Genomic DNA, 119,717 nt, shown 5'->3' on the forward strand with positions numbered 1-119,717 from the left:
ATCCCGGTACAGCAGATGGCGAATGGCTCTCTCATGGCGTTGTAGCGTATCCTCGTTGTCGCTCACCCTCTGCTGCACGTCGGTCATTTGCTTTTCAAGCTGGTCCGTGCGGTCAATCACATCTTTCAGTGTCGTCTCCACTCTTGTCAGAGCAGCCTTTGTGTCTTTAGAGGCATCCAAGTGTTCTTTTCTGAAGTTTCGCAACTCCTGAAGTATAGGCGCCATGTTGTCTTCAGGCTCGCTCGTGTCCACGGCGTCCTCGTCTGCGGGATCGTGTTTGCTGTCTTTTTTACCGCTCTTATTTTTGTTTTCAGTTTGTCTTCGAGTTGTAGACATCTTTGGTAGTGTCTCACGTCGATTATAACAGGAAACGCGTGCTATGTTGGCTAGTTTTTGGGTCTTTCCCCGGAGCAAAGGTTTCAAGCTGTTTCTTCGGTCATGACGTCACCGGAAGCCCCAAAAATGATAAGTTTTAACATTATATAATTATACTTCTTAATGTTATGCCTTTTACTAAAATCTTAAGTAAAACATTAGATAGTATAATAGACTCAGTTTGAAACTCAATACAGCAAATTTGGACAATGAAAATAGTCTAATAAATAAACAGGATTTGTACTTTTCCAAAAACACGTGGTTCAGTGCAAAAGTCTGGCCATCAAAACTAAATCAAAGTGATACTTTTCACATCTAATAGACAAGCTTAGTGCCTCACTGACACTCGGGTACGTCCCTCCTATCTCCTTATCTATTGACTTTACCTTAACCCCTGGATGACATCACGGGGTTAAGGAAAGGTGTTAGGAGACTTCCTAAAGGGGTTAAGGTAAGGTGTTAGAAGGCTTCCTAAAGGAGTTAGTGAAAGGAGTTAGGAGACTTCCTAAAGGAGTTAGTGAAAAGTGCTAGGAGGCTTCCTAAAGGAGTGTTAGGAGGCTTCCTAAAGGAGTTAGTGAAAGCTGTTAGGAGGCTTCCTAAAGGAGTTAGTGAAAGGTGTTAGGAGACTTCCTAAAGGAGTTAGTGAAAGGTGCTAAGAGGCTTCCTAAAGGGGTTAAGGTAAGGTGTTAGAAGGCTTCCTGAAGGAGTTAGTGAAAGGAGTTAGGAGACTTCCTAAAGGAGTTAGTGAAAAGTGCTAGGAGGCTTCCTAAAGGAGTGTTAGGAGGCTTCCTAAAGGAGTTAGTGAAAGGTGTTAGGAGACTTCCTAAAGGAGTTAGTGAAAGGTATTAGGAGACTTCCTAAAGGAGTTAGTGAAGGGTGTTAGGAGGCTTCCTTTAGGAGTTAGTGAAAGGTGTTAGGAGACTTCCTAAAGGAGTTAGTGAAAGGTGTTAGGAGGCGTCCTAAAGGAGTTAGTGAAAGGTGTTAGGAGACTTCCTAAAGGAGTTAGTGAAAGGTGTTAGGAGACTTCCTAAAGGAGTTAGTGAAAGGGGTTAGGAGGCTTCCTAAAGGAGTTCGTGAAAGGTGTTAGGAGACTTCCTAAAGGAGTTCGTGAAAGGTGTTAGGAGACTTCCTAAAGGAGTTAGTGAAAGGGGTTAGGAGGCTTCCTAAAGGAGTTCGTGAAAGGTGATCACGCTAGTGTGGCAGTCAGACAGCATTTTCACTTAGTGATGTCATAATAATGCGACGGCGGCACAAGTTAGCGACGTCCACCATGGTGGGGAAAGAACTACAAGTTTCCAAAAATGGACTACAAAAAGTTATTCTGGGTTTTATATGATTTAAAGTTGTTCAAGACAGATTATTGCTTTGGTAATTTACATGATCTGCTCCCTTTTTCCGACATCGTGAGTCCCTAATCCTGAACCCTCGGATTAGCGGGTCCCTTTAAATGTTGTCGCTGCAAGGGATTGTGGGGCAGCATGAGCTCACTTCCTTTGCTAAAGGAAGCATCAGTGGTTCCTAAGCTAAGGAGGTTCTAAATGAAGCAAGGAGCCTCCTTTCTTTTGCTTATTGAGATTTCAGACAGTCCTTATCATGGCCGCCACACAAAACACTTCTGGGGTTCAGGAGAAGTCAATAGTTATGGAGTTAGGAGGGACAATTCAGACGTACCCTCAGTCGGCTCCTGCACTTTACAGCCCTGCATTCAATAATCTGCATGTCAGAGGATTGCTTCAGTGTCAAACATGAACCGACACACAAAAGGTTGAAAAACTCTGGCCTGAGTCAAGGAGACTAAATGTTTTTTCCTCTTGTCATTTGCAGCCATAAACTGTTCACATCTTGACTTCTGGTCCAATAAGGCTCCAAAAAGTAGAATAAGTTTGAACTTACTACGAGCAAGCAACTCAATTTTTTAACTTTTTAGTGAACTTTCATCTACTGTTCTATGTTATTCTCTCTTACCTGTTGCTCTGCACCCTTACTTTGTTTCACTGACTCCAGCCCTTCATGTCCGTGCATGACATTCATGTATTTACAATAGATCAGTGGGAGCTCGTCAGGGCCTGCAAGGCATCTCTGAAGGCCTAAGAAAATATATCAGAATCACAGACTGATGTTGATTATAATTTGTCCATGAATACTTATTAAATAATTCCAAACTGTCTGTCCACTTCCTCTCATAGCTTCTGCCCCAGCCGGCTGCGCTGCTTCCAGATGCCTACTTCCATATTAAAGCTTTTAAACAATCACATTTCAGCCATCACCTGTTGCCCGGGTAAAGAAATCTGCCTGAGGCCTTCAGTTTCGATTCTGCAGGCGTCTGCAGTGTAAAATAAGTGTTGGTCGCTGCTGCTTCAACCCATCAGATTTTGATATTGGCGACTCAGGACCTTCTCGAAGGCCTCGGGTGACGTCAGCATATTCAAGCCCTCTGATTGGATCGTCAGAGAGTTCACTCTCCAGCGCTAGCTGACTGCATCTGTAGCAGCTGCATGAACAAAAATATGGTTGTGTTGATTTGATAGTGGTTTTGTCAACTTACAATGGCTGAAGGAGAAGATAAAGACATTTGGTTGCAGATTTATTGTCAAAACCATTTTCAAGACGGAGTTTTCCAAGAGGTTATTGAACGCACCGCAGCACTCCAGCATAGAGGACTGGTGCAATTTGTCTTCAATCACAACAAACTCAATGGCAGGATTCAGGATTATATTATTTGCCATTATATTATTTTTAAGACCACGAAAGGCTGATGTTTGTCACCGTCCTCGACCCCCAGAAGTTTTGGGAAATATTTTATGCAGCAACAGCTGAAGGTGAGACTGAACTTGGATTTTTTTCATTCATAAAGGTATTTATTCTGGCTGCACGAGTATTTATCTGTAATGCAAAGGCTTTAAATACTGCATTTCTGCATGGTAACATGGTTTTTGTAGCCATAAAAAAGTTATTGAGGGGTTGATTGAGTCAGACCAGCACTAGTGAAAGCCTGGGTCTGAAATGCACGGCCTGCCACTGCAATAGACAACATTACATATAGCAATGAAACAGCATTTGACTTACAAAAGCTAAAAAAAAGTCAGGGTTAAGGTTTTGGTTGAGAAGTATAAATGTGCTTTGTGACAAAATAAGTGATTTATGGCCCTGTTTGATGTCCGGCCTAAAAGGGGCGGGGCTTAGAGGAGTCAGGGGTCACAAAAGGTGTAAATAAGGGTTTAATGACCGTTTAATGACAGTTTTATGGCTTTCCAATGGGTTTTATGGTTTTATGAGAGGTTTAAATAGTTTAACAGATGTTTTACAACTCTTTAAATGGTTTTATGACCATTTTATGGCTTTCAAATGGGGTATTATGGTTTTATGAGGGGTCTGAAGAATGTAATGAATGTTTTTACAGCTCTTTAAATGGTTTTATGGCGGCATCTGGTGTAGTGTTTTCAAGGTGTTTGTTTTATTTTACAACTTGAAGGTGTAGTTACTTAAGAAAGTGACAGTCCCTCCCTCCCTCCTGCAGTCAGACCAGAGGAGACCCTCACCACACTGTGTCCACACTGAGAAGGAGCCGCAGCTGTGCAAAGCCGCCCCTGGTTTACTGAGCAGTAAGTAAATATAAATATTTTTTCAATCACACTAAAACAGATCCAATAAATCACTGCATTTGACTGCAGCATAGCACCAGTTGTACTTCACTTGCACGTTAAATTCAATTAAAAAAGGATGTGTATGCAGCCATATGGTTTGCAGTCTAGAGCCCTGTTATAATAACATAAATGTCATTAATTTACCGGATTAACAAATACACATTCTCAACTCAAGGCTCATGGGCCACATTCGGACTACATGTGGTCTAGACAAAGCATTAGGCTTGAAGTTATTTTGAGAAGTGATGGCCTATTTCAATGACAAAAATACAAACAAAAACACTAGAATCAGATGCAGAAAGCTCATTTGCAGTCCTACACATATTCAAGGTTTTTTCACGACATTATTCCTCTTTCCTACAGCATGCCTTACAATTACATGCCAATGTCCAATTGTGCAAATGAGGTGATGACGTCATTTAGCGACTTTGAGGACAGCCAATACCTACTTTCCTTACTGAGCAGTTGGCAATACTGTACCTACCTTCGTATAACAAATAAGAAAGGAGAAAATCACTGCTCATTCATCATCAGCAAGTCAAGAGTATCACCACTCAAGCAAACAATGATTCCGAGGCTGGAGATCACGGCAGCTGCAGTTGCTGTTAAAATGGACCGGCTCATGAGGAAGGAGCTGCACATGCAACTTGAAGATTCTTTGTTTTGGTCAGACAGTACTACTGTGTTGAAATACATCGCCAGTGAGAATGTAAAATTCAAAGCTTTTGTGGCAAACCGAGTGTCGCTCATCAGAAACAATACCTAGCCAAAACAAGGGATGTATGTCAGCTCGCTGGTAAACCCGGCTGACCATGCATCATGAGGAATGAGTGCAGACAAGTTCACAGAGTGTCAAAACTGGATATGTGGGCCGGAGTTTCTGACAAAAGATAAGAGTCACTGGCCAGCGTCACCAAACATGAGAGAAATACAGAAAGATGATGCAGAAATCAAAGCAGCAGCAAGTGTGAATGTTACAGATGTGCATGAGAGTCTGCTGAACAAGTTCATGGGTCATTATTCGGACTGGTCCAGACTCAAAAAGGCAGTGTCCTGGGTTATGAAGTTCAAGCAGTTGCTTCTCAAGCTGCGCGTGCATCGCAAGACTCTTTTCTTACAAGCAAGTGGTAAACTGAGTCTTGAAAAGAAAATTGAGGTGGTTGAAGGATAAATGAAGAAATTCAAATCAACTATCAAAGGTTTATTCCTCACTGCTAAGGATGTTGCAGATGGAGAAATTGAGATCATCAAACTATGTCAAAGTCAAAGCTTCGGTGATGAGCTGGCAACGCTTCAGAAAGGTGATAAGCTCAAACGAAGTAGTCACATCGTGAAACTTTATCCTGTTTTAGAGAATGGGATACTAAGAGTAGGTGGAGGGTTACATCACTCTTCCCTGTCAGCAGATGTTAAACATCCAGTGATGTTTCAAACGACCAGCATGTTTCTGCATTGATCCTCAGACATTTTCACAAAGAAACAGGAGAGAAAGGTTGTGGATTCCACAAGCTGACTCTGCAGTAAGAAAAGTATTGTCAAAATGTGTAACCTGTAGAAAAACCTCAGCAAAACCTGGTGAGCAAAGAATGGCAAGTTTGCCTCCAGATCCACTGACACCTGACATGCCTCCATTCACAAATGTAGGTATAGACCAGAAGCGTCCAAGCTTGGTCCTGGAGGACCGGTGTCCTGCATGTTCTCTCCCTGCTTCAGCATACCTGAATGTAATGATGATGTCATCGCCAAGGTTGTGAAAAAGCCCAATGATGAGCCCTTCATTGCAATCAGGTGTGTTGCAATTGGGAGGAGCTAAACCCTGCAGGACACCGGCCCTCCAGGACCGAGTTTGGACACCCCTGGTATAGACTATTGTGGGCCTTTTGAGGTTAAACATGGGCAGAGTAAAGTCAAAAGATATGGGGTTTTGTTTACATGTCTTACTGGTGGAGCCTTTCACATTGGAGTTGCCCACTCACTTGACACTGATTTATGCATTAATGCATTCAGGAGGTGTATCGCTAGGAGAGGTCAAGTATGTGCCATGAGGCCAGATACTGGTACTAATCTGGTTGGAGCAGAAAAGGAAATGCCTGAAGCAATTAAAAGTTAGAAGCAGTCAAAAATCTCAGAGACAACTCATGCAGAAAGGCATTACATGGATATTCAACCCACCAGCTGGTTCACATTTTTGGTGGAGTCTGGGAGAGACAGATTCGGTCTGTGAGGAGAATTCTTACTCAGATTTTTAATCAGCAACCCCTTGATGACGACGAGCGTCTCCACACAATATTATGTCAAGTTGAGGCAATTGTAAACAGCCACCGATAACAAAGATTTCTTCTGATCCCAGTGATTTAGATGCACTCACACCTAATCATTTGCTTCTTCTCGAGACACAACCACTGCTTCCCCCAGGAGTGTTCCAAAAGGAACATTTGTATGCAAGAAGAAGGTGGAAACAGGAGTAATACCTGACAGACATTTTTTGGAAATGTTGGACGAAAGAATATTTGCCACTTTTACAAGAAACACAAAAGTGGTTGGTTCCCAGGAGAAATGTGAAGCCAGGAGATGTTGTTGATGAGAGCGCACCAAGAGGTTCCTGGTTGATGGGGAAAGTTGAATAGACAATTTGTGATGCAAATGGATTCGTGTGTTTGTTAAAGCAAAGACTAATGTTTTGGAAAGACCAATTGATAAGTTGTGTTTGTTGCTTAAAATGGAGGATTAAGTGTGATTTACTATAAGTGATAAGTATGTGCTTAAAGTGCCTAAGTTTTGAGTTTTTTAAAGGTGGATTTGAAACATGTAGTTAAAGTTAAACAGATAACTGCTAGTTGTGTTAACACAAGAAAGTCATATAATTTCTGTTTTGACGTTAAATGTCGCTTTATTATGTTAATATGTAATTGTTCTGCTTTAGCAGTAACAATTAGGGGCCGGAATGTAAGCACCATTTTCTTTTAATAGCTGTGCTTATAATGTGTGAATGTTACTGTTTGATAAAAGGAAGCAAATAATATAATTTCCATGAGATGAGAGTAAAACTGTTGAACAGTTACAGTGATTTATTTTTGTATCTTATTTGAAGTTTCGTTGTAATCCTTTGAGACTTCCGTAGTCATGTAATTCAAACAGGAAGTGAAGTGTTTTATGATGAAATGCTGAAAACAATAAATGAGTGATGGCGGCGGAGCAGCTCGGTTGTTTTACCGTGTCCATGTCCGTATGGAACTCAACGCGTAAAACCTTGCCATGTTGCCACTCACGAGTGGTTATGAAATAGGCGAGTTTAGAAACTTAAGTATAAGAAAGAAATCTCAAGATCGCCATTTCACTATGTGTATTGTTGGTGGAGTGTCGTCCTTTAATGAACTCAGTTTGATGTGGGATGTAATTTTTTGCAGTCTGCTTGCTAAAGCTTTAGTAATTATTTAAAGATCTACATTAATTAGTGATATCGGGTTATAGCTAGATGGTAGTTTGGGATCTTTATCTGGTTTTAAAAGAAGACTAATATTTGCACAGTTCATATGAAGATTCCTTAATCTCAATTATTAAAAAAAAAACAGGTGAGAGTAAAGACCATAATTCTTTGTAAAATTCAGCGGGGTATCCATCAGGTCCTGGGGCTTTACCATCAGGTCCTGGTGTGATGTTCTGTGTTTCCTGTGTGGTGCATCTCTCCTCTCTCTCTCTCTCCCCTTCTCTTAGTGCTGCACTCTCCAGAGACAAGCACACACACCTGAGGCTGATCATGATCAGCATGGTACTTAAGCCGGCAGCTGATCGAAGGGCGCTGCCGGATTATTGTCGATCGTGCTGAGTGGTCCTGGTGTCTCGCCTCCCGTCTCGCCTCCGAAGCTTGCTGCTTGTACTCCTGTTTTGTTTTTTCAGCCGTACTCCGGCTCGCTTTGTGTTTTGCGGAGAATAAACTGTTCCTTTTTTACCTCCGGTTACCCGCCTCTGCTTTTGGGTGCTTCGCCATCACAGAATAATCCGGCCAAAGAAAGGAATGGATCCTGCGGAGGTTAAGCAGATGCGATCGGCGCTACAGATCCAGGGCGCACGGGTGGGGCAGCCTTTTTGATGAGCTTATTGGAGGGTAAAGCTTCGGCTTGGGCACCAGCCCTGGTTAACTCCGGTTCCACTGTGTGTAATACACTGGACTCTTTTGTAGCTGAGATGAGGAGAGTTTTTGATCATCCCGTTCGTGGTAGAGAGGCTGGTGAGCGACTCCTCTCTGCGGCAGGGCGCCTCCTCAGTCGCTGAATTTGCTATAGATTTTCGCATCTTTGCAGCAGAGTGCAGTTGGGGTTCTCAAGCCCTACAGACAGTTTTTATGCAGGGCCTAAATGAGGACCTTAAGAATGAGCTAGCCGCCCGTGATGAAACATCTAGTCTGGAGGAGTTATTTTCCCTCACCATTAGACTAGACAATAGGCTTAGGGAGAGACGTAGGGAGAGGTTAGCTAGGAGAGCTCCCCCTCATACAGCACCTTGGTCCGACCATCTCCTTCGCCTCCAGTTCTGTCTCTGCAGCCATTTTCCTCGGTGGGTCCTACTGACCCTCCACGTGGTCCAGTTTTTTCTTTTTCTGCTGAGGAACCCATGCAACTGGGAAGAGCACGGCTTGACCCAGCTGAACGTCGTCGCCGAATGGACCAACGTGTGTTTATTGTGGCCAGGCTGGCCACTTCGTTGCCCACTGTTCTGAGGTGCCAAAATAGCGGGCTCATCAGCCCACAGGGGGGCGCTGATGAGCCAGACCTCCGTATCAGACCCCCCCTGTGAGCGTCTCACCCTAAAAGGTACTGTGAACCACTCCGGAGCCTGTCACCCTGTCCTGGCGTTGGTAGACTCTGGTGCAGATGAGAGTTTTATTGACTCTGATTTTGTGAACCGTAACAAGATTCCTGTTGAGCCTCTTCCTGTCCCCAAGAGGATTTCTGCTCTGGATGGCAGATTACTAACCCAATTAACCCATCGCACTACCCCCATGTCCTTAATACTTCGGGCAACCATTGTGAACTCCTTTCCCTCTACGTTATCCCCTCCCCCTCGTTGACGTTAGTTTTGGGCCTCCCTTGGTTAAAGTTACATAATCCTCAAATTGACTGGTCCACCTTTTCCATCACGAACTGGAGTCTTTTCTGTCACACTCACTGTCTTCACTCTGCGAACCCCTGTGCCACTTCGAGTCCTCCTACCCCTGAGCCTGTTGATCTCTCCGCTGTCCCTCATGAGTATCATGGGTTGGCGGAGGTCTTTAGTAAGTACCGAGCCCTTTCCCTCCCTCCTCACAGACCTTTTGACTGTGCCATTAATTTGCTTCCCGAAGCCAAGTTGCCAACCAGCAAGCTGTACAAGTTATCCAAGCCTGAGAGGGAGGCCATGGAATCCTACCTCTGAGTCCCTGGCAGCTGGTATTATTCGCCCGTCATCCTCCCCAGTGGGGGCTGGGTTTTTCTTTGTGGACAAGGACAAGTCCCTACGGCCGTGCATAGACTATCGGAGTCTGAATGAGATAACTGTTTGTAATAGTTACCCCTTGCCTCTCATTGACTCTGCTTTTGGCCCTCTCCACAAGGCGACTATCTTCTCCAAGCTGGACCTACGCAATGCATATCACCTGGTGCGTATCAAAGAGAACGATGAGTGGAAGACTGCGTTCAACACCCCCACAGGACACTTCGAGTATTTGGTGATGCCGTTCGGACTCATGAATGCCCCATCAGTTTTTCAAGCTCTTTTGAATGATGTGCTCAGAGACATGTTAAACCAATTCGTTTTTGTTTATCTGGATGATATTTTAATTTTTTCTCAGACTCTCCAGGAACATGTGCAGCATGTGAAGCTCGTCCTCCAGAGACTATTAGAGAACCGTTTATTCGTCAAGGCAGAGAAGTGCCAGTTCCATACCTCCTCAGTGCCGTTCCTGGGCTTTGTGATCGAGAGGGGGCGACTGAGTGCTGACCCGGCCAAGATTCAGGCTGTGGCGGACTGGCCTGTCCCTTCCACAAGAAGACACCTACAACAGTTTTTGGGTTTTGCAAACTTTTACCGGAGGTTAATTAGGGACTACAGCAAGGTCGCCAGCCCGTTACTAAGGCTGACATCGGTGAAGGTACCATTTTCATGGTCTGTGGATGCGCAAGGTGCTTTTTACAGATTAAAGACTCTCTTTTCCACTGCCCCAGTACTATCGCATCCTGACCTAGACCATCCGTTCGTCCTGGAGGTGGACGCTTCAGACACTGGGGTGGGGGCGGTGCTCTCCCAACGTACTGCTCCAGATGAGAAGCTCCACCCATGTGCCTTTTTCTCCCGGCGACTATCACCGGCAGAGAGGAACTATGATGTGGGCAACCGAGAACTGTTGGCGGTGGTTTTGGCACTTCAGGAGTGGAGGCACTGGTTGGAGGGCTCCACACACCCATTCGTAGTTTGGACTGACCATAAAAACCTTGTTTACCTTCACTCTGCCCGCAGACTCAACTCCCGTCAGGCCCGGTGGGCACTCTTCCTGGGAAGATTTAGGTTCAAGATCACCTATCGCCCTGGCTCCAGGAATATAAAGGTGGATGCACTTTCCCGACAGTTTGCCTCTTTGGAGGAGTCGTCCGTCCCCCAGGCCATTCTTCCCCCTTCCTTTGTGGCGGCGGTTGCCCAGTTGGAGATCGAGGAGGTGGTCCAGGAGGCTCAACCTACCACAGGTACCCCTGAGGGTTGTCCAGAGAGATGCCTATTTGTCTCCCCGGCTCTTAGGACACAAGTTCTACAGTGGGGGCATGATTCCAAGCTGGCCTGCCACCCTGGGTTCCACCGTACCCTGGCCCTCCTGCGTCAAAGATTCTGGTGGCCCTCCATCTCCGCCGATACCAGAGCCTACGTTGCTGCCTGCTCGGTTTGCGCCCGAAGTAAGGCCAGCCACAAGGCTCCAGCTGGTCACCTCCGACCCCTACCGGTCCCGCATCGCCCTTGGTCCCACATCGCTGTTGATTTTGTGACCGGCCTCCCTCCGTCAGACGGTAACACAGTGATCCTCACGATTGTGGACAGATTCTCCAAGTCCGCACACTTTGTCCCCTTGCCTAAGCTACCCTCAGCTCTGGAAACTGCTTCTCTCCTGACTCATCATGTTTTTCGCCTCCATGGAATCCCACAGGATATAGTTTCGGCTCGTGGTCCCCAGTTTTCCTCCCGTGTCTGGAAGGCGTTCTGTCTGACTCTGGGTGTCTCTGCTAGTTTGTCCTCAGGTTACCATCCACAAACTAATGGCCAGACGGAGCGAACAAATCAGGACTTGGAATCGACCCTCCGCTGTGTCACCGCTCAGCATCCTGCCTCCTGGTCCTCGAATCTGCCCTGGGTTGAATATGCCCACAACTCTTTAGTTTGCTCATCCACAGGTATGTCTCCTTTTATGGTGGATCACGGTTTCCAACCTCCCCTCTTCCCCGAACAAGACGTACACAGTGCTGTCCCCTCTGTCCAAGACCACCTGGGTCGTGCTCGCAGAGTGTGGCGTGAAGCTCGCGCAGTGCTTCTGCGCTCCTCAGCCCGAAATCAAAGGTTGGCAGACAGACACAGATCCGACGCACCAAATTACCAACCGGGTCAAAGGGTGTGGCTGTCCACCAAGGACCTTCCCCTTCAGGTCGAGTCACAAAAACTCGCCCCAAGGTTCATAGGACCCTACGTAATTGAGAGGATTATAAACCCATGTGCAATAAGATTGAAGATCCCTGCCTCTCTCAAAGTACACCCTACGTTTCATGTGTCTCTACTAAAGCCTGTCTCCACGAGCCCTCTGAGCCCTCCTTCCGACCCCCCTCCTCCCCCCCCGGGTTGTGGATGGCCACCCCGCATTCACAGTCAGTTGCCTCCTGGATGTTCGCCGTCGTGGACGTGGTTTCCAGTTCTTGGTGGACTGGGAGGGATATGGACCTGAGGACCGGTCCTGGATCTCACGATCCCTGATCTTGGATGATACATTGCTCACAGACTTTTACACAAAGTACCCAGACAAGCCTGGTAGAACACCAGGTGGCGTCCATTGGGGGGGGGGGGGGGTACTGTGATGTTCTGTGTTTTCTGTGTGGTGCATCTCTCCTCTCTCTCTCTCTCCCCTTCTCTTAGTGCTGCACTCTCCAGGGACAAGCACACACACCTGAGGCTGATCATGATCAGCATGGTACTTAAGCCGGCAGCTGATCGAGGGGCGCTGCCGGATTATTGTCGATCGTGCTGAGTGGTCCTGGTGTCGCCTCCCGTCTTGTCTCCGACGCTTGCTGCTTGCACTCCTGTTTTGTTTTTTCAGCCGTACTCCAGCTCGCTTTGTGTTTTGCGGAGAATAAACTGTTCCTTTTTTACCTCCGATTACCCGCCTCTGCTTTTGGGTGCTTCGCCATCACACCTGGGGCTTTACCATCAGGTCCTGGGGCTTTACCATCAGGCATATGCTGAAGAGCTTCCTGCAGTTCTTCTACTGAGATGGAAGCTTCTAGGCCTTGGATCTGTTGGTCTTTTAATTTTGGGAGGTGAATTGTGCTCAAAAAGTTCTCTATTTCAGATTGTAATGGTTTATCTGTAAAGAGCATAGTTCTTTGTAGAATTCTCTCAAAGTATTGCTTATTTCTTGAGGGTCAAAAGTGATTTGACCATTTTGAGTTTTAACTGAGGAGACTGTACATTTTTCTTTATTTCATTTTAACTGATTGGTGAAGAGTTTGCTGGATTTATTGCAATATTCAAAGTTCTCTCATCTCTGCAGTTGAAATTGTATTTTATCTTCAATTATTTTACTCAACTCAATCAGTAAGCGGTTGTCCTGAGAGGCAGCATGAAAAGTTACACAGAATACAAAGAAAAGGGTATTAGTTTACAGTGAAGCCAACTCTGTTCTGAGTGAATTGCTATAGCCTGTTTAGGTCTATAGGTAGCGCCTGGAAACCACAAGGGGAGCTCCAGGCAGAGTTTGCTTGAGTAAGGAGCGGATCGTGCCTGCGTGTTGTTTTTCCTGCCGTGTGCTAATAAACCTGCACAAGTTGTTAGCATCGCCTCTCTGTTGTTTCTCCACCTGAGGACCGATTCCCAACACTGTCTGTAGACACAACAAGCTGTCTCCATGGCTTTGATTTGATCTTCCAGTTCTTTTTCCTTTATTTTGTCCTTTTTGATCTTGTATGAGGAGTAAGAAATGATTTTGCCTCTCATGATAACTTTAGCGCCTCCCAGAGGACACAGGGAGAAACACCAGGCAGGTAATTTGTTTCTAAAAAGATTGTCCATTGTTTTTTAAAGAATGTGAGGAAGTCTGTATCCTTGAGCAGTGGTGTGTTAAATCTCCATTGTCTGATAAGAGGGTGATTGTTCTATTAGTGACTGTCATAGTGACAGGTCAAAGGTCACCGATAGTTATGGGGTGAATCTGTGTGTCCGGTGTCCTTCATCACTGAGTTACTCACCAGAAAGTAATCTATGCGTGAATAGGATTGGTGCACTGCTGAGTAGAAGGTGTACTCTTTAAGAGTGGGATGAGAGGTGCGCCAGGCGTCACAAAGACCAAAGTCACTTGTAGGGATTTCTCACCCCATAATAATCACTAGGTACCATTTATGTAGTGAGTTTGGGCACGGGGTACCATATTTGTTGTGTTTTGCCAGTTTGGCTATCGATAATGATTAATAATTATCAAAGATAGAATAAATTTTCAATAACATGATTAATAACTGATTTGATCTCGTGTGTGTGTGTGTGTGGAGGGAGTGTTGAGAGTGTGTGTGACCTGGCTGGGACAGAACTACAAAACAAGATGACGGAAGAAACTACATTCCAAATGGAGGTTCTCAGAGAACAGGAAGTCTGTCCTCGGTCTCCACCAGGTGCTGGAGAACATTAGAACATGAAGCTCGTCTTTAGCGTTGCTTCCTGTGTGTCTCTGTTAAAGGAACAATTCTAGAATGAGTTGATGTGAATGTGATTTGTTTTGTAAAACGTCTGGAGTCCTCAGACGGTGTTCAGTTACTGTGTGATGTTTTCTTTGATGTGAAATGTGCAGGTTGTTAACGAGTTAGTAAAGATTAGCAGGCAGACCCTGTGTGTGTGTGTGTGTGTGTGTGTGTGTGTGTGTGTGTGTGTGTGTGTGTGTGTGTGTGTGTGTGTGTGTGTGTGTGTGTGTCAGAGCTAACATTGGTTTACAGGTTGATAACTACTCTTAATATCATTATCAATAGAACTCAATCACTGTAATAGAATCTAATATTATCAATAGAACTCAACACATCTCCATAAAGTTAAACAGTTCTATGCAGAACATCAGGTTGAACTAATCTCAGGTAATCCCAGTTGGTTGTTACCACTTCCTTCATGTCTCTGAAGAAGGAGTTTGGTTGTCCAGGCTGAGAGAAGCTGCTGGTTAGCTCCTCCTGCTAACTGTGGTTGGCTGCGTTCAGCAGGAGGAGTAGACGAAGGTGATGATTCAGGAGGAGAAGAAGACCAAGGTGATGATTCAGGAGGAGAAGAAGACCAAGGTGATGATTCAGGAGGAGGAGAAGACGAAGGTGATGATTCAGGAGGAGGAGAAGACGAAGGTGATGATTCAGGAGGAGGAGACGACGAAGGTGATGATTCAGGAGAAGACAACGAAGGTGATGATTCAGGAGGAGAAGACGACCAAGGTGATGAGTCATGAGGAGAAGACGAAGGTGGTGATTCAGGAGGAGGAGAAGACGAAGGTGATGATTCATGAGGAGGAGAAGACCAAGGTGGTGATTCGGGAGGAGGAGAAGACGAAGGTGATGATTCATGAGGAGGAGAAGACCAAGGTGGTGATTCAGGAGAGTCTTTGCAGCGTCCTGGTTGTTCCCTTGTCCAGATCGGAGGATCTGGTCGCTCGGGTCTGTGGTGCTTTTCCTGCTGGTTCAGGAAAAAGCACAAGGAGGTTCTGTGAGGTGTCGTTTCCTGGTCTTGTCGTGGAGAAACCGGTTGGTTTTCCCTGGTTGATGGGAGGTCAGACTCTGGCTGCTGGTCTCTGGATCCGAGGGAAGGTCTGACCCTCGTGGTTGGTCAGAAGAGGAGTTGAGGCCTTTGGTTGCAGGACTCTGGGGTTAGCTGCTCCCAGCAACCCACCTCCTCCATCAACGCTCTTTTGGGAATCTCTCCAAATGCTTTTTGGTGAAGTGGGGGGAATTCAAAGGTGCCGAACCCTGGGGCCTCTCCCAATCGGTGACTGGCTGAGAGCATGGGGGCAGGAGGATTTCCATGGGACTCCCTGCAGGACGCCCTGCTGGGTGTGAAGCTCAGGCAGATTCCTGAGTCAGACTTCACATGTCATGAACTTATATCGTGACAAATGAAGATTGTCTTTCATCAGAAATGAACCAACTTTCTGTGGTCTTGTGAGATCCCAACACACTCATGTACTGCTGGACAATATCTGTTGAGTCCCATTGTCAGTATTTGCTGCTTTACTCTACTCGTGGATTGAGGGCTATGTTGAGGTCTCCTCCACTATAAGTGTTTTGACAAAACTCTGTTTTATCAGGAATAAACTGCCAGACCCAGATTCAGAGGTGGTGAATTTCTGCAGAACCAGACTCTATAGTAGGTATGTGAAGAAAAATTATAAAGTCAACCAAATAGAATGCGACTGGTCCCACTGGAAAGAGTAGGAAAAAATTAAGAAAATGACAGATATCAGATATCTTAACAAATGAGGAATTTATAGGCAAACAAAGTTTATGAATTAGTGCAATTTTTTTAAAGGTAAGTGGTGCACAGATCTGTGATCGAAAACGTAACTTTTTACACAAAAACACTTGCAGTTTCTTTGATAATCAAGATATCTCAATTAAACTTTCAGGGAAGGTGTATCTCTTTATACTCTTCAATCTGAACGAATAATAATATATATTTTAACTTTGTTCTTGGTCTGAAATAAATGTGATAGCATTAAGATTGGAGCTGCCACATTCTACTACCAGACTACTACATACTACCTACTACCACACCATATTTATTGTATTAGTCACTTTTTATCCATTTACATGTTTTGTTTTTTTATAACCTGATAAATGTGTGTCATGTATTTTCATTATATTGGTCAATAACAGATCAAATCCTGTTAGTTTTTTAATACATTCCGTTGACCATCTGAATGTTGACGGAAGTGAACAATTCAAAATGGCGGACGAGGAGGAGTTTTCCGACTCCGTATTTCGAGGGAATCCCGAGGAGGTATGCGACACTATCCAATCGAAATGCATATTTTCCGGGTAAGACACAGCGCGTCACTGTCCAAAATACGGATCACAAACCAGGAAGAAAATAACGGCCGCGATCGGCTGTGATCTTCACATACATACATTCTTTTTCAAATTTAGCTTGTGGGTGTCAGGCCTCACTCTGTTCCTCCTGTTCCCCAATGACATCTGTCTTGTCACTTCTCCCCATCTCGGCCGTGTGTTTGTGACGTGAATCTGCTGGTCATGTGCGTCTCACCTCGCATTTCCAGGTATTCGTCCTTTGTGTGTTGTGTGATTCACTTGAGCCCCCCCCTCCCCAATATACATGAAGCAATCAGATTGAACGGTAAGATGTACAGGAGGGTGTTTATTCTTTTTCATTATCAATCAAAGAAAGACTTGGGCAGAGAACAGGAGGTAAATGAGTGACTGAACTTATTAGTAAGGCATGCTGCTAATTTAATCATGAACTTCATGTAGAATTCAACAAGGAACCCGTCTGGACCTGAGGTCTGTACTGCGACGGTGGATTTTCTCTTATGGAGATAACTTCAAGAATTAACTCCGGTGTTCCGTACCACAACGCTCTCTCACTTCTCACCAGGATAAATCACTTGCTAACTTAAGCTGAATGTCTAACCTGCAGGTTATGTTCTTGATAAGTGGTCAGAGCTCCGCCTCCTGACCAAGCAGATCTCTTGGAAAAAGACCCACCCATTCCTAAATGATGGTGATAGGTGGGCAGGTTCAGTGCTGAACTGCAGCAGAGAGGAGAGGAGAAATTAATTTAGAGTGATCTTTATGACATAATAAAATAAATCCTGGTCACTGAGGCTTTGAAGGAGGTTTTAATTCTGGACTTGTTCTAGGTCTGATTATCTCCACGAGGGTTGATCTGGAATAGTGAGGTTCATGATCACACCTGACTGAACTACAGAAACATTAAGTTATAGAACGCAGAGCTGCTCCTGTCGTCACGGTGATGAATTAATATTCCAACACAAAACACTCACAAGAGAAACTCAGCCTCTAAACAACTGGATGGAGAATCTAAACTAAAAGATCAGTGAGGAAGTTCAGCCCGACACGTTTCTGCTGGAATAAAGTGAAATTGATTGATCATAGTCCGTTTATATCACAGATGAATTAGTATCGTATAATCTCACCAAGTCAGAATTAACAAGTCAGGAATGTTCTGGTTTTGGACACGGTACCAGTGTTGCATTAATCCTGCTGGATGTAATCTCAGAGAATTACTGCTCCTTCAGTAATCTGTAAACTAGTTGATTGGTCAGATGCTGCAGACTCCGCCCCTTTCATGTGAACGCTCACACGTAGGTCTGGGTTGAACCAGCGAGTTGATAACCTGCTTGGTAGTGATCAGGCAGTGATCAGGATCCAGTGTGTCTGGATCAGTTAACCCAGGGAACAGAGAGATCCTGGATATGTTGATCAGGGTCGTAGTACAGGCCTCTGGACTTAGGGAGCACTGTTTTGGTACTCTGACTGAGTTTGATTTCACTGTGGTGTCCTATGAAGGATTAAGGGATGGATGTTAAGGAAAATAATACTTCCCCAGATTGTGATCAATGAAAACATGTGCAGAGTATCATACATCAAAAGCACTAAAACGACATTATTATTTTCGCTCATAGAAATAACCCGACGATAGGAAATACCGGACTTCAGACTGAGGGGTACAGAGTTTGACAAAATCTACCAACTTCAACTAAAAGACACAAGAAAAACAGGTGGAAATGAGGACATTGCAGGATCCACTGTTCATCAAAAGAAGGACTCCGCTGGCCTGGCGGGGGAAAAGCTGGAAGACAAAGCTTGCCTGTTGGTGGTAAATTACTGTGAAAAAATGAAAGACAAAGAAAATGATAACTTTAAATCACCCAAAACTGGACTAAACATCCCAAACTAATGCAAACAAAAATACATCTGGATGCTGTCATGCTCATGATGGGACTTTTCAATGAGATATGAAAGATTCATTGTACACTCCATGCACACAGCACAAATGCAGTTTGTAATAAGCTATTTGTCTTATAAGTACAGTAACAGCCCAGTGCTTCCATCAGGCCCGCACTGAGGTGCTCAACATGTCTACAAAAAAGCCTGGATCAAGACAAGACTGTTATTAACCAGCATCAATTTTGGGGATGTTGTTTTATTTTGGTTTCCAGTTGTTGAGTAGTCATTGTTGCTTGTTTGTTTCTGGTTGTTGGTTTTTAGTTGTTTGTTGTTGATTTGTGGTAGTTTGTTTAAAGTTAGTGGTTGTTAATTTTTTGTTGTTGCTTGTTGGTTTTAGTTGTTGGTTGTTGATTTGTGGTAGTTTGTTTTTAGTTATTGGTTGTTAATTTTTGGTTGTTGCTTCTTGGGTTTTGGTTGTTTGTTGTTGATTTGTGGTTGTTTGTTGTTATTTATTGGTTGTTAATTTTTGGCTGTTGCTTGTTGGTTTTTGGTTGTTGGTTTTTAGTTGTTTGTTGTTGATTTGTGGTTTGTTAGTTATTGGTTGTTAATCTTTTGTTGTTGCTTGTTGTTTTTTAGTTGTTTGTTGTTGATTTGTGGTAGTTTGTTTTTAGTTATTGGTTGTTCATTTTAGGTTGTTGCTTGTTGGTTTGTGGCTTGTTGATTTGTGGTTATTTGTTATTAGTTATTGGTTGTTGCTTCTTGGGTTTTTGATCACTGGTTTCTAGTTGTTTGTTGTTGATTTGTGAGTTTTTGTTGTTAGTTATTGGTTGATTGTTTTTGTTTGTTGCTTGTTGTTTTTGGGTAGTTTGTTATTAGTTATTGGTTGTTTGATTTTGGTTGTTGCTTGTTGGTTTTTAGTTGTTTGTTGTTGATTTGTGGTAGTTTTTTTTAATTAGTTATTGGTTGGTTTTGTTTGGTTATTTGTTGTTGGGTTTTTGATTGTTGGTTTCTAATTGTTTGTTGTTGATTTGTGGTTGTTGTTTGTTGGTTTTTAGTTGATTTGTGGTTTTCATCAGAAACGTCACCTGGTGGTGTTATATGGTGTGTTGTTTTTTTTAATCAGTTGGTTTTACAGAAGCATGACTGACTCGTCTCCTTTGACAGATTGATCATAAAACACATCACATCTTGATTTTAGAACAAAGGCATGGCCTGTCAGGGATATAACGAGTGTGAGAACAACAAGCACCTCCGAGTGGTGTCGTTAAGGAGTTCCTGGATCCTGCAGTGAGACATTAGTGTTTAAATTTCAAAGTTAGAGCTATGCAAACCATGTAAAAAAAAAGTTACCCTGGATGTGGAGTAGCTGCATTCAACTTGGTTACTTTGTGTGTCAATTGTTTCCAGTCCAGAGATCAGACTGTCCCGTTTACATGAACACTGAATAAACCAATCACATTGATGTGTAAGTATGCAACAAGCATGTCATCCTACATCTCAGTGGATCAGTCTTGTTGTGTTTTGTACTGGCCCACACCCAGCCTCACCAAGAATAATTTAGCTTGACTACTAAAGCTTGTTGTGTTCCTTAAGAACCAAAACAGTAAAGATACTTTCTCCTTCTTCAGAGTCTGATTCGGAAAAAGTCAATTCTACGCACGGGAGCACCTTTTCTACTGAATCAGATGTGGTTTTCTACTGACGTTTTTCCTAAAACTGTGTGATAACACATTCACGGTGAGGATAATGTCCAGAATATGGACTCTGTTCTCATTAAAGATCCCCATGAACCAGCGATCTCATTCATTATGAACCTTATCTGATCAGACTCTTCTGAACAAGGTGTTTTCTTTCTGATCAGGATTCATTCCCTTTCTGTGTCCATGAAAACACATCTGTTGTTAAAGTCAATCTATTATTGTCACCAGACTGATCAGGTCTGCCTAAACATTTGACATGAAAACCCACCTGAATCTCCTCGTCAGTCACAAAAACCCATCCATCTGTTTCACTGAGCCCCAAAATGTTGCTTTGTGATCCTTTGCTATTGTCAGGTAAAGATAGATGTAGCCCAGGTTCAACAACAGGCCGCAGGATGTAATATTCCCCGGAACCCACTTTCGACCTCTCAAACCAGTACTGCTCAGAAAGGGGGCCTCGGTTAGAGCAGGCGGTCTCTTCCAGCTGTGGAAACACACACACACACACACACACACACACACACACACACACACACACACACACACACACACACACACTATGGGACCAGTTTATTTCTCCCTGGATTTCTGTGGGAAGTTATGAAATCATGTTGACACATTCACCCACTCATTTCCATCTACAGAGAAACAAAGGTTAGTAGACATGCCCCCAATGTGTCTGATGTAATTTGTTTCCAGGGTCATTAAATACAGTGTCATCATTTTTAAGATCTCATCTGATTGTCAAAAATAAAAGCAGACTGACTAGCCTTGTGTGCTCGCTGGGAGTAATTGGAGCGATTCCAAATCAAAGGACTAAATTTACCAGTAGCATGCCATCATATGAGAAATTGATTCTATTATGCTAATTCTAAAAACTCTTCACAAGCAGGAGTTATTTGACTGTTACATAACTGTTTATGTTTGTACATAAATGTTTTCTGTATTTGTCATGATCTCACAATAGTGTGGAAGTCACCAATTGAAAGTTAATCGCTTATCAATTGACAGGTTCTGATTGGTGGTGATTACAGCCTGTAATCACCATACCTGTTATATTAAAGGTTTAGCATCATTGCTTATTAAACAATTTCAATTTGTATATACTAGACTGATATTGAGTTCTAAAAAGTTTTTTTTGATACGATAAATCACATTTTTATAGGTACCTTGTTAAATTTGTATCATGATTTCTTCTTTCTTTCAGGAACAAATCATCATATTGCAATAGTTACCTTTACTTCAACACCAGCCCTTAAAATCTGAGTACACAGTGATGTTTATCATTATCATGAAAAACTCATTTATACTGTACGTGATATGTACCAGTGTTGATAAAGATTTTATTTACCTTCAGGAAGTTTCCATCCACCATCAGGGAATAGGAGTTGTTTGCATACTTGAAACTGAAAGCCATCTGGATTTTTTCATTTTCATACCGTGTGGAGATCTGAACCGACGTCCCTAAGCACACAAATGAAATGTTAGTGTTTTGTGAGAGTCAGCCACTATTATTGCTGATGCTTTATGCTTGAATTATGTTCATTTTGTGATTCTTATGCTATCGGCCTTGGTGGACTGATTAGCCACTACTGGTTTTATGAGCGAATAAAACTGTTAAACATCGGTACCCACTAGTGATCTGACCAGAAAACTACACTGTTTAAGTGTTTCTGCCATTTCATTGTAAACAGACATTGTTTTCAAAACGTTGCCTTTTCAGAAATGAAAGCACAAAAACATGCGTTTTCACTTGAAACGTTGTGTGAACGCGGCCTCGGACACATATAAGTCCAATTTGATATTGTGAGGTCAAGGAAAACAAGAGCGAAATAACCTTGAAAAACACCAACCATTTCAAAAGTTGACATGAATTGTAATGCTAACACGGAAGTAAATGTTTACATGTCAAATTTCTTTTTTTAAAAACGTGATAAATTTAGAATTTCTATAGAAAAATGAAAGCAATTTTAACAATGTGTTGTTTTCCAATGGAAAATATTTATAAATCTTCACAAATTTTTAATTAATTCTTCAGGAAAATCATGCTGAAACATCATATATGTTTTCACAAATTGACCCAACTTTGCTGCTAATGCTATCCCGCTAGCTTTCACTGCTGCTCATCTCGTTGTCTTTGTTACTATTAGTAAAATGGTACCATTCCCACTTAATGAATCAAAAATAGCAGTTACTTCTCCTGAAGAATTAAAGAGCTTACTTTGGGAGATTGTCCTGTGAAATGGAAGCATAGGCAGCAAGTCATCCAGTCGTCATTTGGACAGTCAATTTTTGGAAAAGAGGGCCGAAAAAATAGTGGACGTGTTGCTCAAAGCCTCTAAAATATGTCCATAATGTCCTTCACTACTTGTCATTGTCTAATTTTGTCTAAATCCATCTTTTTTTGCTGAAAAATACCGAATTATGACCTCGAGTAAACAACTTCCAACTGACTTCAGGTTTGTATTACGCCCAGTAACGAGCAAAATGATTGGTCAATTGATACCATGTGGTCTATACGTTCTGATTGGTTCGTAATTCTCTGACTCATTCTGATGCGTTCAAATGCTGAAGCAGAGAGGAGGAATTAGGAGGAATTTTCTTTTCAAAATGCTGAGGGATTCTATCTGCAGAATCCACACAGGGACTAATTCTATGATCGATCTCAGTTTTCATTTCCAAAATGTTGACACATGTTTGATTCTGTACATCATTCATGTTTTTCATTGAAGGATAAAATATTCTTGGTGAAAATGCTGATTTTGATATAAGTATTGACAATCATGCTTGTTCCATTTTTTTTTCTTTATTTTTTTTGTCCCTTGTCCTGTTCGGCAGCTTGGGCAAACAATATGATGTGATTGAGAACCTTCCAGAGTCAGAACAGTTTTTGTTCTTCAGCAGGAAGAGACCTGGAGTCTCCTCCTGTTGCTGCCTTTAATAGAAGTTGGCGTGGCTTCTGTACACGACCGGGGGGGAACGCTCAAAGAGAAGAGAAGAGAAGGGAAGAGAAGAGAAGGTTTTTGGTTTTTAAAAGTTCCTTCATTAAAACATTTATTGTACATCAGTCACCAACAGACTCATCAAAAGAGTTTCCTTTGTCAGAAACTCATATTCAAATCATCGTCATCCCCCACCGAGCACAAAAGCCCCCCATCAGCCCAAATCTCCCGAAAGGCCATCACATTGTCCGTCATTTTGTAAGAAGTGTGTTCCACCCTCAGTCTGGCTTTCATACAATACCCTTGTTCGTGCTACATATATTATTTGCTGTTATCATACTGTGTGTGTGTGTGTGTGTGTGTGTGTGTGTGTGTGTGTGTGTGTGTGTGTGTGTGTGTGTGTGGGTGGGGTTTGTCCACTGGGTGTGGCCGGAACTGTCGTGGGGGGACCTGTAGTGACACCCTGGCGCCCGAGGCCATCGGGCCCGGACACCGTCACCCCGGCGGACGGCAGCCCCCAGGGAGGCCCAGTGAACCAGCCCAGAAAGCACCAGATGGAGAATGTAGAGAGGAATCCCCCTCAAGCAAGAGGAGCCCACAAGAGAAGGATAAAGGGGACAGGTCCTCAGGCCCCGACCCAAGCCGTCAAGCCAAGACCGGCCGGAGCAGGGCCCCCGGGCCGAGCGGGCCGAGAGCCCCCCCCGCGGTGAAGCCCGCCGCACCCCCGGGAGCCGGCCCACCCACTGCCCTCCCCCAACCCGGCAGGGCGGAGATGGCCCCAGCCGCCGTGCCTAGGACCAGCCCCTCCCCCAGACCAGGAAGAACGAAGGCTCGGCCGGGCCCGGTCGGAGGACAGTCAACTTTCCACACCCAGGGGCCCCATATCCCATCACCTACGTTCCTGCCTCATGATTACCCCCCCCACCCCAATCTTGATAGATACACCCACACCCACACCCACAACCACACCCAACCCCACACAGACACAGACACAGACACAGACGCACACGCTCAGACACTCATGCACTCACACACTTTGGGGGAGAGTGATGCCTCCCGCCCCCCAGGCCGCCAGCCAGGCCCCCACCCAGCAACTGCAAGATCCCATCCTCCACTAATCTGACAGCGAATGGAGAAGGAGCACCGCACCCCAGCCCCCCCACGAGCGCCATGCCTAAGCGAGCGTGCTCCCCGCATTCGATCAGCATTCCAATGCACCATTCATCACATTCAATCATGCTTTTTCCATCACCAGTTTATGTGTGACTGTGACATACTGAGGTCTTGGGACTGAGCTATGGGAGACCTGCAGAGAACAAATAAGATCCAATACTCAAATAAAAACTAATAGGAGGATAATAGAAACTATTTCAGAGTTTACAGATGATCAGTTTAGGGGTGCAGATAGAAGCAATGTGAAACTACAGGGGGCATAAACAAGGACATGTGGTGAAGTTTGGAGTGAGGTGAGTCAGGTACAGGTATGGATACAAATGAAAACCATCACCAATGAAAAGAAACTGTTACCTTAAAAGAAAAAATACAACTTTTTAACAAAGCAAGAAAGCACTGCTCAAAAAAATAAAGGGAACACCCCAACAAAACATCCTAGATCTCAATGATTGAAATATTGCAGTTGAAAGTCTTTATTCAATATATAGTAGAGTGCGTTGAGAACAAAGCATAAAAATGACCAATGTAAATCATAATTATTATCCCATGGAGGTCTGGATTTGGAATCCTATCAAAACAAAAGCAGAGAATCACATTGCAGGCTGATCCAACGTCAGGTAAAAGTCCTCCAGACAAGTCAAAATGAGGCTCAGTAGTGTGTGTGGCCTCCACCTGCCTGTATGACCTCCCTACAACACCTGGGCATGCTTCTGAAGAGGCGGTGGATGTTCTCCTGAGGGAAGTTCTCCTGAGGGATGTTCTCCTGAGGGATGTTCCCCTGAGGGATGTTCTCCTGAGGGATGTTCTCCTGAGGGATGTTCCCCTGAGGGATGTTCTCCTGAGGGATGACCTCCCAGACTTGGATCAAAGCATCAGTCACCTCCTGGACCGTCTGTGGTCAACGTGTGGTTGGTGGATGGAACCAGACATGATGTCCAGATGTGCTCAGTTGGATTGAGGTCTGGGGAACGGGCAGGCCAGTCCAGAGCATCAATACCTTCATCATGGAAGAACTGTTGACACACTTCAGCCACATGAGGCCTGGCATTGTCCTGCATCAGAAGGAACCCAGGAACCACTGCACCAGCATCTGGTCTCACACTGGGTCTGAGGATCTCATCCTGGTACCTGATGGCAGTCAGGGTACCTCTGGCTCGCACATGGAGGGCTGTGGGCCATCCAAAGAAATGCATCCCCACACCATTACTGACCCACCACCAAACCGCTCATGCTGGAGGATGTTGCTGCAGCAGAACGTTCTCCACGTTCTCCAGACTCTGTCACGTCTCTCACATGTGCTCAGTGTGAAGCTGCTCTCATCTGTGAAGAGCACAGGGCGCCAATCGCCAATCTGACAATATTGCTGTTCTCTGGCAAATGCCAATGGCCCTGCAGGGTGTGGGACTGTAAGAACAGCCCCCCCTTGTGGACATGGGCCCTCATAGCACCCTGGTGAAGTCTGTTTCTGACAGTTTCAGCAGAAACATCACATTAGTGGCCTGCTGGAGGTCATCTTGCAGAGCTCCTGCTGTTCCTTCTTGCTCAAAGGAAGAGGTAGTGGTCCTGCTGCTGGCTTGTTGCCCTCCTACACCCCCTATCCATGTCTCCTGGTGTCCTGGCCTGTCTCCTGGTGTCTCCTCCATGTGCTGGACACTGTGCTGGGAGACACAGCAGACCTTCTTGCCACAGCTCACATTGATGTACCATCTTGGATGAGCTGCTCAACCTGAGCAACTTGTGTTGGTTGTAGACTCGCCTCATGCTGCCTCGAGGACTGAGAACACTAACAACGTTCTAAGGTGACCAGAACATCAGCCAAGAACCAGGAGAACAGTGTCATGGTTTGTGGTCACACCTGCAGAACCTCCTTTATAGGAGTTGTCTTGCTAATCGCCTCTCATTTCCTCATGTTGTCTGTTTCATTTGCACAAGAGGTGAAACTGATTCACAATTAGTGTTGCTTCCTACCTGGACAGGTTGATTTCACACCAGTGTGATATAGTTGGAGTTACATTGTGTTGTTTAGGTGTCCCTTTAGTTTGTTGAGCAGTGTAATTCCTTTTCTCCTTGACATTTTTGGTGATGCATCCAATATACACGTGGAGGACACACACACTACTGAGCCTCATTTTCACTTGTCTTGAGAAATTTTCGCTGACGCCTCCTGTGTGATTTTCCACTCACTCTATTACGCACTCTACTATATATTGAATAAAGACTTTCAGCGGCAATATTTCTTTAATTGAGATCAGGGATGTGTTATTTGTGTTTATTTTTTTGAGCAGTGGAGATTACTCTTAAGAAGCAAAATCTAAATGTCACAAACAATGTAGTATTTCATAGTCCAGAAGGCATTAGAATGCACCAATTACGGTCTATTTCTATAAAAAAAGAAATTAAATAACCCCCCAGACACCCAGATTTTTTGGATTGACACCCAAAACACAGATTTCTGTCTAAAATCATGAATTGAAGTAAATAAAGCTCACCTCTGGTCTGGCGGCTGAGACACCACAGCTGAAGTTTGTTCTCAAATGAGCGCACCGTCACAAACTTCGCTGGTTTGACCTTCAGCACGCAGTGAGTCATGTTGAGCTCTCAGTGGCGTCCTGCCATGAAGGAAAAGAAAAGCATCTATCATCACCTGCATGTTAAATTAGTTTTGCCAGTTTTGTCACTGTCAGGTTCGATACTGCACGGAGTACTCGCACTTGTACTTGTGAAAGCGACACGATACAGCTGGCGAGTTTTACGTGACGTCGCGCGTCAGCTACGTCACCCATAAGAGAGCATGAGTGACGTTTGCTGAGTAGTTTTGTGACAAATGAATTAAATGCAAACTCATCTTTCTTTGAGACATTGAAAGAAATGTCATATACCGTAATTTCCAGACTATTGAGCACACCTGAATATATGCTGCCCCCACCTACTTTAAAAAGAAAAACAATTTTGTACATTTATAGGCCGCACTGGACTATAAGCAGTAGGGGTGTGTTGGGGCCGAAGATTCCATGAACTCCTCCAGAAGATTCTCCCCCGAAAGAAAATCACCAGGGGGACAATGGATAGGCCATAAAACAGCAGGGGAGTGAGCCAGACCCCGGAAGTGGCCAATGAGGATACTTGAATCCGACCTGAACACCACAGGGGTCCAAAACCCAAGTTGGTGAGACTCACTTTCTACCAACACTCTCTGCTTTTCAATCTGACCATCGAGGAAGAGACATCTCTTTCCCTCGTCAGGATGGTATTAGAGAGCACCAAGCAGAAACAAAGAGACAGAACCAACACCAGCCCGCTGGACGAGCGGGACCCAGTTCGGACTACATCTTCTGTTCCCTCTATTTTTGCCTTTTTGGGGGATTCTGGAGACCAGAGCCAGCGTCTCCTCTTCTCCTCTCCTCCTCTCCTCCTCTCCTCCTTCAACTGCCGTGCCTCCCAGAACCAACAGCACCACGGACGGTGCTTTTCAGCACCAAACCAGGGAGGGTGAGAGCGTTTGTCTGGGCAGAGAATAGTTAGAATGATGTTCTGTTAACATGCAATGTGTGTTTCAATGTGCCGCTGATAAGGCCGCAGCATCTCATATGTTTGTGTACTTGCATTCACACGCACCAACCAAGTCCAGGACTCTGGTTTTCCACCTCAGAACCAGAGGTCCAAGTGAGCTTCAGGCCCACTGGGAGCTCTGTGTGGAGGAACCAGGGTTCAGAACTGAGCCGCGCAGAATTCTCTGTCTTTCTCTTGTCTTCATCCTCTCTCATTCTCTCCCCCTATTTCACTAACCCGCAGCAACGCGCCCCCCTTATCAGATCGAGATAAGGTCACTGCATGTAACAACTATCTGTTAGCTGCTGCAAGAGCAGATCTGTTTTGATCACAAGAGTTCTAACTGCAGGACCCGACCTCCACTTAGGACTCAGGTGCTCAGAACCAGGCCAACGGAACCGCCCGTTCGTTACGCCCTCGGTAGACTAACTCGCTCCGAGACCACCCTCGGGCATGCGCGCTCGACGGACGTCTTGTTTATCTGGCCGCTAAGCAACCGCCGCGTCCCCAGAAAGAGCGAGTCAAACACCTCTAGTGGTCGCGTGGGTCATCGCAATCCCTCTTCACATCCACCTAGTGGACACATCAAGTCATTGCCCTCTCCCTCTGCGCGTCGCCGCACGCCCCTAGTGGTCGTCACAGTCACCGCATTGACCCGCCGACGTCTGCCTCCACCTGGTGGACGTTCGAGGTCATTATACCCACTCACTCCAGACCACACACACACACACACACACACACACACACACACACACACACACACACACACACACACACACACACACACACACACACACACACACACACACACACACACACACACACTCTTTGTACATAGTGTTTGCTGTTTAATAGATTAGATCTCCTTGTTAGATGTTGTTTGCTATTTGAACGTGTTGATTTATGAGATGATTTCAGAATTATTTATGAATTAATACATTTTTGTTAATAAACGGCCTGTTAGCTGAATTGAACGCTTCTTGGTGATTATTGTGTATTTATTGTTGACAATTCACTGGTTTGTAACAGTCTGTGCTCGGATTTCACACCTTCCAATTTATTTAAGACTGTTAAATTTTATGCAGAAATATTAACTAACTTAAATTAAATATTAAACTTTTACAAACGAGACTGATATTTTGGTATTAGCTATTTCCAGTTTATCTGGTGGTGCCCCGATTTATTATTAATACATAAATAAGAAATGTATGCAAATTATAATTTTCTTTATTAATAAATTATTTTTGATAATTTATTCATTTTTTTTTTTAAGTAATTATTCAATTACTTTAGGAGTTGTTAATGAGTAAATGATCGTTTACTTCCATTAATAATTTCAATTTTTCATAAATTACTTCCAGTGATTTATTACTTTTAGTAATCTATTACTTACAGTAATTATATGCTCATAACCAACCATAAATCCCAACACCAGTATTTCCACCAGTTTTAGCAGTTTTGTGGCTGCTGGTCAGCCAACATAGCAACCTGCTGTTTTGCTACAGAATTACTTCTGTGGTCGTTAAATTCAGCTTTACAAAGTAAAGCGAATGACTTTCACTTTCTCAATCAGTCCTCAGGGAACTTTTTAAAGTGAAACTTTTTGCCTTAATATTATTCCACTACGTATTGTGCTGCTCTGGAGTCACGGTGCTGCACCCAGAGAGCTGCACATGCTGCTGCTCCAGTAAGGAAGTAAAACGTGTTAATTACGCTAAATTGTTTTTACGAGTTAAAGTGTCAAATCAATAATCAAATTAACACATTATATTTGACAGAACTAACATATATATATATATATATATATATATATATATATATATATATATATATATATATATATATATATATCCAGAATTTGCCATTCTGGACACCTGGTATTTACATTACGTTTAATGATTTATTTAACTTAGTTCCTAGTTCAAATAAACCTCAAAAACAACACAAATAATGTAGAATAAACAGACCAGTGCCACTAAGAGTTAGTGTGTGCTTATTGTTTATTTCCCTCACAAGTGTTTTAACATGCTTAGGGGGTGGGGTGGGGGGGTGGGGGGTGGAAAGTGGTGACAAGTGAATAATGCCCCAGAGATGTATCTTCGGCATGAAGCCTGTTAACCCTTAAAAGTACATATGTTAGCCGCGTCATTGTATAAGCTGCAGGGATCATAGCGCATGAAAAATGTAGCGGCTTATCAACTGGAAATTACGGTATCTTAAAATCAAGCGGCCTTCAAAAGTTAAATCAATATATAGGAATGACCTGCAGCAGTTTGGAAGAAGTTTCAAAATTCCTAATGGAATTTACACAAGTCTGATCAGCACCAGCAGAAAGAGCTCATTTCAGGTTTGGCCAGTTGCAGATATGAAATGCTCTAAACACTGTGATGGACAGAATATATTTTAGGATCCTTTAATGCTGAAAACTAACATGTTCTGTGGAATCGTGGGAAATACCAATGAGAAGAGCACATTTCTTCCCCTCTGACCTTTTGTACACACAACACTGTAACTCCTCTACATCTCAATAAAAACCTGCTCTCACTGTGTTACGGTGAGTGTTGTCCTACAAGTGTTGTAAAAGTAAAGCAGAATGGGTGCATCAGTCTCTTACCTTCAGTGAACAGGGTCTTGCAAGACTGTGAGGAGGAGGTGCAGCAGGAGTCCCACAGGGCACCAGCAGAGGAGTTCAATTGTGAGTGCGCATGATAAGAAATCCTTTCCATAGCCCCACCCACTGATTGACACAGAGCGCCACCTTCTTCTCCATTTGGAATCTTTTTTCCTTTTTTTTTTATTGATGCTGATTGCAAAATTCCTGACTCACAAACTTCTTGTAAATGTTTAAACACGCGCAACCTGGCTTCAGGGAGAAGAGAGGAATGTAGGGCCCGTGATGCAATTGTGACATTTCAAAGTGTAAAAAGTAGAATCTGGTGGATATTGTTCGCTGATCATGAGTGGAGGCTTGCTGAAGACAGGATTAAGGAGTTCCTACTTCATACATGTATGTTCCTGTGCCAGGCCTCACTTGATGGACAAAAGGAAGAGATTAGAACAATATAAAGTGTGCACAATAGAGATAAAGTGAAAGAAGTCAAGCCATGAAGAGCTTGTCATGCTGCATACTGTGAGAATTGTTCCTTTATCAAATGCCTCACACCAGGCAGAACTCATTTGGTGCTCGACTTCATAGGTTCATATGAGGTTCGACTGTGAAAAGTTCATCGGACGAACAGTACAGAGGAAACTAGAGAGGCAGAACCTCTATTTTTATTGGATGAAGAGAAAATGATTCTTCCAGTGACTTCGTGTGTCACTGTGAGGAATATGGGAGTTATTCTGACTTATACTTTGATTCCTGCAATATTTAAGACTGCTGTACTGCTGAGTCATATTAACAAATGAATCCCTGTCGTCTCTCCTGTAGTCTGTACTCTCTCTGTTTTAGTATGTACTCTCTCTTTTCTGTAGTCTGTCCTCTCACTCTTCTGTAGTCTGTCCTCTCACTCTTCTGTAGTCTGTACTCTCTGGAGATGCTCAATTTAATCATATGAGAAAGCAACAACAACAACAAAATAAGACACTGTTGCACATTGAGGAAAACCACTACATTCCTATAGATATACACCATATATCTATATGTCTCAGTCTTTTGGCTTCTAAGAAACCCTTTACAATTGTTGGCAGTCCAACACAATGGCAGCTGAAGTCACAACAGTATTCTTATATTCTCTGTCTTTTTATACAGTTTGGATGATTTTTAGGTCTTCTGTGTCTGAATTGTACTTCAGTACCATTTTATCGTAGTGATTGTGAGGTAAATTAAAACTTTTTACCTTTTTCTAAGTTCTATTCAGCCGATACCGTGTGAATTACTTCATCAGTTTTCCTCCTCTTGGTGAACTGTGCTCATTCCGTGTCAGCTCCATGTTCATGCTTCCAGTACCTCAGTGTCTTCATGTCAGTCATGCTGAGTTCATCTTCAGCCTGCAGCTGAACTCAGGCTCAACACCTGGCCGCCAGTTTTCTCATCAATCATGCCTTCTCCACCTCATTGCTACCTTCAGACACTTCTCTGTGATGACGTTTACACACACACACACACACACACACACACACACACACACACACACACACACACACACACACACACACACACACACACACACACACACACACACACACACACACACACACACACACACACACACACGCACACACCTTGTCTGCATTTGATTAAGAGCTGAGAAACTTTAATGTCTGTGAGGACCACACAGCTTCACAAAGCACCTAAATTGTGACTATAGGGAAACTTCATTAGAGTAGCAGTCTGAAGCCTCTTTAACATGGGCTGCCACAATGATATGTTCCTGTCAGTGTGTCAGGGAAATCCAAAATTTAAAACAAAAGGAGGGATGGAACTTCAATGTGTTAATTTAAAACAACATTTCAGAAAAGGTTCATGTTTACATGGCAACGTTCTGAAAAACTGCTAGAAAAAACAATCTGTCTTCTGGACTGTCTGGACTGCAGACTTGCTCCGGGATTATTCCTACACACAGCTATTGTATATTTCCAGCTATAAAAACTGATCAGTCGAAGAGAAAAATTAGACAACTCCAGAACAATCCCGCTAAAGGTTGTACTGTGATGTTGTCTCTCTTATTAAAGTTCTCTTAAACTTTTCAATTACTTTCAGTCTGACTCCTGGGCAGTTGTCTCCTTGAGGTTTTACTGGGATATTTTTTTTAAGAAAACCATGTCCATTTGCACGACAAAGTCAGTGTTATGGAAACCTTGTTTTTGTCTCATAGAGAATGATGTTAAGTTTTGCAGTCTGTATTTCAAGGATGACCTGTGTGAGCACTTTTGGAAACTCTGTGCCACTTTTTGTAACCTTCGATGTCTAGAGTGCAGGAAGCAAGTGGATCTTTCTCAAAACAATTCGGGTGTTTTTTGAACAAGACTACCCCACAGAGATTGCCATGAGAAGAAAGGCTTAAGGCCTCTTCATACTCCATAAGAACAAGACGAAAGTTCGGCAGTGCAGGGTCCTGCCGAACAAAATGACGTCATTTCCTTCTTCCAGCTCCAAAGAGCCGAAGAAATTTGTTTCGGCTGTGCCAACCGCCCTGGCTGAACTATGTGGGAGCCGCACTGCCAAAACTTCTGCACTGCCGTGTGCTGCGCATGCGTTCCAGTTCCAGTTCCAGTTCCCTCATAACTATCGATCATATTTTATTCATATTTTATTCATATTTAGCTTGTAACATCGCTACTGTACGAGCGCCGCAGCTCGTTAAAATGTCGGAGTGCAGGCTTTTACATGATGCACCTGAACGCATCACGAACAGCTGTCAGCTCCTGTAGTTAATACCGTATCAACATGGCGCTCGGACAACTCTCTCATTTATTACTGAAAAAGTTCAGAGAACTGTGTTTCTGAAAGCACTGGAGGCGAGAAATAAACTGTGCAGTTGAAAAGTTTAAACGCTGCATCACAGACGTGTGGCTGCTGTGAGGGGGCGTGGCCTGCGACTTCGGCAGCTTCTTATGGGAGTATGAACAGTCCTGCCGAAAAAGCTTTTTTTTCAGCAGCTGGCTGACGTCACTGCCGAATTTTCTTCTTGTTCTTATGGGTTCAAAAAGGGAGTATGCAGGGGCCTTAAGGCGCTCGTACAGTAGCGATGTTACAAGCTAAATATGATTAAAATATGACTGATAGTCATGAGTGAACTGGAACACGCATGCGCAGCACACGGCAGTGCAGAAATTTCGGCAGTGCGGCACATAGTTCGGCCAGGGCGGTTGGCACAGCCGAAACAAATGTTTTCGGCCAGAGGGAGCTGGCCGAAGGAAATGACGTCATTTTGTTTGGCAGGACCCCGCACTGCCGAACTTTCATCTTGTTCTTATGGAGTATGAAGAGGCCTTGAACTCCACAATAAGAAAGGTGCTTGAAGAAAAAGGGCTGCGCTTCCAGGCGCTCTACCCTGCAAAACTGAGCCTGTTTTTTGAAACTGGACTGATCACCTATAAGCAGCACATCACAGGCTAGAGAGGAGCTACAGAAGAGGGGAATAACTATAGATGGCGCAGGAGAAAGAGAGGAGACCCCCTGTGGAGTGACCCCACCCCCACCCCCACATTGTTTGATAGTGAGAAATTTTCAGGATAGATATTAAGAATACACAGTTTAGGGTTAAGAGGCATCTTTTTACTAATAATTTGACTGCACAAATCCAACACCCTTTTCCCAGAAGCATATAATTAATGGACACTCACACATACAATGAAACAGAGACCCCTTGTGGACAGCACATTTAGTGCATGTGTCAAGGATAATCTGGTTAAAGAGATGCAGCTTGGCCTAGACATTATAAAACTCCTGAGCTGAAGATATTTGAAAAAGTGCTTTTTAGAAATGCTGTAAGTTGAAGTTCCTGAAATGACATTAATTTATTATCCTTGTAAAGGTCAGACACTTTCGCTGCACCCTCATCAGCCCAAAATTTAAATCCAGGGTCTGCCCTGCCTGGCTAAAAGTGATCATTTCCAAAAACTGGTGTTAAATGAGATAGTGGTTTTTCCTCCCCTATGTGAGCAAGAACACTGCACCATACCAATATGGTGTCCCTCAAGAAAGGATTCCTCGCTTGTTTGATCAGCTTTTTCCTAGCCGCACATGTATAAGTTTAAAGGAATTGTAATTGACTGGGATTCCATAACAACCCACGATGGAGGTTCGTTCATAACAAAATAGAGCATAGCTGCTCTAATCTGGGCTGCCCAGAAATACCACAGCAAATTTGGTGATTGCAGTCCACCTCGATCATAAGGCAAAAATAACAAGGAAAACCTAAGTCTTAGATGTTTCTTCTTCCAAATAAAGTTGGAGAAATTTTTTTTAATACTTGAAAAAAGGAGGGTTGTGGAGGAACAGTTATTGCTTGGAAACGGTACAGAAACTTCCTTCAATGTTTATGCGCCCAATTAAGGATATAGTTAGTTTGTTCTACCTGTTTATAAGCTGCACTACTGCCCCTGTAAGAGGGTTATAATTTGCTTGAATAATTTTGTTAATAGTGGGAGTGATTTTAACACCTAGATAAGTAAATTCTTGTTTTGATACCACAAAGGGGGTTGTAATTGGAGGATTGAGACTTTCATTTTCCGCCAAAAACATAATTATGGATCTATTGTTATTTATGTTGTATCCTGAAAATGTACCGAAGATGTGTAATAAGTCAGGTAATGCAGGTAAAATTTGTTGCAGATTTGAGCGAAATGAAATTACATCATCATCATAAAGGGTGAGTCGATGTTCCATATCACCCACCTTTATCCCTGATATATAATATGTTTATGAACAAACATGGCTAGTGGCTCAACAGCCAGTGTGAATAAAAGAGGAGACTTGTTATGTAGTTCTACAATTAACTGTTGGCAAGGATTTTAGTGAATTTGAGTTTCAGTTTCTCTGATTGATTTCTCAAGCTGTTCCAGCTCCATCCTGTAAGTCTTGTGTTTGAAACCTGTAAAAATGTATCATTAGACCTCTCAAGAAAGCTTGAAATGTATATATTTATTTGTGCATTATGTTTTTTTTTCCTTATTAGCAGACAGATGTTTTACTGTTCAGGTCATGCAACAAATCATTAAAACTTAGTTTTCATGTAAACTCATGCTTTATCAAGAATACAAGGTTATTAGCCTTAATGTCAATGGGCTGAAAAACTCCACAAAAAGAAGGAAAGTGATTGCCAAATTTAAAAAAGAAAACAGAGACATAATCTTCTGGTAAGAAACAGACCTCTCCAATACTGAACATGAGAAGCTAAAGAATTTGGGTTATTAAAAATACATACTATTCCTCATTTCAAGGGGAAAATACCAGAGAAGTGGTTATTCTAAGTTTAAATAAATAAACTGCCAGTTCTCTTGGTAAATTAAAGATAAGGAAGGATGCTACATACTGATAAAGGGATTTATTGATAACAAGGAAATGACATTATTAAATGTTTACAGACCACCTAGAACCACTAAGCACTTAATCAAGAGGATTTATGATACGATCTCTGTTGACTCATCCGGTGTATAGATTTGTGGAGGGGACTCGAACACCCAACTACACCCCTCCTCGGACTCTTCAAATAAAACCAAAAAGATCTGCTCCAAAACAATCTACATTAAAAAACTATTGAAAGAAATGGGCATGGTTGCTGTATGGAGGGAATTACTATCAAGAAATATTTAACTTTTTTCTCCCATCCACACTCTGTATATTGGAGAATCGACTATTTCTTCATGTTTGGTACACAAGATCATAAAAAGTGACATCGGGCTGTGAGACATTTCTGATCATGCTGGGGAATACATGGAGGACAACAAACCCAAGGAGACCTTGTGGAGGCTTAATACCAGCCTCCGCAATAACACATAATGTCAAAAATATATAAAAGAAGAATTTAATGAATGTACAGCTAACAATGACAATGGACCTTTTTCACACTTCCGCGTTTTAAACCGGATGTGGTGCTCATTTACTTCCGGTGGCTCTCGCTTTAGCCTTAGACAGTGACAATAATGGTTCAGTCTCGACGCGGTTGTTTTTGTTGTGTTCCTGGTTGCTCTTGTAGTGCAAGAAAACAACCATACCTCTCTTACCACGCTTTTCCCACGGACCCAGACCAAAGGAGGCAGTGGATCTGAGCCGTTAGAAGGGATGAGGGTGCGGAATTCTGCATAAAGACAGGGGGCACGTTTGTATGCACCTGGCATTTCACCCAGGAGGATTTTGTCGGCGGATCCACCACCAGTCGCCTTAAAAGTGGAGCTGTTCCATCTCTCTTTCCATGGAATGACTTTATTGCACCACCGAGGAGGGAGCCTGCCTTTGGGAGGGCTCAGAAACGGCAGCTTGTGGTCTCACAGCAAGCTAGCCAGGCTGAAGCTGCTACTGCAGACCACCATTATGTGGCTCATCCACCCACAGGTAAATATCTCAGATGGTAAATGGTATAAATTTGTCATATAAGATCAAATATAACTACAATTGCAGGACGTGTTGCAGCACCAGTTTATAGTCTATACCATCTAGTGGAGAGATCAAGTCAATGACGGCTTCATGCACACTTGCACCTCTACTCACACAATGTATTGATCCACAAGGAAATAATGTCACAGGAGCTCAATAATTAATACAAATGAAATCAAGAATCTTTTAATTTAATTGTACTTTTGAAAAATAAAGTAATGAAAATACTAGATAAAAATGAATACTAATACATGGCCATTTATAACATTGTCTGCGTGAGTTAATAATTTTATAGTTAGACCTTATTTATATACTAATGTATTTTATTGTATGATATAATTTAATTTTTTGGTTTCACAGGTGCACTTGATGATGCTCTTGAATATATCAAGGAGTTGGAAGCCAGGCTGGAGAAAGTGGATTTGTCTCCCACGTTTTTTAGTCGGTACTGTGTTTCTGATGAGCAGATCCGGTTCTACACCAAATTCCCATCGGAGAGTGTGTTCCGGATCATCTGGGAGTCCATTGCACCATCTGCATCCCGCCTCATATACTGGACCAGAGCACAGAAAATTGGAGATGAGGCGTTTAGTGAACCCAGCCCTGCCCGCAGAATGCCTCTGATTGATGAGTTTTTAATGTACTCGTTCAGGGTGGCTGTAGGCATGAAGGAGCAGCTTATTGCTGACATGTTTCAAGTAAGCGTTGGTACTGTCAGCCGAGTGACCATCACCTGGGCCAACTACCTTTTCATTGTGTTGTCATCCATCAACATGTGGATCAGTCGTGAGAAGGTAAAAGCCAGTATGCCTGACAGATTCCAGAAGTCCTCTCCAAACGTACGCGTCATCTTGGGCTGCACAGAAGTTGCTCTGGAGGCTGCATCATCCCTGACATTGCAGTCTGAAATGTTCTCCGCCTACAAGAACCGCACCACTCTGAAAGGGCTGATCGGAGTTGCTCCTTGTGGGTTGGTGACATTTATTTCATCTTTGTACACCGGCTGCATCTCTGACAAAGAAATCACTGGGGTCAGTGGAATCCCTCCTCTGCTGCAGCCAGGAGGAGAAGTCATGGCAGATAAGGGCTTCCTCATTCAAGACCTCCTTGATGAAGTTGGAGCCAAACTCACCATTCCACCTTTTCGTCACCCTGGTCAGTTCAGCAAGAAAGAGACCGAGGAGACCCAATCCATTGCTCGTCTGCGGATCATTGTGGAGCGAGCAATTGCCAGAGTCAAGTGCTACCACATCTGGGACTCTCCTGTGCCGCTCACTTTAATAGGAACTGTCAATCAGATCTGGCACAACTGTTGTGTTTTGGCAAATTATCATGGCCCATTTTGTTTGGAAGACTAAATTAATCATTATGTAAATAGTTCTAGTGTTAATAGTTATGCAAGTGTTTTAAGAGTTGTTATTCTTTTAAATGTATTCTTAAATTAAAACACTTGAGCAAAATACTGTACTGTTTTTTTAATCATTTAATTTGTGGATTGATTGAGTTGAATTGCAAGGAAACAAGTTAAATTTACAAATTCTAGTAAAAACATTTTTAAAACCAGTTACAAAACAGCAATTGAAAGAAAATCTAATTTTTCCAAAATCAAGCAGGTTCATTTTAATAAAATCAGCACTATTTACACTATTTACAGTGATTCACAGAACTTGAGATTTAATGTTGAAAACACAAAGGGACAAAGGGGTCATTTATACATTTTGTTATGATCATTACTGCAATGAAAGAAAAACATTGATGAAGGTGTTGAAGTAAAACATGTCCAGTTTTGATTTCATCTGGTGAATGAACGATTCATCACGCCACACTCTCTCTACAGTTATGGTTGTGAGTGTGTCAGTGACAAAATTGCACCATTCTAATCCAGTGATTGCCAGCTGACCCTGTACCTGCCAGTAGTATGCGTGTGAACGCCTCAGACATGCGTGGCCATCCTGAACCTTGAGGTAAGCAACTTGGGACACATCATTTTTGGTGCTGCTTTTCACCTCAACCAGTCCAAATGGGGGTGATTCTGAGGGGTAATACACCCTGCCATCAGGACTTGCCCCAAGATATGATGTCTCGGGGCGAATGATGAATCCCACTGGAAGGACGTTGACCCTCATCAGCTCAGCATAGTTTGCCAGCACCTCCAACTCCATCTGCAGGCCGCGCTTCGTGGCAGCAGTTTGTTTGGTGGAGCCCCTGATCATCCGAGCTGCCAGTGCTGAGGCAGCAGACTCCTCCTCTGCACTTCCTCTACAAGCATCACGGAAATGGCAAGCAGTAAGCCTCGGTTGTCGGAGCTGTACCAATGCAGGACATCTGGACTGCTCCCTGGTTCCAGCCTCTATGTCATAAGACATTTCCAGGGACACTTGCAGAGACTGAAGATGCATATGTTGACCAAGTGTGGGCACAAAACACGAGTTGGCAAGACTGTGCAGCATCAAAGAAAGAGCAGGGAAGTCTGGAGCCATGGGGTGCAGCATGATGCCACCGCAGGACTTATCAGGTGGGCACTGGTAGGACATCAGTGAGCCCCGTGGCACAGGCCCAAATTTGGATGAGATCAACTCCAAAGTTGAGAGGCCATCTAAAACAAGAGCCATGAGTGGTTGGGATTCCAGTTGGCGTAGTTTTTCTCCTGATGCCAAGATGTCAGAATCAGGAAGTGGTCCTACATACACATGAGTGAAATAATCACAGTAAGTTATGACAAAGGAAACGTTACAAGCATAAAAACATTAATAACCAATAAATGATACCTGTACATGCTCTGTACAGCGTGGACTGCAGATATCTTTTTCCCACAGTTTTGAACTTTCGCTCCACCACCTCACTGGCAGGTTCAGGATGGATCCCCTTACAAGAAATAAATATGTCAAATAAATAAAAGGGACAGGTGAGGAATTTGGTAGGACATGGAGGAATAGATAGGTGAGAGTTAAGATTTCTACTTAAATTGCTAAAACTACTGAGGAGATTGTCACATACTAAATGATATTACAAAAGGGGGGGGAAAAAGTTCCACTTTTTACCTGTGATCTTGGTCTGTGCCATCTTTGCAGATCACTTGTGCAGGCCAGTGCAGGAGGAAAAGTTGGCAGATGGAGCTGGGAGGAGTGTGCAGTCTGATAAAGGAGTGCAACGACATGGTTGCAAAAGCCTTTACCAGCTGCACAACTACAGGAAAAAGCCAACTAGTCAGCCTTGGCAACACCCAGTGAGATCTAAAACAGATAAGTGTTTTTAGCACTTATATAAATTAATACTTGTTAAAACATAATTAGCTTTAATCAAGTAATAGAATCAAGTTTGAAGATGAACTGCAACCGCAGCAGAAGAGAAATAGTAAGCTCTCAGTCATACAGGAGTTGTCCATCATACATGAAAGTTCTTCAGCTGTCAGATGCCACGGGAACTTGTCACGTTTTGCAGGTGTATACTGCTGGGTTTGTTTTTGTGTGTGTGTGTGTGTGTGTGTGTGTGTGTGTGTGTGTGTGTGTGTGTGTGTGTGTGTGTGTGTGTGTGTGTGTGTGTGTGTGTGTGTGTGTGTGTGTGTGTGTGTGTGTGTGTGTGTGTGTGTGTGTGTGTAGGTGGAGCGGGCGGACGGAGGAGGAAGCTCACCTGAAACCGATGAGTGAGGCCACTATTTAGGAATCGGGTTTCCAGGCTCTCATCGCCAGATCGTCACGTTTACCCCCGCGGTACTTTGTCTCGGCCCCTCGAGCCTTTTGTATGACCGTTTGTTTTTTCGTATTCTAAGATACTTGGAGTTATCTGTTTGTCTACTCTCCTGTGCAGTCCCGGTGTGCTCCGTTCTGTCCTGCTCGGGAGATCGCGTCCCGGTGACATCGACCTCCGCCTCCACGCCACTCTCAGAGGATAACTCGTCCGCTGGAGAGATCACCGAAATAAAACAATTTTTTCCAACTAACCTTCCTCGTCCAGAACTCAAACTAATGAACATGAGCCAACCGACTCTCTGACTGTTTCAAACCTGCAGTCTGTGAGGTTCCTAATTTTTCCTCATGGACCTGAAGCATCTAGCTCTGACCACTACCTGTCCCTCCACAATATTTGATACTAGAAGCATGTAGAAGCAAAGTAGGGTTAAGGTGAACATCTGGCATCATCATCATCACTTTCCCATATTATAATAGCAAACACGTATCCGAATGTTAAAATATAATTTAAAAGTCTATATCATGCCTCTAATAAATACATCAAATACTTTAGCACACTAAATTAGGCTTCTTAATCACGATGTTTATATACATCATATGTTAGCGGTTAGCTCATTGAAGTACGTCTTTTCTTACCTTGATAGCTGTGGATATATTCTTCATGGAAGAACTTATACCCCTTTTCAAGTTTATCTGTTCTTGTATTCACCGCTGCGATAGCCTCCGCCTCGGCGAACAAAAAAGCTGGCAAGTTCAGGAGCATCGGTGAAAAGATAAGGTCCATTTTCAATGAGACCGGCACAAACAGGAAGTGATCGAGCACCACGAGACGCTACTTCCGGTTGTCGTGAAAAAGGTGCATGGAACAGTTTCCCTCAGCACACGATGAGACGCAGCAAAGACGGTCCTGAGAGGCAAACTCATAATGTAGTCATCCCAGAAGAAGAGAGAAAAAGATATACAAACAAAAGTTCTAAGTGAAAAGATAAAATAATTTGTATGTAAACATGTAGAGAATAATGATTGTAATTATCTAAAAGAGATTATTGATACAAAAAAAATGTTAAATGATCTATTGGAAAACCAAGTAGAGAGGAGAGCAAAACTAATCAAACACTTTTCTTTGTGAAAATGGCCCTAAATCTCATAAGTTACTTGCATGAAGAACACAGAAACAACAAGCAGAGAGAAGCATGCAGAAAATTGAAGACAATGAAAAACCCATCATGACTTAGAAAACGTTGGGATTTATGGTTGGTTATTAGCATTAAATTACTGAAAGTAATAAATCACTGAAAGTAATTTATGAAAATTTTTAATTATTAATGGAAGTAAACGGTCATTTACTCATTAACAACTCCTAAAGTAATTGAGTAATTACTTAAAAATGAATAAATTATCAAAAAGAATTTATTTATATAAAATTATTAATTTGCATAAATTTGTTATTTATGTATTAATAATAAATTGGGGCACCACCAGATAAACTGGAAATAGCTAATACCAAAAATATCAGTCTCGTTTGTAAAAGGTTTATTCAAGTTAGTTAATATTTCTGCGTAAAATATAACAATCTTAAATAAAATGGAAGGTGTGAGATCCGAGCACAGACTGTTACAAACCAGTGAATTGTCAACAATAAATACACAAGAATCACCAAGAAGCGTTCAATTCAGCTAACAGGCGTTTATTAATAAAATGTATTAATTCATAAATAATTCTGACATCATCTCATAAATCAACACATTCAAGTAGCAAACGACATCTAACATGGAGATCTAATCTGTTAAACAGCAAACACTATGTACAAAGGTCTGTGTGTGTGTGTGTGTGTGTGTGTGTGTGTGTGTGTGTGTGTGTGTGTGTGTGTGTGTGTGTGTGTGTGTGTGTGTGTGTGTGTGTGTGTGTGTGTGTGTGTGTGTGTGTGTGTGTGTGTGTGGTCTGGAGTGATGAGGGGGGATGGGCGTAATGACTCCAAACGTCCACCAGGTGGAGGCAGACGTTGGCGGGTCAATGTGAGTGGGTGTGATGACCTCGAACGTCCACCAGGTGGAGGCAGATGTTGGCGGGTCAGTGTGGTGACCGTGACGACCACTAGGGGGTGCGGCGGTGCGCAGAGGGAGAGCGCAATGGCTTGATGTGTCCACCAGGTGGACGTCAAGAGGGTTTAGATTTACTATAAAAAAAAGTTTAGGGTTAGGGTTAGGGTTAGGGTTATTATTTTTTTATAACACTGTATTAATCCCCAAGGGTAAATTCATACCGATTGACCCATCGGTAGCAGCCACACAGAGCAGAGCTCAAGGGGAGCTGGGGGTCCTGCTCCAGGTCCCCCAGTACATGTTTTTGGGAATGTGGGAGGAAACCGGAGTACACAGAGGAAACACAGGGAGAACATGCAAACTCCACACAGAAAGGCTCCGGGCTGGATTTGAACCCACAAACTGGAATTGGAACGAAACAGAACAAATTATCAAGCAAGACAATAACAGAAAAGGAAATAAATCATATAATATCAAATATGAAAGAAAATGAAATGCCGGGGGCTGACAGCTACCCTGCCGAATGGTATAAGACCTTCAGGGAAACGCTAATTCCATTACTAAAGAACTGCTTTAATCATGTTCTGCTGGGAGGGGAGACTCCGATATCCTGGAGACAAGAGGTAATCTCGGTGATTCCGAAATCTGGTGAGGACAGGATGAGTGTGGGTTAGCAGACCCATATCAGTATTAAACATAGACTATAAACTCTTTGCATCCATAATGACAAAACACCAGGAAAACATAATCCTGGAACTATTTGACCCAGATCAAACAAGGTTTGTAAAAAAAACAAACACATGAGGCGAGCATCACACCTTATCAATATGAGAAGAAGTGACAACTATCAGTAGTTTTAAGCCTTGATGCAGATGATATTCTTTTGAAGCTTATCTGTCCTGAGACAAGTATACTCAAAGTACTGTCCATTCTAGAAAATATTGGCACATATTCATGATACAGACTAAACCTATCAAAACACAGACCCTTACTTTCATCTACAAGTCTGAGCACCGTCACCCAGATCACATTGCACCGATTAAGAACCCTCCTGCAGGTGGAGAGCCCCTGGAAGCACTGGAAGGTGGCGCCCAGTGTGGGACATGAACCCTCTACCTGAGAGTCTCATGCTCTACCAACTGAGCTAGCCGGGGGCTCTGAGCAGATTATCTCCAGATAATGTCAATTTAAGTGGGAAGACAACATGATGAAATACTTAAGTGTCCAGATACGTAAAGGCTGAACCTCAATTTATGATAACAATTACACCCTCGTTACAGCAGACATTAAAAAAGACCTAAACAGGTAGTCACTATCCTTATTAGTCGGAGACATACACCTTTCAAATAACTATTTGAACAAACCGTCTCCCTGGATAACAGCTCCATTAAACATTGTGGAGGAGAAAAAGAATGCAGCAGAGTGAACTCCGCTGAAGTGAGTTACAGCCTGTCAGAGGCTACAGGCCTGAGCACAGAGGCAAAGGGGAGGGGGAGAGTCAGAGAATCAGAAAAGAGGAGAGTAGATGAAGTTCAAATGCAGGTCAGGCACCTGGGGGAAAGTCCCAACTCTGGGTAAGAGCCTCTGGGGAAAAAAACTCACAGTCAGGCAGGCCTGTATGACCACGACTGACACAGCAACACCAAAGCAGAAGTAATAAATCTGTGACGGCGAAGGACAAGAGATACATGGATAGAGTACTAGTATTTGGCTGAATATAAAGATTTGAGGATTCTGACAAGGTCATGACGGTGGTGTGATCTCGGTAACGGAGGGGGCCAAGGGGGATAGACAGCATATATAAGGCCCATATTAAGTGTGTTCAGCAGTCGTCTGAGCGATCCGCGGCTCAGAGTGTTTGTTCTGGAGAATATAGACTCTTTTGCATCCAAGTCCAACTTCTCATCTGCTTTTTGCTTCAAGACTCAAGTTTTTTACCATTAGAGTTGAAGAATTAGAGAAAATGCTCGTGGGATCTGACGGTTCGACATCTGGCCCTGAACGACACCCAAGATTAATCCACGACAACATCTGGGAAAAAATACTCAAGGACCAAGAATTTGAAAGAAATGCACAAATACTATGCTGGATAATACAAGCCACAGAATGTATTCCTGCTAAACTAGACAATAGATTTATATACTGGAGAAACTCAGGAATGACCTCATTTTCAATAATAACAATTGATGAAGGACTATTGACCTTCAGATCAAATTAACAACACCTTTAATCTAGAGAATTATGATTTCTTCAGTTACCTTCAACTGAGACATGACTATGATAAAAACATTAAATGGACAAGAGAGAGAGGACTAAATGTGATTAAAATATTTATGGAGGCACAACAAGGTAACACCATCAGAAAATTGATCTCCAAAATATTGACATCCTTGCAGCTAGAGAGAGGTCAGTCCACAACATCTGTTAAAATAAGATGGTAAAGAGAAGGTGATGTATAGATAGCTGCAGAAGACTGGCTCCACATCTGTAAAACACAGTCATCCACTTCAAGCTTGGATCTGAGGAGGGAATTTTCTGAAACACCCTGAGTCCTTATTACTCAATAGAGCAAAAGGTCCCTGCCTAACAGACCTGAGCTTGGCCACTGCTGGAGGATGTGTGGTAAATCATCTGCTAGACATTTCCACATTTTTATAGGAGAGCCCCACACGTTCACTATTCTGGGAAAATGTGATGAAAGAAATCAGATCAATTTTAGGCTCAGGTATAGACTTCTCTTTCAGCCTTATGTATTTAGGGAATTTACCAGCAGCCATAAAGAAACAAGATACAAATTCTACAACTCAGCTGCAAAAAAGCAATAACAAGAAAATGTCTCATGAAGGAACCTCCATCTATTTTAGAAGGGAAAGAGATGGTTGGGGAGAGCTACACTATGGAGCGTCTGACCTTCTCCCTGAGATGAAGTCTGAGTTTGAGAGGTGCTGGGAAACTTGGAATGTATATGCAAATCACAAATAGTCAAAGTTCCTCTTCTATCCTCCACACATGTGTGTCTATATTTTGTAGAATTGATGTTTTGCTTCTTTTTTTTTCTTTCAGCAGCTGCCAAGTACATTGATGGGGATGAATTACAATAAGTATGCCTCTGTGGCTGAGTTTTTTGTTTACATCTGAGAAATTATTATTTTCTAAAGTATCACATGTTGAACCTGTGCTGATCCTGTCTGCTACTTCTACTGTTATTTTTGTTTGTTTCTCATAAAAACTTCCAATAATAAAAAGAAAGTATCAAAAAAGAAAGGAAGTGCTCTCTGACTTCATTATTAGACAAAACTCCTGAACACCCGCTAAAGGTCGTACTGTGACATCTGTCTCTTCTTGCAAGAATAATGTAATAAAATTCTCTCTGAGAAGCAGCAAATTGGCTGTCTACTCTGGACTGGGAAAAAAGTTCCACCTGGGAACCCCTTTCAAAAAGTTGTAAACGGACACCCAAAACACAACAGAAGTTTTTGTGATTTCACTTGAAAATGTTGCGTAAACGGGCTCTTAGAAGAAGTTGACGATTTGAGCAAACTTTTTTGAAGTAAACTCTTGTGGTGGAGAGAAGAAGACCACCAGGTATCTGCTTGAGGTTATCTTGTTCTGGAGCCGGACCAGCATGAGGAAGCGCTCCTCTTGGTCATTGACCCTCGGGACTCTCGCTGACTCAGGGGAATTACTGCAGGGGGAAAGAGGAGGGCCAATCCACTGAGCCAAACTGAGCCACTTTAATCAGAAGGAATTCATGATTATCAGATGTAAGCAGAATCTTTCTCATCATTCTACCAATTGTCTGATTTCCTAACCTCTATAAAGAGGCAAATTCCTCTGAATTACATCAAAATAAAAAATGCTCCACAGCAGGAAACACTTTGACTAAGTAAACTGTTATAATCACACATAAAATAGAGATATCACGGTTTTTTTAGGGATGAAGCGATCATTTGTTTTTTTAAGGACGAGTAGTAACCTTTAGTTACTTGCTGATGCAGAGTACGAATACGAATACGAACAGACATTTTAAATGGCATAAAGCATAATTCATACTCTAGACGCAAGCAATACATGAATGCTATGAGTCTATTTAGCACATAGCATATAGCATGTATAGGTCAACGTTGGACAGCCTGACTATTCACTTTTTCCCTTCTTCAAAATGAGAAGAACCTGTGGAAATTGGGCCGCAAATGAGTGTCAACTCAACACACAACATGTCGTGCATGATGGACTCGTCCTGTCAGATCAGCTTTCATATAATTTACTTCAACTTTATTTATAGAGCACCAAATACAACACAGTCATTTCTAGGTGCTTTTAACAGAAAAAAGAGAAAAACCCAACAAATCCACATGAGCAGCAGATTTATTTGGGACTGTGGAAAGAAAACCTCCCTCTAACAGGAAGAAACCATTGTAGAAACCAGACTGAGAGGTGGAGGCTTTGTGCTGACCGGTTAGGGTGAGGGGATAGAGGAGAGGAAAGGATAGAATAGACAGAGAGATAGATTGTGGGGGAGGTACAAATCTTGGAAACACCCCCTGGTTAGGGGAGGGGAGGTAGAGAGAGGTAGAGAGGGTGTGTTTGAAAGTGTTTTGAAACAGCCCTAACTGTAGCTTTAGTAGATAGAAAAATCTTGAGTCTCGCCTTAAAAGTAGAGCCTGTGTCAGACTCTTTAACTGAAACTGGGATCTGGTTCCACATCAGAGGAGCCTGAAAGCTGAAAGCTCTGCCTCCATTCTACTTTTAGAAAAACCTAGGAACCTCTAACTGGAGGTTAGGTAGCCAGCACTCTGAGAACCAAGTGTTCTTCTGGGGAGATATGGAACAAACAGTTCTTTAAGATATGATGGAGCCTGGTTGTTAAGAGCTTTATAAGTTAAAAGAAGGATTTTAAATTCTATTCTAGATTTAACAGGGAGCCAATGAAGAGAGGTTAGTATTGGAATGATCTCTGATGTTGGTTCTTGTCAGGACCCTCGCTGCAGCATTTTTAATTAGTTGAAGACTTTTTAAGCAGTTATTTGGACACCCTGATAATAGGGAGTTACAATAGTTACTCTCGAAGTAACAAATGCATGAATTCGTTTTTCAGCATCACTCTGAGGCCCCGTTTACACGACAACGAATTTGAGTGTATCCGCAAAACTTTCTTCACTTTTGGGGGGTCCGTTTACACAGTACCAGTGTGCGGAGGCACTGTATCTGCAAAGTTTTTAATCCGGCTCCCAAGGTGGAAAGATTCTTTCACGGCCGCTATTCCCTCCTGCAGAGACTGATGGAGGCTACAGAGCCTGTTACTGCGCATGCGCATCTCTCCCCCTCCCTCCTGCTCATCCAGTTGTAAACACACATGGCGGCCGCATAGTGGTACGACTCACAGTCCGTATTCTAGTTTTATCGTCCAGATCAGTAGTTTAATAGTTGAGATTCACCCCGATAGCATCCGATGCGTCATCAGTCCATGCAGATGTCAGGTTCTCTCCATTTTCTTCATGTTCATAATGTATTGTTCTCTGCACACACGTCTGTGTAGTTTCATTACAAAATGAAGCAAAATCGCCCTCCAGTGGCCCGGCATACTAACTACATCGTTGTCTCTGTGTCCGCTGCTGCAGTGGAAACACACTCCTTTTATTTAGTGGATTAGGTGTTGTCACATGAAACATTGTCATGTAAACAGGGCCTTAGTCAGCAGGTTTCTAATTTTGGAAGTATTACGGAGGTGAAAAAAGGCAGTCCTGCAGATTTGTTTAATGTGAGAGTTGAAGGATAAATCCTGGTCAAAAAGAACTCACAGTGGTACTGGAGGTCAAAGTAATACCATCTAGTATTATTATATCTTTAGATCATTTCTCTCTCAGATGTTTTGGGCCAAATATAATAATTTCAGTTTTATCCGAGTTCAGAAGCAGGCTCATCCAAGCTTTATGTCTTCAAGACAAGCTTCTAGTTTAGAAAGTTGGTTATTATCGTTTGGTTTCATAGATAAATTGATTTGTGTGTCATCTGCATAACAATGGAAGTTCATAGAGTGTTTTTTTTAAATATTCCCTACAGGAAGCATATACAAAGTGAAAAGTATAGGACCTAAGACAGAATATTAAAGTGTCTCATATTGTAGAACACGTTTTGGAGAATTAAACTACACTTTGTGTTCAAACGGTGGGTCAACCAACGTGATAAGATAATCAGGAGAAGGTGAAGAAATCATTGAAGGCGCTTTCAGAACTGATGGATTATTTAATGAAATGTAGCGTTTTGTGCGCGCGTGGGCTTTCGGGGACGTGGGGGGTTTCGATCACAAAGGTCGACTGCCCGATGTCACAATAAACAGTGACCCCTGGTGGCTAATGTTGTCACCAGATAAATATGCAGTTGTGATTATTGTGTGATCAGTTCACAAAGTTCACTTCAGTATTTTGACATTTCCTGTTTACAGAAAGGTGTATGTAGTGTATTGAAAAATGTTCAAATTTAATAAATCTGTTGTATGGGATAAATATACAAACAATCCATTTTATAGCATAATAGTTTGAGAAGTGATTTTATTTTCATTAGTCTTCTAACTCCAGGCTTGACATAACCCATAAGGATAGACGTCATTCAAAACCTGATGTAAATGGACAGATGGACAGATAATATGCTGTTATTTACACAAACTTCATCTCCTCAAGCAAATCTGCCAGTAAACTTCCCTAAGCTGAAAGAAAAGTCTTAAACACTTTGTTTTACAACTCTGTTTACATACTGACTCAAGAATATATCTAGAAAGGCAACATAAGTGTAAAAAGCCAAGCAGTTCTTTGTAAAAAAAAAAGGTTTGTAATTAGATTTTTTATTTATTAAAATGGTGTGTGTGTGTGTGTGTGAAAATAACTAACTAACTAACTAACTAACTAACTAACTAACTAACTAACTAAATAAATAAATAACAGTAATTTAGACAAAAGGGTTACGTAGCAGATTCGCGTGACCCGGAAATGATCGGGACAAGAACTTCCTGCACCAAAACCGGCAAGATGGCGGCGGACACGCAGGTTTGTGTGGCTTCTTTTCTTTTTAAAATCTCCTCCACCCCCGAGAGAGCTGATCGGAACTAACCTGGCGGCGGAATCCGCCGCGGTTATGGCGTCTCTTTTCATGACCTGGACGTGTGTCGTGAAGTAGTCGGACAACACGTGGACGTAGTTTAGCAGCAGGCGGTTAGCTCCGTGCTCCGTGTAGCCTCAGTGTGGCTCGGTCACCGCCTCACACCGACACCGGCTCCAGGCGTCTGCTCGCAGTACACCGGAGACACTTCAAACTGCCCCCGAACGGACTCATCCTAGGCCTTTACCCCCATTTAGCAGCAATTGGTCAGCAATTTATACATCCAGGGTGTTAAAACGTGAAGCAGGCCTCTACACGGGGCTTCCAAACACTTTGGTCAAGGCAGGGTCAGTGAAACCAAATGGAAAAATTGAATAAAAAGACCTTATTTAATCCCAGAGGGAAATTCTATGTAGTGTTGCTCCACACAAGAAAGAACACACAGAATAAATAACTTCAGCATAGCTTAAAATAGCAATAAGACATAATAGAAAATAGGCAATAATAAAGATTAATATATACAAGGCTAAGCAGTGACTTGTATAAGCATAGATGAACGACATTAACAGAAAAAAACAACAAACATTATTTACACGAGGAGTTATAGGCCCTGTTTACACAACAATGTTCCACGTGACAACACCCAATCCGCAAAAAAAAAAAAGTGTTTACACTGCAGCAGCTGACAGAGAGACGACGATGTAGTTAGTATGCCGGGTCACAGGAGGGCGCTGTTGCTTGATTTTGTAATGAAACTACACAAATGTGTGAGCAGAGAACAAATCTCCCCCCCCCCCCCCCCAAAAAAAAAGTGGCACACGCAAAGAAAGAGCAAACCTCACAATTATATTTTACAGTGGGTGCAAAAATGTAGAAACGTTTTTTTATTCTAGACATTTCTCCGCGGCATGGGGAGCAGTCCCCACCAAGTATGAACAGTCCAAAGTGCTTTCACTCCAACTACTTCCCGAGGTGGTCTGGGACACATCAGACTACAGAGGCTTTAGGTGTGGTTCCACCGCACTTTCTGTGCCGGAGCGTCGTCGGGCGGGTTTTCTCACGGGCCGACTGAAAAGTTGTGAATGGTCCGGAAAGAACCCATGACCACCGGGTACGATTTTCCACTGCCCCTCCGTTGAGGAGGAGCTGCAACGCAGCCGTCTGCTGATTGGTCAGTGACGATCGTCACTCTCGACTTGCCCACAATATTTAAACATTTCATCGGCCGTAAACCCTCCTGTTGTTGTTTACATACGCCTCTTTGTGCTCACTGGTTGATTTGTTAACTGGTTTATTGAAACGTCGGCATGCAACCCAACCTGGCGTCTTTTAACGAGACACAGACGTTCGTCTCAGCAACAGGAGGAGGAGATTCAACAGGAGCTGGACGCTGCAATGACAAAGTTGAACCTGAGTCACACAGAACAACTTGGACGGCCGCCGGCCGCTTCCATGTTCTTCGCTGGACACGTCTCCGAGACGTTCTCAACCCCGCCTACATTTTTACCGTACTTTCTGTGGTGGGACCGCGCGATAGAGTTGGTCCTGGGTGCGCTTTGCCGTACTGTAACCTCCCACTCCGCACCGCTCCGGCTCGTACTGCGGTGGAACAGCGGCTTTTGTAGTGTGTTCACCAGAGGTGTCAAACTCAGATCCTGGAGGGCTGCAACCCTGCATGTTTTCCATGGCTCCCTTTTTGAACACACCTGAATGCCCTGATGGTTCATCACCACATTCAGCATAAAGCCAGATAATTAGCCACTCATTGCAATCAGCTGTGTGGAGCCAGAGAGAGGTGGAAAACATGCAGGGCTGTGGCCGACCAGGGATCTGAGCTTCAGATCCCTGGTGTACAGCATGTGTCCCGAATGTGCCCTGGCATGGTGGCGTTGCTGCTAACTATTTCACATGTGTTCTCATTTAAGAGAAAGTGCTGGTCTGAGTAATACAGTCTTTCCAACTTTCCAAAGAAGCTATGAAAAAGAACATCGACGTCTGTACCTGGGGGTCTGCATAGACACGGTGCCTTCAGGTGCAGTCCCACATTTTTGCTTACATTTTTACCGTACTCTTTGTGGTGGGACAACAGAGTTGGGTATGAGTGTGCTTTGCCTTACCGTACCATCCTGGTCTGGCACGTACTCCGCAGTGGAACTGAAGCTTTATAACGGCCTGGGCAAAGGATACCGTCCAGCACAAACTGGATGACTCATAACTGCGCCGGGCCATTTAGAGGAAATGATGTAGGGGTAGTAACACAATCCGCTCTCTAGTGGTTAGCCCGAAATGCAGGGTAGCAAGTGTAAGCAGTCTGCGTCAGGGCTCGCTGCATGTGATCTGATTACCCCAAACGCATGTTAACAGCAGGTCTCCCACATACAGCGCCATTCTCAGCCATTGGGATCATGAAAGCCTTCACACTGTTTACTGTTCAAGATGGTCATAAATAATTGTTTTTGCAGACTGTACGAGCAGAATCTGTGCCGATGTGGCCACTCAAGAATGAATTGTCATAAGCGTACGCCATACATTCAGAAACAATTAAAGCGCTAAACATGGACAGAAAGTCTGCCCTAGCGGTATTCTTACTGTTGGAGACAAATTCCAGCAAGTCCATAAGCAATTCTTCTTTGGTGTCCCACATGGAGCTCATGTTCACTATTCGTCAGTCAGTGTGGGTCTGAGCGTGTACCTAGTGCTTTTCTGGCGTCTCGCGGATAACTGCGTCATGTCATGCTGCATTTCCATTAGTTTGTTATAAGATGACGTATTCAGATTCGCCTCTACAACTCCTCAAATATCAGACACAATCTGTTAATGGTCGCGGGCTCCTGACTGATCGCTCTGCCGTCTCAAAACTGTGCACAAAACCCAACCACATTCAGGCGTGACCGCAAATCGTGTGATCGGATTCTCGCAAGATCCAATCTTTTGTCTCAGACGGCTGAGAATCGCACAGTTTGTGAGAGTCTTTAGTCTTTAGTTGCCTTCTCTGTTTAATGCACTTTATTGCATATAGTGGCTCATTGTTGTAGTGGTTAGCACTCTCGCTTCATAGGAATAGCTCTGGTTTGAAGTGGGCCTGGGAGCCTTTACATGTTTGGATTTTCTCCACAAACAGTTCAACCAGCCTTAGAGGCTTTTGAAGGTGTGTGAATGTGTTTGTCTCTCTGTTTGCCCTGTGATGGATTGGTGGTTTGTCCAGGGTGTGCAATGCTTTTGCCCATGGTCAGCTGGGATTAGTTCCAGCAACCTGTGAACCTGGATTGGATAAAGCTGTATTCAGGATGGAGCTTATCTTGACTTGGCCTGCACACTATGTTAGATTTATTATTTCTGCATCAACATTCTTATATACATATGGCACAAGACTTCCTGCAATAAATGGTTTCCATATGCATCCGTGCTCTGCATACAGCCCTATATTGTATTGATGAAGCATTGTTTTTCTCTTCCTTATTTCAATCTGGTGGCAACAGGTCTGAAGTCAGAAGCACAAATATCCAGGCAAAATGACTTGAATATTCAACAACTGATCTGCCACTATTAAGTGGCAATAATGAAAACAAGTGTAGCGCGGTTGCATTCAGTTAAAATTGGATCAAAAAGAGAGAGTGCTGTTATTGGGGAGTACAAATCTTTAAGCACAGAGACGTGGGCACAATGTACTTTGTAGAGGTTTCCTCTATTACAAGTCATATTACAATGGTAATACTCAAAAACATTACATAATTCATCCCTAACTAATATCATGCAGCCCTATTATTCATGACACTTCCATTTGGGAAACAACATCATCAAGTAGCACTCTGGTCCAGGACCAGTATTTACTGTCTGTTGAATAAACGACTGATCATTTTATATGTGTCCCACATTTCTAGTAAATTGTTATTCGAGCCCCGCTGCCAGCAGGTCAACACTCTGGGTCCCTGACCACGGGCTTTAATCGCCAAATGCTCAGGTTGCTTCAGGAAGGCCATCCGGTGTAAAACTCTGCCAAATCAAACATGCAGATCACATGATTCCCTTTGGCAGCGCTGTGCAGGAGCAGCAGAAATACAATTTTGTGTAAAGTAAATTCAACAAACAGAACGTTTATGAATTATGTCATTTTTAATTCGACTTCAAAAATGCCTCCCAAAAACTGTAATCTTAACCAGACCTGAGCATTGTCCTAGATTTTTCCTTGTAGTTTAACGTGAGCAACATGGTTATCACTCTTAATGCTTTTAAAATGCTTCAAACTTTTTAGTTAATATGGAATAAGGATGTAAATAACTGACCAAACATTTGATTTTCAATATATTCTAATCATTTCAGATTATAGTTGTCCTTTTCACCTCTAAAATGATGAACATCTAAATGTGACATTTCTTCTTCTCATTAGGTTTCAGACACCTTGAAGAAATTTGCAGTAAACGTGACCACAGCCAGCGTGAAGGAGCGCAAGGAGATATTTGGAGACCTGAGACAATGTATAAAGGGCAAAGGTAATTAACTGTTTAACCCCTTGCATGATAATATTGACTTTAAAGTTTCTGCTTCTGTCAGTACTAACCAAGTTTTTACTGGCATTTCTTTTAGCGTTACCGGAGCCTGCCGTCAAAGGACTGTGCAAACTCTTCTGTCTCACGCCACACAGATATCGGTGGGTTTTTCACTTCACTTGGAAATGCACATTAGCTTTGTCATGATGAGATTTGGATTTTTCTTTCTGCAAAATGTAAAAAAAATAAAAAATTCTCAAAGTGTGGCGAAGACTCTCGAGCCACTTTAATGGCTAGTATATATCTGCAAACCTTTATTGTCTTTCAGTTTTTTCTTTTAAAGAATATGAATATGAAATCCAACTCCTGGTGCTAGTTGACAGTCTTCATATGCTTGGTGCTTCTCAGGGATGCTGCGTCGCGCAGAGAGCTGCTCTCCGTCATCGCGCAGCTGGCTGACTCTCAGCCCGACATCCTGGTCACCGGCCTCCTTCACTGCCTGCTCAACAGCGGAGTCATCAGCAAGAGTGGAGAGCCCAGGTAACCCACCCAGAGTTTGGGTGTAACTTCAGTTTGAAGGTTTTCCGCTGTAGAAATACAGAAGAGATCAATTCATCACATTATTTCAGAAATGTCAGTATTAGGCATCATGACTTTAACTCTGTGTTCGACAGGTCGGGTATGCAAGAGTTACTTAATGTTTTATCTGTATTCATCACTGCAACTTTGAATTGTTGTTATTAAAATAAGTTAGTTCCAGGATCGCCGCTTCTGCCATCGACAGTGGAGGAAATAACTATTTGATCCCTTGCTGATTTTGTAAGTTTGCCCACTGACAAAGAAACAAACAGTCTATCATTTTAATGGTTGGTTTATACACATAGTGTGAGATAGAATTAAAAAAAAGAAATCCAGGAAATTATTTTAAATAAAAGACATAAGCAGACTTGCATTTTATCAAGTGAAAAAAGTGTTTGATCCCCTGGCAAAACACGGCTTTGTACTTGGTGGCAAAACCCTTGTTTGCTACCAGGTTTGTGGACAATCAAGAGGACTCTTGGTCCACTCTTCTCTGCAAATCATCTCCAAATCCTGAAGGTTTCGAGGTTGTCGCTTTGCAACTTGAAGCTTCAGCACCCTCCACAGATTTTCTAATGGATTAAGGTCCGGAGACTGGCTCGGCCACTCAATTACCTTAATATGCTTCTTCTTGAGCCACTCCTTTGTTGCCTTGGCCGTGTGTTTGGAGTCATTGTCATGCTGGAAGACCCATCCATGACCCATTTTCAGTGCCCTGGCAGAGGGAAGAAGGTTGTCACTCAGGATTTCACGGTACATCCGTCCATCTTTCCATCAATGCGGTGAAGTCATCCTGTCCCCTGAGCAGAGAAACACCCCCAAAGCACGATGTTTCCACCTCCATGCTTGGCGGTGGGGACGGTGTTCTTGGGGTCATAGTCAGTATTTTTCTTCCTCCAAAACAGGCGAGTCGAGTTGCTGCCAAAGAGCTCGATTTTGGTTTCATCTGACCACCGAACTTTCTCCCAAGACTTCTCTGAATCATTCAGGTGACCGTTGGCAAACTTCAGTCTGATTGATTACATGGACAGGTGTCTTTTATACAGTGACTGATTGACACAGGTGTCTTTGCTGCAGGTAACAAGTTTTTATCGGTGTATCTAAGCAGTAGGAGTATTTAACCAGTCTGTGGGAGCCAGAATTGTTAATGGTTGCCAGGGGATCAAATACTTTTTTCACTTAATGAAATGCAAATAAATTTATATCTTTTATATAATGTAGTTTTCTGGATTTTCTTTTTGATATTCTGTCTCTCATTGTTGAAAGGAACCTACCTTTAAAATTATAGACTCTTCACTACTATGTCAGTGAGCAAACTTAACAAAATTAGTGAGGGATCAAATAATTATTTCCTCCACTGTACCCTGGACGAAGCCCAAGCGTTTCCAAAAAGTCTCATTTTTGCCCATTTACACAACAGCAGAGCCCGAGCGTTTCCTGAAAGTCTTATTTTCACCCGTTTATATGACAACGAACCCTGAGCATTTTCAAAAAGTCTCGTTTTTGCCCGTATGCAGACAGAGTTCGAGAGTTTTGTAGAAAATCTCAATTTTGCCCGTTTACACAATGACGGAGCCAAGCGTTTTCAGAAAGTTCCATCTTGGGAGCAGTTTTTTTAGTGAGTCCGAGCAGCGTTCTCATGTAAACAGACACCCAGAGCACAATGAAAGGTGGGCGTTTTCACTTGAAATCATTGCTGTGTAAATAGGGCCCAAGTTTCCATTTTTCAGATTAAAGCTTTTCCAAAAGTCATTACTGTATATTAAAAAAGAGAAATGAAATATAAGTAAGACATGAAAACATCAAAGTCCAATTAAAAAATGGCAGTTAAAATCAGCTATTAGATAGTTAAAAGATAGGTTAAAAAATGCTGAAGCGGCTGCTAATATTTCCTTGTCAGTTTCATCTTGCTCATGCCCGTCCTGTTCTATTTGCAGTAAATGCACCGGCTCTGCTGCCTTCATCGGCCTGTCCTGGACCTGCCTTCTAGTCCCCGTCGTGTTTTCCACCCCAGAAAAAAAAGATGGACCCATCTGGAGGAAAATGGTCAGTGAAAGAGGTTTTACCTTTGTCTGATGTGTTTTTATGGGTCGTATGTCCAGTCAGGTTTAACTTGATTTATTGGCTGAAAACTGGAGTTGACATGTGGTGCTATTTCCTCATGGTCTGTTTTCTTGTTTCTCTGGACAGGTGGAGACTCAGAGCCTTCTAGTGGCCGAGGTTGTCGGTGGAGCCAAGACGACAGCTCAGAAATCAAGCCTCAAGAGTCTCAGTCACCTCTGGGCGGAGGTGAGCGTTGATCGAGCAAGCTGCAAAGCACACATTCAAATCTTGATGTTTTTGTTTGAATTATGGACAACATGCTGCAGATTATTTTTAAAAACCTTTTCTACAGGATTTGTCTGGATTTTTATCTCTTTGACGTGATCAAAACTGTGCAAGCATTAAGCTCTATGCTCTTCAGTATTACTGTGTTTTTGACTCTTGCCTGAGATTGACACTCGTACTGAGGAAGTCCTGTGAAGAGTAGTTTTAGTGACAAAGCTCTTATCTTTCTGGCATTTTATCCCAAGGTATTCTGAACAGTCGTTTATAACTAAATGAAGAAGTAGCGCTCCTGTTAAATCCTGGCAGTGGCTACTTGACATTGAGATAAGAACCAATTTAACCAATATTTTACTTTAAATTCAATGTGTTTGCACCATTTTAATGGTGTAAAATGATGTCATGTATTTGCTTGTGCACCAGTAACAATAATAACAATAACAAAACAACAATGTAAATAATATAAATAACATTTCTGTTTTAGGTCTATTAAAGTTTGAATGTGTTTCATTCCCTGACATTTAAGTGTATTTTATTAAGTTTGATTTATCAAAAAAAATTGTAGCTTTCACTTCACTAGAGCTTCACTCTCGTCACTCTTTCTCTCTCTCTCTCTCTTTATCACTCTTTTTCACTTTCCATTATATTAATTTGAGATAAGTTCTTTGCTTCCACATCGTTTTACTTTTCATCCATTTTAATGGTTTTGCCAACCACAAGTGAAGCACTTTGAGTGGCATTTAAATGTCGGACTGAGGCTTTGTTGTAACGCAGACGGACTGATCCACAGAGATACTGATGTGAGTAACTCATGAACTGTGTCAGCTGTGACCGTTTGTATTGTTTAACCAGAAACCCGGCCTGGTGGATCAGTACTTCAGCACGCTGCTGACTCTGGATCAGAGCCCGACCACTCTGGCCCTGCTGGGTGTGTGTTTAGACTTCTGCACCGCTCAGAAAGACAAAGCCACAATTGAGAAGCATAAGGTGAGACTTTTTTTTTCTGCGTGTGTCGTCGCTCCTCTACCTCAATCCTGTGAAGCTGTGTGGATGACTCGGTGCACTCATCCTCCATTCATCTGTTTCTTAGAGTGCCATATTGGATTTGTACCTGAAATCGGTTCTCATGAGCAAAACAAAGCCCCAGCAGTACATCTTGGACAAAAGTGGCTGTTTATTACGACACGTGTCCCACTCGGAGTTCAAAGAGCTTCTGCTGCCCACCCTGCAGAAGACCATGCTCCGCAGTCCGGAGAACGCCATGCAGAGTGAGACGCTTTCACACTCGCCGTTCAGTGTTTTTGACTTGAAGCAGCCGTCTAAAACAATCTTCCTTGTGGTTTCAGCCGTTTCCTACCTGCTGTCAGCTGTGACTCTCGACCTCAGTCAGTACGCCATGGACATTGGAAAGGCCATCGCAAGTAAGACTTGAAAATAAAAGACGGAATCGAACTAATTCAAAGACAATTATAAGAAAATATAAATGGATTACATTTTTCTTTTAGAAATAATAGCAGAAGAAAAAATGTATCTCTTGAATCATTCATTTCCATATTTATTGATTTATATCCAGATGTTTTATGTTATTCACACATTTATTTATGGATTTTAACGGTGAAAGTCATAAGCCGTGTAGGAACAGCGTTTTGAATCAGCCTGGAATTTAGAACAACTGAATTTGGTGTAACAAGAAAACATGCAGTTGCTATAGTAATATAATATTTTATTGATAAATGTGATCATTGTGAATCTATTAAATTAATCAATCATATAAAGAAATTGGACTAAAATGTACGGTTCTTTGAGATTCAGCGTAATTGATGAAAAACCTCAAATTAAAGAGTGCATCATTTCAAAAGATGGAGAGATACTGAAAGCAAGTTTTCCTAGTTGTGGTGAGATATGATTGTAGATTTCCACTCACTCTATGCTTTTATTCTAAAAGCACATGCTCTGCTGTCAAAGAAGGTTTTGGATCATAACGTGTAGTATTTAACTCTGTGTTTCAGGCCAGCTGAAAGCGAACAACGCCCAGCTGATGGAGGAGGCTGTACAGGCCATGCAGAACTTGGCCCTGCAATGCAGTGACCCCACTGCAGTGCAGGACGTCACCACACACCTCTTCAAGATCCTCGGAGGTCGGTGAATTGCTTCCGTCAGCCTTAACAATACAACCCGGTTACACGGCAGCCATTTTTAGTGAACACGCAAAACATTCGTTGCATTTCGGGTATCTGCTCACACGTCACTGGTGCTCAGATAATTCTGATTTAAAAAAATAAAATGAACAGAAAAATTGCAAAACAAGTGATTTTCAGAGCCCGGTTGTTCAAAACCCGGTTTTCGTTTAACCAGATGTTATAGTGACGTTAAAGTTAACGCACCTCCGGACCTCCGCTAACTTTTTAACAGAAGTTAACTCTCACCATGTCGTTCACTGGCAGCGCAGGAAGATAGGGTGTACTGTGGGCTTAACTTTGATATAAGTTAATACTCTAATGAAGAGTTCCGCCTCTATAGAGCCCCAGAGTGGCCTTAGAAAATAAATAAAAAAATGTATATATATATATATATATATATATATATATATAACGCGTGGAAATTAGATAATAATTAGTAACTTCAAATTCATAACTGGAGACAGAGTTACCATCTCGTTCCCTTGTATTATGTTTTTTCACCAATGTCGCTTCCATCCAATCATATTTGCTGTTCTGGAGCTTTGAGAGGAAATGATACGGAGCACATTAGATATTGGTGTTTTCTAACTAAAGCATGTGAAATACAGACGTGTTAAACTCACCTTGATCCTAAAAGAGAGGATCTTATCCTCAGCAGCTCTGAATCACGTATTCCCTCTTTACCATACATAAATTAACTTGAGTCTTATTTTTCAACATTTCAGCATTACAGAGTGAATTTCTGCTCCTTTCACTTTATTTCTGGACGTGTCTGAATCAAAAGCTTCAACATGGAGGAATGGAGGTGTAGAATGATAGAACGCTGCTCTACAGCCGTTTCCATAGCAACCTACATAAACACACGCTGGTCGACAATAAAACTTCTCTTTCACATGAAGCCACTAAAAGGCACATTATATGTCTAAAAACTCCAAGCTGTCATTTACAGTAGTATGTAGTTTGTTTAGTAGTTCCTGATGAACCAAACACTTTGCTTCATTATAAAGAAGTTCTGTGGAGCGTCTCATAGCGGAGCAACACAGCCTCATACAGACCTCTCCCTTCATGGCCACAAGTAAAGAGTCTCACGGCCAGAGATTAAACGACCTCGTTCCCTCGCTTTATTCATTTGAGGGAACGACTTATTATCTGGTTCCCACGTTATTATTATTTTTCTCTCTGGCCACTCAGTCCACTTTCTATATCGTTCTCTCTGGTCAAATTAAAAAAAGATGAGGCAACATGAAGCCTCTGATCATCCAGCTCAGTTTTCATCTTCCACTTTAATATCCTGGTAGTTTCTCATGTTTTATGGTGGTTTAATAGAGCAGATAAAAACCCTGGCTGCCTCCACCACAATGTTCAAGACAAAACACGGAAGCTCGGAGACTTGAAAGTGGGCGGAGCCTCGGGTGGAGCGGCGTCAGGGACGCTAACCACTGTTGTTAACCTCACTGTTAACTTTGACGGCGACGTTAGCTAACGGGATGACTAACCATGTTTTAAACAACGCATATTTAACGGTCGGTTAGCTAACGGCGGGTTATGGATTTAACCAGCGGTTAGGGCTTAACCAGTGGTTAAAATAACCCAGGTCTGAACAACCGGGCCCTGGTCTATATTTACAATTGTGTCTAAAAAATAAAACATATTTAAATCTTGCTCCAAGAAAAAGTCTTGATTTAGTGCAAACATCAGTATTGAGCTTGTATTATAATTATTGTTTATTGGCACCATGCCATGAGATCTTGAAAGTGAGGTGTCATTCTTGTGATTTTAGGCTCTGAGGGAAAGCTCACAGTCGTTGCCCAGAAGATGAGTGTGTTGTCTGGTAAGAGGCCTTTCAAACCCTTTTTCATATTTGCTCTTCTTGAGATAGAATTGGCGCTTCATCTGATTTTCCTGGTTGTGTTGCAGGAATTGCCAGCTGCAGCCATCACGCCGTGTCAGGAACCTCCAGCCAGACGCTCAGCTCTGCAGTCACTGTGATGTTCATCCCTTATTTACAGCAAGAAGGTACAACCGCTCAGTTTTGTCCTCCCCTCTGTCCCCTAAGAGGACAAGATGCTTTTTGCTTGATAAGAGGGTGATGTTTCAGGCTTTTACTAACTTTTTTTCCACACTGTGTGGCAGTTCACGAGGGCACCTTGGTGCACGCGGTGTCGGTGCTCTCCCAGTGGAGCGGCCGCCTCACGGTGGAAGTTCCCTCCTCTCTGCTGGACTGGCTCAAGAAAGCTTTCACCCTCAAGACCTCCACCTCTCTGGTTCGACACGCCTACCTTCAAGCCATGCTGGGAGCCTTTAAAGGTCAGTTTCATTTCAAATTAGGCGTAATGGTATTTAATAGATCCTTGTAATAGTACTTGGTATGGGCAAGTCGCTAAAGGTTAGTTCTCGTACTTGTACCCGTTGTTTAAAAAAGTGTTATGGGTGCCTCCCTTCCTGAAACCTACACGGCCTCCTAATTGAAGGCAAACTTCTCATCACCTCTCTCTCCTCTGATGTTCAGGTGACACTCTGGCTCAGGCCTCAGACCTTGTGCCGTTGCTCCTGCAAGTGGTTGAGAAGGCCGCAGCACAAAACTCCCAGCATGCACTGCTTGCAGAAGGCTTGGCGGCTTCTGTTCTTCTGAGTCGACTGGCTCAGCTGGAGACGCAGACTGGTGAGAGTCTCGTGTGGCTGCTGGAGATCATTTTGCAAACCAGAGGAGAGAGTGAGAGTGTTTTTTTTTTTTCTTCACAGAGGGGAAATTCACCAACTTTTGGACGCTGATCTTAGATGAGAAGAAGCCACTTTTCACGACAGAGAAGTTCCTCTCTCAGGGGAGTGATGAAAGTAAGACCATTTTAAATATACAGTGGACTCATGAGAAACTGTTTGCACTTGCTGGTACTTGTATAAAGCTTACAAATTCTTATATTAATGATAGGCTGTATTGAATAAAGATAAACGTCCGTCTAAGTATTCACTGTATTTAAAGACTCGCCTGTTAAGTAAAAACTAATTAGACTGAGGAAACATGTGCAAAACTGTCAACAAAAATGCATCGCAACTGTAAAACACACTTTTTTATAACCACTTTTTTTATTGATTACATAATCCTACATGTCCTTTCATAGTTTTGTTGTCTGGAAAATTGATCTACATTGTATATGATGAGAATCTACAAAAACCTTTACTGAAAATGTGTATTTATATCATTAGCGCTTCATGCATTTAGTGGAGAGACAGGACTTGGAGGATGGCTACAGTCATGTATGCATAAGTGTGTGGTGCATTGTTCTTCTAGACTGTTGAGAATCTAAGCCTGATTGTTCAATGACACGCTGGGACTCGTCTCACTGTGGGGACAAAAATTGAGGATCGTCATATGGTTGAGGACTGAGACTAACTCAGTAACATCCTCTGATTCATCCGAGAACTTTGAAGCTGATGAAATGTACACATCTGGAACTCTCTGTCCAGAATGTCTCAAACACCCTTAAGAGTAAGGGTAGTCGTAGTTATCTCTGAGTTTATTGTGAGGCTGGTGGATGGTTGTCACCGCAGGGTGTCGAAATATGACACATGCATGCTTGAGTTGGCTAATGCAGAACAAATACAAGTTAAGTGAAGTCCATTTGCCAGAATGCTGCTCTTAATTGCTTTAAAGACATGAATTGAAGGTTTGTCTGTGCTGTGCTTCCCCTCCAGCTCTGCTCACAGTACTGCTCCTGTGTGAAAGGCTGTTTTTGGATCATGCCCACAGAATGAACACCAGCAAATCACAGTGAGTCTCTTCGTGAAGAGAAATAACAAAAAGCTGCACAGCTCCAGAAAACTGTCACACATTTGTGATAATCTCCCTAGCTTAACTTGCCTTGTGTGAAGTGGAGTATTAATCTATTTCTTGTTTATTTGACATGACAGAAGTTGAATTTTTATAAGTTTGTCATCCTTGATTGTTTTGAGGACAATTTCTTCTGATTAATACCTTGACTCAATCAAGTGGAGTTTTGAATTACACTGCTCAACAAACTAAAGGGACACCTAAACAACACAATGTAACTCCAACTATATCACACTGGTGTGAAATCAACCTGTCCAGGGAGGAAGCAACACTAATTGTGAATCAGTTTCACCTCTTGTGCAAATAAAACAGACAACATGAGGAAATGAGAGGCAATTAGCAAGACAACTCCTATAAAGGAGGTTCTGCAGGTGTGACCACAAACCATGACGCTGTTCTCCTGGTTCCTGGCTGATGTTCTGGTCACCTTAGGACGTTGTTAGTGTTCTCAGTCCTCGAGGCAGCAGGAGGCGAGTCTACAACCAACACAAGTTGCACAGCTTGGCGTGGCAAGAAGGTCTGCTGTGTCTCCCAGCACAGTGTCCAGAGCATGGAGGAGACACCAGGAGACATGGATAGGGGGTGTAGGAGGGCAACAAGCCAGCAGCAGGACCACTACCTCCTCCTTTGAGCAAGAAGGAACAGCAGGAGCTCTGCAAGATGACCTCCAGCAGGCCACTAATGTGATGTTTCTGCTCAAACTGCCAGAAACAGACTTCACCAGGGTGCTATGAGGGCCCACGTCCACAAGGGGGGGCTGTTCTTACAGTCCCACACCCTGCAGGGCCATTGGCATTTGCCAGAGAACAGCAATATTGTCAGATTGGCCAGTGGCGCCCTGTGCTCTTCACAGATGAGAGCAGCTTCACACTGAGCACATGTGACAGACGTGACAGAGTCTGGAGAACGTGGAGAACGTTCTGCTGCAGCAACATCCTCCAGCATGAGCGGTTTGGTGGGGGGTCAGTAATGGTGTGGGGAGGCATTTCTTTGGATGGCCCACAGCCCTCCATGTGCGAGCCAGAGGTACCCTGACTGCCATGAGGTACCAGGATGAGATCCTCAGACCCAGTGTGAGACCAGATGCTGGTGCAGTGGTTCCTGGGTTCCTTCTGATGCAGGACAATGCCAGGCCTCATGTGGCTGAAGTGTGTCAACAGTTTTTCCATGATGAAGGTATTGATGCTCTGGACTGGCCTGCCCGTTCCCCAGACCTCAATCCAACTGAGCACATCTGGACATCATGTCTGGTTCCATCCACCAACCACACGTTGACCACAGACGGTCCAGGAGGTGACTGATGCTTTGATCCAAGTCTGGGAGGTCATCCCTCAGAGGAACATCCCTCAGGAGAACATCCCTCAGGGGAACATCCCTCAGGGGAATATCCCTCAGGAGAACATCCCTCAGGAGAACATCCCTCAGGAGAATATCCCTCAGGAGGTCATCCCTCAGGAGGTCATCCCTCAGGAGGTCATCCCTCAGGAGAACTTCCCTCAGGAGAACTTCCCTCAGGAGAACATCTGGCACCTCTTCAGAAGTATGCCCAGGCATTGTAGGGAGGTCCTACAGGCAGGTGGAGGCCACAAACAATACTAATAATTTTGATTTACATTGATAATTTTTATGTTTTGTTCCTAACACAGTCTACTATATATTGAATTAAGACTTTCAACATCAATATTTCATTAATTGAGATCTAGGACGTGTTACTTTAGTGTTCCCTTTATTTTTTTGAGCAGTGTATTCAAGGTGGAAAAAGTGACTTTAAAGATGCACAAGGGCACTTGATTGAATTTGGAAGAAGCTGATTGATTAGATAAACCCAGCTGTATGCAGACTTTGGATGATTAATGTCAAACTGTGCAGAGTATAATTTCTCTAATGAAGACATTTGAAATATTCAAACGGTAACACTTAGGTTCCTTCAATTCAATCATAAATGTAGAAAAGGTAAATTACCAAAGTTTGGATATGAGGCTGTTCTTTCACCTATAATAAGAAAAATTGATCCCAAAGATCTTAAAAATAGGAGACAAATGCTTTAACCATGAAATATATTGGAACTTGTGACAGGGGTACAACTTTTTCTCCATGTGCAACCGAGCAGGATGTACCATCACGCCACAGTGGCGGTCCTCCTGTCTCGGAGCTGGCGTGTGAGGAAGAGGGCACAGCAGACCATCAGGAAGCTGCTCTCCTCCCTGGGTGGATCCAGCCTTGCGCACGGCCTTCTGGGAGAACTCCGAGCAGTCATCAACAAACACAAAGTACAAACTCATCACTCTGGATTTTATTTACAGGATGAACTTCTGCTTCACTCGGTTTTGGTTTAGATTCAGCATTCACATATGTTGTCAAAAGTAGATTTGGACGTGTCAAAGAAACGCACAAGACAAGAGAGTCCTCTTTCTGTATGTTGCTGAGATAGTGTCCTTAAGTGTTTCAATGCACTTAAGAAAATAAATAAGTTCGGGAATTGACTGTTGCTTCCCTATCAATGATTTTGGAATTACTGTATTCAGAGCATTTATATTGGCAACCTAAATGCCTGTTAAAAATTGGCCTGATCGCCCATCAAAAACTGAATGTTGAAATACAGACTAATGATTTCATTTCATCATGATAGCAAACTCTTTTTATGGTTTCATAGATCAAGGGTTTAGTTGGGTTCTGTTGTCCTCTATCATTGTAAAAGTGCTGTGAGATGTCTGTTGATGTGATTTAGCGCTTTACAAATATAATTGAATTGAATTGAATTGAATCAACAAGGGTATATGTATGTATCTCAATTCCTCAAGTGACTAGTGTTCAAGATATGGAGAAATGCTCTTTAACTTCATCTGCGGATGGACAAATACTAGTTTTGACCCTCAGAGAGGATTGAGAGGATAATTAAAAGGACTAACCTTTCTTTGTCTTGCTGTTGCTGACCTGTTGTTGTTGTGATGATTAAAGTGTGGGTGTTGCGACTGACTGAATGTTGCACACTTTCAGGTTTTGCCTCAGGACATCCTGTCATCAGAGTCCGGAGAACTGACTGAGCTGGGTCGCAGCTACGTTCCCCCTCGAGTCCTGCTGGAGGCGCTCTGCGTCGTGTGCTCCTCCGCTAGCCAGTGGGGCGACCCCACCGAGGCTGAGAATCTGGCTATGGAGACTCTCATAGTGACACATCATCCCTCCATAGGTAGGATGAACATTTGAACGTTGTGTGTTTTAATCACTTTGAAGTTGATTGAAGCCGAGTTTAAACGTTTCTCACTGTTCATGTTTTCCAGTTGAAGCTCGCTCTGGTCTCTGGCCCGTTCTCCTCTCCTCCATGAACCTTAAAGCTGACGAGTTTATTGACAAGAACCTGGAAGTTATTTTACCTCATTTGCTGGAAGTCAATGCTGACAACCAGGTAATAATAATTACTACGAATGGGTGAAACAAAACCAGCATCTTGATGTCATTTCAAAGAAGAACCCAAACTGCGAAGCCCTTGTGGAAGACCGATGCATCTGTCTCCTCATGTACTCCCAGACTGACTGTGGCGGCCTTGTAATTACTTCTAGGACTCCTTATTTGTCTGCACACCCTAACATAGCACCAAATCTTGTCTTTGAGATTATTGCACTGTCTGTCATGTAAATCTAGGGCCTGTCAGATGTGTTATTGCATGGCGAAGCAGGAGCATTTGAGATCTGCATTGAGCTGCATCTCTACCTGTTAAGGAAGTGAGAACTACTCCCATGTGTCTCCTCAGGCGGTGAAGAATGCAGTGGGTGCCCTCTCTTGTCTCTCCCCCAACAAGCTGCTTCCACGTGTGATCAGTCACGTCACCACGGAGCTTTCCCGGCCCGCGCTGGTTCAGGTCACCAGGGAGGAGTACGCCATCATGCAGACCCCAGAGGGAGAACTGTACGACAACAGCATCATCCAGAGGTGACGTGCAGCGTCCGCTTACTGTTGATCATTTAATCGCGTCAAAAAGCCCTCAAGCTCATTTACATCATTGGAAAATATGATAGCTCAGAGTAATCAGTAAATTGTATAAGCAGGTATGTTATTCCAGTTCCATCTTTCTTTGTTTGCAAGTAAACCGGTTCATTACACAACACATTTACACAATGAAAATACAGTCACACACTACCAGACAATACTAAGCAACAACATTAAGATTATACAACAGCACAATAAAAGGAGCGAAGAGAAGTCATAGCTTTGTCTTTCTATACCTCAAGTCTTTTAACCCACTTAAATTCAGATTTATATTACCAATTACAGCACAGTCATCTCATGGCACTTTTATGGTTTAAAAACTGAACATTTCCACCTGAGCAAGCATCATAATAGTGGGAAGGAAAACTCCTTTTTACCAAGAAGAAACCTACAGGACCAGGCTCATTCTACCTGTACTGGTTCTGGTCAGAGGTTGGAAGGAGAGAAAGGGATAGAACAGAGATAGAGATACAAACAAGTTGATATCAGACAGCAAGCTAATTCAGACCCTTCAGATTTGATATGCAGGAAACACTGATCTGGAACTTTACACAGTCGGAGATCTTGCAGGAAGCTACAGAGAGAAAAGAACACAGACTGCAGCAGAGAGACACAGAGTTAGTGAATTTTAATATTGAGCAGAATGTATGAGAGAAACATTGATGGTCTCCCAGCAGTAGAAACCTACAGCAGCAGAACTAAGGAAATGGTCCTTGAAAGATGACAGTCAGCAAGAGGCTACGGTCGGGTTTAAGGTGAACAATTGGTGACAACAGCATACAAAGTGCACTGCACTGAAACGCTTCTACCTCTGTGAACATATGTTCTTTCCTCAGCACATATTCTCGTAAGGATGTTATTTGACATTTACTTGCTTATTTTTTTTCATCTGTGAACATCCTGCAGTGCCCAGAAGGAAAACACCAAGAAGGTGAACATGAAGCGGGAGAACAAGGCCTACTCCTACAAGGAACAGATCATTGAGTTGGAGTTACAGGAGGTAAAAACTGAAGTCATCACCGTCACTCTTTATGAAAAAATAAGGTCATAATAGTCTGCAGGGGATTTCCAATGTGCGTTTTGTCCTTTTGTGTGATCAAACAGGAACTAAAGAAGAAGAAAGGCATCAAGGAGGAGGTGCAGCTCACCAGCAAACAAAAGGAAATGATGCAAATCCAACTGGAAAGGGAGTCTGCTATTCGTACAAAACTTCAAGGGGTACAAAGCCAAGACCACAAAATCAGGTCTTTAAGACTAAAACATTGAATTGGTGTAGTTTAAGTGATTGTGTTGCTCTTTTTCTAGTTGGATGCAGAGCTGCAGAGTGTGGTGGGACTTCTGGAGGCCACTCTCAAGGAAAAACCCACTCAGATCACCAGGGAGTTTCCGGCCGTTCTTCAAGCCCTGACGCCTCTGCTGCAGTCTCCTCTGGCGGCTCCGCGCATCCAGCAGATCTTTCTAGACATCGGAGTGTCTCTCATGCCCAAACATCTTCACCACCTCGGTATGAGGAAAAGCATAGCATCACACTAACAGCCACAGCTCTTGTTGTATCTCGAGTCGGTGTTGATCTCATTTCTTCCCCTCCAGCTGTGCTTGTGGGTCATGTGACCTTACGGTTGCTGAAGCCTGAGTGCGAGCTGGACGTAGCCTGGGGACAAGAAGACCTGGACACAGCAGCCCAGCGCACTGTGCTGCTGCTACATAACCACACCGTCCCCCAGAGGGATGGCAAGAGTGGCGGTGAGCACCGTTAAAGTCAGAGATTCATGACCTTTTTCTTGAGGGACCCACATTTTTAACACTGTAAGCTTAGGTAACCCCCACCACACTGTATATTCCAAACAAAGCTGCAGGAAGCTCATAAACACTATAGGTAAATATACAGTTTTTATCATTATATTCTGTACTAACTCTTTGGGTTCACCCTCAATCTGCCAAAAAAACACACACAAACAGCAGATTCTTTATACAATACAATATGAAAGCATTTGTAATATGAGGCAAACAAAAACAACAGAATATAACAGATGAACAAGAATAATTTGTGATTAAGAACATGAAGCAGATATCAGTCTCACTCTCTGCACCTCCTCACTTTGTGTTTATCAATGTTTCTGTCAGACGTGGCGCCGTTTTCTGCTCCGGCCTTTTCCTTCTGCTTCCCTCTGTTAAACGCCACGCTCAGGGAGTCTTCGGGTGGCACTGAGGAGACGGAGAGCACAATGATCAGAGCGCTGCAAGTCATCAACGAACACTCGCAGCTCCGGGCCGAAACAGACAGCAGCGACTTCACGATAGATGAGGTAGAAACAAAAACAATCTTAATATAAACAGTGTCTGTGTAGATTTCTCATCTTCTTTTTCTTTTTAACTATAAATGTTATTTCAGGCTGACCTATTTTCTCACTAATCTTTGAAGTATCTTCATGTTGTAGTTGTGAATTTGTTGGCTTCATGCACTGCTTTCTTTTTTGGGGTATTTTCTCAGAACGGTCCTGAACTGCTTCCACGTGTCAACATGCTGCTGCTGCTGACCAGAATTATTTCTACTGCAACTCCAAGACTTCAGGTAAACTACAGAAAGAGAGGACAGACACTTAATTCATTCACTGTACTGATAAGACATGGAGTTAAACAGCTGTTGTGAAAATTTCTGAAATACCAGTCACTGGTGTGCACACATGTTCAACAGTGCAACTTTGCCGAACTCAAAATCTTAAGATATATTTCTAATCATCTGCAGGGGTGGAAATAAGAAATTTCAAATTCTAACTTTACTATAATTAAGTAAGGTCTAATACGTTTTACTGAATGCAATTTTTAAAATGTAGTCTACTATGCTACTTTTAAAAATCTGGGTTTCTACCAAGCACATTTGTATTAATCTCAAAGAGCGGTAATTATTATGTCAGACTGTGCGTTATATTGAGGTTTCTTCATACACAAATAGTTATAATCTATATTTACATCACTGATGGTCTTTTAAAAAGGCTTGCAATATGTATATTTTTAATAAATTAACTCAAATGCCTGCAATAAGAGTTCAAAAGTTACTAATACACATTTTTGAGAAATGTACACTTTGCCACCTGTGTAAGTATATTAATACCATTAAACTAAAAAGTTACAAGCAATTTTGATACTGTAATTGATAACTATGGCTCCAGGTTGAAACAATAAGAGCGTCAGGAGCTCGATTGTCATTGCAAAAACAAAAATACAAGAAGATATAGATAGCTGCAGGGAAGTAGAAATTAGCCCAGTTGTAGTAAACAATGGACAAGCTGCAGGGTAAAGAAAACCAATAAACAAATAATCATTTGTAAATATTAAGCGCCCTTATCAATAAAACACTTAAAGTATAAACACATACATAATGAAAAAAGAATCCAGTTTGCAGATATCTTTCATCCTGTAATGTATGTGACTTGATTACTGTTGATCAAGTTACATTTCAGTTGTTTCCCTCGTGTTAAGTGCCGTTCGTCTCTGTGTTTCAGGTGTTGGCGTCTCAGTGCCTGACTGCTCTGTGTGCCAGCGCCGGAGGAGGAGACGGCTGCACCGTAGCAGAGCAGCCGGAGATCGACGTGCTGCTCAGCGTTCTGCTGTCACCCTGCTTCTCTGTGCGGGATGCCGCCCTCAGGGTGAGATTCCATCTCACACCGTGGAACCAGTTATAAAATAACACACCACATGAACTAACATGACCGGCTTCATGTGTGCACGCTAACGTTCAGTCGTATCTGTGCTTCAGGGGCTGTTGGAGATGGAATTTGCCCTCCCGACAGACGGCACAGAGGCCAGTGGCTTGAGTCTGCTGCGCAGGCTTTGGGTTGCCAGGTTTGATGTTGAGGAGGAGGGACGAGCTTTGGCTGAAAAGTATGTAATATGTAATTTCTTGTTCTTCCAATCAAATCTTTGTTTAGAATACGACCCAGTATGACTACCAGTTAAAGCCTTTATTGGAGAAATAACCATGTTTCATAACTTCCTTATTTCTTCTTGCTCCTTCCAAATCAACGATGATGTGTTGTAGAAAACCATAGAAGACTTGGGGAAATGGTTTTGTGATATTTGTAAACAGGTGCTGCATGTGTAGCAGAATTTGTTTGATTGTCGTACTTTTGCTTTATAATTGTCATCTTGACTTCAAAGCTAATATGTTTTGCCCATTAGCTTGGAAAAGTACCTTTTACTCAAAATAAGTATTTGAGTACCCTATTTAGGTTAGGCTAATGAGATTTAAAGCACAGCATTCTTTTATTTCATTTAAAGCCCGATCATGACATTCAAGAAGGTTTGAGTCTGAAGAGAAACTGAACCGCTGACGCAGTGTCTTGGTTGGTTCTTCCTGCTCAGACTGTGGGAGTCTCTGTGTCTTGAGCTGGTCCCGGAGCTCTGCTCCCTGTTGATTGGAGATGTCACGCACCACGAGGAGGCCATCCGCTCCGCCGCCGCCGAGGCATTGTCCAGCGCCGTGTCCCAGTACAAAGACCAGTCAGCCACGGTGCTCAGCCAGCTCACAGAGCTCTACCACCAGAGGCTCTATGTAAGACCACGACCCACCCCAAGCTTCAAGAGATTCATATCATCTTACAGTCTTTAACAACCTGAGAATGTTTTCCCTCTTTGAAGAGACCGCCTCCTGTGCTGGATGCTCTCGGCAGAGTCATTTCTGAAGCTCCACCTGACCAGTGGGAGGCCAGGTAAGAGACATCAAAAGTTTTTATCAATTCATTCCACTTACTTCCAGTTTTATTTGTATTTTTATTTGCATCCACACACTAAAATGAAGAACATACGTTGAAATATCAACGAAAACCACAAACTCCATTAATCCACATAGTCTGATGGGAGCAGGAAAAACGAATCAGAAGCTTTTGGCTCTGAAAACACCTGTTCAAAAAGCACAGACACTTTTTATGAACTGCCGAACAATAGCATATAAATACATTGGATAGAGTTAAGTGCATTAAAAAGGCTCCCCCATTTCTCTAAACCTATAGCAGGGTACCTGTGAAATAACTCAGGGAGACCTGAGCCAGCCCTAACTATATAAATCTTACTCAATACATGTTTTTACATCAATAATAGAAGGAGCAATTAACCTGCGGGTTCTCCAACAGGGCAGGTAAACCACAAAAACCCACAGCGTCTGGTATTAATAGAATAGTTTAAATGGGGAGAAATAATGTTCCCAATGCGTTCAGTAAAGAATCCAAATCTCAAAACCTGGTTTAAAAAATAAATTCTGTATTGACTTGTGTATCTCCTAAGCTTCACCAAGTCACAGATATCTAATAATTATTGTAGAGTATGATAGTAATTGTTTGGGCTGGTCACCTCCCACACCGACTTCTACAAATAACTCTCTTCGTGTGTTTATGCCTTGTTTTATTTATTGTTACCAGCTTCTTCTGTGAAATGAAAAGTTATCGGTTTGGTCTGACCTCTTTTTCCCCACTTCCTCTTCAGATGTGGCATCGCTCTGGCTCTGAACAAGCTGTCACAGTACTTGGATGAATCTCAGGTCACCCCTCTCTTCCTCTTCTTTGTCCCCGACGCTCTGAACGACCGCCACACCGAGGTGCGCCGCTGCATGCTGGACGCCGCCCTCTCAGCGCTCAACACCCATGGAAAGGTACCGATCCTTTCTCAAGCTTCTTCCTGTTACAAACATTGTTTTAAATGGCACGTTGGAGCTGAAGTGAACCTGCTTGGTGTGACAGGACAACGTGAGCTCCCTGCTGCCAGTGTTTGAGGAGTTTTTGAAGGACGCCCCGCAGGACGCCAGCTACGACTCTGTCCGTCAGAGCGTAGTGATTCTCATGGGCTCCTTGGCAAAACATCTGGACAAGAACGACCCCAAAGTCAAGCCCATCGTGGCCAAGCTCATCACCGCTCTCTCGACACCGTCACAGCAGGCGAGTGATTCATCAAACTCAGTCAAAGATACTCGACGGGACAATTTTAAGACACGACAGGACAAGAAAAATTGTAAATACAAGACAAATATAACAGGAAAAGGATTAAAAAACAATGAGGTCACTGTAAAAACTGACATTCAGGATCTTAAAGTCAGTTTTTGTACCTTTTCAACATCCCCTTTGCTTTTTAACTTTCTCATTTGTTATGTTTTGTTTGTTTTATTTGCTTTTATAAATGCAAAATGTAAAAAGAGGTACTTGATTTGTTTTGTACTTTTGAATGAAAGAATTCACAGTTTCTGTTTCCTCACCAGGTGCAAGAATCTGTGGCGAGCTGTTTACCTCCTCTGGTTCCCGCCATCAAAGAGGACGCCGCAGGGATCGTCAGAAACCTGCTGCAGCTGCTGCTGGAGAGCGACAAGTACGCCGAGAGGAAGGGCGCTGCGTACGGACTGGCCGGCCTGGTCAAAGGTCTGGGGATCCTGGCCCTGAAACAGCAGGACATCATGACCACGCTAACAGACGCCATCCAGGACAAGAAGAACTTCAGGCGGAGGGAGGGTCAGTGACGGTTATACAGCCACTCCAGTCTTGATTGTAAACAGCACAAAAAGTAAAGACATTTATATCTGGCAAATTCTTTTTTTGACGTAAAAATGTTTTGTGGAGTCAAATCTTAAAATCTGGGCTAAAACGTTGAGTATGCAGGTGTTGCCAATGAAAAGTTCCCTAAGTCTTCTCTGCGTCTTCCGTTTCTGGCTTTTATTTAGTGTTTGACTGTGTGATAGAAGGCTGAAGAGATAAGACATTTTGGCATTTTATTATTTCTAATTGTAGCCTCAATAAAATGTGCAGCAACTTGGTTTAACATCAGGTTGAAGTTAACCAACAATCTTTCATTTATGATTAAAGATTTATTGTCATCTTAGAATCTATAAAAGACAATGTCCTTACTTTTTCTTTTTTTTTGAAACTAATACGGTACTCGCAAGAGTTAAAGCATTTCAAGCTGGTGTTTGTTGCTTGCAGGAGCTTTGTTTGCCTTCGAGATGCTGTGCAACATGCTGGGGAAGCTGTTTGAGCCGTACGTGGTTCACGTGCTTCCGCACCTCCTGCTCTGCTTTGGAGATGGAAACCAGTATGTGAGAGAAGTGAGTGTGCCACTGTTTCCTCTGTATTTCCTTATTTATTCACTTTGAAGTCTCCCATGAGTAGTCACATGCATTTTCATTCAGCATTTATTGATCCGCTGCAGGCTGCAGATGACTGTGCCAAGGCTGTGATGAGAAACCTGAGTGCTCACGGAGTCAAGCTGGTGTTGCCCTCCTTGTTGGTGGCTCTGGAGGAAGAGTCCTGGAGAACTAAAGCAGGTGAGGAAGCCCTTCAAGTGAAAATGTCTGAGGCAGCTTTTGATTCAGGGGGTGGCTGGAAAAATACAGTCCAGAAATTTTAGGCTGGTGTGACTAGGGGAAATGGGTTTTGGATCATTTAATCCAAAGTGTATTGTTGATTAGCAGGAAATGCATCAGTATTTGTGGTGACAATCCTTTATAGCTGATGCTGCTTTAAAATCAGTTTAAAAAACGAAAACATGAGCAGAGCTTCTTTAAAAAGATCTTTGAGATTTATGCAAATATTTCCTTTGGATGTTGTTTAACTCAGATTACTATCACTTTTCATTTTAACCAAAGCTTGATTATGCTAAGATCAGAGATCTTAGTTAAGATGTGCCTTCAGTCTAAAGGAGAACAAACACGAGATGTACTAATGCACTCAAAGGCAATTCCTTGAGCTTATCACACAAAGTGAGACTGCTGCTTTGACAAGCATGCACTTGGAAAATGATTTCTTCAAAGAGGGATGAGTGTGCAAAATGTAAAACTAGTTAAGTAAAAGTGCTATTACTAATGTGTCCACTGGGGGTCGCACTGATTCAGTCAGATTAATTTGAACCCAGAAGTGATGGCAGGTGGCAACAATGCTCACAGCTGAGAGATCATTGAAGGACACCTGCAAACTACCAATCTCATCTAATCCCTACTTTGACAGTGACTTTGTGAAAACATGCAAAAAGCTGCAGGGATTATCCTGCATTGAGAGAAGCAACAGTTTTTTTCCTTACTAGTTCAAACAGAAACACTTACTGACAACACTTCAAAAGTCAATTTCAGGTGGTTCATAGCATATTTTTCAAAGACTTTATACGTTAAATGTCGTAAACATCGGGGCGGCATGGCTCGGTTGGTAGAGTGATGGTCTCCCAATCAGAAGGTTGCAGGTTCAATTCCCATCTCTGCCTGCTCACAAAATGGCAGCCTCTCTTCCGTCAGTCTGCCCCAGAGCAGCTGTGGCTACGTACGTAGTTTACCACCATCGAGTATGGAGGGAATGAATGATGCAATGTAAAGCCAAGAAAAGTGCCTTATAAAACCAATGCATTATTATTATTTTTAAATGAGACCATTTTCAAGATGTGTTCGTTTGTCTTTGCACTGAAACTAAAATAAGACTTTGGTGACGTTGATATCTACAGGCTACTAGGTGATCATCTTACTGACCCGGCCTATTAACATGTACGTGGCCCCTGAACCATAATCAGAATGACTCCCCTGCTTTGCTTTTCAGAAATCTCAGGCACTCTCAAGTGTCAACTTTATTACTCCTCGAGCAGCTTTGTGGAGCGGTTCAGTCGTTTTCGTTTTGCCGTTTCTGTGCTGTGACTCAGCCGGCTCTCTCCTCCAGGCTCGGTGGAGCTGTTGGGAGCCATGGCTTACTGCGCACCCAAGCAGCTGTCCTCCTGCCTGCCCAGCATTGTGCCAAAGCTGACGGAGGTGCTGACCGACTCCCACGTGAAGGTGCAGAAGGCCGGCCAGCAGGCCCTGCGACAGATTGGCTCCGTCATTCGCAACCCTGAAATCCTGGGTGAGTGAGTCCGAGTCATCAGGCTGAGCTCTTTCTATCAGATTTTGATCTTGAAAACCTATTGAATGCACAAGGCCAATGATTTGTAAAGCTTACAGACATTACAACATGAGCAAAGTAAAGCATGTTCCCACTTCATTAGCAGATACTTCAGGAAAAGTTTGCACAGGGTTTCATACACACATGTGTGGAACGCCGTCTTCTTGTACATCGAACTGTAAACATCGAGGAAGTGAAGAGAACGTTCCCGGAGGTTAAGGGAGGAATTTGGGCTGGTGTAGGACTCTGGCTCCTCAATGTTTCTTGTCATTAGTTTTCCAGTTCTTCTGCACCAGATGTCTTCTAGTCAGTGAATCGGTTCAGCACCCAGACTCTTCCCCTGAGTCCATGCTGTTGGGAAGGAGGCCGTGTGTGTTTAGCGTTGTCTTGTTGAAAAATGTCTCCTAAAACAAGCAGTACTCCTTCTCATACTTGTCCTTTAAAAAAGTGGTATCGCTCCCTTCCTACTTCAAAGTTTTCATGGTGTTTTGTGTGTGCTTCTTCTCTCAGCTATCACGCCCATCCTGCTGGACGCTCTCACGGACCCGTCCAGGAGGACTCAGACGTGCCTGCAGACACTGCTGGACACCAAGTTTGTGCACTTCATTGACGCCCCCTCCCTCGCTCTCATCATGCCCATCGTCCAGAGGGCCTTCCAGGACCGCTCCACCGACACCCGCAAGATGGCCGCCCAGATCATTGGCAATATGTACTCGCTCACTGATCAGAAGGTGTGATGACCCACATTGTGATACAGTCTGCTTCAAACTGGGGTCTTCTAAAGTGTTTTAACTTTGCTGTGTGTTGTCACTGGTAGGATCTGTCTCCCTACCTGCCGAGTGTCATTCCTGGACTGAAAGCCTCCCTGCTGGACCCGGTGCCTGAGGTGGGTTCAGTGACAACCAGGAAGCATAATAATGCATTAAGAAGTCACACATGCAAAAGTAACTGATTACTATTAGAAAATAACTAACACTGAACCTGCTGCTCTTGTCACACATGAGAACAAAGATGTAGACTTGCTAGAAAAGCTGCAGCTGCACCTCGTCTTCTCTTGTAGGTTCGTACGGTCTCGGCTAAAGCTCTGGGAGCAATGGTGAAGGGGATGGGTGAATCCTGCTTCGACGACCTGCTGCCGTGGCTCATGGAGACGTTGGCCTCCGAGCAGAGCTCTGTGGATCGCTCTGGAGCTGCACAAGGTATATCCTTATTGGATTTTTTGGGAATTGTTTCAAAATGTGCACCGACCAAGTACATCTGTCCCCTTTTCCAAGATTGTGCAGGTTGGAAAATGTTTAACACACTCTTATCGTTGTAAGGAAGTCCTGTGAACAACCGTACAGACAATCTGAGGGTTTCCGTCTTCCTCTCTAGGTCTGGCTGAGGTGATGGCCGGACTGGGAGTAGAGAAGCTGGATAAGCTGATGCCAGACGTTGTGCAAACGGCCAGCAAAGTGGACATCGCTTCCCATGTCAGAGACGGTTACATCATGATGTTCATCTACCTGCCTCTCACCTTCGGAGATAGATTTACTCCCTACGTCGGGCCTATCATACCCTGCATCCTCAAGGTACCGACTGCACAGAGGCCCCGTTTACACCTGACATCAACAGGCGTGTCGGGTGATCAGATCGTAGTAGGAGAGCATATGTGGAAACATGCAGATGTTTAAAAAGAAAAGGCAAGTTCAGAATAACCAACGTGAGCAGCTGCTCGCAGAGGAGCAATTTAGAGGCCGTTGACAAAATAAAAACAGTTAATAAGATCATTATCATCACATTCAGAGTGAGAGCTCAAGTGCTTAGAAGTAGCACAACAGTAAAGGCTTATTAAGATGCTTATATAGCTGTTAAGTGAGTAATGTGATGAAAGCGTCACCTTTTTGATTGTTCACTGTGCAGATGATGATTCTCTGCAGTGCCCTCATCCTCTCTCCTCCTCATCCTCCAGGCTCTGGCCGATGAGAACGAGTATGTGCGCGACACGGCGCTGCGGGCTGGCCAGCGAATCATCAGCATGTATGCCGAGACCGCCATCGCTCTGTTGCTCCCCGAGCTGGAACAAGGCCTGTTCGACGACCTGTGGAGAATCAGGTTAGATCCACACGCAGTCAGGAGTTAGCAGCTGGTTAGACTTCTTCCTCCCTCACGCTGATGGTCTGTGGATCGTCTGCGCTCTCTGTCTCCGCCTCGCAGGTTCAGCTCTGTGCAGCTGCTTGGAGATCTTTTGTTCCACATCTCTGGAGTCACGGGGAAGATGACCACTGAGACCGCCTCGGAGGACGACAACTTCGGAACGGCTGCTTCCAACAAAGTACGGACGCATTTATTCCTCTTAACAAACCCTGCAGGCTCTTCCAATTTTGCATTTATTATGCAGGTGGCCATATTTGGTAACTGTTACTTACAAGTTGATGACGGTCATAAAAGCAAGGATTTCATTCTTTCCAAACAATTATTGACAAAGCGTCTCTCCCTGCGAGTCAAAAGCTTTTTGATTTATTTACCTGAAAAAATTTAAATAAAAGTGTTTACCGGGCACATTAAAGGTGCGTTTTTAGTTCTGTATAAGCTATTTTTAAGGCCAATAACACAATAAATAGTACAATGAACAATCAAGTGCATCACCAATCTTTCACAGAAAACACAGTAAAATTACACATGTGGAAAAAAGTACAACTTAATTCCACTTTTAAAATCATGATTAACTATTAACTAAGACCACAATTTCATTCAATGCAACATAGTAAAAAGTGTTTATGTAACCAACAACTTAGAGAAAAATACTGATTCACTTTTGATTGTCGTAGTATAATTATGTACCTACAATGTGCTTTAAATATAAATTTTTATACAAGTCATGGTTAATCAAATGCTATTGACAATGCAATTAAATGCAGTTGAAAGTAACTCATTCTTGAGTTGTTTCTGGAAAAATCACTTCAATATTTTTTAACCACATTGCATTTGCCTATAATTCAGTGCATTACAAAGCAATACAAAAGTAGTTGTATTTGATTTTCAATACCCGTTCCATAGTTCCAAGTAGACCAGTTCTGACCTTTGACCTGCTTCCTGTCAGGCCATCATCTCTGCACTGGGTGCTGAGCGTCGTAACCGCGTCCTCTCCGGCCTCTACATGGGCCGCTCAGACACCCAGCTGGTGGTGCGACAGGCTTCCCTCCACGTGTGGAAGATCGTGGTTTCCAACACGCCAAGGACTCTGAGAGAGATCCTGCCCACGCTCTTCACCCTGTTGCTAGGCTTCCTGGCATCCACCTGCCCCGACAAGAGAACGGTATCGCCCCTTTTTTTATGTTTCTGTTGACGAGTAGCAGGACTTTCTATCATTTGGCCGGCTAATTGAACACATTCTTCATTGCAATACATAGACTGCATCTGTTTCCATCTCAGTCGTTTCCACTTTTATGAATGTTTGATCCTTTCTGTCCAATACAGTTACTATTTTGCAACAGTCAAGTTTTGTTAATCCTTTTTGTAATTCATCTAAATGCAGTGGTTGTCATGTTTTGAAGAAGCTTTCCCTAAGAATAGTTTTGGAATACATTTCCAGATAGTTTTCACTTCTCTGCAGCGCCACATCGGGCTTCATTACTGATGATCTGCGTGTGCTCTCGGTTTTCAGATCGCTGCTCGGACACTGGGCGACCTGGTGAGGAAGCTGGGAGAGAAAATCCTCCCAGAGATCATTCCCATCCTGGAGGACGGGCTGCGCTCCGAGAAGAGCGACGAGAGGCAGGGCGTCTGCATCGGCCTCAGCGAGATCATGAAGTCCACCAGCAAAGACGCGGTGAGTCCGACAGATGAAGATTCGCAGTTTATAATCGTAGCTTGTGGCGTTGAAGTAAAAAATAAGAGCCTGAAGCCTTCTACAAGCTGCTGCTTTTATTCTTCTTTTATTTCTTGCATGTGGTGGTTGGACCTTTCTCCTAGGATATTAGCTGAGCTCTGACAAACCTTTCTCCATGTCATTTGCATTCTGTATCGTAGGTGCTCGTCTTCTCCGAGTCGCTGGTCCCCACAGTGAGGAAGGCTCTGTGCGACCCCCTGGAGGAGGTCCGAGAGGCCGCCGCCAAAACCTTCGAGCAGCTGCACGCAACGATTGGCCATCAGGCGCTGGACGACATCCTGCCAACCCTGCTCAAGCAGCTGGTGAGCATGGGGAAAATTATGAAACGCATCAACGGATTGAAAAGCTTTCAGCCTGTGTGACATCGGGTGTGTGTTTCTTTCCTCAGGATGACGAAGAGACGGCCGAATTTGCGTTGGACGGCCTGAAACAAGTTATGGCGGTGAAGAGTCGATCTGTGCTCCCATACTTGGTCCCAAAGGTGAAATGCCAGCCACCTTTTCCTTTTTATTCAGCTTTTTGTTGTGTGTAGCTGTATGGCTGAATCAAATGTTTGCTAATCACAGCTGACGGCTCCTCCTGTGAACACCCGGGTTCTGGCCTTCCTCTCCGCTGTGGCTGGAGACGCTCTGACCCGCCACCTTGGGGTCATCCTTCCCGCGCTGCTCTCCTCTATGAAAGGAAAGCTCGGCATGGACGACGAAGCTCAGGTGAAAACAAGAACAGCTGCGGCGTCTGCTGAGTTTGAGCTGTTGTTTGAAGCAAGGGTGTCAAACACGTTATTTCAGGGGCTACATGCTGCCAAATTTTGCATGGACTGGGACAGTAATGCCAGAATAGCCTTTAAATTGAAAGTTTTCCTTTGTGGCGCAGAGTATGCATATCTATATGTTCACAAAACCAAACAATTACTACAGAAAAAGACTACAATCTCAACAGAAAGACAATTTTAATAAAAACTTCTTGTGCAAAATCCATTGAATTGTCCAAAGAACTGTTGTATTATGGGAGTTTTTACACTCATCCTGACAGCATGGCTCTAAGGCTTAAGCTAGTTAGCTCACTTTCACGGCAGTTTCCCTGATATCTCAGCTCAGGTCTCAGTGTCGCGTTGTCTCCTCTATCAAAATTTGCTTTGTTTTGTTTTTTTAAATCTGTTTTCTTTTAAATTTTCACAATGTGCCTGGCGGTTTGGCGGCCGGATTAGAGCCTCTTGTGGGCCGGTTTTGGCCCACGAGCCTTATGTTTGTCACCCTGGTTTACAGGGACCCTGATTGTTTGTGGGATAAAATAAATTTTTATAACATAAATACGCTTCTCTGTTTTTTATCGTCCATTTTGAACCCAAGGCAGCAAAATTACATTCAATTTAAAACTGAAATGCTGTGTTGTCTAAAACCAGCCTGCCCTGATGAAGCTTTATCTGACTAATAAACTGACTGCACTGTGTCCTCGTCCCTCAGGAGCTGCGTAGCTGTCAGACGGTGATCCTGTCTGTGGAGGATGAGGTGGGTCAGCGGATCATCATCGAGGACCTGCTGGAGGCCTCGAGGGGTTCCGACCCCGGCCACAGGCAGGCGGCCGTCACCCTCCTCAATGCTTACTTCGCTCGCACCCGCCTGGACTACAGCGCCCACACACGCACGCTGCTGTCTGGCCTCATTCGGCTCCTCAACGACTCCAACTCAGAGGTCCTGTCGCAGAGCTGGGACACCATCAACTCCATCACCAAGGTGTGGGCTCATGGAAACCTGCAACTCCACAGAGGGAGTCTCTTGTTTTGTGGTTTCCAAGAGAAAATGTGAACCATTTTGTTTGAATCTGTTCTGAAGAAACTGGATGCGAGCAGTCAGCTGGCTCTCATCGACGATCTGCATCGAGACATCCGATCAGCGGCTGCAGACGTGAAGGGTCCGCACCTGCCCGGCTTCTGTCTGCCCAAGAAGGTAAGAAGTCTCGTCGAGGTCATCGTGGAAAACAGTGACACCCTCCTCTGATTCACTGTTTCACTTTATCCTTCCTCTTTGTGCACTCCTGCCTGTTTCACTTGTTCATCACTGTAAATTTCACATCTATGAGTTTCTTGTGCAAGTTTTCCCCACCATATTTATTGATGTAATTTCGCATGTTTGAGGGGTTTTTTCAGCATTAACCTTTTGTCGGTGATTCGTTCAACTACTTATCGATGTTATCCTTTTTTCTTCAGGATAAAAATAATTCCAAAAAGTCCATTTGAAAGTATCAAATTGACTCCAAAATAATGTTTCATGTCTTAGAAATTTTCCTAAATTAGATTTTTTTTTTTTTTTTATAGATTTTTGTTCTAACATTTATTGTTGTTTATTATGAATATTATGTGATGCAAATGTGCTGTTGGTGCATATTTCCCAAGTAAAATTCATCCATCAGCAGCACTGATGAGTGAATTTCACCTCCTGTCGATTGCTGACACAGTAATAGAGAAATTAAATACAAACAGAGATTTCTGACCTCCGCCAAGTGTCGACATGGACACGGAGAAATGACACATATTCCACATCCAGATAAACTGCCTTTATTCATTTATTTAGTTTGGTGATCCCATGACGATGATGGATGGAGGAGGGATAACGCTGGTGGTTGTGGAGTTGGATGGAGGGAGGAGGGAAGATGCTGGTGGTTGTGGAGTTGGATGGAGGGAGGAGGGAAGTGGTGGTGCAGAATTGTGGCCGTTCATTCCTCTTTCAGAAAGCGCTGGACTAACACCAGTCAGTTCACACACACCTGCACTGAAGTACCCGAGCACAACAGGACAACAAACTACACTTCCCAAAACCAAAATATGCTGTGACTCCATTTCCCACAATGCACTTGTCATGCAAAGTGACAGTATACGCATTATTTATTTTTTTATTTATTCATTTATTTGGAGAGATCAGTGCACATTAATGGCCACTCAGTACAGTTACTTTGTGTAAATGCAGCAGATGTAGCCATGGGCTACGTTCCATCTGTAGTCCTTGTACATTTAAGACAACAATTATTTAATATTTAATAATATTTAATCAGGTCTTACAAGTGATCACAAGGTTGATTATCCTTTAACCATAATTTCAGCTCTTTATTAAATGCTGTAAAAGCGCAAGACTATAATAGTAATTGAAAGACTATTCCAGCTTGTGCACCCTTTCACTGAAATGGTGTTTTGTCCCGTGGGTGTTCGTCTGAATGGAACCTCACAGTCTCCTCTAGTGGCTGATCTGGTTCTAAGATAACTATCTTTTGTCTAGTAAATTCCTCCAACGGGTGAGGGGCCAAACCGTGTAGAGATTTGGAGACGAGACATGTTTAGAGACATACGCTACCGTTCAAATTTTTGGGGTCACTTAGAAATGTCCTTATTTTTAAAAGAAAAGCACAGTTTATTTCAATGAAGATACTTTAAACTAATCAGAAATACACTCTATACATTGTTAATGTGGTAAATGACTATTCTAGCTGCAAATGTCTGGTTGTTGGTTCAATATCTACAGAGGTGTATAGAGGCCCATTTCCAGCAACGATCCCTCCAGAGTTCTAATGGTCCAATGTGTTTGCTCATTGTGTCAGAAGGCTAATGGATGATTAGAAAACCCTTGTGCAATCATGTTAGCACAGCTGAAAACAGTTCAGCAGGTTAGAGAAGCTATAAAACTGACCTTCCTTTGAGCAGCTTGAGTATCTGGAGCATCACATTTGTGGGGTGGATTCAGGCTCCAAATGGCCAGAAAAAGAACTTTCATGTGAAACTCGACAGTCTATTCTTGTTCTTAGAAATGAAGGCTATTCCGTGTGAGAAATCGCCAAGAAAGTGAAGATTTCCTACAACGGTGTGTCCTACTCCCTTCAGAGAACAGCACAAACAGGCTCTAACCAGAGTAAGAAGAGAAGTGGGAGGCCCCGCTGCACAACTGAGCAAGAAGAGAAGTACATTAGAGTCTCTGGTTTGAGAAATAGACGCCTCACGGGTCCTCAACTGGCAGCTTCATTAAATAGTACCCGCTAAACGCCAGTGTCAACATCTCCAGTGAAGAGGCCACTCCGGGATGCCGGCCTTCAGGGCAGAGTGGCAAAGAAAAAGCCAAATCTGAGACTGGCCAATAAAAGAAAAAGATTAATATGAGTAAAGAACACAGACGTTGGACAGAGGAAGATTGGAAAAAATGTTATGGACGGACGAATGGAAGTTTGAGGTGTTTGGATCACACAGAAGAACATTAGTGAGACGCAGAACAACTGAAAAGATGCTGGAAGAGTGTCTGACGCCGTCTGTCAAGCAAGGTGGGGTAAGGTGATGGTCTGGGGTTGCTTTGGTGCTGGTAAGGTGGGGTAAGGTGATGGTCTGGGGTTGCTTTGGTGCTGGTAAGGTGGGACATTTGTTCAGGGGAAAAGGAATTTTGAATAAGGAAGGCTATCACTCCATTTTGCTACGCCATGCCATCCCCTGTGGACAGCGCTTGATTGGAGCCAGTTTCATCCTCCAACAGGACAATGAGCCAAAGCACCTCCAGAGGGTGGAGAAGTATTTAGAGAAGAAGCAGGCAGCAGGTATTCTATCTGTAATGGAGTGGCCAGTGCCGTCACCAGATCTAAACCCCATTGAGCTGTTGTGGGAGCAGCTTGACCGTATGGGACGCAAGAAGTGTCCATCCAGCCAGTCCAACTTGTGGGAGGAGCTTCTAGAAGTGTGGGCTGAAATTTCTCCAGATTACCTCAACAAATTAGCAGCTAGAATGCCAAAGGTCTTCAATGCTGGGATTACTGCAAATGGAGGATTCTTTGACCAAAGCAAAGTTTGAAGGAAAAAATTATTATTTCAAATAAATATCATTATTTCTAACCTTGTCGATGTCTGGACTATATTTTCTATTCATTTTACTAAATAAAAAAAGTGTGACTTTTCATGGAAAACACAAAATTGTCTGGGTGACATATATATATATGGTGTAGGTGGTGAATATATATTCATTTACCACCTACATTTGATGGGTTCTTCCTTTGATCAAAATGCACCTGAGCACCAATTTTCCTGAAGATCAGCTCATTAAATGTTTTAAGTTTTCTTGTTAACAGACAGACAAATAAACATGGTGATTTGACCTCCTTGGCGAAGGTACAAATACAGTAAATATGAGTCACTGAACAAAGAACCTCAATGAATCTCATCTCACAATTGAAAATTATTTTATTTTACTTACAAACAGAACTACTGTTGTCATCCATCTGTGGGATGTGCAGCAAAGCTGAGTATGTGCTTTGCAGCTGTGCAAGATTCACCAAATCTTCTCTGCCGATGTGAAACAGCTTTTCTTTGTGGTCTAGTTTGGTGGTATTGATGCATTTTCCCGACTTTCAACAGTCTCAAAGCATTTTACACTTTCACTTACACTCAAACAGTAAATGTGACGGCTGAATGCAAGAAGCTTTGCCTCCTCTGGGAACATTTTTTGTTTGTTTGTCCCAATAAGCATACACAGACCAAGCTGGGGATTGAATCATTGATAATGAGATTGGAGGAGAAACCACTCAACCCTGGGAACCACCGCTGGCCACAGGAATTGTTGAGAAGTTCATCATGAAAGTGGCTGAATGTATTCTCTCTTCTTTGTGTCTGCAGGGTGTGACCTGCATCCTGCCTGTCCTGAGAGAAGGGGTCCTCACTGGCAGCCCTGAGCAGAAAGAAGAGGCAGCCAAAGCGCTGGGAGGAGTCATCAAACTCACCTCTCCTGAGGCTCTGCGGCCGTCCGTCATAAACATCACCGGGCCGCTCATTCGCATCCTGGGAGACCGTTTTGCATGGACGGTGAAGACCGCTCTGCTGGAGACCCTCACTCTGCTCCTGGCTAAGGTCTCACTTACACACTGGTATTATTCTCCACTGAAGGCGAAGTCGCAGCGTTTTGCTCAAACCTGCGTTGTCCTTCCAGGTGGGCATCGCCCTGAAGCCCTTCCTGCCTCAGCTGCAGACCACCTTCCTGAAGGCCCTGCAGGACTCCAGCCGCGCGGTGAGGCTGAGGGCCGCCGAGGCTCTGGGTCAGCTGGTCTCCATTCACACCAAGGTCGACCCGCTCTTCACTGAGCAGCTGGCCGCCATCCGGAACGCCGAGGACTCCGGAGTCAGGTGGGCCGCCGCTGTGCTCCGGGTGTGTGGTAGAAATAGCTGAAACGTCGTTTCCAACAAGAGGGGGCAACAGTGAACTGAGCTGTTTGATTGAAGTCTCTCTTTTAACTTGATGACCATTTTTAAACTTCACATACAATTGAGGCTGCATTTACACGACAACGTTTCAAATGAAAACGCATCAATTTTGCTTTTTGTTTTCGGAAAAGTTTCACGTTTACATGGAGACGGCAGAAACACAGAAAACGATGTAGGTAACATGCCAGGCCATGAGTTGGCCCCGTTTGTTTTTCTAATGAAATAACACACACAGAGAGAACATTAACAATACGTTATACACATTAACAATGGGAGGGTTAGGGTTAGTGGACAGATGACCAACTTGGATTGTTATTACAGTGACTCTCAACTATAGAACTACCAAGTCCAGGAGAATATGGACTGGAAGCCATGACATTCTAGGAGGCCGCCATGTTTGCTATTGTCCGTCTACTTGCACATGAGCAGAAGAACTATTTATCGCAGTGGCAGCACTTCTGCTGTCTGATGAGAAGCTGTGGCTACAAGCTGTGGCTGATAAAAACTTGTTCTCAAGCTTTAAGGCCCAAATATCTTCCTTTTATATACATATTACTACATGCTTTTTAAACATGCCACTGCCTTGACACCCCCTCTTTCTGTGTGCTTTCACAGGGAGACCATGCTGCAAGCCTTGAGATTTGTCATCCAGGGTGCCGGCTCAAAGGTGGACCCCGCCATCCGCAAAACCATCACCACCACATTGCTGGGCATGCTAGGACACGACGAGGTATGACAAGAGGAGCAGATGCATCGGAGCGCAGCCGGAGGGGCTTCTCTTAAAGATCCCATATTATGCAGAATTCACTTTCTACTGGTGTTCTAACAGTAATGTGTCCCCACAGCCTGTGTCTTCTCCCTCTCTTGCTCCACTTTTTAGTGAATGTGTGCTCATACAGGATAAGCACAGATTTTCCTTTCATGGTGTCATGCAGATAAATAACAACTGCCTCTGGTAGTGGATACACACTTTGACCCTCCCACAGGTAGATAAACACTTACTAAGATTACTGATGTACTGAATAAATTCAGTATGATATGAAAAACCGTCACTGTTGCCCTTACAATTAGCAGCAGCTAACATGAGCTACTTGGCAGCGCTTTCTCCAGGGTTGCCAGATCTGACTCACTGTCCAGCCCAAACACAACGTAAAACCCGCTCACCTCAATAAGAACCAGCCCAAATCTCAACCGCTGTAGAAAGTCGTGTTAAAACCATTAAAATATTATATACGTTATAAGGAACACATCACAACTGCACTAATTCAACAAAGAATAAATGTAACACGAACAGGTTACCTAAGAAGACCAATTTGGTGGAAACCCACCCAATCTGGCAACACTGATTTGTACAGAAACAGCCTGTTCGCAGTAGAGCTCATGAGAGGGACTTTTAGACTAATATTAAGGACCAAGGCTGATTTATGGAAATGCACTTTGAATACAATGATGTTGGACCTCCGACACCAATGTGAAATTATTGTAAAACTGTACAATATGGAACCTTTAAATCAGAGGCTACCAATTATGTGAAGCTATCAGACATGAAATGAAGTGTGACTATACGAGCATGAAAAGACGAGACTCATAGTTTCCTCTGAGCACAAGCCAGACAAAAAACGGAAGTCAGACAGACAGGATGTGGTATTCAGAAGAGTTTGAGAATAAATGACACAAAACTCATCTGCGTGTGTGTGTGTGTGTGTGTGTGTGTGTGTGTGTGTGTGTGTGTGTGCGTGTGTGTGTGTGTGTGTGTGTGTGTGTGTGTGTGTGTGTGTGTGTGTGTGTGTGTGTGTGTGTGTGTGTGTGTGTGTGTGTGTGTGTGTGTGTGTGTGTGTGTGTGTGTGTGTGTGTGTGTGTGTGTGTGTGTGTGTGTGTGTGTGTGTGTGTGTGTGTGTGTGTGTGTGTGTGTGTGTGTGTGTGTGTGTGTGTAGGATGCAACCCGCATGGCTTCGGCTGGCTGCATCGGTGAGCTGTGTGCCTTCCTGTCGGAGGAGGAGCTGAAGGCGGTGTTACTTCAGCACATCTTGGGTTAGTATCTGTCTCTGTGTGTGTGTGTGTGTGTGTGTGTGTGTGTGTGTGTGTGTGTGTGTGTGTGTGTGTGTGTGTGTGTGTGTGTGTGTGTGTGTGTGTAAAGGTGTGACGTAACTAGGATTCTTTGAATTAGTGAGTATTAATCTGTCAAAACATTTACCATTAGGAAGGAAAACAACATATAAGACATGAAGAAGTCACACTGATCTATAAGTGTCTGTATTTTTTTCCATCATTTATTTCACATAAATGAACTAAAGGAACTTTTTCAATCAATCAAGACAAAACTTCTCGTGAAACCATCTGAAAAAACGAAGGCCAATTTTATTAGTTTGATATTTTCTCCTTAATGTGGTAAAACTACACAGACTGGAAAAACAAAGGATCATTTCAGTATTGAAGTCTGACTTCATACAAACAACATGGTCGTTGTTTTTCTGACTGAATTCTTTTCCGCTGAGAGATGAGATTGTCCCGTTTACATGAACACTGGATAAAGTGATCAGATTGATCCACCAGGATAGCATCCCATTCAGGCAGTTGATCAATCCCATAATGCTTTGCACCAAGTCCTTTGTAGCCTTTCATATGACCCTAAGCCATTTATTTCTAAAAACTGAAGTGTCACACGATCTCAGCGTGGCCCTGTTTACACTGCGTTTTCGTTTGAGAATAGTTTTGTGTTCACACGGCAACGTTCTGAAAACGATGTCTGATTACACAGTAACGGCAGAAACACTGAAAACGAGCAAGTTGGACCACAAGTTGGCGCTTTTGGTTGTTTATGTTTTCAAACCAAAAAATGAGAGAAAAGTATTTTAATTGAAATGCTTTATTACTTGATTAAAAATTCTTTATTTTGCAGTGCAAATACTTATACTTTAACTCATAAGGTCTTACATCAGTGCCTACATTTAAACCATCTTCATTTGACAAACTATTATTTATAGTCTTTTTAAGTTTTAAAACAGGTTTGCATCTCAAGGAAATACCACCATGACCTTTTGGGATTTTAATGCACAACGGCCAAAATATATAAAGACTCAAGTGACGTAAGCGACACAACTGAAAAAAACGCACAAGAGGAAGAAGCGAGGTTCTCAGTCATGCTCGTTCGCCAGTCAAAGATATGATGTTTTCAGCTTTGAGAGCAAAACGCCCGTAAGTGTCCCGTCAGTGTACCAGTGTCTCATCTCACGTTATTCGTCCTCGAGGAGCAATTCAAGGCACATGGAGCAGCATAAAGACAAGTGACATGCAGGCATGCTGGATTCAGCATCTGTCTGCTGATCCCCGGATCTAACGAAACGTCTTTCTCCCTGGCAGCCGACATGTCCGGCGTGGACTGGATGGTTCGTCACGGTCGCAGCCTGGCCCTCGCCATCGCCGTCAAGTGTGCTCCAGAGAGGCTGTGCGAGAAGGATTACTGTGACACCGTGACCGAGATGATCTTGACCAACGCCACCGCTGACCGGGTACGTTTTGGTTTCACACATCAACTGGAGTTCTGACTTGGGCTCCGTGCTGCAGCGAGGGTTTGAAGTCACGACACCGGTTTGAGAGAAACTGCCCAAATGTATTTTTGGAAATGATTTACAATTACAGTCAAACACATTTTATTTCAGGGGCCACAAACAATCTGATTTGATCTTTAATGAGCTGGACCAGTAAAATGGAGTCATATTAACTTTTAAATTTAAACGTTAAAGTTGTTCTGAGTTGTTGCTGATTTTTGCAGCTCTAAAGATCGTTTGAGATGGTGGAGAACAAATGCAGAGCTAAAAGAGTGAAGAACTGTTATTATTCCCTGAATATTTGTCTGCAGTTGCTTCACTCAGCATTTATAGGTGAAAATGTCAGTTGATTCTTTCCTGCATTTTTTTTATTGTTATTTTCCAGATTCCCATCGCAACCAGTGGCATCAGAGGTCTGGGCTTCCTGATGAGGCATCACTGCAAGACGGAGGGCGTTGGCAGTGTCACCCAGCGGTTCATCACACAGTTTGTTAAGGTAACATCCGTACTCTTCCTCTTCTGATTTCAAGTGAAAAAGCTAAAACTTTCTTCATGTTTTGGGGGTTTGTTTACACGACAACAGGTCTCAAACTTTTTAAAAACGGTTCACAAGGTGGAACGATTCCAAAACTAGTAAACAGTTGTTGTGCACATGCTCAGTAGATCAATCAGAACAATGTTTCCTCCAGAATGTCATGACTCCCACTCCATCTTCTCCTGGACTTGATAGTTTTAGAATTGACACCATAATAACAATCCAACTTGGTCGGCTGTCCACTACTATGTCCACGTGAACAGAGCCTGAGACGAGTTATAACCTTGACCCTGCTATGACTGTGTGTCATTTTTAAAAGGGTCATATTATGCAAAATTCACTTTCTAATAGTTTTCCAACAGTACTCATCGTTCCCATACCTGGAACGACGTCCCAGAAGTGAAGACAGTCTGTCCTCTCTCCCCGGCTTGTTTCAGGTTTTAAAAAGTGTGTTGCTCCAACCAGCCAATCAGAAATCAAACCCTGTATAGTGTCATCAGGGGTTTAGCCAATCCCAATCAAGGTAGGCCCTCCGTTTGACTCCTCCTACAATTAGGCAGCTCTGCTCTGGCACATGGCACCACCAGAGGAAGTACTTCCTCCTCTTCCCAAGATGCAGCTCCTATGATCCAATATTCAAATGGAGGAAAATCAAGGAAAAGCTTGAAACTTTGAACACTGAAGGTTTCTGGACCAGTGTTGAAAGCTGAGTAATATGACCCCTTGAAGTAGCAACATCAAATTTGAACAAAATTTTATCTCAGGCTGTCATTTTAGAACTGAATCGTCGAACACTTAGTCGTTAATGTGGATTCTGAAGAATTTCCTTGAACTGGCTGACTTTGTTTACAGGCTGCTGAATGCTGGTGGTGGTTGGATTTATTTGGTCTTTACCTCTTGGCGTCTGTGTTTCTCCACAGTGTCTGCAGAACCAGTCCAGCGACATCCGGCTGGTGTCGGAGCGGGTGCTGTGGTGGGTGTTCAAAGACCCGGCGCCGCCCTCGGTGGATGTGGCCGTCATCAAGCCGCTGCTGAAGAGCCTGCTGGACAACACCAAGGACAAGAACACCACGGTGCGAGCGCAGAGCGAGCACACCATCGTCAACCTGCTGCAGCTGCGCCAGGGAGACGAGGTCATGCAGGTGAGGATGGCAGACACACGGACGTCTTCATCCCTGTTTCGATCCGCCCGTAGTCGGTCGTTGACGTTTGACAAATTTGCTGAGCAAACCACCACGATGACTCACTGAAGAATATTTATTCATTTTAACTGCAGGTGGACCATTTTGACCTGGGTTTTTGAAAAGAAGCTTATGTTTTATGTATTAACTTATCTCCTTATTCTCACTTTGGTTGCTTGTGTTTCAATGTTTTGACAAAGGCCGGTCAACATTCACCACATTCACCGTTCACACAGCCGCCAATCTGATACCAACTCGAGAAAATATACATGTTGACTGCTCACTCACACTCACATCGCAACTAGGGAAGCACCGATTCACGTTTTTTCACTTCCGATCCGATCCCCAAACTTGGATATCTGCCGATTCCAATACCAGAGCTCTGTTTGCTTTAATATTATCATTATTGTTGATTTTATATGAGGCTGTAATAAACTCGTCTCTACAGTAAAGTATGAAATGTAGGAATGTACAGTGGGTACTGAAAGTATTCACACCCCTTTAAATTTTTCACTTTGTTTCATTGCAGCTATTTTCTAAAATCGATAAAGTTCCTTTTATGTCTCATTAATGTCCACTCAGCACCCCATCTTGACAGAAAAAAACCAGAAATGTAGAACTTTTTGCAAATTTATAAAAAAAGAAAAACTGAAATAGAAGTCCAATAACAGAACACCGCTCGGATTCAGATGAGGGAGGCCGTTCCTCCCAATCACCCCTTTCCAGGTCACACTGTCGTTGGGCATTGAAGTCCCCCAATAGAACAATGGAGTCCCCAGTTGGAGCACTATCCAGCACCCCTCCCAGGGACTCCAAGAAGGTCGGGTACTCTGTACTGCTGTTCGGTCCGTAGGCCGAGACAACAGTCAGAGACCTGTCCCCTACCCGAAGGCGTAGGGACGCGACTCTCTCTCTCACTGGGGTGAACTCCAACACATGGCGGCTGAGCTGTGGGGCAATAAGCAAGCCCACGCCAGCCCGCCGCCTCTCACCGTGGGCAACTCCAGAGAAGTGGAGTGTCCAGCCCCTGTCAAGGAGCTGGGTTCCAGAGTCCAAGCTGTGGGTGGAGGTGAGCCCGACTATATCTAGCCGGTATCTCTCTACCTCCCGCACAAGCTCAGGCTCCTTCCCCCCAGCGAGGTGACGTTCCATGTCCCAAAAGCTAGGTTCCGTGTCCGGGGATCAGGTCGTTGAGGCCCCTGCCGTCGACTGCCACCCAATCCACATTGCACCCAACCCCTACGGTTGCCTCTGTGGGTGGTGAGCTCACAGGAGGAAGAGGAGAGACCCGCGTCATCCCTTCGGGCTGGGCCCGGCCGGGCCCCGCGGGCAAAGGCCCGGCCACCAGGCGCTCGCATGCGAGCCCCAACCCCAGGCCTGGCTCCAGGGTGAGGCCCCGGCTGCGCCTCGCCGGGCGACGTCACTTTCCTCTTATGTTGTTTTGTCATAAGGGGCTTGTTGAACTGCTTGTGGTCTGACTCGTCACCTAGGACCAGTTTGCCTTGGGAGACCCTACTGGGGGGCAAGCCCCCCGACAACGTAGCTCCTAGGATCATTCGGGTACTCAAACTCCCCCACCGCGATAAGGTGGCAGTTATTGGACTTCTGTGCTAGTCACAGTTTGGCCATAACGAACACCATGTTCGAGCACAGGGGTGTCCATAAGTGCACTTGGCACCAGGACACCTTAGGCTGGAGGTCGATGATAGACTTTGTGGTCGTGTCATCTGATCTCCGGCCACGTGTCTTGGACACTCGGGTGAAGAGAGGGGCAGAGCTGTCAACTGATCACCACCTGGTGGTGAGTTGGATGCGCTGGACGGGGAGAAAGCCGGACAGACTCGGCAGGCCCAAACGTGTCACGAGGGTCTGTTGGGAACGCTTGGCCGAGCCCTCTGTCCGCGCAGTCTTCAACTCCCGCCTCCGGGAGAGCTTCTCACGGATTCCGGGGGAGGTTGGAGACATTGAGTCCGAGTGGACTATGTTCTCCACCTCCATTGTTGAAGCTGCTACTCGGAGCTGTGGTCGCAGGGTCTCTGGTGCCTGTCGTGGCGGCAACCCCCGAACCCGGTGGTGGACACCGGAAGTAAGGGATGTCGTCAAGCTGAAGAAGGAGTCCTATCGGGCGCTGTTAGCTCATAGGACTCCTGAGGCAGCTGACGGGTACCGGCAGGCCAGGCGGGCCGCAGCCCGGGCTGTGGTGGAGGCAAAAACTCGGGCCTGGGAGGAGTTCGGGGAGGCCATGGAGGAGGACTATCGGTCGGCCCCGAGGAAATTCTGGCAAACCGTCCGGCGCCTCAGGAGGGGGAAGCAGTTTTCCACCAACACCGTCTACAGTGGAGGTGGGGAGCTGTTGACCTCAACTGGAGATGTCGTCGGGCGGTGGAAGGAATACTTCGAGGACCTCCTCAATCCCACCATCACGTCTTCCACTGAGGAAGCAGAGGCTGGGTTCTCAGAGGTAGACTCGTCCATTACCCGGGCTGAAGTCACCGAGGTAGTTGCTAAGCTCCTCGGTGGCAAGGCACCGGGAGTGGATGAGATTCGCCCTGAGTTCCTTAAGTCTCTGGATGTGCAGGGACTGTCGTGGCTGACACGTCTCTGCAACATTGCGTGGCGGTCGGGGACAGTGCCTCTGGAGTGGCAGACCGGGGTGGTGGTCCCTGTTTTTAAGAAGGGGGATCGGAGGGTGTGTTCCAACTACAGGGGGATCACACTCCTCAGCCTCCCTGGGAAAGTTTATTCCAGGGTACTGGAGAGGAGGATCCGGCCGTTAGTCAAACCTCGGATCCAAGAGGAACAATGCGGTTTTCGTCCAGGTCGTGGAACACTGGACCAGCTCTATACCCTCCACCGGCTACTCGAGGGTTCATGGGAGTTCGCCCAATCAGTCCACATGTGTTTTGTGGACCTGGAGAAGGCGTTCGACTGTGTCCCTCGGGACGTCCTGTGGGGGGTGCTCCGGGAGTATGGAGTCCGGGACCCTTTGCTAAGGGCTGTCCGGTCCCTGTACGCCCGGAGCAGGAGTTTGGTTCGCATTGCCGGCAGTAAGTCGGACCTGTTCCCAGTGCACGTTGGCCTCCGGCAGGGCTGTCCTTTGTCACCGGTTCTGTTCATAACTTTTATGGACAGAATTTCTAGGCACAGCCAGGGACCGGAGGGGGTCTGGTTTGGGGACCACAGGATCTCGTCTCTGCTTTTTGCAGACGATGTGGTCCTGGTGGCTTCATCAAACCTGGACCTTCAGCGTGCACTGGCGCGGTTCGCAGCCGAGTGTGACGCAACTGGGATGAGGATCAGCACCTCTAAATCCGAGGCCATGGTTCTCGACCGGAAAAAGTTGGCTTGCCCCCTTCAGGTCGGTGGAGAGCCCTTGTCCCAAGTGGAGGAGTTCAAGTATCTCGGGGTCTTCTTCACGAGTGGGGGGGAAGATGGAGCGTGAGATCGACAGGCGGATCGGTGCAGCGTCTGCAGTTATGCGGTCGCTGTATCGGTCCGTCGTGGTGAAGAAGGAGCTAAGCCAAAAGGCGAGGCTCTCGATTTACCAGTCGATCTTCGTTCCTACCCTCACCTATGGTCATGAGCTTTGGGTCATGACCGAAAGAACGAGATCCCGGATACAAGCGGCTGAAATGAGTTTCCTCCGTAGAGTGGCTGGGCGCACCCTTAGAGATAGGGTGAGGAGCTCAGTCACCAGGGAGGAGCTCGGAGTAGAGCCGCTGCTCCTCCGCATCGAGAGGAGCCAGCTGAGGTGGCTCGGGCATCTGTTTCGGATGCCCCATGGACGCCTCCCTCGGGAGGTGTTCCGGGCATGTCCCTCCCGTAGGAGGCCTCAGGGCAGACCTAGGACACGCTGGAGAGACTATGTCTTTCGGCTGGCCTGGGAACGCCTTGGGGTCCCACCGGAGGAGCTGGAGGAAGTGTCTGGGGCGAGGGAAGTCTGGGCTTCCTTGCTTAGACTGCTGCCCCCGCGACCCGGCCCCGGATAAGCGGAAGAAAATGGATGGATGGATGGAAAAACTGAAATATCACATGGTCAGAAGTATTCAGAGCCTTTGCTGTGACACTCATATTGAACTCACATGCTGTCCATTCCTACTGAGCCTCCTTGAGATGGTTCTACTCCTTCATTGGAGTCCAGCTGTGTTAAATTAAACTGATTGGACCTGATTAGCAAAGGCACACACCTGTCTCTATAAGACCTTACAGCTCACAGTACATGTCAGAGCAAATTAGAATCCTGAGGTCGAAGGAACTGCCCAAGGAGCTCAGAGACAGAATTGTGGCATGGCACAGATCTGAACAAGGTTACAAAACAATTTCTGCAGCACTCAAGGTTCCTAAGAGCACCGTGGCCTCCATAATCCTTAAATGGAAGAAGTTTGGGACGACCAGAACTCGTCCTCGACCTGGCCGTCCAGCCAAACTGAGCAATGGTGGGAGAAGAGCCTTGGTGAGAGAGGTGAAGAAGAACCCAAAGATCACTGAGGCTGAGCTCCAGAGACGCAGTGGGGAGATGGGAGGAAGTTCCACAAAGTCAACTATGACTGCAGCCCCCCACCAGTCGGGGCTTTATGGCAGAGTGGCCCGACGGAAGCCTCTCCTCACTGCAAGACATGAAAGCCTGCATAGAGTTTACCAAAGAACACATGGAGGACACCCAGACTATGAGAAATAAGATTCTCTGGTCTGATGAGACCAAGATTGAACTTTTTGGTATTTTAATTCTCAGCGGTATGTTTGGTGAAAACCAGGCACTGCTCATCACCTGCCCAATACAATCCCAACAGTGAAACATGGAGGTGGCAGCATCATGGTTGCAATTGAAGGAAAGATGAATGAGGCCAAGTACAGAGATATTCTGGAAGAAAACCTCTTCCAGGGTGCTCAGAACCTCAGACTGGGCCGAAGGTTCACCTTCCAACAAGACAGTGACCCTCAGCACACGGCTAAATACCAAAGGAGTGGCTTCAGAACAACTCTGTGACCATCTTTCACTGGCCCAGCCAGAACCCTGACCTCAACCCCATTGAGCATCTCTGGAGAGACCAGAAAATGGCGGTCCACCAACATTCACCATCCAACCTGACAGAACTGGAGAGGATCTGCAAGGAGGAATGGCAGAGGATCCCCAAATCCAGGTGGGAAGAACTTGTTGCATCATTCCCAAGAAGACTCATGGCTGTACTCGCTCAAAAGGCTGCTTCTACTCAATACTGAGCAAATGCTCTGAATACTTCTGACCATGTTTCAGTTTTTCTTTTTTTATACATTTGCAGAAATGTCTACATTTCTGTTTTTTTCTGTCAAGATGGGGTGCTGAGTGGACATTAATGAGAAGTAAAATGAACTTTTTTGATTTTAGCAAATAGCTGCAATGAAACAAAGAGTGAATGATTTGAAGGGGTCCGAATACTTTCAGTATCTAATGCATGCATGTATTTTCTCAAAGGACAACTTGAGGTTAGTATCAGGTCAGAAAAGGAAGCAGTACAAAGTATTTTTGTTCCTATTGGACAATGTGGGGGTCTGCGTGACGTCATCATCTCATAATAAACTAGTTCTATCTATAAAACCTCAGAATCACTTTATTAATTCCTGGAGAAATTATTTAGCAACGCAGCACCAACAGCAGAATGTTTCCAGCTCGAACGCAGCTCCAACCATTGGGACTATTTTCAGGGAGTTTAGCGCGAAGTAGGATGCAGCTTCACGGAGGTGAATCGCCTGCTTCAGTGTGGAGGAGCTGCTGTTCATTGTTTGATGTCAGTGCCGTTCTCCTCGGGGAGCTGGGGTTTTAAAACGGTGACGTCTGGCTGCAGAGCGCCGCCTCGTTGTACTACGTCTTTACAAACATCCACCTTTCTGTTGCTTTGTGGTGTTTTGAGCATAAAATCCGTCTAAACAGCGACATGTTGTCATGAAAAGTTGGATAGCACAGTGCTACTATGCTAGCCTCCTGGCTGGCTGCAAACTGTGGAATGGATTTCCTGACTCATTCCTCCTGGTCTCATTGAGACCCGCCTCCCTTCAGGAAATCCAGTCCACAGTTTGCAGCCAGCGAGCAGAGCAGCAGCAGGGAAACACTGTGGAGTCATTTCAGCAACAGTGAAGCAGACGAGGCTTCATGGATCAGAAATCTCTGTAGGTTGGATGGGAAATTTCTGATCCGGGAATTACGTTGGTATCAAAACCCGATACTGGATCAGATGGGCCCATGCCTGACCACAACCACAAAGTGTGTGTGAGGATTATCAAATTGAAAAGGGTTGAACTTCCTGTGTTTCAGAGTATGATGGCCATTCTGGACTCTGCCAGTAACGACCTGCTGTCAGAGTGTCACCGGCGCTCTCTGAAGAAAATTTCCAGCACGCAAGACTCCAATGAAGAGATCGACGACACCATCCTTACATGATGGTGCAGGACTGAAACAATCAAACATCCCCCTGCAGGTCCACTGACGAATAAACAAAATCCTGGGAGTGTGAGAACCCCAAACACACTCATCACACTCGGCCTGCGCCGCCTCCAGCTCTCACCAGTCGTGTTCTGACAGGTTTTCCCTAAATACTGTATTCCCCAGTTGTTTGTTTCTTTCTCACTCCCGATTGTTGTTTTAAGAGCCTTAAAGCCCAATTTATAAGTTGTTTCCTTTATCCGGCGATGTGCAGTTATTCTAACCGAAGGATGAACTGCATTAGAAAGACACAATGCCAAATCAGTTTTGATATTCCAATCTTTTGCTACTTATTTTACCAAAAATTATTTCAAGCATTGAAAATGCCTCTTGTAGTGACATTTGAAAAAAAAAAACAACAACCCTTCTTTAACTTTTATTTGGCTTGTGTGTGAGAGTGGTTTGGGGAGAATTCAACCTCTTATAAGGAAATCAATCAGTCATGATCATGTGAATTAATCATGTGAATGATATCAGTGATACAGTTGTAAAAAGGCAATACAGAATAAAAAGATCTTGATTTCATAACGTGTGTGAATGTTTGTTGGCACTTCAGAGAATTCAATTATGTGCACAACCTACAATGAAATAAGATGTTTTGACATTTTGTAGGTTGTTGCACTTCACATCTGAAACATGCAATCATATTTGATGTGTCTGTAATTAATGTTGCTTACATGTAATCATCCATGAGCTACAATTAGTGTTGATAAAGGGACAGTTTATTATGTCATGTAGTTGGTGATGATCAATTATGTCGGTGATTGTATGGACTTGTTGAGCAAAAATCAAATAAGATTAAAAAAAAAGATGAAAATGAGAAGTAGTAGTGACAATAGCTATCAAGGAGACACGAAAAGAAGTCGTATACCAAACATGAGATTAAAAATCAAAGATAAAAAACCGTTTGCAATTTTATGACATAAGTCAAGAGAAAGTCAGATTATCGATTGTTAAAAGAAAGAGATGCAGAAAAGTGATATAAAAAGACTTCTTGGAGAAAATGAAAGCCGTAATGTAGAATACATGTAACCCTGGACCAACACGAAACTCAGAGGTGACACAAAACTCAAATTCTAACAAAACTGAAGTGGGAATGTTACATTTTAAATGGATGGATGATCTGAGGTCTGTACTGCGATGGTGGATTTTCTCTTATCGAGATAACTTCAAGAATTAACTCTGGTGTTCCGTACCACGACGCTCTCTCACTTCTCACCAGGATAAATCCCCCGCTAACCTGCAGGTTATGTTCTTGATAAGCGGTCAGAGCTCCGCCTCCTGACCAATCAGATCTCTTGGAAAAAGACCCGCCCATTCCTAAATGATGGTGATAGGTGGGCAGGTTCAGTGCTGAACTGCAGCAGAGAGGAGAGGAGAAATTAATTTGAGTGATCTTTATGACATAATAAAATAAATCCTGGTCACTGAGGCTTTGAAGGAGGTTTTAATTCTGGACTTGTTCTAGGTCTGATTATCTCCACGAGGGTTGATCTGGAATAGTGAGGTTCATGATCACACCTGACTGAACTACAGAAACATTAAGTTATAGAACGCAGAGCTGCTCCTGTCGTCACGGTGATGAATTAATATTCCAACACAAAACACTCACAAGAGAAACTCAGCCTCTAAACAACTGGATGGAGAATCTAAACTAAAAGATCAGTGAGGAAGTTCAGCCCGACACGTTTCTGCTGGAATAAAGTGAAATTGATTGATCAGCGGACGTGCTGTCCGTTAATCTGGTATAATCTCACCAAGTCAGAATTAACAAATCAGGAATGTTCTGGTTTTGGCTGCAGCAGCAGTGTTGCTTTAATCCTGCTGGATGTGTTTTAATTCTTCATAATCTCAGAGAATTACTGCTCCTTCAGTAATCTGTAAAGTGCGCTGCAGGATTTCTCTGTGTGTGATTGGTCAGACGCTGCAAACTCCGCCCCTTTCACGTGAATGTGCACACGTAGTCTGGGTTGAACCAGCGAGTTGATAACCTGCTTGGTAGTGATCGGGCAGTGATCAGGATCCAGTGTGTCTAGATCAGTTAACCCAGGGAACAGAGAGATCCTGGATATGTTGATCAGGGTCGTAGTACTATGGAAAATCACAGGAGTGCCAACATTAAAGGGAAAAAAATTGGAAATATAAAGAGAATCAATCAAACAAAAAATATACAAAGGCAGTCATATTCTTTTTCTATCTTGTCTTTGCTTATTCCAGTTTGTCAACGCTTCTCCTGTTTTATCTTTGTCTTTTCCATTTGCTTTTTGTCATAGCATTTACTGGATGAGTCTAGCGTCTGGAAAAGACAAAAACAATACAATGCAAATCAGCAAGGGCTGTGGGGGGTCTTTCTGTTCAGGGGGACTAGTCCATACCTGATCACACCATTCCTGCTTGCAGTGGCTCTGTAGTAGCAGGAAGTACACCCATATGCACGTTTATTTGAAGTGAAAGAGGGAAAGTTAAATATGACGGACATGGACGAATTGAGAAGAGGCTGCTACATAGCCACCGTGTGCCGGCCTTAGTGACACAGCAAATATATGTTTCCTCTCGGACAGATCTGGTACCTCTCGTTCATCTGTAAACCCGGAAATAGAAATACGACGACAAGTAGACACGCCCACATTACACCAAAAACCAACATAACCAGCAGATTCTTAATCAAACAAAATACTTTTGTTACCAAAACAAAGAAATTACATTTACAATATTGTACAAGAAATAAGAAATGTGTAAAAGGAAAAATAAATTATATACTTCAAACTTATTCTTAATGCAACAGTGCCATCTATTGGCATGAACAGACATTGCTCAACGTGACGTCCTTCAAGCAGGAATGGTGTGATCAGGTATGGACTTGTCCTCCTGAACAGAAAGACCCCCCACAGCCCTTGCTGATTTGCATTGTATTGTTTTTGTCTTTTCCAGACGGCTTGACTCATCGAGTAAATGCAATGACAAAACAGGAGAAGCATTGACAAAACGGAATACGCAAAGACAAGATAGAAAAAGAATATGACTGCCTTTGTATATATTCTATATTATATTTCCACATTTATTCCTTTTAATTTTGGCACTCCTGTGATTCCATATAGTACAGGCCTCTGGATGATCACAGAGAAAAATTACAAACAGGCTCAAAACAGACAATTAGAAATAATAAGACTTAACACAGAGACAATGTGATGGACAGCGACAAAAGAGACGGTAAAGGCAGAAATGTTGGCACTCAGACACAAAACAGACAGAGACCTAGTGAGATTCCAAACAACGGAACGACTACAGATGAATAAACAAAACATTAAACGTGATTTACATCGGCCTCAAAACAATCAGAATGGGTTGTAAAAGTGCTGTTAAAAGACAGAGAGGGGCTCAGAATGAATGTAAAAGGACAGAATAATGTCCCACAATGTGAGAACAAAAAGAAATTACATTAAGCCAGAAAATAATGTGTAAAATGGTGCAAAAATGCTAAATTTGACCATTTCAGAAGTAAAATAACTAAAAACAAATTATGTAAGACAATGTCTTCAAAATCATGTAGAAATTAACCGTGAACCAACCAGAAGCTCCATATATCAAAGCATCAAGACAGAAGCAACACTGGCCTAAAGAAAACAGAATGAGATTTAGAACAACACGCCAGGCAGACAAATACTGTACTGGTAAAACGAGACATGTAACATGTTATGTACTAAAATAACAGACACAATTATACCACACAGAGAGGTACAACAGAAAACAGGTCCCATATCAGAGGTATTAAAACATTAACCCATGAATCAATGTAAAAGGACTCATAAAACAACAATAATGTAGAAAAAATATACAAACACACTCATCAGTCATAAAAAGCAGAAATGTACAAAAACTTTACACTAATGAACAACTTGACAATAATAGATGAATGATGAATAAAATGATCACTACAGGGCTAAAATGGGATATGATATGATTGTTTAACCAGAGAAAAACATGTTTTGTTGTTGTTTGTTTCATACTATGGTTTTCAAATGTCTGGAATGATTTAATAATAATGTGATTTTTTTTCCTAAATTTATTCAAAATATGTAGAAATATGACAGAAAATGTGATATTTCGAATGTGTTTGTTTAGTGTTTGGGTGTATCGTTCCTATGTGGGGCCCCTCACTCCTCTTTACCCGGGGCCTTGTTGTTCCTCACTCCGCTCCTGTACGAAGGGTTTTTTTAAAGAACGGTGCGTTTGATTTGTTGGTGTTGTTGTTTTATTTCATTTAATTAAATTTTATTCGCGTGTGAGCGGAGGGACGGTGCGGGTCTCCTCGGTCTCCTGGCCCCCCGGTAGCCTGACGGAGGTCTTCATGAATGGGCCGTGACGGCGATGCTGCTATCGCCGGAGTCTGCGCAGTGAGGTCCGGGCTCAGCTGGGTGCAGCTCCACCGGAGAAGGAAGCGGAGTTTCCGGCTGTTTGCAGCAGAGGGAGAGCATTGCTGACGCCGCGAAACCCCGAGAAAAACGCCGCCGGCTCGGGGGTGGCTCCCATTTCTTAACATCGGTAGTGCACGTTCGTTTACACCAGGGGTTCTGGGGGCTGGTGATTTTTCTTTTGATATTATTTATTTATTTACGAGCCTGGAGGGAGTCGTGAACATCAGACCGAGCAAAAGAAGCGGCACAAGGCGGGGGGCGAGCCACCAGCTACCGGTATGGCCAGGGACTACGATTACCTCTTCAAGCTGCTCATCATCGGTGACAGCGGTAAGTCAAGTCCGGGGATGCGGGACGGGAAGTAGGCCGCGTCGCGTTTTTTCGCAGTGGCAGAAACAGAATTACTACTATTACCAGACTGTATCGCTCCACGTTGTCTTTATAAGTAACGTTTCGTTGGATTTGCGCAATGAAGTAAACCGTGAAACGTCCAGAGTGGCGGTATATGGTGGCGGTGACAGGGCGGAGGTTGTGTGTCCGGGCTGGGCATGTCAGCCGCTGAGGCCGGATACCGCCTCCAGACCTTCATGGTTTGTCCTTTTTTGAACTAATTAAAAATCTCTCCGTTATACTGTAGTCAGCTGCGGGCGTTTTTCTTAGCCTCACACATTAAAGCACACGAAAAACAGTCATTTGATTCTGTATTTATTAAATTCTGTGTCTTGTTTGTATCCCTGTTAGCTGCTGGTTAGCCACATGCTAGGCTAACTGCAGACCTTCAGACTTGTGTTTGAAGAGATCACCACTTTCTTTCCTCCTCTGCTGTGACAAGAGAAACCGAAAATGTGTCGGGATAGATATACATTTCATTTGTGTAAGAGAAAAACGGTCCTCAAGTTTTACAACACATGATAGCATGAAGTGAAGCAGGTGACCAGGTCAGTAGGTGTGTGAGGTGTGTTACATGTCGCTTCCCAGGTTGGTATGACCTGAAATAAAACATGCTTGATTGCAATACAACAGGTGAGGAGGCGTATTTGTTCGGATCCGAGGATTGAGAAGTGTTTTGTGCACAAGCTATGAAATATGGTGTGTCAGAAAAACAAGTTATCATTGGTGCCTTTTCTGGAAATGTTTAATTTCAGACATTTTAGATCGTTGTGCTGAACTGTGTTAGGCACAGGTTTTGCCTGATGTGTTGACAAAACAGTACAAAGTGTGGTAGATGAGGTCTAAACTTCAGCTTTCAGTGGAAATTATGCTTCCAACGTGTTGTTCATGCTTAATGAAGAGATCAGTGTAGTTTTGGAAATGTGTGTCCAGCTTGGAACAGGAAACAAATATATCTTGATGTGTTTTTAGGTACAATTCATTCCCCATAATGTGTTGAAAAATGGATTATTGTGTGAACTTGCGTTAGTAATGTTTGTTAACTTGAGTATTCAAGAGGAGATGATGCAGACACCAATTATATCTCACAATTTGTTTATGAAACTGTAAAAAGTCTGGTAACTGTATGAAACTGTGGCTTTGAGTGCAGTCAATGCAGCCAAAGGGTTCAAGGCAAACTAGATAAGTATGGCAAAATAATAGTGTTCAAAATGTGTGTAACTCCACCCCTGTGACGTTTTGATTGTGTTGACTTATGGTGTCATGAAACAGTTGAAGTTACCAATTGAACAGAAATCATGACGTTAAAGTTTTGTTAAACATATTTCTTATATTGGCGGGAACTCTGTTTTTCTGGGGCTAATGCTGCCAAACTTTGTTAGTCTGGAGTAATACTTGAAGAGATTGATAGTTTTGTTGTAAATGCACATGAATGGGTGAATTTGAGTAGAACTAATGCTGTTAAAATGTTTTAGGATCAAAACCAGCTAAAATGGTTAGTTGTTGTTTTGGAAGTGCGTGTATTCAGGCTGACCCACCAAAGTATTTTGGGGACAGGTCATGTCTCATATTGTATTGAAAAACGTAAAGCGGTTGGTATTTGTAGATCTCAATGCTTGTGAACTTTAGGCTTTAGGTGGTGATAAGGTTGCCAGAGTTCTCGCTGCCAGTTTTACTTGTGATTCTAGTTGTGTTCTGTGTACTTGTGGCTTTGAGCGGAGATCACAGTTTGTTTTAGGCATAAGTCATCACTGATAACATGTGTTGATCTGGAGACAAGTTTGACTTCTGATGGCGTGGTTTTTGGAAACTGTTGCAGAGTTGAGCAGGTCTTTTATCATTGTAAGACGGACGGTCCATTCATCTGGACGTCTTTCTCACACAGAGGTCAGTATGTGTGGCGGGAATGAGTGCGTGACTGTCAGAAGTGTTTCAGACTCCAAACCAATGAAGAGGATGTCTGTACCAGAAATGTGTGTGAGAACTTGTTTTTCTGAGCAGAGAAACTGCTGCTCTTAATGTGTTTTTGATGTAGGTCATATATGATACAGCATGAGTCAAAACAAGTGAAGATGTGCGTGGGTGGTGTAATCAGACTGCTGGTGGAGACGGCATGCTGTAAAACATGTGCGGAGGTTGTGTTAGAGTGCAAAGTTGAAGTTTTAGGAGGAAATGGCACCCGATGGTGTGATGCTTGTCAGAGAAGAGGTGACAGGTAAAATGATAGTTGTTGCATCGTTTGGTGTTCTTTATGGAAGCCGTAGCAGGGACCATGAGGACCATTGTCCGAGGTGTTGCACCATAGTTTCTGGTTGAATGTGAGGCATGATTACATAAATGGAAAATCACCCCTTGGTACCAGTCAGTGTAAAAATAGTCACAATTAAGAGGCCTGCCCAAATACTCTGGGTATCAATCATTAGGATGAAATTGTTGATTAAATACAACAATGCCATTTTTTTTTTTTATTAATGCCCAAAACATTTGACTCTTGAGCAGGTTTGTTGGAATAGCACGTGGTCGGAAGTTTGACTGAACTGTATTTCAAAAAATAAAAGACAAAGGTGCAGTACTCTGGAGGTTAGCATGTTGCATCTTTGCTCAGTGTATTTACACTCCACATAATCAAACAAGTTTCTGAAGCCCTTACCTTCAACATAATTGAGTGGAGCAGAGCTCTCGAGAACATAGTTGCGTTATCTTCTCAGACTGGGCAGAATTACAGCATCTCTGGGTAAATTATATCAGATTGAGTGGCTCTTGTGGAGTAAATATCTGCCCGTTTTTGTTTCTGACTCGGCCGACATGCTGCCATGACTTCATGTTGTCGATAAAAGTACTGAAAACCACACTGGTTTTGTGAGAGCACATCTACCTAACTTCCTGTAGCACTCCTTTAAAGCTTCACCGGGGAGGGGAGCTGCTGGCTGACGGCGCTGTAGTCGCAACTACCGGCAGACCGCTGCATGACGGTCGAGCAGCACCACTGTACAAGAATGAAACATTCAACATTTAGCCATTTTGTCACATGGATACCTGAGCTGTGGTGGGCCGTGCATTTCAGACCGAGGCCTTCGCTAGTGCTGGTCTGACTCAATCAACCCCTCAATAACTTTTTTATGGCTACAAAACCATGTTACCATGCAGAAATGCAGTATAAAAAGCCTTTGCATCACAGATAGATACTCGTGTAGCCAGAATAAACACCTTTACAACTAGAGGTGGACCTGGCTGTTTTTTTTCCGTCCCAGGGTGAAGACTGTTTATGACAATGAAAAAAGTCTCAGTTCCCGTCTCTCCTTCTGCTGCAGCTGCATAAAGAAGCTGCTATTCCCAAAACTTCTGAAGGTCGAGGACGGTGACAAACATCAGCTTTTTGTATAATGGCAAATAACATAATCCTGACTCCAGCCATGGAAGTTGTAGTGAGAGCAAATAAATTGCAGCGGACCTCCGCGCTGCGGTTCATTCAATGAAAACTCCGTCTCGAAAATGGTTTTGACAATAAATCTGCAACCAAATGTCTTTATCTTCTCCTTCAGCCATTGTAGGTTGACAAAACCACTATCAAATCAACACAACTATATTTTTGTTCATGCAGCTGCTACAGATGCAGTCAGCTAGCGCTGGAGAGTGAACTCTCTGACGATCCAATCAGAGGGCTTGAATACACTGACGTCACCCTAGGCCTTCTAGAATGTCCTGAGTCGCCAATATCAAAATCTGATGGGTTGAAGCAGCAGTGACCGACACTTATTTTACACTGCAGACGCCTGCAGAATCGAATCTGAAGGCCTCAGGCAGATTTCTTTTCGTTGCAACAGGTGATGGCTGAAATGTGATTGGTTTAATATGGAAGTACTCGTCTGGAAGCAGCACAGCCGGCTGGGGCAGAAGCTATGAGAGGAAGTGGACAGACAGTTTTGAATTATTTAATAAGTATTCATGGACAAATTATAATCAACATCGGTCTGTGATTCTGATATTTTTCTTAGGCCTGCAGAAAAGCCTTGCAGGCCCTGATGTATTATCTTGTAGCTTTGACAGGAGACGAGTGTTTACAGGTGGTGGGAGTGACGGCCTGTTTACACCTCAACATTGTCAAGTGAAAACACACAACTTGTTTTGTTCTTTTGAGTGTGACACGACAATGGTGCTCGGAGCCACTGAAAATGCAACTTTTTGATCGGGATGCACCGATATCGATACCAGTATCTGGTATCGATTCGATACTAGGCATGAGTACTCGTACTCCTAAAACTGCCACCGATACCACGGTACCGATACCATTTTACGGCAGCGCGTGGTTTACGGCACTTCAATGCAAAGCGCGGTGGCCAGTGAGTAGCACAGCTTGCTCAAAGCTGTTCCACCCAGCGCACCCCCACCCCCACCCCAGGCGGCCCGCCACTCCTAAATGAATGTAGAGGAAACCCTGCAGTTTCTGACAAGGTTTTATTGAAAGCACTTTTGTTAAATGTTAGTACTCAGTTTATGACAAAGTGTTAACCCTTCCTGCGCCGATCTTCAGACCGTGGTCAGAAGACGCAGGGGAGACCAACTTGTACTCCGAGCCGAAGCTGCAGCTTCGGGGTTAACTCCCTCGCCTCACAGCCGGTGGAAAGCAGGACATGGGACTCAGTTTCTGAGATGAACACTTGTTGGATTTATTGGCCTCTTACTTTATGTACAGCTTCTTGCTGGATCTGCTCAGCATATGCTCGTTCCCGCTCTCATGCACACTGGTCAAGCGAACAGTGCACCTGTTAAAGGGGCCACACACACACACACACACACACACACACACACACACACACACTCACTGATAATAAAAGTTTTATTGAAATGTTTTCTTACAGTATATGTAGCAGTGTCATTAAATAACTAGTTTTGATTGTCAGTACATCACAATGTAGGAATGTTGTTCAAATAACATCTGTGGAAAAAAATGAATGTGTGTATTGGCCTAAGTACGCAGTATCGGTATCGGTGAGTACTCAAGTGCAAATACTCATGCACTACTCATTTTGGAAAAAAGTGGTATCGGTGCATCACTACCTTTTGACAATGTGTAGACTGCGGAAGCACTGCTACTGGTCATGTGCACCACGGCCGCCGTAAATAGTTGTTCTGCATATGCGAGTAGATGGATAATAACAACATTTCCAGCATTTCCTGACTCCCAGTCCTTATTCTCCTGAGACTTTGTAGTTTTATAGTTGACAGTCACTGGACTAATAATCCAACTTGGTCGTCTGTCCATCCAAATGGCTGAGTTCTCCCATTGTTACCGTATTGTTCTTTCCCTGTGAGTGGTTTCATTACAAAAACAACCAGCAGCGCCAACTCATGGCCCGGCATGCAAACTACATCGTTTCTGCAGTTTCGATGTAAACGGACATTGTTTTCAAAATGCTGCTGTAAAAACGTGATACATTCCTGAAATGTAAAACTGATGTGTTTTCACTTGAAACATTGTCGTGTAAATGGGGCCTGTGAAAGGTTATTCTGCAGCACCAGGACTTGAGACAATCTTTCTTGCAGTGGCATGATGTTAATACAACCAAAGAATTTTTTTTTTGCAAAGGTAGTTCATTTTCTACCAATAACACAACATATAAAATCTTACCTTTGTAGGTAGGTGACACATGTTCTACACCCTAACCCTTCCACACGCTGGATCGTCCAAATGCTCTGTGATCGTAGTTATTATTCATCAAGTATCTGCATGATTTATATATTTTGCACATTTTAAGCACAAAGCAAGTTTTTGTCACTGCAAGAACCCGGAAACCATGGCAACCACAGTGTGACTCTGTGCTCTCATATTGATGTGGCTTTGTATTAAAGAGCCATGTTACTGGTGTGTGCATGTGAGAATATTGTTTTAAGGCATCTAGTGCACAAATATGTATCAACGGAGTTGTTGCTGCAGATTTTGTTCCTCAGTTTGCTGGCGTGTAACTCCAACCTCCTTGATCGAGGGGAAATTCTGCTTTGTGGACTTGAAGCTGGTCTAATTATAGTGAAGTGGGACAAACAAAGTGGTTAGCAACTACTGATGTGTCACTCACTTTCCAGGATGACAGGAACACGTTACCATAATTAAGTACTTAGACTGTTGGCGTTTGTGCTTAAATTCAAGTGTTTCATAGTCGCATACAATTTACACTATGTAACATACTTTGCTACATTTAAGATCCATATTTCCAGCTTTGTGCCTATTTTATTTCAAAACTAATTATTATACAGTAGTTTTTTTTATTTACTTTGAGAAATGTACTCCAGATGTAGCTTTTAAATTTAGATCTAAAGGTGAATTCAAATGAAGTTTAACAATGCAAATTATTGTGATAGAAAAGTAACTATTGCTGTGTATAATTCAGGAGTGCCTTGCACTTTTATGTACTTTAACTCTTAACTGAGAATATTTTAAGCACTGTAACAATAGCTTTCAGTTTGCATCAAGCCTCCGACTGATTAGATGAATAAAACTTTTAGATAAACGTTCAATAAAGAAGCCAGCAGTTGAAGCACATTACAGACCTCTGCAGATGTGTTCCCTTATATATGAAGGTGTAAAGTCGTGTTTCCACCGCACAAAAAGTGAGGGAATGGAATGGTATAGTCCGTTACTGTTTGGGTTTTCACCGCAAGAATTTGAGATTTCCCGGAAAATACTGCTCCAAGGTGGAGGCTTCTCCACTACCCCTCCATCGGGGTACTCAGGACCATGGAACTGGTCTGGTTTGGAGGAGCCGTTTGCTTATTGGTCAGTGATTCACTACACGACCTCAATATTTTAATATGTCGGCTTTATGAATCCTCTGTTGGTAACATATTCAGTTTTGCACTGGTTGGTTTTTTGTATCGTTTTTTGACCGGGACTCTGGAGCAGAAGCTACGGACGTAATCGATGCTCTACCGAGTCCGCTCGTCACGTCGTGTCACTGGCCGGTGCTCCATTGCGTGAACTCCCGCGTGCTGCCCTGGAGCTCCAGTTCCCCGACACTGGAATCTGCCGGGACGCTGGAGCTGGTCTAGGCCCCGCTGTCTGTCCTGACATCGCGTCTGCGATCTCTGCTTCCATGCGGAAGTAGCAGCCGTCACAACCAGCGGCAGGACACCGGCACCGACCGGCTTTGTGACACTGGAGTGGCTCCGGTGTCACAAAGCCGAGGCTACGTTCACTCTCTCGGAACCAACATGGAAGTTGTGGCTGTCACGTCGCCGGGGACGGAGCTGACTGGCTGACGTTCGCTCTCTCGGAACCAACATGAAAGATGCAGCTGAAGTTCTGTGGCTGCAAAAAATAGAAATATAATAACTAAACAACTATTGCAAAGTGGAGTATGAAAACAACAGAGGATTCATAAGGTCCAGATCAGTTGCCCGGCTGAGATTACTGTTGCAACGTCACATATCCGAGGAGCTCTAAACCCCTCCTACATTTTAAACCTTCCCTCTGCGGTGGAAACGTGAACCAAATTTCGGTCGGGGTCTGCTTTGCCAAACCGCTCCGAACCGCTCCGTTGCTTCCCTGCCCTTTTTGTCCGGTGGAAACGTGGCATAAGTTGTGCCTTTTTAATGTTGCCGGGTGTCTTTGTGAGCTGGGATCTTTGCGTTCATTGATGAATCCCCCTCCCGATCCTGGCACTGCCCCATCATCTGCTCTGCCCACAGCAGAGGACAACAAGGCAGCACAGCGAAGACTCATCGGCCTCCCACACACAGGAGCCAGTGTCCATCAGCTGCAGTGTGGAGGCTCGGCCGTCTGCACTGCTGCACAGAGATTATTCTGGGATAGATGCGCTGACCTTCCCGGCCCTCCTCGACTGCATGTGGAGAGATGCACAGCTTGAGATTCAATCTACACGCACGCACACTTTTTATCACTTGTTTAGCCTCTGGCCTGTCACAGTAGCACACGTCTGACCCGAGCTGTGTAACGTGCAATTGTGAGACTTTACTGCTTCTCCTCTGCTGCACTAAGCCACATATGCTCCACCCTGCCGGAGCTGACATGAACGGCTTTATTGCTGAATCTCTGGGTGATTTGGGTGTGTTTGGCTGGAAGGCAGGGCCTGCTGAAGCTGACATTCTCCCTCCTGCTTTTGAAGCTTTGCTTATTGTTTCGGTGAACAAAACTCTGCAGCAACGTGGAGATCACAGGAACCTGAGAGGCTTTATATTTCCTAGACCAATCAAACACAAGATGACAATCACACAATTGGTGGCCCAAGTAACAGGCCTGCAGGTTGAGTCTCTACCCCGGGCTGTGAAGTAGAGTCGCTTCCTGACCTCCAGTTGTTCCCTGATCACTGATCTGTAGAAGACAAGGTGCCAAACCCTTTCAAGCCAACCACGTGTTCTCGACCATCTTTACTTCCTGTCCTCTTTTCATCCGTTATCTCATCTGAAAACCTGTCATTTTTACACAAATATTTTTAGAAACCTGCTATATTTGTTCAGTCTGTTGTCTTCCTCTCGTTGTTTTTTTATAACTTTCTCCATCCAATTTTTTCATTATGATTGCTCCTTAATTTTGCATTCCTAAAGTTATTTTTAATCCATAACTTCATAATGATAAATGTATGTAGCAACGGCCTAAACACACTTGTTGGGTGTAGCCCTGCGTATCCTAAATCCTTTAAAATATGCGACAGGTTCGACCTTGTGTGTCAAATACACAGTCTTTAGGTACACAAGGATCAGTGTGACTGTGCAGGCTGACGTCACCCTAAAGATTACACATGCAAACTCACAAAGTGGTGGACAATTCCTTCCAGACCTTGCCAGTCTCGTGTATTGTTGAGAAGTAAAAAGAGTCTGTTAAAGATGGTTTTATTGTGGTGCTCTACTGTAAACCTCCTCCTGTGCTTGTGTTTCTTCTTCAGGAGTGGGCAAGAGCAGTCTCCTCCTGCGATTTGCAGACAACACATTTTCAGGTGTGTGGCTGTGACTCATCATTTTAGCACTCTCCATGTTAATTGGCGTTGATAACATTTGTTATTTTGATTTCTCAGGTAGCTATATCACCACGATCGGTGTGGACTTTAAGATCCGAACAGTGGAGATCAACGGGGAGAAGGTGAAGCTACAGATCTGGGATACGGCGGGGCAGGAGCGCTTTCGCACCATCACATCCACGTAAGTAACGTACAGACGCATGCTCCCACGTCGGGGTTTTTAGCGAAACGGTTTCAGTTTCGACAATATCTGAAACCTAGACCGGTTCTTTGTGGTCTTCGGATTAGAAATTATTTGAGGAAGCCATCTGCGGGCGATTCAAGCAGAGTTGGTGCAGTTTTCTGAAACTGAGTGGAATTCCCCACGGATCCTAATTACAGTTGTGAGAGGGAGTCTCCTGGTCCCAAACTGCAGTGCTGCTGAACGCGGCTGCTGCTCGCAGTCTGTGTCATCCCCAGTTCACATCCATGTAAAAAACCCAACTTTCAAGCTTTCATGAGAAAAGATTTAACTTAATTGTTGATTATTGTCCTAAATAGATCGCACACATCTATCTCAGAATGCTACCGCGGCCCAGGAGCCAGTAAATAATACATAAAGGAGCATTTTAGGATATAAGCGATTACACAAAACAAATCATAAAGTAATACCGGTGGTATTGTTTAAATCCGAGACTCAGCCTTGGTGGATTTTCTCACGATGGCATTCAACTTTAATCAAGTCATGTTTTATGTGGCGTCACGAGCCGCGGGTTCCCCGTCATAGAAACACAGATGCCCACCATGTGTTGAACATACCAGCCTGCAAGGTAATGAGAGCGATGCTCACAGTCGAGCCTCGTATGAGTCACACAAGCACAAATCAAACCAACCGTCGCTCTCAACACTTTGAATGGAAGTTGGGTTGACTCGTGCAGCTTGCAGCAGAGAATGGGCAGGATATTGGTGTTGGGTCAGAAGGTGCAACAGCAGTTGTCTTCTCGGTGATGCTTCTGTTGCCAACTTGAGACGGAGTCTGTGCGTTTCCAGAAAGTCTCTTTTTTTCACCCGTTTCCATGGCGACAGACCTGGCATTTTTGGAAAGGTCCACCTCGATAGCCGTTCTCATAAAGTTGCATTTTCAGTTGCTCTGAGCACAGTTGTTCTGTAAATGGACACCTAAAAACGGAACAGAAATTTGGCGTTTTCACTTGAACTTGTTGTGTAAAGAGGGCCTGAGAAGAAGTTGATAGTTTGGTCAAACCTTTTTGAAGTAAACTCTGCCGGTGGAGAGAAGAAGCACATGCAGTGGGTGGCCAGCACATTTTTTAGTTCATGTTAGAGGTGCAGTGTCTGCATGAATGTTGGGACATTTGGAAGAATTTTGCACATGAAATGAGACATTTGTGAGCTGAAACGTGCAGCTAAACTGTTGGTGTGAAGTTAAACTCCCTGCATGCGGCATGATGGGGTTAAATTACTCAAATTATAGCCTCTGCTCACTTTTACTGATCCCAGCTGACTGTGTGTGCATCACAATACAAGGAGACAGTAACACAAATTCACATTCACACCTACAATCAATTTAGAGCCATGGAATGACCTTGAAGGCATGTTTTTAAACTGTCGGAGGAAATTGGAGTCTCTGGAGAAAAGTTGCACAGCAAGGCAGCCAAAGCCGCCCCAAGAGAGATGAATTAATAAAGTGAAAATATTAATCACATCCAAAGGCGTCTTTTCATAACAGAAGTCGTTTGGAAATGATGAACTCATTGATGCTGTGGGAGGAAACTGGAGTAAAACCTCAGTAGTCAAATTATAAAAACAGTCCCAACTTTACATACATTGTTTTACATTAGGAATTAATAAACTGAGGAAATTCATACAAAAGACTTGAAATAAAGCACAAGTGCTGAGTAGTGATGGTAAACAGAGGATCTTGTTGCTGTTCACCTTCCTGAATGTCCTTCTGTGTGTTTCATGTTTTACTCTAATGCAGCTATCACACACGATTTCTCTCCCCTTGTAACACGTTGGGCTTTTTGTCTCCGTTTTCTGTGTATTTCACTAAAGCTCGGACATGAGTGTGCAGGTGTGAGGTGTGTGTTAATGTGCAGTTCCTCACCGGAGGAGGAGTAAATGTCTGAAAGCAACATTGATGTGACCTCCAGCTCAGACTACAGCTCTCTTTCCTGCTTCGGCCTGGTTTGACTGACTGAGGCAGACACCGGCTGCACTCTTGAGTTATTAAAATGCTGCTGTCCGTGTTCTACTGCAGACTTTAACAACATTGCCGTCTCATGCATGATTCATCTTCGTTTTATAGTTGTCACTGCTGCAGCGACACGCTGCATGAACAAATCCAGCTCAATAAGGTGAAGCCAGCAAGCCCATATGAGGCTGTTAAGTGGGATTTGAAATGAAAGCTGAATAAAAGAGCCAGGGATGCACGATGACTTTCTTTTCCGACCAATAACTGATGACTTCCTGCTTCTCACAACCGATGCTGGTACAGATAACATTTTTAATAGTTCATATACACATGCCTGAGGCAAAGAAAAGCAAAGTTGTGTTGGACTTTTTACCCTCGAGAACACGGACATTATAGTGGAGAGACCACCAAGTTGGATTGTTAATACGGTGACTGTCAAAATAAAACTACCAAGTCCAGGAGAATATGAACTGGGAGTCATGACACTCTTGAGGAAACATTGTTCTTATTGTCCAGCTACTGAGCATGTGCAGAACAACTAGTTACTACGGCCGTGGTTCACTTGTGTATTAGGTGACGGCTCCCAAGCGTTTCAAGGAGGGGTTGTTTTCGCCCATTTCCATGGCAACAGAGCCCGAGCAGTTTCAAGAATGCCTTGGCAGCTGTTTCCAAAAAGTTGCGTTTTTAGTGGCTCCGTTGTCGTGTGAACAGACACCCAAAACCCAATGAACGGATGAAATACAGCCTGTGGGTCGTCTGTTTACTGGGCTTTGTGTGTCACAGGGAGTTTCCATCCTTGTTTACTGTTTGACGAGCTTTCAGGCTGAATAATAAGTCATCACCAGTAATCTCAGTGAGAACTGAATACTTTGTTTGCTCTGAGGATATTTTCTAGAATCTAAAACTGCTCATAGCTTTTAAAAGCTCCTGCGTTTGTATTTTTGAGAGAGTTGGCAAGTGTTTGGATTCACTGCAATGCTTCTGCAAATCAAAAACGGCGTTTGCAGCTGCCGCTGGAGGTAATCTGAGAGGACAACCGAGGAAAAGGGTTGGAAGCCTCATTATTAACGTGTTCCCACCCTGTTTGTGCATCGTTTCACTGCAGGACGAAGGACACACACACACACACACACACACACACACACACACCCCAAGCCCCTCCTCCTGTCGGACGCCTCGTTATTGTCGGACGTTGGTGGGACGTGCTCAGACAGCGCTGTATACGCACACACAAACACGGGAAGCCTAACAAAGGGTTCTTTGTGTTTGTTTGGCTCAGTGCAGCTACAGTAGGGATGCTCCCTCTCTGGGTCGGGCTCTTCCGGGTCGGGCTCTTCCGGGTCCGGCTCTTCCGGGTCCGGCTCTTCCGGGTCCGGCTCTTCCGGGTCCGGCTGCTGTTTAAAGTCTCTTTAGTGGGTTGTGTGTTGTTAGAGCGTTGTATATTGTATATTGTCTTTACAATGTTCACATAATTCTTATTAGATCCTTATTCTTTATGTTAATAAATGTTACAATTTAAAAAAAATTTCACATTTCTACTTGTGTATATATCATCTTTTGTCGTCGGCTCCACTGAAATGATTCTGACCATTCCTACTTTATTTCTGATGGCAAATCAGTGTTTTGCTCCGATGTTGCTCTGTGATTCCTTTCTAACGTGATTCTCTCTTCCTCTTCAGATACTACAGGGGAACGCACGGGGTCATCGTGGTTTACGATGTCACGAGTGCCGAGTCCTTCGTCAATGTCAAACGATGGTTACATGAAATCAACCAGAACTGTGACGACGTGTGCCGAATATTAGGTGGGAGCAGTTTCAGCGTTCTGGGTCTTTACCTTCTTGTTGAAGCACTAAAAAAAGACATCGTCACCACAGCGCTTTCTCTCTTTAAAAATAGACTCTACGTTTCACTGCAGCGCGAGGACTCGCTCGCTCCTCACCTGACACAGCCTCGCTTTATTTTTATCCTCAGTGGGAAACAAAAACGACGACCCCAACTCCAAGGTGGTCGAGACGACCGACGCGCAGAAGTTCGCGGAGCAGATGGGAATCAGCCTGTTTGAGACGAGTGCAAAAGAGAACATCAACGTGGAAGAGGTAAGCCTTTGTTTCCCTGTTTGTCCAGGCCGGTTAGCGGGACACGTCAGGTATGCAGAGCAGCCGGTCAGGAGGAGAATGTCCTGGAAGAAGAAGTGCTGATCTGCATCCCGAAGGGACAAAACATTCCTGATGGGAGAAGCAATCCTGCAGTTATTTCATTCATTAGTGCACAAATACCCTCAAAGAAACCAGAAACCGTTCAAGTCAGTGCAGTTAATAAATAAAACTCTTTTATTTGAGGGACTAACGCCCCGTTTCCACGACAACGTTTCAATTGAATTGCAGCGTTTCTCTGTTTTTGTTTCAGAAAAGTTTCCCGTTTACGCTGCAACGGTAGAAACTCTGAAAACAATGCAGCTTTCAGACCAGGCCACAGGTTGGCGCTGCTATTTGATTTTGTCAACATGAACATTGCGAGAAGGAAATATGGGCTGTGAGTCATGACCCTCTGGAGGAAACATTGTTCTGGTTGTCCAGCTACTGAGCATGTGCAGAAGAAGCAACTGCTCCAGCAGCAGCACTCCAGACAAGCTGTAGAGGTTCAATGCAGGAAATGATTGGTACAAGCCAGCAGTGGAATTTAAAATGAGTCTGGAAGAAGTTCTCTTCTGTTCCATCTTTTCCTGAGTAAAGAAAAGAGCAGCTTGACTTCCTGCTCATGAGCCTGATCAATCCTCAAACGACTTGTTGCCTCTTCATTGTGTTTTTCATCATCAACTCATCAACAAAGCAAAAGTTTGTCAGTTCACCTTGAGAGATGCTGCTTTATATCAAATGTGCTGTAATGGCGCCACCTGGAGTTACAAAACATTTTTCCGATCACAGGATGATTACGTCATAAAACCAGGGTTTCTTTAAAACTTCCATCACCTGTTTTTTATTGATCATGACATTTTTATTGTGTTTATAACAAGGTTATAAACAGTCCTCTAGAGAAAACTATTCATGTTTTTTAAGCTGTGAAGCTGTGAAAAATTCAAATGTATGGAATTATTTGAATGTAAAACAACAGAAATCACATTTCTATTTGTTTTATCATTTAAGGCTGGCATAGAAATTAAAACCAGAGTGAATCTGATTTTAATTCAGCTGTCAACTGAAGGAGGGTTTGTTTGTTTGTTTGTAGACATTTATGAGTAATCGCTTTCTTTGCTGCCAATGTTAATTTTGATTTTCAAAATAGTCTAATCTCCAGGATAAAAACAGCTAAATAACATAAATCGGCTAAAACTGCCAGAATAGTTGCAATTGACCAAACAAATTGTATAAAACTCCTAAAACTACTCCCCCAATTTTTTTTTTAACGATTCAATTAAAATGAATGGCCGTTGTAGTGTTTCTAGGTGGCGCTAGACACTCTGGGGGTTATTTTATACGTTTGCTTAATTTCTTCACCAGTCTTGATGAGCGTGCCAAATTTGGTGAGTTTTTGAGCGTGTTTAGTGGGTCAAATTAGGGCTCAAAGCCGCCGCCTCAGGTCCCTAACTTACGAAATACTATAGGGTCCCGCCCTCCAGGCCAGGCCTCCCTGGCTCTGTCCATAATTAGAAAAAATAAGGTCCAGACTACCAGAGATCCAGTCCTCAGCACCATCATATACAACACAGAGCTGAATATTAATAATAGTTTATAGACATTACCGTCAGACAGAAGCTCCACAGACCTGGATCAGCTCCTGTTGCTGCTCCTCTAAGTCCCCCACATTATTTTTATTGAAAATCTGAAATTTACAAAGTTTCCCTGTTGAAATTGAGCTGCTGTCTAGTTTAAAGTGATATTTAAGACTAGCGCCCCCATGCTTCGATGGTGAGGACAAGAACTGCATGCAGGACGGAAACTGTATTAAAGTGATGGAGTGAAGATTCCCCCTCGTGCACAAATAAAAATAGACTATTTACACAAGATCCCCCCCCCCCCCCCCGGAAATTTGTACCCTGATTGTGCTGCTCTTGACTTACGATGCTGCACCCGGAGACGCCGCATATGCTGCTGCTCCGGTATTTAAAAAAACAGAAGTAAACAAAACTTTTTTTACCGGATTAAACCTTTCAAATCAATTAAAGTAGTTATTTTTGACAGCACTAAATAAAATTTATCTAAATTGTACCTACACACGTTGCGCTCCTATGACAGTAATCTTTGTACCTTGCGTCTTAAAGAGACAGGCACACAGAATAGCGTTGCTGTTTGAGCTGCTTCTTAAGCCAGACGTTTAACCGCCGTTGCTCGAACTCCTGCCTCTGATGTGTCATGCTGACGCTGGCGTCTCTCTGCAGATGTTCAACTGCATCACAGAGCTCGTCCTCCGAGCCAAGAAGGAAGTTCTGGCCAAGCAGCAGCAGCAGCAACAGAACGACGTGGTCAAACTCACCCGCAACAGTAAACGGAAGAAGAAGTGCTGCTAGCAACCTGGAAGCCGTCCACCAGGGGGCGACAGCGTCTCTTCTTCACACACACACTCACACACACACACACACACACACACACATGCAAACGCACACACGCACACAATGGGACTCAGAGCGTCTAAATTAAAGAGCAGATAAAGATTTAATGGAAAATACAGTGAAAGATTTAAAATGAATAAATGGGAATAAATGTGTCCCTTTTGGACAAAATAATCATGAAGACTTTAAAATAAAATGTACAGATTTTATCTGACGTCAGATCAACTTTTATTTGGAATTCATCCGTCGACCTGGCCCCCCCCCCCCCGAATAACGGACCTACGACAACTGACCACCATCATGCTCAGTGTTACATCTTCTACGCTCCCCCCAAAATACCCTCCTCCATGTCTCCTCATTCTACCGCCACACGGACGCTCGACTGGAGTCGGAGGAGTGACAACGACCTGGATCTACTTAGATTTATTTTTTGGGCGGGGGTGGGGGGGTGGTCGTCTGAGTCATTCAGCATTTCAGACGTCTGATCATGAACTGATAGATTTTGTTTCATTTGACCCGACAGGGCAGAAAAGAAACCACCTAGAGGATGACAATGATTTAGAAGCTAATCTCATGGACAGAACTGGTGACTCGTCACATTTGATTTCTTTGTGTGTGTGTGTCCCCCACCCCCCAACGAGCCAATGTCCTTCGACTTCCTCCTCTTGGTTTGTTTTGCAGCAGAGCAGCTGAAGCTCTGCCTGCGTCTCACTGCATTCTTACCTTGCTTTTAAAAACCCTTCATTTGTCTTTTTTTAAACAAACGATACTGCCAATATTCATCATCAGGAGCTCATCGGACCCCCCAAGCATGTTGTGTAACACATGACGGACGTTCAGTATCCAGACTCATCCTGACAGTTGACTAATATTTAAAGTCTTACATAATTTTTTTTTTTGTTTGTTTTTTTTGCTTTTCTGGAAAACGGACAGTTTTTCTTCCTGTGATGATGAGTGACACTGGGGGGGGGGGTTGGACTGCAGCACTGGATCCTCTCTTTCTAAATATGCACCACCAGGGTTTGTGACGGAGGCCAAAGCTTCACAACGTCCGTCTCCTTGATTTCTGAATTGGAAGAGCAACAAAAGCAAAGTGTTCCTCCTCTGAACAAACTCTGGCAGCCGGGCTGACATCCTCACCAGGTGTCTAATCTCACACTCTATGATTTCTCTTCATTATGTGTATGTATATATAAATATATTTGTGTGTTTATATTCAGTTTAGAACATACACACAGAAATGGCACCCTGACACATGTGCAACATGTGTCCGTGTGCTTCGGTGGAAACGCCCGTCAGCTGTGGTTTGCTGTACACTGGAGAAGAAGATGTACTATTCATTTTTTCCCTACATGAATTTAATCGGTAATAAACGTTTTAAAGGAATAAATATTTGACACATAATGACGACCTCGTTTTGTCAGTGATTTGAAGCTCGGCCTGATTTGATTCAAAACCTGTGTTTTTGTTTTTTCTTCTGTGAATAAAAATGTCTGGAGGAAGTGTCGATGGTCTTACTGCTGCAGCTCCAAACTGGAAGTTACCACCTGGGAAAGTTCCATTTTCCCAGTTTGACAACATGTCTGCTGAACAGAGACAACCGATGCTACACGATCCAGGGGAGTGACGTCTGGTTGTTTTCTCAGTTTATCATGGACTACATTATGAGGAAAATGCGATTTCTTAAATTAATGCACAGATAC

At 43.7% G+C, this 119,717-nt stretch overlaps 2 protein-coding genes and 1 long non-coding RNA gene across 3 annotated transcripts; 2 read left to right on the top strand and 1 right to left on the bottom strand.

Moving 5' to 3' along the window:
- Positions 1 to 16,608: 16,608 nt before the first annotated feature.
- LOC308112388 lies at positions 16,609 to 30,248 on the bottom strand. Its single transcript, XR_013935483.1, has 5 exons — positions 30,166 to 30,248; positions 26,492 to 26,611; positions 21,239 to 21,351; positions 20,156 to 20,371; positions 16,609 to 18,124 (listed from the first exon to the last, which is right to left on the bottom strand). It is a non-coding gene; the product is annotated as an uncharacterized lncRNA (long non-coding RNA).
- Positions 30,249 to 49,320: 19,072 nt separating this feature from the next.
- On the top strand, positions 49,321 to 98,029 carry gcn1 (GCN1 activator of EIF2AK4). Its single transcript, XM_080468173.1, has 57 exons — positions 49,321 to 49,365; positions 53,805 to 53,907; positions 54,002 to 54,065; positions 54,313 to 54,444; positions 56,421 to 56,529; positions 56,674 to 56,772; positions 57,661 to 57,795; positions 57,899 to 58,076; positions 58,155 to 58,229; positions 58,818 to 58,946; positions 60,769 to 60,819; positions 60,906 to 61,004; positions 61,122 to 61,295; positions 61,498 to 61,650; positions 61,731 to 61,823; positions 62,682 to 62,757; positions 64,928 to 65,087; positions 65,815 to 66,004; positions 66,096 to 66,220; positions 66,566 to 66,744; positions 67,708 to 67,801; positions 67,906 to 68,019; positions 68,107 to 68,305; positions 68,392 to 68,544; positions 68,926 to 69,107; positions 69,293 to 69,373; positions 70,305 to 70,448; positions 70,559 to 70,683; positions 71,164 to 71,353; positions 71,440 to 71,510; positions 72,280 to 72,445; positions 72,534 to 72,728; positions 73,046 to 73,292; positions 73,761 to 73,882; positions 73,987 to 74,101; positions 75,474 to 75,653; positions 76,203 to 76,423; positions 76,510 to 76,578; positions 76,753 to 76,891; positions 77,067 to 77,263; positions 77,644 to 77,786; positions 77,889 to 78,006; positions 78,775 to 78,990; positions 79,339 to 79,503; positions 79,704 to 79,865; positions 79,952 to 80,044; positions 80,130 to 80,273; positions 81,027 to 81,296; positions 81,396 to 81,509; positions 85,199 to 85,429; positions 85,509 to 85,702; positions 86,396 to 86,510; positions 87,715 to 87,811; positions 89,141 to 89,289; positions 89,714 to 89,824; positions 90,784 to 91,005; positions 97,334 to 98,029. Exons 1-57 carry the CDS (start codon positions 49,348 to 49,350, stop codon positions 97,457 to 97,459), a joined length of 8,016 nt encoding a protein of 2,671 aa, XP_080324299.1. The 5' UTR covers positions 49,321 to 49,347; the 3' UTR covers positions 97,460 to 98,029.
- Positions 98,030 to 101,894: 3,865 nt separating this feature from the next.
- rab35b (RAB35, member RAS oncogene family b) lies at positions 101,895 to 119,514 on the top strand. The gene is made up of 6 exons (XM_080467171.1): positions 101,895 to 102,246; positions 111,204 to 111,254; positions 111,333 to 111,456; positions 115,146 to 115,270; positions 115,440 to 115,564; positions 117,844 to 119,514. Exons 1-6 carry the CDS (start codon positions 102,195 to 102,197, stop codon positions 117,970 to 117,972), a joined length of 606 nt encoding a protein of 201 aa, XP_080323297.1. The 5' UTR covers positions 101,895 to 102,194; the 3' UTR covers positions 117,973 to 119,514.
- The last annotated feature ends 203 nt before the right edge of the window (positions 119,515 to 119,717 follow it).

The sequence above is a fragment of the Lipophrys pholis genome (genome assembly GCF_963383615.2).
Source record: "Lipophrys pholis genome assembly, chromosome: 7".
Lineage (NCBI taxonomy): Eukaryota > Metazoa > Chordata > Actinopteri > Blenniiformes > Blenniidae > Lipophrys > Lipophrys pholis.

What these genes read in the sequence shown, in the direction of transcription:
- gcn1 (XM_080468173.1), top strand. An exon ending in GGACGAGCTTTGGCTGAAAA is followed by an intron (nt 70,684 to 71,163) that starts GTATGTAATATG and finishes CTTCCTGCTCAG; the next exon opens with ACTGTGGGAGTCTCTGTGTC. An exon ending in GAACGGCTGCTTCCAACAAA is followed by an intron (nt 78,007 to 78,774) that starts GTACGGACGCAT and finishes GCTTCCTGTCAG; the next exon opens with GCCATCATCTCTGCACTGGG.
- rab35b (XM_080467171.1), top strand. Translation starts at nt 102,195, where the DNA reads ATGGCCAGGGACTACGATTACCTCTTCAAGCTGCTCATCATCGGTGAC. An exon ending in TGCAGACAACACATTTTCAG is followed by an intron (nt 111,255 to 111,332) that starts GTGTGTGGCTGT and finishes TTGATTTCTCAG; the next exon opens with GTAGCTATATCACCACGATC. An exon ending in TTTCGCACCATCACATCCAC is followed by an intron (nt 111,457 to 115,145) that starts GTAAGTAACGTA and finishes CTTCCTCTTCAG; the next exon opens with ATACTACAGGGGAACGCACG.